The sequence below is a fragment of the Gadus morhua genome, chromosome 19, assembly GCF_902167405.1.
Source record: "Gadus morhua chromosome 19, gadMor3.0, whole genome shotgun sequence".
In the NCBI taxonomy this organism is placed as follows: domain Eukaryota; kingdom Metazoa; phylum Chordata; class Actinopteri; order Gadiformes; family Gadidae; genus Gadus; species Gadus morhua.
In genome coordinates this window covers 6,138,292-6,276,450 of record NC_044066.1, presented here as the reverse complement: position 1 = coordinate 6,276,450, position 138,159 = coordinate 6,138,292, and the positions used below count along the sequence as shown (strand labels likewise).

At 43.2% G+C, this 138,159-nt stretch overlaps 1 protein-coding gene and 1 long non-coding RNA gene across 3 annotated transcripts in view; one reads left to right on the top strand and one right to left on the bottom strand.

Moving 5' to 3' along the window:
* Window positions 1-16,565: 16,565 nt before the first annotated feature.
* Window positions 16,566-77,696, top strand: lrrtm4l1 (leucine rich repeat transmembrane neuronal 4 like 1). Of its 2 annotated transcripts, XM_030341616.1 has the most exons (3): window positions 16,566-17,176; window positions 37,116-38,815; window positions 75,696-77,696. In XM_030341616.1, exons 1-3 carry the CDS (start codon window positions 17,173-17,175, stop codon window positions 75,762-75,764), a joined length of 1,773 nt encoding a protein of 590 aa, XP_030197476.1. In that variant the 5' UTR covers window positions 16,566-17,172; the 3' UTR covers window positions 75,765-77,696. The 2 variants fall into 2 exon arrangements, with proteins under 2 accessions (XP_030197476.1, XP_030197477.1); XM_030341617.1 differs by lacking the exon at window positions 75,696-77,696 and having other exon boundaries at window positions 37,116-38,821.
* Window positions 77,697-99,396: 21,700 nt separating this feature from the next.
* LOC115532100 (uncharacterized) overlaps window positions 99,397-138,159 on the bottom strand; it is a 68,952-nt gene continuing 30,189 nt past the window's right edge. Inside the window, exon 3 of the long non-coding RNA XR_003973987.1 lies at window positions 99,397-99,459. This is a non-coding gene — a long non-coding RNA (uncharacterized LOC115532100). The remainder of the gene's footprint in view (window positions 99,460-138,159) is intronic.

Here is a 138,159-nt window from a genome sequence, read left to right as displayed (position 1 = left end):
AGGAGAGAGGAACAGCCAGGACACAGCATCACTCTGGGAAGGGCAGCGGGGGCCGGAGCGCCGGACCCCCGGCTAAGGCTGTAAAACCTTCTGTATGGCGGAGTCATCTCCGGGCATGCCCGGGGTACCTACGGCGAGGTGAATGTGCGCGCTCTTTACGGTCGGGCGTCTGTGGTCCTGCTGTACCCGTGTCCGCCGACAGTCACTCGTTAAGGGGGCATCTGGCGGACGTTATGACGGGAAGATGATGTGTCGTACGAGCGGGTGAACCTCCTCCACCTGTCTGTCGTAAAATGGACCAGAAAGGTGTAGCAGACAGGACAGTGATAGACGGACAGTATGTCCGTACGTCCACGTCTGTCGCTGATTTCTGAGTGCAATGCCAGGTTATGCAGACACCGTTGGCAGTTGGTGTAAAACGCAAGAGTTCTACCTAAAAGGCTGTTAACTTAACGTAAAAATAACGACCCGCACAATCCATGTCAGGCGCTAAAGATGAACACATTTGTTTGTTATGCTTTATGTTTTTCATTTTCAATGCAAAAGAGGAGCATTGCGTTGAAGTCCATGAGCGTTCACTTCAGGGAAGACACCCAGGGACCCTTGTGGTTCACGGCTGGTGTCTGGCAGCTGGTGTGATATGACTGTGTCTCCCCAGCCTCGAGAGCCAGACTCTGGTGGACTGTCGGTTCCTTCCAACACACTCCCCCCAGCCCGGGGCCGGGCCCCGTTAAGATACGTCCAAAGGTACACGCTTTATTTATCTATGACTATGTTTGGGCCCAGCTGGGCTGACTCAGAGATATTCTACTCCTCTCTCCCACCCAATCTCTCACCTCCCTCCCTCCCTTTCTCTCCCCACACCCGCCGCCCTCTCTCTGTCTCTCTTTCTCTCTCTCTCTCTCTCTCTCTCTCTCTCTCTCTCTCTCTCTCTCTCTCTCTCTCTCTCTCTCTCTCTCTCTTTCTCTCTCTCTCTTTCACTCCCGGGTTACCGGTTATGTACCACCTCACTCATGCAACGACCGTATCACCTCGAAATGGTGAGAGAGAGAGAGAGTGTGAGAGAGAGAGAGTGTGAGAGAGAGAGAGAGAGAGAGAGAGAGAGAGAGAGAGAGAGAGAGAGAGAGAGAGAGAGGGGGCGGTGGGAGTGGGAAGAGAAAGGGAGGGAGGGAGGTGAGGGACTAGGTGGGAGAGAGGAGTAGAATATCTCTGAGGAAGAAAGAGAGAGAGAGAGACAGGTAGAGAGAGAGAGAGACAGGTAGAGAGAGAGATAGAGTGAGAGAGAGAGAGAGCATTGCGTGTGGAGATTGAAACGAGAGAGGAAGCACGTCCATTATGTGAGGGGTCTCCTGACGCTCTATGATTCCAGCAATTATTGAGATGTGTAACTAAGTATGAGTCCTACATGAGATGTACACGTAGCCTCTCCCTGCCCCTCACAGGGGGAGCACCATCACTCCACGCCTCCCGCTTGCGTTATTTCATTAGTCTATAGTTAGTATTTACTCTTCTAAGCACACTCATTTTCTAACACCACTTACAGTGGTTATGGGTAAGAGAGGGGGGAGGGGTAAGGGCGTCGGGCTCTAGGTACGACCTCAGTACCTTTCAGCGGGGAGTAAAAAACCCTTGATGACCTGTTTATTCAGCGGTTTGTTGATAATCAGAGAGGCATCAGCAAACCTTTTGATGAGAGAGAAGAAATACAGAATGAAAGACCAAAAACCAAAGACCAAATCCAGGTCATCTTGTCAAAGAGTTTGTAATCTCATACTAAGACCTGAGAAAGACGTGGCTGGAGGCGCGGACACGTGCTAGTGCACGTCAAAGTGTGTTTTTGCCATATGCACAGTACAACCCAGGGTCATTCTGACCAGGAAAATGTGGTATTTCAAGAGACTAATGGAGAGGGATTGGCCAAGCTCAAACCGTACATTTCCAATCACGTAATCAGGCAGCACGTAATGGAGTCAATTAAAACACGCTGATATTAAATACAGCTGTCGAAGGAGTGGGAGTATGTAACACGTGATTGTGTGTGTGTGTGTGTGTGTGTGTGTGTGTGTGTGTGTGTGTGTGTGTGTGTGTATCTGTGCGTGTGCATGTGTGTCTGTCTGTGTCGGTGCCTGTGCTTGTATGTATGTGTGTGTCTGTGGGTGTGGGTGTGTGTATCTGTATGTGTTTGTGTGGGTGCGCCTGTGTGCGTGAATGCGTATATGTGTGTGTATGTGTATCCGTGTATGTGTGTATGTGCATGTTTGGGTGAATATGTGTGCATCTGTATCTGTGTGTGGGTGTGATTATGTGTATCTATCTGTGTATGTGTGTTTGTGTATGTAAGTGTATCTGTGCGTGCATGTATGTGTATGTGTGTGTGTGTTCCTGTGTGTGCGCGTGTATCTGTCTATGTGTGCGAGTGCGTGTGTGTGCGTAGTATAAATGAGCATGCCTGCATGCATGGGTTTCCAGTGCGTTCTCTCCAGGGCCTCATGGCTGTGGATGCTGTCTGGCTCTGCGTGGGTCCGTGAGAGCGCACGTAGCGCCATTAGCCGGTGGCCTGTGTTCTGATGCAGAGCCAGAGGCGCCCCGAGTGAAAAAACATGGCTGACGTGAAGTGTCTGCGAGAAGATGCCAGACAGATATCACACGATACCGTTGTGTCGTTTAGTGTACTGGATATAATTAATATGAGGATAATTAAAACGCGTCAAGACCCAAGAATAAATTAATTAAAACTCTTGTCAGCGAGATTGTCTTTCCGGAACAGAGCAGTCATCTGAGGCACGTTTTATTAATCCTGGCGGTAGCCACTGCCAAAGCACTTGGTCAATACTCTGCTGCTTCAAAGGGCTTCTATTATACCACCTGGTGCGATGGTAATTGGCCATTCCTCCCCTCTTGTGACATCCTCGCTGGGAGTGTTCCCGTACCAGATGTATGATGGATAGCTCAGCCAGCGACATTCCACTGGGTAGACTGGTGGGCTAAACCATCCATCACTCATCTGGGCTGACACTCCCACCTTGTTCACCATTCTAATAAAGATGGTAAAAACGGGAAGCTTCATTGATGAAAAACTAATTGGATCCTTTGTAGTTTGTTCGTCTCGGGCTAGGTATGACTCTGAGAGTGCTAAATGTTCAACACGTGGTTTATTCTAACAGAGACACAAGGTAAACGAGCTTGCGTTCTGGAGATGGTTCATGAAGCATCTCTCGGACACAGGTAAGAATTCAGTTTATAATGGAAGTGGGCCGAATGCTAAATAAGCCACGCCTACTGGTACTAATTTACCCAGGTAACATTTGGTCTGTCTGTTTTTTAATGGAAATGGCAAAGATGCCATGTTTGTGGTGTTTAACTTATCTACAAACTAATAAAACCTTAGATGGTGTTGTCCACTATGTGCGAAAGAAACCATTCCTAACTGGTGTTCGCTTGAAACATATCATCAGAAGAAGCATAGACTAAAATAATTTACATCATCATCTAGATAGAAGGTCTAGTCAAGAAGTACCGAGATGGCAGGCTTGGGCAGTGACCGTGGCTTCGCCCACGATCATGACAAGGCTTGAACTTATGTTATGGAACTTCGGATCATTTGACTGATTCAGGGTAGATTTTGAGTTGGCACGTAATGGCCAATAAACGTCACGCCTTGTAGGTCAAACATTGCCCTTTAAAACAACATCTGCTTCACTGTGTGGAGACGGTTTGAACATGACAGCGCAGTATATGGTCCAAGACACTATTCGATTAAACTTGGCGACAGTCACTGCCAAGTCTTACATGCGAATAATTTAAGTGACTGACCCGGGACCTTAACATCTGATTTAATTACATACAAAGATACGTGTAGAAATATAAATGTAAGACAAAGTAAATGCTGTTAATTACATAGAAATATATCTGTACATAAATATAAATATAATATAAAGTAAATGCCGTTGCGATGACATTGCGTCCGTGCCAAACGCTGGTAATATACGAGTCGTGAGCTGATGCCATGTTAGCCTTTTAATATCTGTAATGTCTTGTTTTAAGTAATTGGTTGTTGCAGTTGGATTGATGCTTACTAATCTTCCTTTATCCAATTATAAATTGTTCTCCATTTTCATCATTGGCGATAACCGCCCCCAACCCCAAACAGTTCATAACGAAGCCAGCCAGTTAATAAATTAAAAGTATTTCATGAAATGAATGCCGGGGTTTTGAATTCCCGCAGAGCAAGAAAGGCGTGCGTGCGTTACGGGTTGAATATCTCTCAGAGGGAGTTTGAAGAATAATTGACTTGTGTAGCAGAGATACGGTTTGAAGATGATACCACAGACCGTCTCTCCACCTGCGATAACAACACACATTTTGAGGCTAAGCTATTCATCAGCCAGCAGGTAGCTATGCAGTCGGCTATAGGAGAGTATTAAGGGATTTGTAATCACATCTGTTATCTGTGATGAAACGTTGTAGTAGCTCTACTCACAGGCCTCGTTGGCATTGCATAAATGAATAGCGCTGAAACATACTTTGTATGGTAACCATACAATTCTACCTATACTAATCTTCATCAATACCTAACCATACTACTATACTACGCTAAAGTAAACTATGCTGTTACTAGCATTACTAGTACATTCAACAATACTTCATACCTACACTATAGTAGATATACTAAGGTATGCTACACCACATTGACTCCACCACCTCCACCACCAGATCCACCACCATCACAACGACCACATCCACTGACACCATCACCTCCACCCAACACCACCTGCACCACGACCACCACCGCCTCCACCACCTACACCTGCTCCAGACCCACCACCTCCACCACCCCCAACACCATCTACACCTTCTCCACCACCCCAACCACCACCGCCTCCAACACCACCTTTACCACCACAACCAACACCACCACCGATCATTTAAAGTGACAGTGTTTGTTTTTCAGGGTTGCTTGTCATGCAAAGTTTCAGCAGAATAAATCCAATAGCTGAATCACTTTGATGCTTGTTATCAAGGTGTTTGTCATCATTCACGCCATTAACCAAACTCAATGGATCGGAGAAAGAGAGGATAAAATGGACATCCGGACTCCACCACCACCACCTCCACCACCACCACCTCCTCCACTATCAGCAGCAGCAGCAGCAGCAGCAGCAGCAGAAGCAGCGGCTGCCCGGACTCCTGAACCTAACCCAATTACATCAGGGCCGCCTCCTCCGAGGCAATGTCACGGAAATCAATGGCTGGTGAAGCGGCGTGCTGTAGCAGCGGCGGCGGCCGCATTAAGAAAGTGCTCTTTTAGACAATGACACATGGGGTGACGCCGCTGCCACGCCGCACCGGGAGCCTGCCGCTGGAGGGATTCACTTCAGAAAATGTTTTAACTCCACACACTCCCTCCCTGTCCCTCCGCCCTCCCCGCCCTCACCCACCCCCCCCCCCGCTCAGCCGAACACCTCTCTCCAGCGAGGGGTGCGCAGGCCCCCCCGGGCTCGGCTGGTGTCATCGCTGGGTGTCGTACAACGGCAGTGATGGAGGCAAAAAAGAAAAGGGCTTAATAAGAAACGGGAGGAAGTGCTGCTAGGCCCAGCATGAATCAGTCACGCGGAGGGCGGGACGGAAATGGATTGCTCCAGGTCGGGCATCTTCTGGGATGGATCGCTCGGGTCTGGATCTGGTCGGTTATATATAACTGTCTGGCCATATCTTGTCACCCACACCTGACCAGTTACTGGTCGATTATTGAACAGCCATCTAAGGAAGTCTTTACTACAATTGTCATTGACTCTAAATAAATTGAATTAACTTAAGTAACTCTTGCTTACTTGAGCAAGAGTTACTTAAGTTAATTCAATTTATTTTGAGTCAATGACAACTTATGAAATCACCTTTTAACCCTACGGTCTGTTTGTTTTACTACGCTGACGACCCTCGTAAGAGTTTCACTCCACAGACTGACCATGTGCTACACTGCGCGTTTGATCGTAAAACTCGTCGACTTTGCCTTGACAGTTACCGTCTCAAAGGGCATCAAAGTCGACAGCACCTCCCCTGAAACCTTCCGAAGGGCTCAGAGCATGCAGGGAAAAACTGCCGGAATGCCAGAGGGAGGAAGCCCTGAGCAGCAGCTCAGGAGAGGGAGAGAGAGAGGGATCCCTGCTTCCAGGGAGAGACTGCTTCTGAAGGAGCAGACACATTTAATACAAAGTCATTCAGCTGCGGTGAGGCTTAAGGAGCAGGCAGATGAACACAGCCACATAACTGCAGTTAAGGATGAAATCTACTCTTCTAAGCACACTCTAAAATCTAAAATAGCGTCAACACGGCCATCGCCCACACATACAGCCATGTCGCGTATCCATGAAATGGTACTAACTGCTTGTCCATGCCGACCACGTGGCCTTCCCCGCCACACACAACCCCAACAGCTCATCATAACAAGTATAGATTTCTCTTTGGCCCGCCACTTGCACAGGTTGGTAATAGACCCTAATGTACACACTTCGTATTCAAGGGAAAGCCGACGCTGTATATAAACACACACACACACACACACACACACATACTGTAGTTAAAACCCTCTTTATCCCAAGAGTACACTAGCAGAGCCGCGGCGTTGCAGATGCTATCAAGGCTTCTCTTGAGCGCTACAATCACAACAGGCCCCAGCGTTCCTGCTGCTCCCCCAGACGCCCCGGCGTTCCAAGGAGCTCACAGGTGTATTGGGCATTTCGGACAGCGTTCAATGAACCCACCTGTTGTTGCAGTGTTATCGCTGCACGGCCGTTAAGGTTCATCTACAGGCTCTCACCCGTGATACATTTGATCAGTTTTGCGCGGATTGTTCCGGAATAAAGTGGCATGATTCAGTCTGATATCGGATAATATATCCAATTAAACTACATTTAAATGTGGAGACATGAATGTGGCTAGCTGGGAGATTGATATGCAGAGACGCCCGACGTCATTGAAATCAAAAGACTGCTTTGTTCGGGGCGAGTCCTCCTTGTTTTGTGTTTTGATTGTGTTACTCTGAATGGGCCCGCAAACATTTTCACTCAACAGCGTGTCCCATTCTTGTCTTGACACACCAACGCACAAAATGTCATCAAGCGTGTCTCAACAATTACAGAGAAGGGTTTCATCATAGTTGTTCCCTAATTGACGGTTTCCTTAAAAAATCGACTTGGGACGTGTGCTTTTGTGTGTGTGTAGTGTACTATTTGTGTGTGTGTGTGTGTGTGTGTGTGTGTGTCTATCTGTGTGTATGTGTGTTTGTGGGTGTGCGCTTATGGCCCATGAATACAAACTGCTTTAATGAATATATTTAATTAACCCCTTTAATGAATTATTTTGTGATGCAATTTGGTTCAGGCAAAACTCCAAGCTTGGTAAAATGAGAAAACTACTTTATTATTCCCATGACAAAATTGAAGGTCTGGGGAAAGAGACAAACTACCCAATGTGGAAAACGACGAAAAGTAGTCGTGTTTATATTCCTAAACCAAGCAACATGTTTAGCATGGGAGAGGGCACTGGGCATGCTGTTCTGCTAGGCCTTTAGTGGTCCTTAATGTGTCAGCAGAACACTTATGAGAACACATGAATCAGCAGTAAATGGGCTCTTGAAATTGTTATATAATATACATTTGTCTGTGTTATTCTAGCAGTTGAGCGGAAGGTGAAAAAAAGGTGAGGTGGGCATACCAGCCAATCTGACGGTCAGGAAGGTTCCAGAACGGCTGTAGTTTGGGGCCAAATTGGACGAAAGCAGTCCGAGAGTTCTTTCAGGTAACTGCAGAATAAGATGTATCTTGTCATGCTAATAAAGATGGCGAGACACTTTTTATCCCCAGTCTGTGCCCAGAGGTGGTAGATTCTGTCTGCCACAGGTTCCCTCTCTGGGTAAAGAGACAGTTGGGCTGACTTCTCCTAGGGGGGTTTTAAACGACTTCAACAAGTTCCCTTCCTGTTCAAAAAGATGACGTCACTTCAGGCTAGTGGCTAGAGCTACGGTTCTTTCCTCTACAATGAATTTAAGGTTCAATGGCGTCTTAGTCATCCTCTTTTACGTACTATCGACTATGGTAACCTTGAGCGGTTGGAGTTAATGAATTATGGAATTAACAGAAATCCATATATTATTATTAAATGGAAGACTTGAAGGGATTTATCAAGGTTCTCGCCTACCTCTGAGTAAATTGGGGATTAACTGCTCAAATTATGATTGAACTGAAGCTAAACGGTAAGGCTGTTCTTTAATACTCCTGATATCTTGCTGAACGGTATCAATAAATTCCAATTGAATCATTTGAATTGCTCATTTTCAAATTTAACCAGATATCCTACAAAACCTCAGGTTGTTATGGTTCCGGTTTCAGTGGGAATTTTGATTAGTTATCCTTATTCATCGTGGTATCAGGACTTTAATTAATGAACACCCGATGGACAAATACTAAAACCAAATGATCAAAGCGCATGTGTTTCCAAATGAATATCGGTCAGGTCTTGCTGTCCCTGCTGGGCTGCCAATTAGCTCCACAGATGTGTTTGGCCTTCCTTTGTTCATATGACCCCTTGAAGCCAATCAATTTAATTAATACCTCAGTTCGCTGTCTTTGGTCTAATCCAGTCGGAAGTAAAGCAAGAACACCTTCCTCTCTGGGAAAAGCTTTCAGTGCTAATATAATGAATGATTTTTCAATATTTTTCAGAGAACACAGTTTGGATTTCTCTTTTGAATGCTAGTCCTTCCCCAGGCGCCGCCATTGTTTTGCAAAATAGTCCAGAGAGGCTTTCAACCAGATGGAGGCCGGACTGAAGCGAACGACAACCTGACATCAGGATGGTCAGATGGGGCTGACTTACACAGGGCTTGGGCAGCATTTTAGCATTAGTTATTTAGTATTAGGTAAGTTCACAGCTTGTCATCACGGCCACTCTAAATAATTGCTCCTGAAAGGGCCAGCTTTTCTTAGCCTGGTGACACTTGATTATAGCTCGGGGCAATAGAAGGCTGGTCGGATGTCCCGGAAGGGCGGGGGCTAGACGTGGGAATCACTGGACCGGAATGATCAATGGAGAACTACGCATTCATTCATGCTTCGTGGTTATATTAACGCTCATCCTGAAACTGTTTGGTTATGCGATGATGATAATAATATTCAATGTAAAATAGCGTCTGATCAGTACTCTGATTAGTATATTAGAATAATCCATATGATTGAAATCCAGACAAAATTAGATGTAATATATAGCTGTGTTTTCACTCCTATGTACACAATTCTTATTATTATTCATTTAGATTTCTATGATTAAAAACAGTTAATTTAAGATCAACCAGCAAGAACTAAACAAGAATATCTTGATAAAAACGTTTCCTTTGAAACTGTCAAAGGAATTCTATAATGCATTTCTAAAGTCTTTACCATCACTGTTATTTCTGCACTGAGTCTACTCAAAAAAAAAACTTGGCATGAAATATATTCAGCGTTGTGTTCCAAAATATTCTGTTTAAATGACAGAAAAGGGAAATGTGTTATATTTTGTAACTTAAGTCTCATCACGTGGAGCTGGGACTGAAGGCTGAAGACAGTGTACATCCTGCCCCCCAAAAACACATACCCATCGCTCCTACTTTAGAATAATATAGTTACCGTCTTGAAACTAACACTTTTTATTATTTTCTCAAAATGTATACTGGTCATGAATAGGTTGGCTGGTTGCTTGAATATTATCCTGATTGTATTCTCTAAGAATACTATCATTATCTATAACATCTGAAAGTTGCTTTCATGCTTGAAAATTCGAAGCAAGCATGAAATTCCAAAGTTCATTGACTACGGTCAATGGTAACTTTGGAATTAAAAACTTGATGATTTCCATTTGCTTTGTCTCCTTTGCCTTATTTTTTCAACGCAAAGTTAAGATATGCTTTATGATTGTACTGGGGCCACTTAACTGTGGTAAATTGAAATCTGTGAGGGAAATCTTTAAAATCTTATCAGGGACACACCATTGACATTGCGCAAACTGAAAAATGAAAAAATATAGTCCCAACATTCAGAAGGTCTTTGTAAAACTTTTATTCATAGAAACAAAAAAAAATATTCATCTGTAACGCTGGAGCTGAACTAACTACATCTGCAGTCACCTTGCAGACAAAGATCCCTACACACCAAAATAACACTTGTGGAGGCACACCGGAACTTAGTGCCATTACAATACTCAACATTGCATTTGCCTTACATAGCTGACCCTGAGTTTCAGCTACTGACTACTGTCTCGGGACCACTCAAACACAACAAATAGCATTACATAGGAAAAGCTCTGAATGTTTTGATATCATCTTAGGACCTGGTTGCTTTGTTTTCCTACTATGCTGTTCCTCTCAACCAACTACAGATTGCTAGGCTGAGCATAGTTCACTGTATGTGCATGCATTAATAATCTCTGATCCTCAGACACCTGATCTCTCTCTCTCTCTCTCTCTCTCTCTCTCTCTCTCTCTCTCTCTCTCTCTCTCTCTCTCTCTCTCTCTCTCTCTCTCTCTCTCTCTCACATTCACGCACAAACACAAAACCCGTCTTGAAACTCTATTCAGATTAACCTTTAGAAATCATTCACAAATTGAAAAAGTGAAAGTTGGTCTTGCCCTCAGAGTACAATTGCCACATGCTCAAGGGCTTCTTAGAAACACCTCACGCCGAAATAATGTGACATTTCAGGCACAATCATAGCCTGACTCCTGACACGTTTTGGACACAGTTGATAGAATGCAGTTATAGAACAGCTATACAATATGACGCTAGATTACGGTTATAGATTACAGTTATAGGAAAGTTATTATAATATGATTATAGAACACAGTTATACAATTTTATTATAGATTACAGATATAGAACACATGTGGGGCCGGGTATTAATTGTATTAATGGCACCATACCGCTGTACAAGGAGTCCTGACAACGACCTGTAGCGATCGATTAAAAAAAACGAATCTAAACAACGGTATACCTTGCATTCTCTAAACACAATTATTGTTTTGTACACCCACTCATAAAAGACGAAACACACTTCAGCCTCAATCACCAATGACAACAAATAACATAAGTAGTAGCGTATTTCAGTGTCAAGCCAATCGGAGACCCGTGGTTGCGTAACGGTTTGAGAGGTTCAGTTGAGTTTAAACGCACGTGACACGGGCGGGAAGTGATTATGCTAATGTGACCTTTGTGCTTGAATGACCGATGCTCAAGAATACATTTACATGTTCATAATTTATGGCAGCACCAGCTGAACTTTGGAGACACCACCAGAGCTGGAAGAAGGAGCTCACTGCTGAACGCCTCAAGTGAACTACGGACAACAAATACTAAAGACTTTGGGCTAAGGGAAGCAAAGACATGAACAGTTTGGGTATTTAGTAAGGCAAATTAGCTAAATCCCCCCCCCCCCCCCCCTCACACACACACACCCTAAGGTTGTAAAATGTGTGTTCTGGTTCTCCAGGGGGGCTCCAGGAGAGCTCTTCCCAAAGAGAACTTGTTGTGTTTAAATTGAATCAGTATTCTCGCCGGATTTAAAAGCCTTCCTTTGAAATCCACGCAAGGTCTTGTTTCACGGTGAAGAAGGAGAGGAGCAGGTTGGGTATTTCTATAGAGCTCAGAAGAGTAGCTTGACATGAGGGGCCGCTATCGGAGTGCTTTCAAGCTAAAGATGGGTTGAATTGATGTGATCTGAACAAAGTGTCGTAAAATAATATAGCTGTCATTTTACTCCTCCTTCATAAAGTAGAGTAGTTAGATAACTGCTACTTAAAGTGTAATTCCGGCAAAAGATTTAATCCAGGGTCTTTTACGGCATGAAAACATGTAAAATAAGCCCTCCAGACACTTGTTTTTGTTTATCTACCAGTATAGAGCTTGCCCGGAATAACGCTAAGAGCCCTAACGGCTCACATTGCATTGGCTAGGAGCATAGCGAACGCTTCCAAATCGGCCTTTTTTTAACCACTAATATTGCTCAAAATAGAACCAAACCTCTGCGTAAATGGCTACCATAAATAATGTAATAAGGGGCCAACAAATTTAACTTAAAAAATATTTTGTCTGTAACTTACATATGCAATTCCTTTCATTTCCATGTCATCACTCGCTAAATATGGTCACAACAGCCAAGTATCAAGAGGGGAGATTGTTGGCGCCTCTATTACATTATTTATCAGAGCCATTTAGGTGGGAGTGCACACTGATATGTTGTTTCCAGCTGTTGCGCGATGCTGGATTGTTATGCTGACGAGAGCTTGGAATAAATGGCATACACAAGTTTGTAAGAACAATTATTAGAGTTTAACATGCATTTGCATGGAAATATAAATTTCAAAACGTTCCTCCTCCGGTAATTGAAATGTCTGAACTTTCTGTAAACATAGACTTACCGGTAAGGCACAGACTTGTAAAACAGTATTTTTCAATAAACTCCCGGTACGCTCACTAAGTTCTTGATGCTTCGTTTTATGTGCAGGAATCCTTGTCATTCTACTGCAGCGGTTTGGTGCTATTTTGAGCAATATTTGTGGTTAAAAAAATTCCGATTTGGAAGTGTTCAATATGCACTTAGCCAATGCAAAGTAAGCCATGTGGGCTGTCAGCGTTGCTCCGGGCAGGCTGGCTCTGGGTTCCATTTTCAAATAATTTAAACAAGATTTGAGTTCCGAGTGAATCCAAACATGTCACAAAAATAAAGTGTCCTTTACAAATCTATGTTGTTGCTTTGGCAATCTGAACAATCTACTTTAGAGAATCTTCCACGGGAAAAAGTGTACAAGCTTAACTCTAAAGTAAAATAGAAATATGGGGACAGAAAACAATATAAATGGAATGAAATATAAACTAGTTATAATTAAATAATGCTCTAATATGGATAATACCTAGAACTGATAAGCTAGCTAGTTCAATAGCATGCCTTTGATTTTCTTCGGGCATTCAGTAGTTTGACAAAGGTCCCTCAGTTCCTATCTTGTAAACAACAGGACAAAATAAAAAATGTTACGTGTAGGATGTATCACTGCTCTCCTACTCTTAATGCTCACAAGAGATTAAAAGATCAAGAAGGAGCTGGAAGCTGAGCCGACAGAGGAGCTCTGAAATGGATGAGTTAAACTTTACAATGGATTTTATATTTTTCTACTGGCAACATGCACGGCCAGCTCGCCATTAACGAGCTCGCTGCGTTTTGTTCCAGCCGGCATCTGATCTGCAGCATTTAGTCCCAGAGCACAGAATAGATGGAGAGATAGGAGGTAGGTGTGGGGAGGGAGCTGCAGTAATGAGATAAAAGCAGCGATTACTGTTTCCTTGTCCAATATTGTATACTGCTTTATTAAAATGTCATGATCTTCAGCGTCAAGGTTGTTGGAAAAACATGTGCTTGTTGTTTGCATCTGTTGTTGTGACTTTATTTGCAAATGCAAGAAGGGGCCGTTTCGTGCTTGCACTGTGAAGTGGCCATGAACTTGCCTGAAGTCTTTCAAAAGTGTTTTTGTTGCTCAGACATCGTAAAAGACCAGTAACAACTCTTCCTTACGACGACAGCACTGTGTTTGCTTGACAGCTCCAGCACTCTTGTTTGAGAGGCCTTTGTGGCCGTTTCCCCAAACTTCACTATTAGGGATGAGGCACGGCAGTTTCAGATACTACATTGCAGTGCATATACTGACTCTTTTACATTTATCAGCAAGCTTCCTATTCAAACTGCTTTCCAAATGACTATTTTACCACCAGGTCTGGGTGTAGGCAGCCACCAGCCTTGTAATGGCTAATCAACGTCAAACCCGGTGGTACAATATTGGCCCTTTAACAAAGAATATATCAATACATTACCCATCACGATGAATGCCTACTAAATAGATAATGCAAGCACAAACTTGAATTAATCCACTGAATCAAATTAATTATTCTAATTGAATTGAGTCATCATCATTTAATTTTAAGTCATACTTATCCATTATTTTCAAAGAAAAATGGTTCCTAAGCTTTGGCTGAAAGTCTATTAGCAAATGATACTCGATATTTATTCATCCAATCCAAAGAAAGATCATGATATCTTGTGATTTAGCCAATATCCTTACTATTAACCGCAATTTTTACTCTCACTTTCTCTTTCATTTCTACACCTTTTCCCTATTATACTGCTATTTGGTCGGCGCTGCACTCCCAGCCACCTGGAAGGAGCTGTGTATTCCTGCTCTCAAGGTTTCCTTCCCCTTGGGATTAAGTGAGGTCTTCCTTTCCCCTTTCCAGGGTTTGGGTTTCGTGGGGGCATCATCCTACGTTGGCGGGCGACACCGCCTCTGAGGCCCTAACTGTGACAAAGCGGTTAGCCAAACAAAACTGGACGTGACAGAAATTCAAACTAGAAATCCAATGAAAAAAAGGCCCACTCCATTATAACAAAAGGCTGCCGGTGAACAGTTTTCTCTCCCTCGTCGTGTGTGTGATGCGGGTGTGCGACCTATCCATCGACAGTACACCTGTCCCACTGATAAGAGCAGAGATCATTGAGAAGCAAACTCACAGCTCCCTGGAACACATTTAGACGTTTCATATGGATGAAGGAGCAGTGGGAGTAGGAATATAAACACTACTCCTTGTAGAAGTAGTGGTGGTCCTCCACAGTATAGCTATTACCAGAGGTAGTATTTGTAGCATCAGTTTCAATATAGGAATACAAGATGCACTTCTTATAGTACCAGAAGTATTAGTAGTAAAAGTAGTGAAGTAGTAAATTATTATGAATAGTAGCAATAGTATCAGGAGGGGAAACAGTATATCTCTGCCATGGCAACAGCCACGATTAATTAAAACCCCTTCAAAATAACAACTTTGGACACTTACACCCTCCTTGAAAACAAGTACGCCTACAACCCAATAAAAAATCATTATCTGTCCATCTGCTTGTGGGACTGCAGTTTGGTGTGATAGTGTGGTGAATAATTCCTCTAGCCTGATTCGACGGCATCCATCTCAATAAGGGAAAACAGAGGACGAGCAAACTGTTCTGGCAACACTTTACACACACAGGCTGTTACATGCACTTATTTAGGAACACAGCATATGTCCGGTTTGTAAATGTAGGCCTATTATAGGCCGTTTTTTGTTTTTGTTGGTTGCTTTGGCCCTTCTCTCCATATATCACCATTGTATATTACACTTTTTTGCCCTGTATACTCATGGAATACGAAATTGTAGTATTTTATTTGCTATTGAAAACCTAATTATTTCCCTCTCTGTGAGATAATTGAGTCCATCGTCCGTCCACACGCTATATTTAGTTTGAAACATCTGGCCGTGGCTGGAGTGAACAGTGAGAATATTAGCATCTCTCTCTCCCTCCCCCCCCCGCCCCCCTCTCTCTTCTCTTTGAAACATCTGGCCCTGCCTGGAGGGAGGTAGCAGTGAGGAAATGAGAATCTCTCTCTCTCTCTCTCTGGCGATGAGAAAGAGTTGGCTAAGCCCATCAGCCAATCTGCCGGCACGACTCCCGTCCTCCGCTGTCCGGGTGTCTCTTATTTAGACCGCCGCTCGCTGAAATCACCACGAGGGGTTGGGGAGCGAACAGGCGTCCCCCTCCGCGCCGCGATAATGACGGCCGCACCTCCACACGCAGATTTGGAGCGGGCAGAGATCGGTGTGAGAATTGGCCAAGATGTGATGGTGCCAAGGATATACCTTTGTTCACACTGAAAGGTGGATGTTATTATATATATATATATATATATATATATATATATATATATATATATATATATATATATATATATATATATATATATATATATATATATATATATATATATATATACACACACACACACATAGAAATGCATTTGTATACCTGTGTTCTACAGACAGACTATACATTTAGCTATAGGGATGTGATGATGAGTAGTATATATATAAACTTAAATGTATATCTTATGTATAGGAAGGCTTTATAAATAGAATATCAGCCAATAATGCAAATACACTGTATATATATATAGGTCCATATACTCATTAAAATACATGTGTTACGTAATTGTATGCTATTGTATGTATGTAGGTCCATATATAAACCAACAATTATAGACATGTATACATTATCTACAGGTAGGCTATATAATTAGATTATCAGCACATGCATACATATGCATACAAACATATAGCAGCAAGCAAAACAGCAGCAAAAATCTACGGCATAAAAAAACACATCGCATACATTCATGATCCTGCCAATATACACCACTGCCTGTCGTTCCCCATCTACGCCAACATCCCCTCTGTCTCTCTCCCACACACACGCGCGCCCCCATAGCGTAGCAGTGTGCACGTCTCCCGCTTACAGACCCCCCCGCACACACACACACACACGCGCGCCCGCGCACACACACACGCTCACACACACTAGGGCTCTCTCACACACACACACACACACACACACACACACACACACACACACACACACACACACACACACACACACACACACACACACACACACACACACACACACACAGTGTCTTCACATCACCAGCCTCGACTGGCTGCAAACCTCCCTCCTCTCTGCACAGATCCCAGCCTTCTGTTCCTACTGGATGTTTGCACACCTTTTTCCACAGCCTTCATTCCGTAAAGAAGAAATTAAAAAAAGGGCTGTCCACGAGCTACTTTTCTTTATGTCTGTTTGCCGCTTTATTTGACATTTCTTTGGGCATACATCCGATTTCTTGGGTTGCCAGGGAGAGCGCATAATTTCTGGATAACTCCCCATCTGCGTCTCAAGTTAAACGCTGCGTCTCTCTCGACGACGGGTCGCGTTTTAACACGCGTCCGTCTCCTTTTCCAAAAAGTTGTGCAGCTCTATGCGTGATAAGTGCGGTGTTGTGCAGCACCAGGACCGCGGACCCGCGCGGCGTGGCTCCGCGTCGCGTCCACACCGATCCCCAAGAGGGAGAAGAGCAGGTGAACCCGCTCCAGTGTGCGCGTCTGTCTGCAAAAGACGCCTGCTGCGTTGCGTCGCCACCGTCAGCGGTGAACGGCGAGACTTCTTGGGAGGAAACAACCGGGGGACCAAGTCTTGAGCTGTGCACCGGACGTCAGGGGGTTGTGAACCAGATGCATCGACATGGGTGAGTGGACATGCAAAGTCTGGTTAAAAAAACATGCCTGATTGATTGCTATGTTTCGACAAAGTGGGAGCAACGATGGTCGGTGAGCCACAGTGGGCGACGTGATGATGATGGTCCGTTGGCTGCATGGAGATTATTTTTTTCGCTCCCATATGATCACACATGCAGCAGATTTTGGATAACTGGATCATAGACGTGCACGTTTATTGGATTCATTATTATTGTCCCTCCGGGCCAACTATTGTGTCGTAATGATTGGCGTTTATATACTTGATGGGGATTTTTTAGTTTCTGGGTTGAAGCAAATGTTCATTAAAACATTATGCGCATCGGAGGACAGACAAACTATCGCAGATTTCTTCTACCGCTTTAGCGCACTGTGGGCTATCACATAACAGCCATTTCCTGCGATACAGATACAAATGTGCATTTTCCTTCTTTCAATATCAAATGTATGGATTCATCGTAAAAAACTACTTGGACATCATGGCGCAAAAATCCCTCTCCATCCAAAATCATAAAAAAGCATCAAAGTTGAAACTCTATCTCTGCGACGCCTACACTCGGTGTCCATAAGCCCAACATGCACACAGCATAGCCTGCATACCTCTCACCCACTCCATTTCACCAACAAGCAACAACACACATACACACACATTTGATGTACCAACCTGTGACACAGAATGCAACAACAATGTCTGAAGGGACCTCAATCCCAAAATCCATTACCCATTTATTAGAAGTAGCCTATGTTTAGCTCTTTGAAAGGGTTGTATACATTACAGACTGCAGAGGGGAAAACAAATTTGTCATCATTAATTGAGTGGGTATAATTTGCTGTTATGGAACATAAGATCAAGTTGACAGCACATCAGGTTGAGGAATTAGGTGAAGCACTTAGTCGCAGAACAAAAGGGCCGTCGCACCACCTGCCATCGCCTTCGTTTAATAAAGCCATCCATCGCTCACCCATAGCCTTCACCGGCTTATTAAGCCCCCCACCAATTCTCTCAAACTCACCCGGAAACTATCTGATTCATGCCGTGATTTATGCACCCGCCCTTTCATCTAAAACAATCCTACTGCATAATGGACACGGGAGAATGTAGAAAGTTGTCAATCTAAAATAAATGGCTTGATTGTTTAGCTGCAAAAGGGATGGTGGACGGCCAAAGGGGGGGTTAACACAAGCCGGGTGTTGAATACAATATCCCCCGAGCGCAGCGCTGGGGTCTGCCTTCACCCGGAGCCATCTTGAACGTTGCTCCAACGTTGAGTCTGAAACACGATGAACAAAAAATTCTGAGTGAAAAGGAGAAGAGCGTGAGGGCACAGGAGTACGCAGCAGCCTAGACCTCAAGAAGGTCGGGGTGGGGGTGGGGGGTGGGGGGGTGAACACATTCTTTCAATTTGTTGCAGTCAGCCGTTTTACCTCAAAACACCAAAAGCGTTTTACCTCAAAACACCAAAAGAGTTAGCGGCGGGATAGTCTAGGGGCGAGGGTGTTTTGAATCCCAGTTAGTTTGGGGTTTGATCCCCCAATGTTGCCCTGGGCCCTACCCTACCTATGGGCGTCCTGGAGCAAGATGCTCGCTCCTACCCACTCTTAAGGGGCCTGAACACGGCCACTATACCAACACCGACCATAAGTACACTGGTTCAACATCAGAAACAAGAAACTGCCATCAACCGCCAAGGGGATTGGCAGTCTGCTGCCATTGTTGGTGTTTGTTGGGGCATTGTGTAAACACCATAAGGGACTGTGGATAAAAGCTTCTGCTACATCAGTGTTTCTCAATTAGGGGTACATTGAAGGATTGCAGGAGGGAGGGGAAAGAAGGAAAAGAATGAAAAATGAAACCGTGGTTGCATGAAGCCTGAAGTGTCTTTTTTTTTCTAGGACAAAGCTTTCTCACTTCAGGTCAGGCCAGGTTCAGCAACAAGTATGGCTGAATGCATTTTTTACCTTTAGAAATATTTTCACACCACTGAAAGGGGTACTTTGCTGAAAGAAATATCTCCATGGCAGGACATTGGTGAAAAAAAATCGGAGAACCACTGCGCTCAATGACTAATAGCATAGGACCGTGATTTCATTATGTCTGCTCATCAGATGGCCTTGTGGTCCTAAACAGTGAGGAGGGGGGGATTCAGGATGACTGCGTTGTGTATCCACTCTTGCTCCCTTCCCTCCTCTAAACACATTTATCTGTAAACAGTGAACATGCTTAAATATTTGAATGTGTAAAGTGCATATGTGTCTGTGCGTGTGACCTGTGTTGGACTACTGCTCAAGTATGCTATTATGCTATTAGTCATTGAGCGCAGTGGTTCTCAGACTTTTCTTCACTAATGTCCTACCTTGGAGATATTTCTTTCAACAAAGAACCCCTATCAGTGGCACAAAACATTTTCTAGAGCTAAAAAATGCATTCAGCCAGCCTTCTTGAGTTGCTGATCCTGGTCTGACCTGAAGTGAGAAAGCTTCATGCAACCACTGTTAGGTAATTTCTCCTTCGTACATTTTGGTGTTTATTACCATTCATTTTCGCAGATTTGACTAGTACTAGTACGAGTACTAGTACTGCTGACCTAGAAGTATACCAGCAGGGGTGTTTCTTCATTTTACAAGTACGGTAAAATGAGTAGTATCAAATATTAATAGTGCTGTTCTATTAACGCTCTAGTTATGCAGTTCTAGTTCTGAAATAATAGTACTACCACTCTCGTCTAATACTACAGCACTAGGAAACTGCCTTTAGCAATGCGGAGAGTACTCTTACTGTTTATGAGGTACCACTTCATCTCCTAAAACTATTTCTTCCCAACCAATACTCATCTAGTACGACTAACTCTATGTGCTGCTACCATTCGTGAAGTACTACTGAGATGCTGTAGTCTACAGCCTAACATTCAAACCAGAAGGGCAATAAACCAGTAAAGAATCAGTACACACGTCCCACTCCACCATGGAGATGATGGGATCTCACAGCACTAGTGGGTGCTAGTACTCTACTCATTCCCCCTGCATGAATAAAACCTCGGCTCAGGCAAACATATACAATACGGTGAGTGGTAATTCACGCCGTTAATGGAACGCTCCCCGTGTGTGCTTGGCTCTCTTCAACCACCAGCATCGCGAGCCTACTCCGCAGCGTGCGGAACTGCCACCGAGGGCTGCCCTTTGATTGACAGAGAGCCATGTTGAACATCGCGTGGGGAACATGACCTCCTTACACCCATCGTAACGGGCTGATGATGACTCATTTGGGGGCGGGTGTGTGTGTGTGCATTCCAACACCTGTTAGACGCAATCCGGCAGGGTTCGATTAAAGCAGGGCCAAGTAGACAACGTTTAGGATGCACAGGTTGTATAGAGATTAGATGAGGCAGTCTGTGCTGTCAGGCAGATGGGTGATTTGTTTGTTTGTTGTTTTTACTGTGTCATGGAGACAGTATGTAATATTGCGACCGGTTTTACTTTTAATGAATATTCACGAGTAGATTCGGAATAAGCAAAGGCGACTTTATTTTCCATGCTAATAAAGCTCTTTTGAATTGATAAGAGAGAGAGAGAGAGAGAGAGAGAGAGAGAGAGAGAGAGAGAGAGAGAGAGAGAGAGAGAGAGAGAGAGAGAGAGAGAGAGAGAGAGAGAGAGAGAGAGAGAGAGACAGGGGGTGCGAGCGGAAAGAAAGACAGAGGGAGACAAAGAGTTTATTGTCAATGTGGCAGACAGTGATAGACATAGAAAATGAGAAAAAATATCTCAAAGTTAGAATTTTAAAACACGTTGGCTTGAATAGCAGACGGGGAAATAGTAGAAAAGGGGAAATAATAAATGAGTTGATTTTCTCTATGGCTTCACTTCAAAGTTAAACCTGCAGGGTATAGGGAACTTAAGATGTATAGAAAAAAATTCTTAGTACTAAACTCATTTTTAGAATGTATACTACAACTTTAAAAACAATACACATTTTAGAATGATTTAACGATAAAAAACTACAATATGAGGCTTTTCCTCACTATACAGACATTTTCTTTATATTTTTACAGGGAAATCATAATCGGATAAAGCAGGTAATAAATAATAATAAATTCATACCATCATTCACGGACATAACTCTATTACTGTCATGGTCACCGTGCAGAGTGAGTTATTGCTATTCAGATGATAAGGAGGTGTGTGCGTGTGTGTGTGTGTGTCTGTGTGTGTGTGAAGGGTGTTTGCGCAGCGCACTCTATTTTGTGCAAGCTTCTACATTGCGATACGATCAACGAATATTCACTTCAAGCATGTGTGTGCTTAGCATATTTTAGCTTCCTTCCTGACTGTTTACTCTGTTATTTTGCCACAGAGAGGTTATTTACATATTAATACTCAACACTCAACATTAGTTACATACTTATACTGAACACATACGTTTTATACTTATACGAAACACATTAGTTATATGCCTAAACATATTAGTTATACACTTATAATAAAGACATTAGTTATATGCTAATGCTTAACACATTAGTTACATATTACGTTACACACTAGTTACACACTAATAATTAACACATTAGTTATATGCTAATACTTAACATATTAGTTACACATTAATATTAAACACATTAGTTATATGCTAATACTTAAAACATTAGTTACACACCATTATTAAACGCATTAGTTATATGCTAATACTTAACCCATTAGTAACACACCAACATTGAACACATTAGTTAAACCAATACTTAACACACTAGTTACATATTACGTTACACATTAATATTAAAAACATTAGTTATATGCTAATATTAACCACATAAGTTCCATGCTAATCAGGGGTGGGAATGACAGGGTACCTCACCATACGGTACGTGATCCATGGCCCACAAAACCAATAATCTCACAAGCGATTCTCCAATAATCGATATAATGTGGGACAATCCTATAACAATGCATCACGATTAATGTCTGACTATGGATAATATAGATTTGTTTTTTTATTATAGATGCACAGTGTATCAATTTTCATATTGCACGAAGAAGGCCGATGATATACCGCCGTATTGATATTATGTCCAACCCCACATTAGTTACATGCTAATACTAACCACATTAGTTACATGCTAATACTAAACACATTAGTTACATGCTAATACTAAACTCATTAGTTAGACGCTAAAACCAAACACATTAGTTACACACTTATACTTAACACATTAGTTACATACTTATGCTAAACACATTATTTATATTAAACACATTACTCACGTAGGAACCCTTATAAAGTTCTAAATAACATAAATACTTAAGAATTTAACCTGTATTAAAACGTAATCAGCACATACGTTGTAGAAATACATAGTAATGCATGAATCAAATCATAGTTAATCACCGTTTATCTGACTAGACGCAATTCAAGTAAAATAAAGTACGTTAACTTTAACGAAGTAAGTAAAGTAGAACAAAGTAAGGAAATGTACACAAAGTAAGTAAATTGAAACAAAATACGTGCCATCAGTATAGCACAATGCCTATGTCAGGCCCAACATTGAATACACGTTGCTGCTTTACAGAGGAAACGGTTCGTACGGAACTCTGTAATCACTGAGATCATGAATGCCAGAATTAGATTAGCAGCATTAGCATGGTATCAGGCCTTAATGGAACTCTTAATGTGAGTGGAGAGGAATACTCAACTAGTCATCAATCTCTCCGTCTCCTCTGATTATAGAATACATACAAAGTCGCCGCCCAAGCCAATGGTTCGGACGAAGCAAATTCGGCTAATTTGCGGGTTCACTCAAGGTTTAATATTGTAACTTTTGCGCAGAAATAGGCGGTTGCTAACATCGAAAGGGTAATCCAGTTTGTATATCTCCAAGTGAATTTTCACAGCTTGCCAGCCATCCATTCATTCCTTTTTCCATTCATTCCGTTGATTCACCCTTTGCTCTGTATGTTGATCGGGATATAAACACAAACACACCTTTAAGTGGTGCCTTAATGCCCCTCCAAGTGCACTTCTCCAGCCTAGCCTCCATACATTGAGGGGCTTTCCTCATCCAATCCTCTACCTCTCCTCTACCTTGACCAGACCTTCATTCCTTTATTGTTCACAATCAGAAAACGGATTAATTGAGGTCACAAAATGTGTAATGATTTAATTTTGGCATTTACTACATGCTGTCTAATCCTGGCAGTATCTCACTGACAATTACAGGTGCCGCGGCTTAAAGTGTTGAGATGTACCGCCCCTCCCCACACACACGCCCCAGCTCAGCCGTATTCACCCCAGCTGCACATCAAGTGCAACAGATGTTGTAAAATAAGCTTTTATCGTAACTCACTAGGATGCTTTTCTTCCGCTGCTCCATGCGTTGGCCATGAGTCGAAAATGACTGCCCTATTGGACTGTTTAATTAATGAGAGTTAAATCATCAGGTTATAAGTGCATAAAAAAGGAAATAAAAGTACCTCATTTCAATATCGCTACGCCAGCGAGTGCAATAACTCAGCGTTGCATGATGGGAAACCTCAACCCGATAGTATGTCATATCTGTCCTGAGAATATTTTTTAATCTCATGCGCCTTAAATCTGTGCGAACACACACTCAATGATGTAATACATCATGCATGCACACACAGACCCCCCCCCCCCCCCCCCCCCCCCCACCCCCCCACACACACACACACACACACACACACACAGTGTAGCAGCCGGGAGGTTTTATGTTTTTTTGCTTGCATCAGCTCTAATTCCACACCGCCACGCTATAAAGCGCCAGGCTGCTGTTACCGTGAGCGACTGTCTTTGGGCGGGCAAGGGGTGGGGATGGTGGAGCGGGGAGAGGTGGTGGTGGAGGAGGGGTGGGAGCTGATGGTCGTTTTGGAGCAGTGGCTGGTGGTTTAGAGGGGGGAGGTGGTGGTGGAGTAGTGGTGGTGGAGGTGTAGTGGTGGGAGGTGGTGGTGGTTTAGAGGGGGGAGGTGGTGGTGGAGTAGTGGTGGTGGAGGTGTAGTGGTGGGAGGTGGTGGTGGAGGTGTAGTGGTGGGAGGTGGTGGTGGTGGAGGTGGAGTGGTGGTGGTGGAGTGGTGGGAGGTGGTGGTGGTGGAGTGGTGGGAGGTGGTGGTGGAGGTGTAGTGGTGGGAGGTGGTGGTGGTGGGAGGTGGTGGTGGTGGAGGTGTAGTGGTGGGAGGTGGTGGTGGTGGGAGGTGGTGGTGGTGGAGGTGTAGTGGTGGGAGGTGGTGGTGGTGGGAGGTGGTGGTGGTGGAGGTGTAGTGGTGGGAGGTGGTGGTGGTGGAGGTGTAGTGGTGGGAGGTGGTGGTGGTGGAGTGGTGGGAGGTGGAGGTGGTGGGAGGTGGTGGTGGTGGAGTGGTGGAGTGGTGGGAGGTGGGAGGAGGTGGTGGTGGTGGAGTGGTGGTGGTGGTGGTGGAGTGGTGGTGGTGGTGGTGGTGGTGGTGGTGGAGTGGTGGTGGTGGTGGAGTGGTGGTGGTGGAGTGGTGGGAGGTGGTGGAGGTGGTGGGAGGTGGTGGAGTGGTGGGAGGTGGTGGAGGTGGTGGGAGGTGGTGGAGTGGTGGAGTGGTGGGAGGTGGTGGTGGTGGGAGGTGGTGGTGGTGGAGTGGTGGGAGGTGGTGGTGGTGGAGCAGTGGGAGGTGGAGCAGTGGTGGGGGTAGAGTGGCGGGAGGCGGGAGGCGGTAGTAGCCAAAGGTTAAGTGCTACGTTTGGGGGAGGCGTAAGGCGAAACAAAGAGAGTGCTGCCACTGTTCATCCATGTGGCCCCCCTCCCTCCAGACCATCACACGCCGTCCCATGCTCCATCACTGCTCTCCGCCCCAGCCAGCTCCCGGGCTGATGTGTCATGTCGAGCACGCAGGAGGCGTTCCCTGTTTAATGCAGTGTAATGATTGTTACGCTGTGGTTTTCCCAAGATCAATTTGTTATTTCCCCGCCCTCGTTTCTATTGTGTGGTGTCCCCTTTTTTCCCCCGCAAGTCACGCTCCAGGCTGTGTACAGTTTGGATCAGAGTGCCTGTACCGGTGCACGTGTGAGTGTTCCCCATATCAACCATCCCCGGTATCAAAAAGGGTTGGATCGTTGCTGTACTGTCTCCCAGTGCGCACATTGTACGTTTTATATATGGAGGGCTGGGAGGTGTATGTGTGCGCTATGCTTTTCTTCATATCAGTGTTCCGAGAATAGGTTTCTATGTCTTGATATTTAAAAAATGATCTAAAAACATCTCAAACTGAAAAATGTCACTGTCTGCACAATTCTTTGAACTCTCTGATGTCTTATTTGTTCTGTGTTTTAGTTCATTGTTGTGTGTTAGCTTTTTGTGTTATGTTTTCTCAGTGCTGAAATATCATACCACTCATCTTGACCAGGACTCCCTGGAAGAGGAGATATTGTATCTCAAAGGGACCTCCCTGGTTATATAAAGGATATATATATGAAAAAGAATCTTATATATTATATATCAGCAATTTGATATATTGCTTTCCCCCCCCCCTGCCTGTAAGTCTTCCTCTTGCTAAATAAAGCTTCTCTTAATATTAAGGTTACCAAGGTTAGTATACAAAATAATGTAAAGATTTGGGCTGTTTTGTTTCAAACCCACTCTCCCCTCCGCTCTCTCACTCAAAAACTCATCTTACCAACAGCCGCTTTAAGCAGCAGGAAAACAATAAGGGATATAATAATACATACAGAACGATGCGTATTCCCGTCGCATATATGTCACGGATACAGTGCTCATTCCCATGACATCTCCCCGCACCCCTGATATGAAGAGAAGGCTCCATATCTATATTCATAAACCTCCTCCAGCTTCAATAAACTATATTGGAAAAGCCTAATATGGACACGTAGCACATTCCCTTAGCTTATCTGTGTTTTTTTCCATGACAATCTCCAACTGCAGAGAGAGAAAGAGAGAAGCCTCTGGAAGCAACGCGCGCTTTTGCCGTTGCGTAACTTCACCTGTGGTACAAAGTCTGCGCGGTTCTCCTGAAAACACCGGGCTATATTTGTGTTGACTTTGGGGAGTCACTTGATTTCTTTGAAGTGCTTCACTGCTTCGGGGGTGCTAGCCCTGCTTGGCCACCACAGCTCGGCACTCTGGGTAATAGTCTTTGCGTCAGTGCGCCGTGAATTCAAATGAAATACAAACTTGTCGGACGGCCAAGCACGGGCGACAGCCGAGTCCACTGTGTCGAGAGGAAGGGGGGATAGGGGGAGAAGGGGGGATGGAGAGAGAGACAGAGAGAGAGAGAGGGGGAGAGAGAAAGAGGGAGAAAGTGAGGGGAAAGGAGAGAGAGAGAGAAAAAGAGGGGGAGAAAAGGAGAGAGAAAGAGAGAGGGGAAAGAGGGACAGGGAGAAGGGAAGGAAGAAAGAAAGAGAGGAAGGGAGAGAGAGAACGAGAGGGGGAGAGAGAGAGAGATAGAGGGGGAAAGAGAGAGAAAGGGGAGGGTGGGAGAGAGAGGGAGGGGAGGGTTGGGGAGAGAGTTGGGGCGAGAGAGTGGAGGGCGGGAGAGTGAGCTGGTGGGTAGAGAGAGAGAGATGGGGGCTGGGAGAGAGAGTTGGGGGGAGAGAGAGGGGAGGGTGGAAGAGAGAGTTGGGGGGGGGAGAGATGGACTGAATGAGCTGCCACTGTCCTGAGTCACATTTCTGGAGGACTCCAGAACAAGCCCAAAGAACCTTGGGACATTTGGAAAGGGAAAATAGTTAGAGCAGATTTCTTAATGAGGCTCTTGTCATACGGATCATTGAGAATATATTCAGCTTTTTTCATTGGCCAAAATAAAACCCAAAATAGAATATAAAATATGGTAACAACGTGATAAAACACAGTGATATCATAGTGTAAAGTGGACCAATGTCTAGTCTTCAGACCAAAACGAATAATAATAAATCAGTACTATTTCAACAAGCTATTTTGTTTTACAACCAAATATAGTCAAACTAATACTTTTTAATTTGGCTTATAGTTATAGGAACAAACAAATAATAAATAATTAAGCTGTCGAGAAGTCTGACCGTTCTGCGTGCATGGTGATGCGTCTCATACAAAAGAACATACAGTGTATTGTATTTTTGTCTTTATCCGCCTACACTTTGAGAGACAACTTCTCATTTTGGAGAATACATTGGAAGGATCTGTGTGTGTGTGTGTGTGTGTGTGTGTGTGTGTGTGTGTGTGTGTGTGTGTGTGTGTGTGTGTGTGTGTGTGTGTGTGTGTGTGTGTGTGTGTGTGTGTGTGTTGGTTAGTGCTGAGCCCTAATATTTGGGTATTCATTTGCAGGTATTCAAAGCTCAATCTAAGATTGAAATGCAATTTCTTCCTTCTTTTTTTATAAGATAATAATAATCAATGCAAGATATATTTGCGAGCGGCACGTAGAAGGTTAGGTTACATTACACTGAAATCCCAGGGATAAAATACTATTATACATATATGCAAGAGATGTCCTTCAGTCACGGAATGCTCCATGTCGGGGAACCAATCAGCACGGCATGAAAAAATAAGCCATAAGGCATCTAAATCCAACACAAATCATTAGTAACTCAGGCTAGGCTCTACATACTACTCAACGCATGGCAGTGATGTTCTATCTTAGCTTTAAAGATAAGATAGTACTTTATTAATCACAGAAAGGGATTTCTTTGACTGAAAATATAGCTTTTCAAGCTAAATGATTCCTTGTTTCTTCCTTTTTGCGTAATTAAAATAAAACTGTAGGAAGGAAAAGTGATAAATTGATAAAAACGATTCTGCAGCAGTGGTGCCCACCGGCTCTGATTCAGGCCTGAGAAATATATGGAGAGTGAAGGGACATTCTTTTTCTATGAATATTCAAACATTCATTCTGAGCCTTAACGTTAATCCAAATCTTGAAATGATGTATTGGAGCCAGCCCTAGTGCGCGTGCACGTGCGTATGAATGTTATGAGTGTAACTCATGTGAGAATAGCAATTTGTGTGGATATTTATAGAATATATCTACACCCGAGCAATTCAATTCAGACATGCGCCCGGCATTGGCCTGTCTTTGAACCTCATTGGCCTGAACATCATTCTCTCAGAGACTACCTAGGTGTCTTTATCGACTTTACCTAATACACTGCGGACAAAAGGCAGGCTAAGGCTGGGGGCAGGACGGTGTACAGGTGAGGGTGTTAGACTCCCTGCCTTAAGGATGCCTGGATCGATCTCCAAGGTCCACCGACGACCCTGTAAGCAAGCCGTGCTAACCCCCTAGCTGCACCTTAATCACACGGATCTGAATCCACCACTCCGAAAAAAAGAAAAGAGATGCCAAACGGCTAAATAAATCACTCGATAAGCAAATAAGTCATGTTCACCGACTGCAAGGCTACCGTGCCAGATTAAGCGGCCTGGTAAAGATCCGACATGCCGCAGGGCATTAGCTGTGTCTCTCTGCCGTGCCGCGCTCCATGACCGGTAATGACCCTGTGATGGATCCGAGAGACCGCCATCCCTCTCTCAGTCTCCCCCTCCTCCCTCTCTCTGTGCTGTAAAAAGACCCCCATGGGTGCCCCCCTGATACAGTCCTGTCCAATGAGTTTCTATCACCCTCTGCGCGGAAATCCATACGGCGCCGCGGCACGCTAATTAAAGTGGTTGTCCTGCGAAGGCGTCGATGAGCTCCAGCAGTGAGGGAACAGCAATAGCCCCTTACAACGGGCCAAGGGATTTCTTTCAGTTTTTAATGCGCCAAAGTATTTCTCCATCTCTGCCCCCCCATTACCCCCCCCACCCCTCTCCCCCCGGCCAACACCCCCCCCCCCCCCCCCCCCCCCCCTTCTACTTGAAATATTTAGCGGCGGAGGACTTTAAAATGGAGCAGAGGTGTGTGAAGCAGGCTGGCAGATGCTGTGTGGCTCTGTTATGGCTAGTTGATTGGCCCTCGCGCTGCCCTACCAGAGTCAATCTAATCCCTCCAAAGGGATTATCATTTATGGGGGGGGGGGGGATAACTCTGTAAATTGCGGTTGATGTTTGGCAAGGGAGGAAGATGGTGGAGCACTAATGGAGGTGAGGGAGGAGGCAGGGTTCCCACGTCTGGTTCTTAGGAGCTAACAGCCTTATTTATAACCTTTCTGCTGCACCTTCTCCCGTCAATACTCACTTTTCCCTTCCACTTCACAATTTTCTCGACGTTTATCCAATTCATGGCTCTTATAGCCGATTGTATTACTCTTTTCACAAAAAGCTTTTTTTATTTATCGCCCAAAATAGTTTTTTCCCTGAATGCTTTATTCCCCACTTGAAAGTGGAACGTTTAATGGTTCACATACAAATGTGACTTCCAGCACCAGAAATTTTCTGCTGTTCTCTAGCCTTTGTGCACAGAGTTATGGACGAGCAATCCACTAGGGCTCATCATCCTTGCCCTCTGACACACCAACTTTTCTCTGCCATATGTGTCAAGTTCACACTCAAGCCGAGGTCGTCTTAGCAGTTAGCTACCGTAAATGCTGTACAGTAGCTCAGAATGTGCTGTTTCCTTTCCTAGATGTAGGTTATATGTGTGTGGCATCAATGGTTGTTGCAGGGTACATCATGTTAACGTGCGGAGGATAAGACTTGGTATGGTTTGTTGATAGCTTTAGCCAAGACTCAAGACTTTCTTGAGTCTATACTCTATAGTATGCTGTCCGTCCACACCCTTAATGTACGCAATTATTGTACGTTGGACGCCTAGCACCTAATGTGCGCACTTATGTATGTTGTACATCCTAGCACTTAATGCACACACTTTGTACATACTGTTGTATGTTTGGGCACTTATAACAGTAATTAGAACTGTGTAGCATCGTATCCTAGCTGCCTTTGTTGTACACAGGGAATGTGTTATCCTAGCAATTATTAGTTCTTGCCACTTGTTTCTATGAACATCCTTACTGTACCAACAGCGATGTATTGAGAGGAATGAAATATATTTATATGAAATATAAAATATGAAATGAATAACATTATCATAAATGATCAAGAGGTGTAATTTTGGTAACCTCTGTTATTTATATGATTCATCCATTCAACTCTATTTTTTTAATGAGTAATTTTGTAAGGTAGGGAATGGTGAGAGAGAAAGAGAGAGAGAGAGAGAGAGAGAGAGAGAGAGAGAGAGAGAGAGAGAGAGAGAGAGAGAGAGAGAGAGAGAGAGAGAGAGCTAGAGCAGGACGAGGAAAGAGAAAATGGGGGCATCATGGCTCAAATTGGTTTCCCTCTGTTCCAGTTTAATGCCATAATGAAAAGAAGAGTTTTCCCCAGAATTTGACCATGAAAGTGGGGAGGTCTGGTCATGCCAAGGTTAGCTGCAGATCCTTCGCAAACAAGAAATCTTTTGTAGCTCGGAAGGCTACATTTTCAAACACAGGTTATTGTTTTAAGAAAACTACAAATACAGAGCCTTTTAAAGGAGTCACGGTTTCCTTTCTGTGATTGATGATATAGTAGGATCTTATCTAAACCTAGGACAAGACATCCCTGCTTTACGTTAAGTTGTACTAATGATTTGGATTTGGCTTTTTTTCTATTAGCCCTTGAGGCCGTGTTGAGTTTGGCCACCACCGGATTATCCCACCGGGCCGCGCCCGGTATGGGCCGTAGGCCTGGGCCGAGGTCAGCCCGCCACGCCTCCAAGTAGGCGGCGGAGACCTCAGCCCAGATTGCTCTTTCAAACGAGAAGTTGTCTCTCAAAGTGTAGGCGGATAAAGAAAAAAATACAATACACTGTATGTTCTTTTATATGAGACGCATCACCATGCACGCAGAATGGTCAGAGTTCTCGACAGCTTAATTATTTATTATTTGTTTGTTCCTATAAGTATATAAGCCAAATAGTATTGGGGGGTGCCAAAAAAGTGCCAAAAAAGTATTAGTTTGACTATATTCGGTTGTAAAACAAAATAGCTTGTTGAAATAGTACTGATTTATTATTATTCGTTTTGGTCTGAGGACTGGACATTGGTCCACTTCACACTATTAGATCACTGTGTTTTCTCCCTTATATCAAGCACATTGTGGGGCACTCGGGAAAATACTTGTGAAACATTGTCCAATGTTTAAACCGATATGAAAAGAATCAGCCCTCAATGAGTTATTGAGATTGAGAAGAGCAAAAAAGGGTGATGACTTCATCATCATGGATATCATTGTGTGTGTTCTGTCTGAAACAACCAAAAACACATTTAATGTCTCTTAAACAAATCAATAAAATGTGACGGTAAGCTATACTAAATTAAAAGGCTACAATAAGGGTGTGTGTTGTTGTGTCATCGACTCAAGACAAGCGTGTCATCGGTTAAGGCCCACAGAGTCTTGTATAGTGGAAAGATACCATGGTAGTCGAATTATTGTTGGAACACACACAAAGTGAGGGAACAAATCAACAAAAACAAAAACTCCTTTCACGTATTTATATAAAGCTAAAATAAAATACACTGCTTGAATGTCACAAGGAAAGCATGCGTCCCAATGATATTCAGAGTACCTTTTTGTGAGGTCTGTTTTATATTCTAGCTGACAGTTGATGCTGTCAAGAATCTTCACCTGGCACATAACACAGCTGGGGGCAAAGTGCTTCAATTAACTCTTTATCCGGGGGATTTTCTCTATTCTAAGACACCGTGGAACACACTTCAGTACCAGGGAGAAATTGGGCATATGGCAGCCCTCACTAGAAGAACAAAGCCCGAAAGGAGTGGAGTCATTGTGGTAGACGGGCAGGTGAACCGATCTGTTCCAGTGTACAAAAGGTTGATTGCATCGCGTTTTTCACTTTAATGATCACTCAAGCATTCCTCTGGACTCAATGTCTCTTTAAATCAAGAATGGTTTGGGGAAGAAAGAAATACTACTTGGTTTGTCTATTGACAAAAATTGCGTTGACATTTGGTTGGTATTTCAGGGCTGGAGGGTCCTCAATGTGTTTTTCAAAACACTGCGTTCGTGGGGCAGCGAGTCAGTCCTAGCCATTCATTCCGTTGCGGTGCTAGTGAACAGGTGCTTAGTTGGGTGTGCACTCGCTGTTATGACTCACGGTTAGCGGGTACACTCACAGCGGGGCGTCGGGGCGCATCGATCCAACCACTGTTCCTCCTACTCTCAACCGCTGTGCTGTTGTTCCTATTCCCCACATCAAACTAATCCTCAAAGAGTGTGTTTACGTGCGTGTGTGTGTGTGTGTGTGTATGCGTGTGTGCGTGTGTGTGGAAGTGTTGTTTGTAGATCTGATGTGTAAGCCACGAGTAGAGGTAATCTCTAGCAAATTGCATTCTTTGTCAACCACTTGGGTAGCCTGTGGCTGTGTACAAAGTGACAATGAGACAAGTGATCAAATACACTTTACCATTTACATTTGAAAAGGTTACGCATTGAACACATTGAAAATATACAACCTCCGACTCTCAGCCTTCGTGAACAGTGACATTTAGCTTTGAGCTTAATGGACGGCTCATCCCCCACCTGACTTTAGATTTGGTTTGGATGGTAGCACCTCACAGTAGCCCGTAACATCCCTGGGCAAGATGCCCCTACCTACCCATTAATGGCAACTGAATTGCTTTGGGATTTAATGGCCGAATGAAGTAGGGCTGTGCGAATAAATCGATCACGATATGGGTCGTTTCATATCTCGATAACGATGTATATCTCGATATAGGGCTGGGCGATATGACGATATCATACCGTGGACGATATGAAAGTGTCTACCGGGAGAGATTTGGCCATATCGTTTATACCGAGAGAGAAAAAAATAAGTGTGTGTCCAGGCAGGTGTGAAACACACCTTTAAAAAAAAATGTTATTTGTATTGAAAAAACAGTTCAATGTTTACAAGATGTTTGCACTATATGACACTGCAGTTAATGACAGATTATTCGCTACTTACTCCTTTGTAAGCATGGAAATTCAAGTTCAAAATAAAAGAAAAAACTGATCAAATGTGAAGTATGGTTATTTTAAGCCATTTATTATTTTAATTTACTTCAAAAATACCATATCGTGATATATATCCATATCGTGATATAAAATTACTCATATCGTGATATAAGATTTTGTCCATATCGCCCAGCCCTATCTCGATATAGTTAGTTTTCTGTGAATTCTATGAAAATAATGTTTACCCAGAATAACCACATGCCTCATGACTATTACTTAATATTCCTATAAACTAAATGCAAATGAATTTTGAAGGGACAAAAATGTTGAAAGGACAACATTTTGGAAGGGACAAAATAATTATTAAAACTACCTCTAGTGTGGACACACTAAACTTTCAAATGTATGTAAAGAAGCTTGTTGTGGTTCACCACTACAACATGACCTTGTGTTCAGGTGTCATTCCTCTGCACTCTGTTCACTTGTATTTAAACTAGGTACTTTTGTACCTAGTTTAAAAAGGTACTAGGACAATTATTTTGTTGCCATTAAATGCAGTTTGACTAAAAAGAGTGCTAAATAACTCAATTAAAATTAATCTGTACATACTTGTCCCAATTAGTCAATTATCAACATCTGGACTCACTCATAAAAATACACTGAGAAAGTTGTTGTTTTTCTCAGTTCGTGTTGTTAATGAAGTCTAAATTTGACAAAATTGAATCTGATGGGGCGTGAATATACGTTTGTCAACTTTTCATTTCTTTCATTAACCAATTACATTTCTATTATGTGGCTGTTTCAGCTCATTTGCAGCATTTAAATCAAGCTGAGTTTCTTTGGAGATTTTGTTCCTCATCATTCTGTGTGCGAAAAACAATGTGTGTTGCTTTGGTAGCGCTGTGAAAATAGGTTTGCGAGACGCTTAAGAAAAAGAAAACACAAACCATTTCAGTATAGAACTCCTATTCTCTCCCTTAGCTGGAACCTGAACGGCTGCAGCAAGCTGTGCAACATATACCGTAGAGAAAGGATTGAAAACCAAACTATTTGATAAGAGTGAGGGGAATTAATTCCGGCAAATAAATGAATTGGAGCAAATAACCGCTGGGTGAAATAATGCTTTTTTAATCAGGTGGATGTAGTACTATATCACTATATGATCATATCGTCTTATTAGATTACTGAAATGTGTAATCATCTTTGTATGCTAATTTAAACCAATATTTTTTTTTGAAGTCTGGGTAATAAAGGATGGTATTATTCAATGTAGATTTAATATTCATGCATCTTAAAATGAGACCAACCTGGCTATTTAAGGGAAATTCAAAATACAAAATAAATATAGATACAAAAACATATTGCTAGTAAAGACAAGACAAGGGTTGAAATGCACAGGAAAGATAAGAGTTGCACAAGACCATAATGCAAGATAAGAAGCCAAGATATCTGATCTTTTACAGTTTTTATTTGAGGAACAAAGCGTTATCTATGTCTTACAGGGCTGATCATAGGCTTAGATAGGGATGCCGTTTTAACACCGCAGACATAATCCGTTTCATCAAATCAGGGCCATCAGCATGACTTTTGTGTATAAATAATGTTTTATTGGCTTTTTGTGCCTTCAAGGACAGCTCAGCGCAGAATGACAGTGAAATGGGTTGAACGAGAGAGGAAATAACATCTTGCATAGGATTACAGGACATAATTTAACCAGCGATTCTTAAAAGGGGTATTTCTTAAATGGTTAGCATACTAGCGGTTAGCCGAACACGCCAGCATCAGTTTGAATCTAATTTAAAAGCCAGAACACAAATCCATACGACTTGATATTACACCAGATATTAATTTCACCACTAACAGCTCATACAAAACAAATCCTGTACAGCGCCTAACAACAATGTATCCTGGCCAAATACGTACAATATACTTCACATTGTCTCACACTGCAGCGCCACATTTGCAATTCAAAACCCCAGAAAAGTGAGATTTGCACCTTCTGACAGAAACACCATGTGGTGCTAATTAGCATTCCGTTCATTAAACCCGCTCACTATCACACTGACTCCTTTATTATCCTTTGTATCATTAGCATTACTTGGCCTCTTCGGTATATCTATGCGAACCTCTGGCCGGTCCCAAATGTATAGACCTTTGAATATTCTCTCGGCTACTTGCGGTTCAGATATTTATTATTTGAATAATAATACATATTATTCAAATAATATTTATTATTATTTGAATAATAAATATTAATATAGGCATTCCGATGTCCAAGCGACATCGGAATGCCTCCGATGTCGCTTGTCATTTTCCCCAAAGTCAAATCTGAGGAGAGGAAAGGGAGGAGGCGCAGCAGAGAGCTTTGTTGGTGTCTTGTATTCATAGATAGAAACAGGAGAGGAGCTGGATAAGATGAAGACGAAAAATAATCCTTTTGATCTGGCAACCGGCGACACGTTTGTCAATATGAACCAACAGAAATGATCAGCAGATTAGCGTTAACAAAGGCTTAATATGTCTTACATCCTTATAACACCATTCTGTTTATTGGGCTATTAGATTCAGAATTAATATTATGTTAACTGTTGGGAATATACACGATTATCTGAAACTGGCGCTACAATCTGTCATACTACATGTTGGTATACAATCTGCTCATTACAAATGTAATGTTGGTCTATCTGTCAAAACACTCAACTAGCCGAATAAAATGAAGGGACTGTCTAATTTGTGTCTTGAGCAGGTTGAGGGTTGGTGTGCAGTGGGGTGAGGGAGCGATTGGAGGCTGAGGGTGTGTCTAGGTGTGTGTGTGTGTGTTCCTTGTCGATCTGTTACCAGAAGGGGACGTGATTGAGAGCTTATAGCAGCGCCTGTGACCATCTGGGCTCCAAGCGAGGGGCTGACCCGGGGATCCTGGGAGCTGATGCCGACATTTTACATTTAGTATATTTAGCGGAGACCCTCGTATCCTCTGCGACTTAAAACTGAGCACGAGCAAAGCTTACCATCCAGACTGGAGCAATGCCAGATATGATAACAGAACCGGGAGTCGCTATAGGAATCAGAGATATGGTTTGGTATCATGAAAATGATTAAATAACAAGCACTCTGAAAGTAATGGAGGGGGGGGGGGGGGGGTTCTTCTCTTTTTCCTTTTTTGGAAGATGCATTCAAGGAATCTTTAAAATCCTGCATATGTATCAGGAGCGGGGACGTAGGAGCAGGGAGACTTGTTGGAGGGCTGTGCGGTAAAGAGAGACCATCTGGGTTCTCTGGAGACCTGAGGCCAGTATTCATTCTGTTAGCGAGGTCAGGCCTGTGGAGGGGAAACGGGGAACTAGGGAAAGAGCAATAAAAGTTTAATCATTGGAGTGGTTTAGCGAGAGAGGGGAAGTGGGATCTGGAGGAGAGGCAGCATGGATTTGCCAAAGCCCTGCAGTGGAGGCTGTGTTTGTTTGTGGCATTACTGGAAGCAATGTGTTTTTCGGTGGCTTGCCGGGAAGGATGTCAGCTCTCGTGTTTAGCACATTTGCAGCTCTAGTTCTAGGGAGGCAGGGTGTTGGGAACATAAGGATGCATATTTATGATCGTAGTTAGTGGCAAAGCCCCTTTATAAAAGAGAGCAAGACAGATAGAGACATTGATCGACTTTGACTCATTGAGAGCTGGAGGGATATATATGAGTAGAGCAGAGAGGGAGGAAAGAAACAGAAAGTGAGATAGATAGAGGGTAGAGAAGGTGAAAATTAAACCGCTGAATATGTTGCTGGGTTAATCGTTATTTATTCACCTCCATGAGCTCATACAAACCCGACCCCGGTTTCTGTTTATCCCTGTAATCTCGAGAAAATAACAAAACCATTAAATGGAGAACACATTTTCACAGGACAGGGGGACGTGGTGGCATTTCGCGGGCCTTTCATATTGACCGTTTTATCTTGCAACCAAAGAACGAGGGTTCCCAGCGTAACCTAATTTCTAATCTCCCTCTGTCTCTGCTTATCTTTCCCCCCCCCGGCCCCCTCCTCCTCCCCTGCCACAGGTCCCTGGCTGCCTGATGAGCGGTTGGCACACCTCCCCTTCCCCCTGCTCCTCCTCCTCCTGCAAGCCCCCCTGCTGCTGTGCTTCGGGGAGCGCACCTGTCCCAACAGCTGTCGCTGCGAGGGGAAGATAGTCCACTGCGACTCGGCCGGCTTCCTGGACGTGCCGGAGAACATCACCGTGGGCTGCCAGGGCCTCTCCTTGCGCTACAACGAGCTGCACACCCTGCTGCCCTACCAGTTCGCCCACCTCAACCAGCTCCTCTGGATCTACCTGGACCACAACCACATCTCCGCCCTTGACAGCCGCGCCTTCCAGGGGGTGCGGCGTCTCAAAGAGCTCATCCTGAGCTCCAACCGGATCACCTCGCTGCACAACGCCACCTTCCACGGGATCCCCAACCTGCGGAGCCTGGACCTGTCCTACAACAAGCTGGAGGTGCTGCAGCCGGGGCAGTTCCACGGCATGCGGAAGCTGCAGAACCTCCACCTGCGCTCCAACGGCCTCACCAACATCCCCATCCGGGCCTTCCTGGAGTGCCGGAGTCTGGAGTTTCTGGATCTGAGCTACAACCGCATCAAGGCGCTGACGCGGACCACCTTCCTGGGACTGCAGAGGCTGATGGAACTGCATCTGGAGCACAACCAGTTCTCCCGGATCAACTTCTTCCTCTTCCCTCGGCTGGCCAACCTGCGATCGCTCTACCTGCAGTGGAACCGCATCCGGGTGGTGAACCAGGGCCTCCCGTGGACCTGGTACACCCTGCAGAAGCTGGACCTCTCCGGTAACGAGATCCAGACCCTGGATCCGGCCGTGTTCCACTGCCTGCCCAACCTGCAGATCCTCAACCTTGAATCCAACAAGCTGTCCAATGTGTCCCAGGAGGCAGTCTCGGCGTGGATCTCGCTGACGGCCATCAGCTTGGCGGGGAACATGTGGGACTGCGGGGCTGGCATCTGCCCCCTGGTGGCCTGGCTTAGGAACTTCAGGGGGAACAAGGACACCACGATGATATGCAGCAGTCCGAAGACCCTGCAGGGAGAGAAGATCATGGAGGCCACGCGCAGCCACGGCATCTGCGAGGAGAGCGACTACTACCAAACGGAGACGCCGTCCCCCACGCTGGAGCTCCTGTCGGAGACCGTCTCCGACGCCATGTTCGCCCTGACCAGCGCCTCCACGCCACTGCACACCACCACGGTCGCCGCGCCCGGAACCCAACCCCCATCTAGACCGGAGCCCGTCCCCTACCCCGTCCCCTACCCCATCTTTCCCGGTCACGTGAGCAAGGGTCCTCGAGAACGCCTCCTGCCCCGCGGACGCCCCACTCCCCCCATCCGGCTCGCCACGCCTCCGCCCCCGCCGCCGCCGCCGCCGCACCCCCCGGAGACGCACATGACTCTGCACAAGGTGGTGGTGGGCAGCGTGGCCATGTTCTTCACCCTGTCACTCGTGATGACCATCATCTACGTGCTGTGGCGCCGCTACCCGGAGGCGCCGCGCCAGCTGCTGCACCAGCAGCGCTCCATGGTGACGCGCAAGCACCGCAAGAAGAGCCCCGAGCCGGAGCAGAACCTCAGCTCCCAGCTGCAGGAGTACTACATGAGCTACAACCCGGCCGCCACGCCCGAGGCGTTGGAGGTGATGGGCAACGGCTCCGGATCCTGCACTTGCACAATCTCTGGTTCCAGGGAGTGCGAGGTATGATCCCCACCGGTAACACCACCACCGCCACCTCCGACACCACCGCTGCCATTGTCTTAGAACACCACACGCAGAAACAAAACCTAAACAAACTACATTACAACACAGAGGCTCAAGACACTGAGGTAAATCCTTTAAAACTAAGCATGCGCCGAGAGAGAGAGAGAGAGAGAGAGAGAGAGAAAATACAGATTTTGGATTAGAGTTAAGCACCATTGTCTTCGGGTTCATGACACGCTTGGGTGCCAATTGTAAGACATCTCCCCATTTGCTGTTGTATTGTTTGCGTTTTCATTCCAAAATAATTCCCCTGTTTTAGACAATTAGCGCATGGACCGGAGGGGCAGTGGTCCGTAACTTATGTTCAAAGAACTTCATTATTACACTGACAACACACGACGTGGATTTGCTGTCTGCCGCTAATGACAATGGCTTTGTTTACGGACCCTCTCCCCGAGAATAATTAAGACAACAACAAACATTCAAGCATTCGCCGATGATATATTGTTTATCCATTACTCTTGTTTTGTTTTCGCAAAAAATTCATAACTACTCATATCACTTTAAGCTGCCCTTTCACCAGCGCCTGTGCGAGGGAAGAGTTTCCCCGGGGGAGGCCGACTATACACAAAGATGTTTGTTGACGCACCGCACGACAAGTCAACCCTCCGCGTCGCATACGCCACGGCCCGCTGTGCGGATGCCAATGCCCTGTCTGACCGCTGTTTCATCTAGTCTCTCAGGACGCCCTGCGCTCATTTTGTCACGAGTTGTTGGAAGTACAGGAGAGGCACAGGATGTGTTTGAACTCATGCTTGGATTGTTTTTATTATTCAACCATCCGGCGTTCTCGAGGACCCTCGTCGAGTGATGGGGCCGTTTTATTTTGTGTGTGTGTGAGTGTGTGTGTTTGTATACCTTTGTGTGTAGACCTCTGTTTATACCTCTCCTTTTTATGTGTGTGTATGTGTAGAGCACTTTGAAGGTCTGAAGACAATCCTTTTGTGTGTGTGTGTGTGTCTGTGTGGGCTCACTCACTCATGTCACTCACATTATCTCACCTAATGTGCGTATCCTGATGAACACAGCCTTACCTGCCTCCCCTGGTAAATGACACACTGAAGCTCGCGTTGGCCTTCGAAAACACGACTTCCTCACCCATTACTTCCCCACGGTTGGTTTCTCTTACACACTCCAGCTCACCCGTTCGAGCAACGGTTGCCATCGCAGAGGGATGAGGCCGGTATTGATCCACGGCAGCTGGACACCGTTGAGCAAGGAGCTTGTTTTCACAAAGATTGTTTCGACGGCACAAGGCCCCAGTCAAAGCCCCTTCATACTCACACTGCGCACCCAAGATGCTGGAATGTTTTTGGGGGGCTTTGTCTTCACAGAATTTGAGATAAGATAGTGGTTTATTAATCCTACACGGGGAATTCTCATTCCAAAAAGGACAAGACAGGTAGAATAAAGAAGAGGTACGAATGAAAGAGGAAATATGTCTCACTGGGAGTAGTAAAAATGCAGATACTTTTTTCTCGGACGTAGACATTGTTTACAGTATATGCTATAATATTGAAGCTATACTGCACTATTAATGACCCTTATAAGTGCTAAAGCGTCAGGTGTACATTATATGCTTTTAAACTATGCCTAACATGATAACATTACACAGATCTACGATGCCCGGTACAGGCTTTAGGATATGGGGATTTAACGTGGAGTCCTTTAGGGAGTAGAAGTCTTGTCATGCCAGAGCAGTTCAAATCAAATGGCCCCAAAGCATGTCCTTGATTCGGTGGTTAGCGTGCTTCTTTATGTCGGGTAGAGATGGGTTCTCTTGCGAGGGACCTCTTCAAACATTGATTTTGATTGCAGTTGCACTGTGTGTGTGTGTGTGTGTGTGTGTGTGTGTGTGTGTGTGTGTGTGTGTGTGTGTGTGTGTGTGTGTGTGTGTGTGTGTGTGTGTGTTGTTTACAGTATATGCTATAATATTGAAGCTATACTGCACTATTAATGACCCTTATAAGTGCTAAAGCGTCAGGTGTACATTATATGCTTTTAAACTATACATAACATGATAACATTACACAGATCTACGATGCCCGGTACAGGCTTTAGGATATGGGGATTTAACGTGGAGTCCTTAGGGAGTAGAAGTCTTGTCATGCCAGAGCAGTTCAAATCAAATGGCCCCAAAGCATGTCCTTCATTCGGTGGTTAGCGTGCTTCTTTATGTCTGGTACTAGTAGAGATGGGTTCTCTTCCGAGGGACCTCTTCAAACATTGATTTTGATTGCAGTTGCACTGTGTGTGTGTGTGTGTGTGTGTGTGTGTGTGTGTGTGTGTGTGTGTGTGTGTGTGTGTGTGTGTGTGTGTGTGTGTGTGTGTGTTTGTGTGTGTGTGTGTGTGTGTGTGTGCAACCTAGCCCCGGTGTGTGTGACTGACATGTGTGTACATGTGTATGTGAGAATGGCTGTTTGTGTATGTGTGTGTGTGTGTGTGTGTGTGTGTGTGTGTGTGTTTGTGTGTGTGTGTGTTTGTGTGAGTGAGAATGGCTGTTTGTGAGTCTGTCTGTTTGTGAGTGTGAGAGTGGCTGTTTGTGAGTCTGTGTGTTTGTGTGAGTGAGAGTGGCTGTTTGTGAGTCTTTCTGTTTGTGAGTGTGAGAGTGGCTGTGGGTGTATTTTTATGAGAGTTTAAAGAAGGGAGATAGGAGAGGTGTGTGTTTCTGTGTGCGGATGCGTTCACATGTGTCAGTCATTGTATACATCCGTGCCTCCAAAGGCTTCTGATTGGGTCGGCGCAAGTATGTGTGTTGGTGTGTGTATCTCTTTGTGAAGGTGTGTGCTGATTTTTATCATTGAATGTGCATTTGTTTACATTTGTGTGCTTTGTGCGTCTGTCTGTGAAGGTGTGTCTGTGTGCGTGTGTGTTTGTTCACAGCTGGTGTAAGTGTTGTGTGATGTAATCAGCCTGGGTTATCGGTTTTGGAAGGCTTCACTAGAGGGAATAGGAGATCAGAGGAGAAGCCAGCAGGGAATATAAAGTATGGTTCATGCTGCATGACAACAAAAAGAACCCGAAACATCTGGGAAGGACACGCTCTATTCACAGGTCACCGGTCAAGTGTTTTAGAGCCAAAATATTTTGGTTTATTGCTAGTAAACATTAATATCAAAGGTGGAAATATTGAGCATCGGGTTATTCCACTGGGCTCCTGCTATGAAGAAATTAAGCAAATGTTAGAGAAAAAAATGGTTTATTGACCTGTGTCTCAAACATTAAGTCTGCCCTGTTTACAGGTAATTACATTATCGACCTATCATACGATTTATGGATATGAGCTCGATTATTTTTGCAGCGATCGATATTACCCATTGTGCTGCTAACATGTTGTGTTAATGTGTGTTGGTTCACATAAAAGGTCATTTAACATTGAACGTTATTGTTCATTGCGATTTCTTCCCATGACAAAAACATGACGCTGAATGGCATTATATGGGATTGTACACAAACGGAAATGCTGTTTTCCTTTATTGCGATAAAGCCACATTCATTCTGAAGTCCCCAAGGTTGACTTAAGAAGGCCGTAGCCCGTGCATAAATCAGTTCAAACAATCCCAATCAGGTGTCTTGGTCGTCGGCACCAGGGACTCTGTGCATGTTGTAGGACATGGCGGGATAGGTCTACATAATAGCCTATAGTCACGATTCACAAACTACATACACTGATTTACAATTACAATTAGAAGTAAGTGCTACAAGCCAATCTCTACCTGCAGTGTGGAACGTGAATACAGGTGTCTTTTGATAACATGGGTTGTATAGCAATAATTTTGTTTTGGATACCAACTTTCTTGAAAAGAGTGATAATCTACTTTTAATTATTGAACAGGGAAACTACATGGAATGAATTTACAGCCAATAACTTACAGTATATAAAAAATCAACACATGTAAATAAAGTTTTTGGATGTGAAAAGATTAATGATACACTTGTAAGTTAAGATTTGTGAACAGCAAATCATATTCACATGAATATATATCCACAACTGACAATGTTTGTGTTATGTTAGTGGGAGTTGTGAATCTGCTCACGTACATTTGTCTACCTTATTGTGGATACAAACTGCCACCGATACACAAATCATCCTGGCCCTAATTTTCCGCAACTACGGAGAAACAAATCCACTAATTGATCCACAAATGAGGACCCCGGTTTCTTATAGTCAATCAGAACATACGTTTGTGATATCCAATCAGCAAGGGCCATGGATTTAACAACTCAATGGAGCTGCAGCACAATGGACCGGTTGTGATGCCCTTTAAAAGGTAAAGGTAAGATGTTTAAGTACTCACATTGAAGCATGGAAGTGGATTATCCCCGCTAAATAACTCAAACATTTTTATTTAGTAAATGTTTTAAGGTAATAGATTAGGTTAGCATTGTATAGCAGTGAATCAAATGAAATAAAAATATATAAATCAATCATATATGCTTAATGGGAATCATACTTCAAATATTATACTATTTTATTCGATAAGTAATCATATAATTAAACATATATTCTACTACTGTTTTAGGTTGGTCATCTTGCTAGTGTATATAAGTAACAACCAACAACTTTTAGCAACTTCATCTCATCAGTTACTGTTCCCCGACTTAAGTATGGGAGCAAAGACCATAATTTACGCTCAAGCATATATACTGTAGGTGTTCCCCTTTTGCCTCAATCTCTTTCTCACACTCTCTCTCTTTTAGCAGACAGACACACATTCAATGGAGCCTGAGGAATGCAATGAGACAGCCTCCTCAGCCTGCACCTAGGGAGTCCGAACTCCCTGGGGTCCTCAAGCCTTTTCCTCTGACTCATCTTTAATAAACCAAACATTAAGCCTCTCAACGGTGTGGTCTTTTCAGTGAAAAAATGCCTGTTTGAATATGATTACCTCACATATGTTTTTGTCAAAGTAATCTTGGATAATAGTCAGATTGCTCCTGCTGTTTTTCAGCCAACCATTTGTTTACCTTACGGTGTCCGTGGGGAAACTGAACATTCCTTACTCCTTTTTCCCTGGGCGATTGAAGCATCCCCATAGTCTGGCTTAGGGCTGGGCGATTTTTTCGGTTTAAACGATTAATTTGCATTTTTACTTTGCTACGGTTTGTGAAATGGCTTTTTTTTTTCTCGAAAAAAAAGGTTTGGGGGATAACATTGAACGGTGGGACGTCATTACACGAAATTTTGCGGGGTTGGTCAGTCTTGCGTGCTGAACGTAGTGACGAAATCTGACGTGAAAGCCTTCCGTGGTTTTCGAGGATATCGCTGTGTTTCAATCGTCCCTTGTTTCAATCGACCCGGATCTCCCCTACCATAAAAATGTCCACGAACACAGATGAAGAACTCATTCATAAAAAGGGTGCTACTTCAGTTGTATGGAAGTGGTTCGGGTACAAGCAGTCAGACATAGAACAAACTGTTCTGTGTAAGGTTTGTAGAGGGTCGATCGCATTTTACAAGTTTTTCAGGGATGGCCTACAAGATCTTTTTTTTTCAGTTTGATATAAAAAAATCTTTGCACAATAATGACTTATTTTTTATTTATTTTTTATCCTCGAACAACTGATTGGTTCACATAGGCCTAGATTACTTGGTAATCTCATTTATTTTTATTGTGTTGATAAAGAAAATATGTATTTAAATTTTGCCTTGGTCTTTTAAATTTGTTTAGAGAAAAACGGAAAAAAAAAATCGAGGTTTAAATCGTAAATTGTCCATTAGTTATAAAAAAATCGAGATTTTATTTTTAGGCCAAATTGCCCAGCCCTAGTCTGGCTATTGCCAGACCAAGCTCAATCGTAGATCGCAAGGTGGTCTGGGGAAGCTGTTCACATTTTCTTGAGGCGTGATCAACGGGCCTAGTTCAATTGACTGTACGCGATTGGCTGCTTGCCGTCGATTCCCTGTCGTCATTGTGTTAAGGCATCCAATAGCGCGCCAGGGGGAAAAGCCAGCTCGTGATTGGCTCCCGCAAAAACGTATCGGAAGCAGAAAGAAATGCATAGCTCTTCTCCAGACCATGGACATATTATAGAATAGACACCAGATTCCAAAATGGCGCCCATTCCTTCCTATTTAAACTGCTCAATGACGCAGGGCAACATCAAGGAGAGATATGCTTCCGCATCATGGGAGCCTAGCCACCAGGGGCGTAGCAATCTTTTCAGAAGTGAGGGGGACAAATTGTTCAGTGATTTATCAGCCTCTCGTATTCAGTTGCACCTCCATAGTGGCTACGTAACCACAAACAGCACAGGACCAGGGGACCGACTTTAGTTCTTTAAAATGATATTAGATAATTATATATCTAAAGTTAAAATCTAAAGCTTTCAAACTCTGGTTGAGTTGACACAGAATGACCCTCGAGCATCTACAGGTTAGGTAACCAGATAATAAGTTCCAAAAGACAACACTGAACACAAAAAGTTCTGTAAAACACCATTCCTGTTTCAAATTATCAGCACCAAAATGGAACGGAAGTGACAGGGTAATAAGCCACATAATTGAATTTAATGGCAAGAAGTGACAAGTGAAAGGGACAACAATAAACATATCGACATGAAGATGTAGCTATTACATTTGCCGTCGTCAATTATGACAACACAGATGTGCAAAATTAATCAAGACTAAGACAAATGGTATGACCTAGACCTGCTTCCTTTAAAACACAAATAGTGCAGTAGTCAAACAATATCAACAAATAAATAATAAACAGAAAGTCTCTTTGAATATAAACTAAACTAATCTTAGAGTCACTCTTATCCTATAGACATTTCCCTGGCCAGTTATAATTTATCCTGCAATTATAAAGACAATAAATGTAAAATGTTCAATAAACGTTCAAAGCAAAACTTATAAATAGTATTGAGAATAGTAGTGGTGATGTAGCTGTGGAAATTAATCGCAAAGAGATAATTTCTCCTCATCTGCTGTGAATACCCTCCCTGTTCATTCCTGCTGCTGCTGGACTCTGGTCCACTGTCTCCTCCCTGACCCTGCTCTTTCTATTGTATGAAGATTAAAAAATATGTGCAAAACAACCGTGAGCACAAGTTCTGTGCAGAAATGCGAGGAGTGGGTTTATTCCTAGGTGTTAGAGTAGCCAAGTAGGAGTATTGTTACTTTAGAATAATATAAGTAAAAAAGTATTTTGCAGTAAAACAACTCGAGTACAATTTATCAAAAAGGAAATGTAACAGAGTAATTGTCACTAGTTACTATTACCTCTGCACCTAGCAAGCGATTTAACATAGGTAACAGTTAACAATTGTTAACTAGCTTAACTTGATATATTGACATCTATTAGTTGGTCATCATTTAGTTAAACAACATGCAACAGCATAACGCAACTTCGAAAAAACAAACCGTGTTCGGCATGTTCGGCTGGTGGTTTGCTGAACATGCTTGAAACAGATCTGAATCAACGTCTCTGTGATTGAAATCACAACACGACAGCGGTGTTTGCAGCCTGGCTCCACCTGCTCATGGTGCGTTCAAAGGCGGCATCGAATGGTTGTAATCATAGACATCTTATAGCATAGACGGAGCATTGGCTGCTGGGACGCGAGAAATACGGCCGCCATCTTGGAGTGGTCAACCGGGAGCAGCAACAGCAGCAGAAACAGGATGCCGGGCTGTTGTTCAGCGTATTCCTGCTCAAATCGGCGGACCATGCACAATAGGAATCGGGGGATTACTTTTCACAAGTAAGATTTAACATTACCGTACTATTGGTATAATTGGTATTGAATAATAAAACACGCCAAACCATGTGGCCTTTATCATAGCTACACGTATGACAAAAAACGCATGAAAATCAGTGGTATTCAGTGAGGTATGATTAATTAAATGCGCTGACAGCTCCAGCCAAACGGATCACACTGAGTGGAGCGGATGACCACTCCAAGATGGCGGCCCCGCGTCTCGTCAGCGCCAGTAGGCGGTAGCATTCGATGCTCCGTCTATCATATAAGATGTCTATGGTTGTAATGGCTGTAAAAAGTGCGGGGGACAGAGGGCACAGATACGGGAAGTGCGGGGGACATGTCCCCCGTGTACCCCGCGTCCGCTACGCCCATGCTAGCCACGCCCTATAGTTCATGACGTACCGGATGCAGAAATATTCCTGCATTTTTAGCATTGTAGCATCATAAGCGAGAAGTCTCAGCGATCGCAGTCGCATTGTTCACCGACCATGGAAGTATAAGTTAACTTGACAACATAGTAAATGTATGTTGGCCTAGAAAACAATACACTTCAATGTTATTGCTTAAGAAACAGATTCGATCCAACTATTTACGAAAAATGCTATCGATAATTTTAGACAGCTGAACCAGTCTAAAAATCCCTATATCAATGAAACACTTTTAGTGATAAAAAATCACCACAGTGCCTAAAAACCATCAACGTCATTCATGTTAAGTAAAAGGAAAAACCTCGGACACGAAAAGTTAGCGGAGCCGTGCACTAGGCCCTCTCGAATGCCGGGCCGAAACAACATTTGTTTCACTACGACTCCTTTCAGCTGCCCCTCCTTCTCCAGCAAAAAATAATAAAATAAAACGCCTAATAAAACGCTTGATGGTGGCGTTTTGAAAAGAGAAAACTTACATTTTATTAGAACATGGCCTAAAGATAATTATGAGCCTTTGATTGATATCCAGTCATTTTTTGCGGAGACACATTCCTGTTCCCCACTTGCATTGGAGTGAACGGAGATATCTACTTCTGGGCCCCTTGAATCGAGGGACCCAGAGCCCGCTTAAACAGCTGCAATACCAGGCTTGGCCGCTGAGCACTGGTGGATTGCAGAAGTATGCACTGTTCCTGGGGGCTTGATGCTTGCTCCAGACCCTTGTTCAGGGCGAACTCAATTCACCGGCAGAATGGGCGGGGCTACCCAGTCTAGCCTCCCCATGCACCACGGAGAACTGTGGTGGAGACTATACACAGGGCAACATGGAGTAGAGGGCAGAGACACTGTTTGACATGCTATCCATGTTCACACGTTTATTAGATATGTATTTCATTAATTCATTGCAGTCACAAATTGCATAATAAAAGAGACCTTTAAAAAATAAATATATATATATATATACATGGTTTAATGTGTCCTTTTTGGGTGTGATTAAATGTAACCTTTTCAATTGCAGTCTTCACATGCAAGTCAAAGATAAATGTCAGCCTTTGGCATGAATATATAATCTACGATATATACTAATAAAGGCAGAGTGCATAAGAATCGTAATCAGAGTAATTATTTTAATTCCATTTGTTTGCATTGGATTTCCAAACGTAACCCATTTAACGTCCTCATGCTGCGGCTGGTGCAAGTCTCTAAATGCTCTGGCTGATTGGAATTCGCAGATGTATGGTCTGATTGGCTTTAATAAGAAACCTTATTGGTGGATACATTTGGGGAGTCTTTATAGTGCCAAAAAGATTTGTGTCTCAACAGCAGTTTGTATCCACAAGATGAGATTGACAATGCAAGAAGCAGATCTGCAACTCACCGCAAAGGTTTCACAGTCGTAAGACACGGCAATGCACATTTGTGGATACATATTTACAGATGTGCTATGATTTACTGTTCCCAACTCAAGTGTAGAGTTCATGTTTTCACGTCACACAACTTTATTTATATGTGTGGATTTTTTAAATACGGGTAAGTAATATTGGCACTAAATTCAGTCCATAAAACTCCCTCTATAACCAACGCCTCCGCACATGGATGAATTAAACAGCGCTCCAAGTTCACACAAGACACACACTAATAAAAGCCCCCCTTGGCTATAATTGATTCCTCTACATCAGTGTTCCCAATATTTCACTTTAAGTATGCCACTTAATTGTCATCCAGACCTTTGAAAAAATACCTTTCTGTCTTTTATTGGTGCGATTCTTATTGGATACATTACTGTCACATATATTTACATCGTTAATTTCAATAGTTGATGCAATGTCTGATGTTTTTTTTTATTTCTGTGCCGTTTATTTTGCCAGTACTGTAGGAATAAACGTCAGACATCTTAGCCCAGCGCCTGCCCTCTCGTCGGCTCTCTGTAGACAGAGCAAAGAGCAACAGGGGAAGATAACGTATTACTCAAGACCAAAAGTTGGGTTTTGATTGGTATTTTTGCAAAGGACTGCATAATTCCAGCCATAAAAGTTTACATTTCTGCCAAGAAATAAGAAAAAACTATCAACATTCATTCCAACTTAATTGTTCTTTGAAAAGGTGTACTTCCTTTATTCCTCCATTATAATATCATTATATCAGTGGCAAAATATGGTCTTAAAATGACAATGACATTGATTATCACAATTGAGGGGCGGCAGTAGCTCAGGAGGTAGAGCGGGTTGGCTGGTAACCTGAAGGTTGTTGGTTCGATCCCCGGCTCCTCCTAGCTGAGTGTCGAGGTGTCCTTGAGCAAGGCACCTAACCCTGACTGTTAGCTCCCGACGAGCTGGCTGTCGCCTTGCATGGTTGACTCTGCCGTCGGTGCGTGAATGTGTGCGTGAATGGTGAATGTGAGGCAATATTGTAAAGCGCTTTGAGTGGCCAATGGTTAGAAAAGCGCTATATAAATGCAGTCCATTTACATTTACATTTAATTGTTTCTAGGACATATCGTCCTACAAAAGCAGTGAGTAGGACGTTGATTAAAATATTTTATTGAACAGTAAAACATATAATGATTCCAGTGGCTTTATCATAGTATCGTTTGATGAGGTGATATAATGGGTAATTGGTTTCAGAAAAAAAGTCAGTTTGAGCTTTCAGGACCTGACTGGAGGCTGTTTAAAGGTTGTATAGGTGATTTGCTTTTTTGGCCATTTTTGCAAAATTACTTGAAATCCTTATCATAACCCGCTTACAGCCACTGAGTTAGAAGTACTGACATGAAAATTAAACAAGTCAATCATCTGTGGAACGGGCAGGGCTCGAAAAACTCCAGCCAATCATTTCCATTGCCACCGAGTTGCATTGGACAGTAAGTACGTCAATCAAACGGTCGTACTGCACTCCCCCTCCCCCGCGCCCCGCGCGCAACCCCTTCGTGCAGTACTCGTGACCCAGAGCTCGTGACCCAGAGCAAGCTCCTGTTTGTTGTTATCCTGCGGTAGCTACTGGAACTAGTTAATCCACATTTGGACCTAGCAGTAGAAGACAATTTCCATGGCAGACAAGACGCCACCATCCCCACCACCACCACCACCACCAGCAAAGAGAAGGAAAACTCTTTTTCAGAGAGTAATTGATAATAAAAACGCTGAAAGAGAAAAACTGAAATCAAGAATAATCCTAGGCGCTGCTTTCGAACGTTGGCGGGAACTGAAGGACGAGAAGGGTCTAAAAACCGATGCTTGTGTGGCGGTTGACCTAGTTTCAAAGTTTATACTCGGTAATACCGGTGTGGAGACGAGTGTATTACTCGGTGTGAAAATGTCCACACCGCGGCAACCCTGGTGAAAACCAGGACTTCCAATACAATTATATGAAACAAACATACATTTTCTAAAAATAGTAATGATTTATGTGACCGTTTAATGTTTATAACATCTGGTCCAACCATTGCAGCGAGAACGTATTCTCAGCAGGGGGTGCAGGGAAAAAAAAAAATTCAGCCTGCACTAGACTCGCAACTCGTTACATTGATAAAAAAAGATGTATAGCAGCGCAGCTCAATTACACCAGTGCATGCGCGGACAGTTGAAAATCGATCGTTCACATCCAGCTGCTCACAGAACAAGTTTAGCGCACCACCGCTACCCTCACACTTTTTCATATAACCTTTTTTCAGCACTAGGTCATATGAGCATTAAATAAATGCTGCGTCTCAAAATGCCTTGGACAGCAGCGAGGATGACTCGCTTTGCCACGGGCCGAAACAGTTCGGAGCGACCACAGCCAGAGCGAACACAGCGGGGCAGAGGAGTGTCAGGAATAGTCTTTGGTGTACACATCAGTACGGCCTATTTGCACTACTGTTTAGTGGCAATGCAGTGTTTTATTCGATGCCTTTTTATTTTCGTATATTATTTCAATGAATACAATTTATTTATTCATAAAAAACGGATCTGGTCTTCAAATCTTTTTTCCAAATATAGGTCGTCTTACAATGGGGTTTGTGTTTATATTCGGACCAATACGGTACAGCGGGCGCTCACATGACGTTAAGCATTTCCTGGTGCATAATGTGACGCTTCAGAACCTAAAATCCCGTTTCTCCCCGTTGACACGACAACACATAACCGGCGTTTTCAGAAATCTCCACTTTGGCCGGAGTTTTTAGAAATGATCGTTTTCTGTGATAAGACAGGGCCTCGGACAGGGGGTGTTGCAGCACCCCCAGCACTCCTACTTCCCGCGGTACTGGGTGCAACTTACAGCTGCATGTAGTGCCATGTTGTTAAACGAAAACCTACGCTAGCCTGGCTCGCTCTCGCGCATCTCTGTTCGCGCTCGTGCATGATTGCGCGTCCAGGTACTTGGAATGGGTGGAGTCAGAGTCAGCGTTGAAGGAGAGGAGGTAGGACCATTTGAGTTGTGTATTTTCAAAATCTGCTGGCGTTTCGCAAATCACCTACCCAACCTTTAATTGACACAACATGCCAGCCAGCTGTCTAGCTCGTTGCCAGGATTTAAATGGGGCCGTGGGAACACAACGTTATGATATGATTGGTTGTAAATGGTTCCTTTGTTGCATATCTTTTTCAGCTCTAGAGGAAGTTACCCCAACTCGATTTTGATGTACAATAACTAGCACAATACTAATACAAAGAATTAAGATTTACGGTTTATTCAGAGTAGGATTTGTTTTAATAATTCTAACAATATTATAATAAAAAAAGAGCAATGCTCACAAAGTTTTGTAGATAACACTGAATCCTTAGAGGGGAATAGATTTGGCTGTGTTTTATTAGTTTAAATCTTATTCTAACTTATTCGAGTCAAGTGCTGTTTATTAACATTTTCTGGACATGTGACTTGATCCAATTTCCCATCCAAGACGATGTTTATGCAGTCAACACATTAGTTTAAACATAGAACGCTTTCAACGAGTAAACAAAGTGCCAGTTATCATCTAAAGGAGACACCAGTAGATTCCAAAATACGTAATCACAAGTAATAAGGGAGTCCTTTGAAGCCAAAGACGGTTAATCTTTATTTCCAATCAGTTTTAACAACTTGAATGTTGATGGTCTTTTTTTTTTGCCAGGCGAGAGAATTGACACTGATAGCTAGATTTACCCACACCTTCCGATCTCCAATCTGGAGGATCTGAGCCTCCACGCATACATTGATTGCGGGGGTGACGCGCAACCATCTAAATATAACAAAAACACAAACCCCCTTTGAGGCAGGTTATGAATAATTAACCATTATGTGTGGCTTCGTTGCTATGCTACGTGGGCTGGCGTGCTACGTGGGCTGGCGTGCCAAATGACAAGCGACATGGTGAGCTGCATTGTTTCTGAGTGGTAGCACGCCGTGGCTACTATTAGCCCCTGGATGTAGGAAGTGAAATAGGTCAGCCTATTATGGGTTGTGAGAGTATGATCTGTTAGCAACAGGGTTAACATACCTACACAAATTTGTTAGATGATTGATGAATGGGGGGGAAGAGAGAGAGAGAGAGACAGAGAGACTATATATATATATATATATATAGTCTTTCTCTCTATATATATATTTATACATATATTTATAAATAAATCATATTTTATACATCCCTGGGGCTCAAAATTTCACTTTTATAAACTTTTTAATAGCTTCTAACTTTATAACTTACTTTTTACAATGTAATATTTAACGTTTTATATTTTACCAGGCCGACATTGTTATTTTTCCTTTGTTTAATATTTAAACTGCATTGCCAGAGAATTAGATTGGGAGAGCTAGATAGATAGAGATATATATAGAGAGAAGCACGCTGGATAGTTGGCTCTTCCCCCCCCCATGCCGCAAACCAGTCGCAGGACACGGGATGCGAGTGCACATCGACACAAAATAAAAAGATCTAGCAAGATGAAACATACACATGGGACAGCAAAGCCCAGCTGCGTCCAAACAGCCGTCCGAACCAGGAACGATCTAAACACTTCACCAGATCTAATACTTCCTCAGATCTAAACCAGATCTAAACGCTTCACCCGATCTAAACCAGATCTAACCGTCAACGTGGTTTAAAACCAAGTCCCGTCTTTACGACTCGAATAAATTCACCAGATCAAAATGCTTCATCGGATCAATTCAACAACACTTCGTAATAATAGCACCAATGTTACACATAAATGTGTGTTCTGTCTGTATGTATTACATGTAATATATTAAGTAGACCTATACCAAATATATGAAACGCCTCTCAAACTGATATCTCTCAAATTGTATAGGCCTTATACTAAATACAATAACTGTGTGTTCTTGTGTCTAAGAAGCATCCCCATGCTCGTTGTATGGCTAAAGTTCTCAACAGCCTGAAGCGTTAGTATTCGTTGTTCCTGTAGCGATGTAATTAAAGAGGTTGATGAAGGAATTTAGGTTGACGATATTGGCTTGCAATAAATTAAAAGCTTTTTGGAAAGGGACACATTCATTTCAATACGAACAAGCCTTATCTGAAATAAATCTTCTCACTGCACTTTTGAGATTAGGCTGAAAAAAAGAGAACGACAAACGACAAGATGCTGTCATGATTGGGATATCAGTGTGTCTCAGTTCTTTTCTCCACGTATATTAAACTCAGGTCTCAGAAAGAACAAATCAATTCTATTCTTCGATGGGCTGTTGTGTTGGACACACATTGCCATTCACGTAGACTAGAGTTCTCAGCTGCCTGATGTGTAATTATCCGTCCTTCATTACAATTATACAACTAAAAAGGTAAATGTCATTGTTCGAATTATTATTATTATTATTATCGAATTACATCCCCTTTCTTCTACTGAACAATGAAGGCCTTTACTTGTGTAGCAGCTCAAACGAACAACTACACAGCCATTTTTTTCTGGGGCCTAATATATACCAAACTAGTAGGCCTGGGTAGTGACTCTCTCACATGCAGGCGTTGGCGTGTGTGTTTACCAAACTCTTTCCCATTTCAGCTCTCACAGGGATGGGTGCACACAAGATATTGAGAGAGATGGTTGAACGAACCACATAATGCATAATCACAGCCCAGTATGTGTGCAGAGGAGACAGGCAGAGTGGGAACATTTAGGGTGAGTTGGAGCGATGCTGAGATGAAATGTCTCTGGCATGACGCGGTGTAATATGTAATAATCTACAGCCACCTCAAACTCTGGGCCACATGCAGAGTGGATCATTTGGATGTCATCAGCCGCAGCGTTCCCATTTGAAACCCTGTCACCATGTGACCCCCGCTGACGCACCACATGGAACGAGTCGGCACTTTGACGAGCAGTCAAACTTTAAATGTGCACGGATTGTGTTTTACAATCCATGACTCAGCGCTGAGATCCACGGGTATTACAGTCGACGTATGGAATAATTTCTGTCCGTCATCGTAATATTATGGATCTCTTTACATAACAAAAGCTGGTTCGAATCCACGAGGCCACTGAGGGTGTGTATGTTCTACGTGTACTCTGGAGGGGAGATAGAGGGAGCGTGGTGGAGGCTGGGGTTTCTGCCGAGTTCGGGGGGGGTGGGGGGGGGGGGGTTCGGGGTCTGGCTTTGTGTTGATTTGGAGCGGTAGGAGCACCATGGCTGCTTTGGGTGAAAAAACTGTTCCCTGAGGCAGGTGTCTATCTCTCCACTGAGCTGCTTCACGGCACCAGGCACAACTAACGCCTCTAAACTTGATTCATTCCTTAATGGCCATCATCAAGAAGGAAAAAGGGAGAAAAGAATCCATAAACTAATTATGATTTGCGGTATTAGTTGAAGGCATTATGGAAGTGCTTGATTCCGTGCCAAGAAGAAAACCCCATTTCCTCTTCCCGCGAGCCGTGTTTCTTGGCTGGGTTGTAAAAGATCAGGAGACATAAAATTGAGTTCATATTTTAAACTTTGTGCGTGGTCATCGTATATCCTAGCCTCTGATGGGGCATTTGTCCCTAAATCAGCAATGCAGCCATGACGTTTTGGAAGACCTGCTGCTGACTAAACAATAGATTTAATATCTGAATAATAGAAGTTACACTTAGCCTTCAGACGAATTAAACCAACGCAACACAATTTACAAGCTAAGGTTCATGATTACAAACGCTGAGCTACGACTGCATGCAAAAGGCCTTGACAAGATGCAAACTAAGTGAATTAAGCTATAAAACACCCCTCAAACTCCAATGGAACAGGAGACCAAGGCATTCCATACTTAAGCAATAGATCACGCCAGACTGTGGTATGTGCTCATTAGACCACTGTTAAGGGGCGTTGTCCGGCCCCAACGCGCAGCGGAGGGCCGGCGACCCCCTTCACAGTGGTATAATGAGCACATACCACTGACTGAAGTGATCTATTGCTTTTATACAACAGTTACTATTATGGCAAAACAAAAGTCATAGACACACTACATTTAAAAAGAAACCAAGAAAGTCAAAGTAGCCGTTTTTTTAAAGAATACAAAAAAGTAGTCCCTCCTGGCTGCCTTCAAAATGCACGACGGTCGCTATGCAACACACTTTAGCATCCTTCCGAGAGAACGGTTGTAACGGTTTCCACTTCAAGGCGCGGAGTGATACTTTCACAAAATGATCGGGCGTCATAGCAGTTATGTATACGCTCATTATACAACAGTTAGTAACCAATCAGATCGCTGGATTTAGGCCCCCCGTTGTATAAACATTTATAGATCACACCTATAAACATGGTTTGCATAGAAAAGACTAGTTGCCATCACACTATTTGTGTGTGTGTGTGTGTGTGTGTGTGTGTGTGTGTGTGTGTGTGTGTGTGTGTGTGTGTGTGAGTGTGTGTGTGTGTGTGTGTGTGTGTGTGTGTGTGTGTGTGTCAGTGTGTTTGATGAGGGGTGTGTAACGGAGTGGGCACATGCATGAGTTTATGTACCTGTATGTTTGGTGTGGTGTGTATGCCTTGGTTCTTGGGAGTGCGCATCTGTGTCTGCACATGTGGTTGTGAATCTGTGTTTGTGAGTGCATGTGATTGCGTGCGTGTACCTGCATGGATGTTTGTCGGGTTGTGTGTGTGTGTATGTGTGCGCCATGCATGCGTCAGAGGATTTCAATGTTGTGTGTGTGTGTTTGTATGTGTGTGTGGAGCACCGTGGAATTGCGATGGAGATTCCTCTCTGCTGATCCCAGCAGCGGCATCGCTCTGCAGTTTAATAACCACTGGAGGAGCCCTGACCCGGGCTGAACACGATCAGACACCCTCACACGTCCCCCACCCCGCCTCCTTTTGGCACCGCCGGAAAACGATACAGCTGGACAGAGCGCAGAGGACTCTGTTGAACACTCAAATATGGATGAATGCTCAAATAATCGTTCACACAGGGCGGCATGTGGCTCAGGAGGTAGAGCGGGTCGACTGGTAACCGGAAGGTTGCTGGTTTGAGTGTCGAGATGTCCCTGAGCAAGTGTACCTCCCCCTGAATGCTCCCGACGAGCTGGCTGTCGCCTTTCTCCGCCGTCGGTGTGTGAACAGGTGAATGTTTGCATGAATGTTAGGGAATATTGTAAAGCGCTTTTGCTGGTTAAAAAAGCGCTGTAGAAACTGTCCATTTACCATTCACACCATTCAGTCAAAACAAACGTATATCGACCGACAGATCTTAGCCAGGTCTGGCAGCGACCCCTGCCCGCTCCGGGTCTGTGTGTGCAGGTGCGGCCGTCTTTATCGCGGCACGGAGGGGGACTCCTGTTCGCTCCCCACCTCCTCGCGGCGATTACAGCGAGTGGTGGTCTAAATAAGAGACCCCCGACTAGCAGGGCTGATGGGCTTAGCCAACTCTTTCTCATCGCCAGAGAGAGATAAAGAGGAGAAAGAGATAAATGCAAAACTGAGAGGGGGAGAGGGAGCGAGAGAGAGAGCTAGAGAGCGAGGGCGAGAGCGAGAGAGAGGGAGAGAGAGAGAGAGAGAGAGAGATGTTCTTGCTGTGCATCAGACATCCGTCCCAGGAAGCTGGCAGCGTGGCGCCCCTGATTGGGAATGAGCAACGAGGAGCGGGGGGCTTATCAGAGTGAAACCGCTTGAGCTTAAATAAATGAATCTGTTGCCCGCTGGATCCAGGGCTTCATGGCCACAAACACACACAGCCTTCATATTATGGTTGAAATACTGTTTCTTCTGTTTTTGCCAAAATTGCTCTCAGTTAATAGTCAACATCATTTTTTGTTATTGGTTCATTATATTTTTCCACCTTCTTAACTACACCTGCCCTTGTAAAATGTGTTTTAGTTACCTCCTCTTTGCTTACTTTTAACCTCCTGGACCTTTTTTAGCTGAACAACTTTGAAATCTCTCTCTCACTCACTCACTCACTCACTCACACACACATCCGTTACATACCTGGCTGCCTACAAGCATCAAAATGTGCAGCGGTTGGTCATAAAGCTTAGGAAAGCGTGTTGGACTGACCTTCAGCGTGTTGTTGTGTTTCAGCGGGAACGTCAGCGACGTGTTAACTCCCAGGCTGACGTTCCCGACACTGGTTTGTGGGGGAGGAGGACATGTTATAATGCGGAGCGGTGGATACAGAGAGAGGGCAGGACAGAGAACCGGAGAAGGGACAGGAGGAATATGCTCCGTACGGTTTAGGCTGTGGACAGTAGAAACAAACGGACGAGTGAAGTGAACTGCAATGTATCCTGTTTATGTATTCTATTCCATCTGACTTCTCTCTGCCTCTCTCTCTCTCTCCCTCTCCATTTCCCCCTCTCCCTCTCTCTGTCTCTCTCTCCCCCTCACTCTCCATTTCCCCCCTCTCCCCCTGCCTCTCTCCCTCTCTCTCTCTCATTGTTTGTGCAGTCAATGAGTCACTTAGTGAATATTTGTGTGCAATTTGTTTCAGGCCCCAGCTAAATATAAATCTGTCTGGCTGGCAAACAGGTTGGAGAGTCCAGATGGTGGCCATCCAACCCATATGTATATCCAGTGCATGTATAGTATGGAACCTATACTGTACAAGCACTGGATAGACATATGGTTTGGAAGGCCCCTGTCTGGACTCCCCGACCCTACTTTATGTAGTAAGCATATGTATATATATACAGACTAGTATCTATACTATCGATACTAGTCTGTATATATATATATACATATGCTTACTATATAAAGTACAGAATACAGTTGATATGTACACTAGTCTATAAATTATATATTTAGAGTGGGTTTACACTGTGCTACACTGTGGATAGGTAACCCTATTGAGCCTGACTGTGTGATAGTTCACATATACATTATATTCATGATATAGATATAGAGTTGGTATACACTATGTAACCATATTGAGCCTGACTTTGTGTTAGCTGACTGGACCAGCGAGGCTACACACCATTGGTTGATCCAAAAACCAACCAGCTTCCAGTGTTGCCGTGGATTTTCCTTAAAACGTTATTGTTTCATTCCATGTTAGATAAAGTTATCTTTATTGTGCAAGATTTAACCAACAAGCCATTTCAAAGTAGACCCTATTGCGATATCCCACGGGGAAGTATCCTGCCCGATGCAGGGCATGAAATGAACTGAGAACACTGGTGCTCACAGCTTAAAGGTTGGGTATGGAATTCTCTTTTTTGTCCATTTTTGCAAAGTTACTTGAAATCCTTATCATAACCCACTTACAGCCACTGAGTTAGAAGTACTGACATGAAAATTAAACAAGTCAATCATCTGTGGAACGGGCAGGGCTCAAAAACTCCAGCCAATGATTTCCAGAACCACCGAGTGGCATTGGACAGTAAGTACGTCAATCAAGCGGTCGTACTGCACTCCCCCTCCCCCGCTCCCCGCGCGTGACCCCTTCGTGCACGTACTCAAAGCTCGTGACCCAGAGCAAGCTTCTGTTTGTTGTTATCCTCTCGGGCATCTGTGTTCGCACTCGTGCATGATTGCGCGTCCATGTACTTGGAATGGGTGGAGTCAGAGTCAGCATTGAAGGACAGGGGGTAGAACCATTTGAGTTGTGTGTTATCAAAATCTGCTGGCGTTTCGCAAATCCCATACCCAACCTTTAAACATGTTAGGAGCTCCAGTAAACATTGTAAGGGGCGCCAACTATATCTGTTGATTTTTTACTTATATTGATACCAAAATCGTAAGCGAGCCATTTGAAAATCACACTTGAGATGTACACAAACGTTCTGGTTAATTAAATAAATCCAATCCAACTGTCTAAAAATAACATCCAACATTGCTGGGTGAATTTGGCAAGTAAGCCCTCTGACTGGAAAATATAATTACAGAAATCCCTCAATACTTAGCTAAAGAACGTTAAACTTAATCCTATGAAGCTTGTATTTTCATAACAAACTCATTCTGAGCTCCCAATGTAATTCTGCATGTTTAATATATTCACCAATAATCCTTCCCATCAAAGTGGTTCTTTCCCCCGGGAACACCCATACATATGCTCAATGGTAGCGCCATCCGTTGCTTGCAGTTAGGAATAATTAGGAAGTTCCCTGCTGTCACAAATAGAGTTTAGGTTTACTTTGTACAGGTCTCATTGAATGCACTGATTAATGCACCAACCAAGAAATGTATATAAAGCTACATTATCCTAACAAGGAACATAGTGAACTAACTAGCCAATGCACAGAGAAGGGGAAATTGGTCTGTCAAAAACATAAAAGAAAGTTCACCAGAACAATAATTTGGACTCACACAAATTCCCCAAATTATATTCCAAGTTTGCACAGATTACATCCGAGATGGGACTGAATTTGTACCTTATATGCGTGTCTCATGGACAGATCAACACAGACTACCGCTCGACTGGGTAGGGCACAAGATTGATCCATCTCCTTCAACTTGCGATGTCACAAAAAAATATTGAGCACACACACACACACACACACACACACACACACACACACACACACACACACACACACACACACACACACACACACACACACACACACACACACACACACACTAAGTCCCAGGGGGGATGCTGTAGCCTTGTATTAAGCGCCTGGACATAATCACCTCATTAAGCCATTAGCCAGCCTTACCCAGAGAGTGCTAAGAGGGAGATGGGAGCCACACACACCAGCCAAGGCCTGTGATTTAGTAAAGTAACAACAGCTCCCCTCCCCTCCCATTTCCTCCCAACGTACTTCGCTCCCAGACGACCATTATGCAAATCACACAATCATGTCCAATTTGGGAACCTCTTCACACCCTGCCTTTTTATTCAACTTCTTTTTTTTGCGTATTTATCCCCCTTTCCCTCTCATGGGCGTCGAGGCAGGCCGTGTTAAGTAATAATTAAAGGCCAGCTCTCTCTCTCTCCTTGTTGTAAGTGCGATGAAAGCAGAGCGTTGCTGTTTGGCGCGGCCAGCTGGGGATTTGATTCTAGCTTCCGAGGGAGGGGCAGGCTCACACCTCTTCTACAGGAAGGGGGGAGGGGGACTTTAGCAATAAAATAAGGTAATGGTTGGTTACTGGGTCTGTTGGTTACAGCCGGGAGAGGCTTGGGTGTCTCCTCTCTGTTCACACATCCGGCTTGTTATTAGAATAGGGTGACTGACAAGCTTGAAATTAAAAAGCCCTGCGTATTTGTACAGGAAGGTGGCCTTTCATAATGATGGGACCAAATCCAACTCGGGCCAAAATTTAGCTTTGAATCAATTTACCTTTGACGTTTGACTGGCTGAGCTTTAACAGTCTCTGTGCGGTGGTGTGATTTTACAGTTGGTGTCAATGTGTTTTGAGTCAGGGAGGGGTTATCACCGGCTAGTGATTTTCCATTCTGTCCGTGAGAGTGTTTTACATCTCTTCACGAGGCGTCTGCTGCACTAATGTGAAAGGCACTTCTCCGGCCCGGAGAAGGAGAAGCACTGGAAACGCCCGGGCTCCATTATGCTGCTTAGCGCTCTGTGTTTAAGAGGCGATGGAGTCTCATGAGAGGAGATAGAGTACTTCAAAATTACAAGGTTTACGCTCCTACTGCACTTGTTTTTCATTTAAATTTGAGCCTGCCGGTTGAACACGGGTGAAACCATTAGAGGACTCTGCAGTAATTGAGCTTTTCGCACTGAGTGGATTTTTGCATTCAGTCGAGATTAAAAGTGACATTTATCGGGCGTAAGTAAAATCCTTCGGTTTGTTAAATAATTATTAAAAAATATTAGGGCATTTGGTTTGGATTAGAGTTTGATGAATGATACATTTAATTATGATGAATGGAATTCAGATTTGTAAACAGCTTTGCAAAGTAACTGATATTAGAAACAACACTTTTTATATCCATCGGCTTCATTTGTTCACGACCGATCCTCAGTTCCTGCAGTAAAAGTAAAACAGTTTTTCAACAGAGAAGCTTGACTCTCTGTCAAAACAGGTCACCCCCAGCCCCATTAGCAGACCTGTCTCCATTCTTGCCAAGACATGAAGTACATTTAATTACCTGCGACGCGGGCGGGAATGATGGCAGGTGTTTTGAAAGGCTTGTGATTAGATGAGGGAGAGGCAGTGTAACTCTCTAGATGGAGTGAGTTAGAATAGATTGTGTGTCTCCCAGGTTACTCAGCATACCACTTTAGTTAATTTGTTTTGCCCTCTATGATTTTTATGAACGTCCGCATCCAAAATAGACCAGAGTGGAGTCCCATTTGAAAACAGAGCAATAGTACATTCACAATCTTTCTCCGTTGCCTCTTGAAAACAATATCGAGTGTTTGTTTATTTTGGACCACAGAGATTAGGATTAGGGAGTATATACTTTGGGTTTGACGAAAAAAACTCATCCTGGCAGTGGCCTTTGTGTACGTGAGGGAGACAGAAAACAGAGGACATGATGAGGTCCAACCAAACACTTCCATCATTTCAGATCACGGGTTTATTAGAACAGCACGGATAACATTTGCCACAACAACAATATACAATTATTAGTTTGGCTTCTCCGAATGCGTAGAATATAGCTGCAAAGATTTTAGGCAATAGCCAATAGGACATTTCTACCGTATTCTGGTAGTGAACACCTGCAAGGTGATAACTACTGTCCCTGTTGGCGAATCAGATTAATTGATTACACGCCCATGCTACCAGTTGCATGATCGACAAGGAAAACAATTAATTGTGAAATGTGTATGCTTGTGTGTGTTTGCCACATGTGGTGTGGAGGAGGTATGTGTTTGTGTGTAGGTGATATGTGCTCTGGAGGGGGTTGTGTGTGTGTGTGTGTGTGTGTGTGTGTGTGTGTGTGTGTGTGTGTGTGTGTGTGTGGTGCAGAGGGGTTGTTTGTGTGTCTGTCTGTGATATGGGGTGCGGAGGGGTTGTGTGTTTGTGTGTGTGTTTGTGTGTGTGTGTGTCTCTGGTCTCCTAAACCCTCAGTTGTTCCCCCTGGATAATTCCCCCCCCCCCCCCCCACCCACTAGTCTGTTCCACTTGACGCTCCTCCAAACCGTTTAGAGAAAACCCTTTCGCTGCTCGCTCTCCCCTCCCTGCACCTCATCACAGTCCGATATGAGCTGCCGTGCCTGCACACGTATATAGACACACACACACATTTGCTAGGCACATACATACACAAAATGCAAGCACAGCATGCACAGACAGGTGCACACGCACACACACACACACACATACACAGACGGGCATACACATGCATGCACATTTACTGTCTGAACACACATTGATATTCAGGCTTGCAATCTCTCATGCACAGAAAAACATAAATACATGCACGCAATATTGCACACACATGCACGAATGTGTGCAGCCGTGCACAGTACACACACACACACACAAGCATTAAGTCCTGCTCGCAAAAACAGATGAAGGCACACAAATGCAGAGGCACAAATACGCACTGGCAGACTGCAGTATATCTCACTACCATTACATATTGATCAGTGATTGGGCAACTGTTAATAGTTTTTCAGAAAAGCCAATTAATTCTGGGGAACGATGCGCAAAGGGAGCAGCACTTCCCGGCTGTATATCATGACATGGCTGGAGTGATGAAATGTTTCTGGGGAGCGTGACTCCCTGTTGCTTCATAGCCCCTCAGTGATAAACGGTCATGTCTTCTTTCATTCAACTGCATTCAAATTTCAATTTCATGGCTTTTTGTTCAAGTATTCAAATGTCAAGAACGTAAAAATAATGGCAATCCGCAATATGAAACAAAACTTATGATTTTTTTTAATCCAAAACCAGAAATGAATTTTAGTTGTGATTGGGGATCAAGTAGTGGGGAACGGGGACAAAGGAGATTAAAAGTAGCAGAACCTTTAGGCTGGGAGTCAAACACCCCAAATCGCCAGCCCAATCAGCAGCAGAACCAGCACCCCAACTACCACTACCACTACCAATGCCCATGCAGAGGGAGAGATTTAGCGCACCAAAGCTCATTCATTCACAAGGTGTGCTTTACCTCCAGTTAGCGGCTGAAATTGCAGCCTCATAATGGACTCCCGGCTGTGATGTCATGCTGGAGTTATTCTGATGATGTGGAGCGGTTATGAACGTGAGGTCATCCTCAAATTAGATCTCCACCACACACACGCAAGAATATACACACACACACACACACAATCACACACATACAAGCACACACAGACAAACACACACACACACATACAGACACAGTCAATGAGCATTCATGAGGTATATTTTTTTGTGTTTAACTGGAGATCACAGCAGTAGGCCAAGAAGAAAGATTCGAGAGCAGATTTGGTAAACATTGCATGTGTGAGTGTGTGTCTGTGTGTGTGACCCCCCTCAGCTTATGTTTTTGTGCTGCATTATGGACAAATGCTGTACCATGGTTATCATGAAGACGCTGCGGAGTTGCATCAGACTTACACCAGCGCTTTCTTCCTCTGCTGTTCCTAAACCCATGTTGTCACTTCAATTCTCCTTCCCTTCCGTCAAGTCCAAGTTGTTTTAAAATGACTTCATCACCACACTTTGACGAGAAAATATAGTCCAGGACAAAATCAAACAATTAATTATTGCCCTTCCCTAATGTGTGTGTGTGTGTGTGTGTGTGTGTGTGTGTGTGTGTGTGTGTGTGTGTGTGTGTGTGTGTGTGTGTGTGTGTGTGTGTGTGTGTGTGTTTAATGCATGCAAGTAAGTACATGAACGTGTCCTGATCACAGATGACGTGCTCGTTTGGCTCTGCGTTAGTGTGCTGTCACCGGCGTATCCTCTTGTGGATCCTCCTTGCACACGACAGGTCTAAAATAGGTAATAAAACATAACCTCCCCTGCTTCAGTGAACTCAGTAATGGTTCACCCACGCAATCCTACCCGTACGGATACTGTAGCTTCTGGAGCCCCCCTGCCGTCCATCACAATCCAAAAAAACACATCCATAATTCACCCTCTTATATGCTTTTATTCTGCCTCCTTTTAAACTGCAGCTCTGACGCAAAACTCCAGCCTCTCCGTTGCCATTTAGGCCCAAGCTGTAGGTAACAGTTGGTTCAACTAGATTTCAGCAGGAAAGTCTAGCTGTGTCAGGGTATGTGGGGACCCTGGGGTTCAATCCCTGATGTCTGCGGTCTAATGATCTTATGATCTCGAGAGGTCACAACTGGGAGTGTCCAAACAGATGTATGATAATTAGATCATCTACTAGCCTGCCCAGTGGACTGTTCTAACTGGTAGGCTGAGCTACACATCATCGTCTTCTTGGTCCATCGTCCCACTTATGATGTCACCAGGGGGTGGATTTTGACATTCTTGAAAGGGCTAAACAACATCAAACTATAAATTAGGTACCCTTTAATGCAGATGAATTCCATGCAAGTCACTTTGGATAAAAGCTTCTGTTCAAGGGATAAATAGTAAAAATAACAGCACATTCGTCATTCTGATGTAAAAATCCGACCTACACCTTTCCATCAATTTGTTTTTTTGTACCGACAAGAAGTGGGGGAGAGAGAATTTGTGAGGTCGTAAAGCAGACACGATTCTTTAATATCGGCGAAAAAGCACATGGAGCCTGGCATGGCTGTGTAGAAAGCAATATGTTTTATTAAACCTTGAGGCTTTTTTTCCTCCTCGCTCAATACGTCTTCTTTTAGCTGTTGGTCGGCAGCACGTTTTATCTCAGCAGGGAATGGGCCAAACGAGATCGGAAATAATATGGTGGGAAACGTCCAACAGAGAAAAGGCACAGAATTAGGGGTGAGAAGCCGCGACTACAGGACCTTGCTGATGATCGATGTGAAATGTGCAATTAGACCCACAGTGAGAAAGAAATCAACAGCACTTCCAAAATGTCTGCTTCCAATTTGCGCACGGAGAAAACAAGTAAAAAATAAATATAATTTGACTCACAATGATTGAAGATTTAAGAGTTTGAAAGGTTCCAGAACTCGTCACTGTTGTGTGAGCTTTTAGTTCAAAGTGTTAGTGACGCTGGCTATGCTAGCAGCGGGGGGTTTAGCTAGTTATATTCGTGAGCGGGAATCATTTCTGAGGTATTCTGAGGGAATGTATTCCACCATGGTTTAGATTTGTTGTTGTTTGTTGAAACGAGGAAGCACTAAATAAAAAGTTTTATTTTGAACGATGCTTTGAATGACCTTTTGGATCTGACAAGCGTCTCTGACTGTGATTGGTCGGTAGTTAAATCCGGGGGTGGCAGGATCCAGTGGTGTTAGGGTGTCCCAGCAGGAGGGTTCTGAGTTTGAACCAACCAGATAGATGTCATACAATCTGGAATTCAGGTGTCTGGGATGAAATCAGCTAAAAAAAGCAATACTACAAGTTACCAGTTAACTGTTTTGTACATGCTGCCTTGGGCTGCATGTACACATCTATTAGAAAACGACTTTCTGTACTTCTCAGGAGTGCAGTCAATTATTACATTTCATGGATCTGATACGTTCTCGGCTCAAGAGAAAAACCCATGAGAAACATTGTCTGGCCATCTTCCCTGAACCTGCACTATTTTCCTTCCTGTGACATTCCTTCAAAATGTCTGAGAAGACTCTGGGCCGTATTTTGTCTGCACTTGAATTATCCAAAGGGAGGCTTTCATAGGAGTTGGTGCATTATAATGGTGCCCGGCAGGCACACTGTTTATTGTAAGCAGAGAGTGACAAGGCAGGGCCACTTAACAAAAGCCCCCCCGATCAGAGGGCGGAGGAAGAGAAAGGCTGCCTGAGGTGGGCTCCCTGCCATGGCTGACCCTCCTCTCTACCGCTCACCAAGGTTTAGATTTGGGCGCTTTCAAAAACAGAACAAAGTCTTACCGTTACTCAAATCTTTCTTCTATCTCAAAACGTCATAAGCATCACTTTGTCAAAAGAAGAAACTGGTATTGCCGCTTTGTAAGCTATCCTTGAATAACTTTTCTGTACATGAAATGTCCTCCATCGAAGGTGAGCTGAAGGTAGTGCTTCATCTACATTAGGCCGTGGTGAGCAGCTGACAGAGTTAACCTTTACAAAGAGTTTGGAATAGGACATTAAAGCATGCGCGCACGCACGCACGCACGCACGCACGCACGCACGCACACACACACACACACACACACACACACACACACACACACACACACACACACACACACACACACACACACACACACACACACACACACACACACACACACACACACCGTAATAGAGCATGTGAATATGTGAGAATGTCAAATAAAACAATATGTTTCAGGCATTAGGATTAACATTAGTTAAGGAAGAAAGAAAGAACCAATGAACGTACAGAAATAACCAATGAGAGAAGGACAGAACCATCAAAGTGAACCACTTACAGAAGGACGGAGAAAGGTAGACCATACAATGCAACCGAGGAAGAAAGTACAGAAAAGGACTGAACATGGGGGCTTCCCTAATGTGGTCGTCCATCACCGGCATAAATAAAGATCTTCATAAATCATAACATGCATACACACACACACACACACACACACACACACACACACACACACACACACACACACACACACACACACACACACACACACACACACACACGCATGTACACGCACACATGTACACACAAACTCCAAGATTTCCCAAGGGACGACCCCCCAGCTCCACCTTGACATCAGGGATTCAGGTTATATTTTCTGCTTGTGAGCACCCCCCCCCCCCCCAGCACACACAAACACACACACACACCACCTGCAGCTATTTACATCAACTGCACAAAGAGTATAAGATAGTCTGAACAGGTCTGTTAGCTGCGCTATGCTACGTGTGTCAGCTGTGCTGGATATGCATGGGTCCTTAACTCGCTGTTGTATAAAGGCAAACTGTAGGTAGGCCTGCACGATAGATTGCATTATGTGAATTACCATAGTGTTTATGGTTTTTACCGCCCCCGTTTTGGAGATGTGAATTGTAAGACGGTTGCCAGAGGCCCAAATGTCGCACAAATATAAGCAGGCGTACGCGTAGATGACAGGTTTGGTGTTATTGAGGCCATGCATTTACAATAGATTAACACCAGCGCATTGCTATTGTCAAAGCATTACTCAAAGAATTATTCCTAATCTGTTAAATACATATTTGTGTCAAAGACTTCACAAAACAACCAAGTTTCCCTATCAGCCAATAGTATTCTTCCGCCGTTGCTTTGCCGTGGTATCATTGCCTTCTACCGAACACTAGTTTCAGAGTGTATGCATCCCTGCGGCAATAAACGAACACGTCGAACAATACAGTGTCACATGTGCTTCAAGAATAACGTGAGTACAACTCCCTGGGTTGTAACTTATTCACCTAGCGGCCATCTTACTTATTGTGTTAGCTGGGGGCCGGATTACGCATTCACTGATTAAGAACCAAGATTGAACCTGCGTGGCCCTGAGTCAATAACAGCCAGTTCTCTCGGTCATGTTGAATGCCTCAAATCTGTCTCCAATCTACTAGTGGACTCAAGGCCAGGGTCTCTTTTGTTCTTCAACTATAATTATCAACTTGTTCAGCTTTGCGTATTCTGGCAGGTACCCCTTGCTACGTTTACAAAGGCACCCATGGCTAAGTACACAAAGCACATGTGCACTTGTTCAGCCGCGTGTTTCCTGCCAGGTTTCAGGCGATGCGAGAGTGGGCCAGTTCTTTCGGGGACAAAACGTTGTATAGATATAGGGCCCTATCTTGCATCCGGCGCAATTGACTTAATCCCTGGCGCATGTGTCGTTGCTAGTTTGCAACTGGCGCAGAGTGTTCTTTTCCCTCCTGCGCCACGCGTCAGTAAATCAGGGAATGATCTTGCGCCCCAAGGGGCGGTTCGGCGAAAGGAGGAGGCGTGTGCTGGCACAAACGTTCCCTGGTGCTATTTTGCAGTTTCAGAAACCACTTGCGCCACAAACCAGGAAATACCTGGTTTAAAGTCAGTGTCGCGTTGTTCAGATGCAATTTTAAGGGCGCATGCATAATGTTGCTTGTGCACCTCGCGCATACACTTTGCTTCTCTCATCTACCTAGCCACACATTCTTGGTAAATTATTTGGGAAAGAACAGTTGATACAGCGGTAATAAGTTGTACTTTTAAATCAATGCATCTTCTAACACCGTACAGCAAACACATATTTTCTTGACTCAGACATCGTGTACGTGCTAGGGATGGGCACGAGTAGTAAATTCCAAACTCGAGTGATCGAAGGAATTCCTCGAGGATCAATCGAGTACTCGTTAAATCAAATCTATTTTTAGAATGCAACGCATCTGCAGCAGGAATAGGCCTGATGATGAACGGCAATATTACCAACCAAACATGTAATGCTTATTCTCCATCAAAACAGTCAGAGTTATCAGAGTATTCATTATTTATTTTTGCAAACGTTCAAAACACATTTTCCTTACAAAAATAAATATGCGTCTCACAATTTATATCACGTCGAACCAAGGCCTGTAACAGTTTTAAAAAAAGCCTAACCATTGCAAATAATTTAAAGCTGCAAATAAAACGGCAGCAAATGGACTATGGAAATACTCAGCGTTGTGATCTTCTCTACACGCCCGGGATTACAGCTGCGTCTTGCGGCGACGAAAATAGCCGACACACTTTCACTTTCACCGTTGCTGCGGGTCTGCTTTCCCGAACTCACCGTTGTGTTTCAGGAGCATAAGTTGCCACATAGTACTTTCTTCTTTCGATTTCGCTTGGCATATTTTACATTTCACCTTATGATCTCCTATTTCTTTAAAGTATATCAATTCTCCGCTGCGGTTTGCTTTAACCGCCATCTCTTAACTTTTTGAATTCTGGCGTGCCTGCACACGGCACGGAACGCGCCATGGAAATGGATGCATTTAATTTTCTTTGTGCCCACGTCATGCGTTAGTGGCGCCGACAGAAAATTGATACATTTGCTTCAGAAAACTTTGTGTGTGTATATGCAAACTCGAGTTTGCCTGGCAACCAACCGAGTTCATTTGTAACGAGGAGTACTCGAGTAATCGATTCCTCACGCCCATCCCTAGTACGTGCCCATAACTTTTAAGATTGATGAGTATTTCATCGTGAGAAACCATTGTTTTAACACGAGTGAGTGTTAAAAAGAATGAATGAATGCCGGCGCGCGTATGTGTATGTGTAAAAGAATGAATGAATGCGGGTGCGTTAAAATAGGGCCAATAATGTTGCAGTGTTTTCACAAAGGAAGAAGGCTGAAGGAAAACGTTGGTCCTTCATTCGGTGAATTCGATGAATAAATGTGTGGTTCTTTGTTTTAAAGAAAACCAAGGAAACGTACAAAGCTGTCTGAGTTCAGAAAAGGGTAGAACCAGCAGGTATGAGGGCTGATAGTTGCCTAGTAGAAAACTATGCGAGAACTTAGAGGTGTTTCTCTTGCCGTAGTCACACTTTTCTGTTGTCAAGGTTGGAATCGTTGGTGACTTTCAACATCAGGCAGCAGTATATGTTCAGCGAGATACATAAAGTAATCAAATACAAAGAAAAAGCAACAGTTCCTCAGGTCAGAATAATACTCATGTTTATTATTTGAGAGGTTTCCTCCTTCCTCATTTGCTTTAAAAAAAATTGCATGAATATTATCGGTGTAGAAAGAATACTGCGAAATAACTGAAACTGTCCTTTCTTCTGTGTCATTAACTAATGGCATAACATTTCAGGAGTGACTTATGTTTTGCTCAAAGATAGATGTGACCTCTGTGGAAATTACATGAAAGCAGCAACAAGACGTAAAGAAGAGAAGTAAAATGAACGATTTGTTGCATCATGCGATTAACTCTGATGAAAATCCTAGTGTTAAAACTAATGTTGTGCTGTTTAATAACAAGATTTTAACATCATGGTCTCTTGACAGATAATTAGTCACAACCCTCTTTATTTCAAAGAACACGTTTTTGCCTCCAAATTCCAGACTCCAACTGCGATTTTTATATCAATCCAAAACACAAACCTCTCCATAGAGATTGAGGGCTGATGAAACAAAAATGATTGAAAGGAAGGTGCTCTTGCATGTGCGAGCGTAAGTGTGTGTGTGCAGAGAGTTTGTGTGTGTGTGCAGAGAGTGTGTTTGCAGATCATGTGGGTGTATGGGCAGAGTGTGTGCGTTTGTATTTGCAAAGAGCACTTGTGTGTATGTGTGTATTGCAGAGCAGCATCATCTGTGTTGCAAAAAACAAGAAGCAAAACCAATGTGGGTGTGTGTAATACACACAAACACATAACAACACACACAAACACACACACAGCAAGCCTCACATGTGTGTTAGTGTAACAAAACGGTCTGAACCCAAACAGATGAGCCCAGCGTTCCATCTCCCCTCCTCCTCCACTCTGCACACACGTTGTTAAGCGCTGAAGTCAAACTCGTGACCCTGTGTGCCTGGGCGTGTGTGTGATGCGTGTGCGTGTGTGTGGGAGTGCAGTGCCAAGTGGAACCGATCTGTGAAGAGAACAGGCCCCCTCCCCGTCGCCCGCCTGACAAAGAGCAAACTAATTACATTGTGTTTGCCCGATGCTAATTAGTATCTTAATTAAAATCCCCACTGAGATTGGTTAAGAGATGGAGGAAGGAGTGGGGTGTGTGTGCAGCCTGTTGTCTCATATAAAGGCTCTCTTCATGCCCAATGTCTTTGGTTTCTCCTCCAGATGCTGGTCACCTTCATATATATACACAGTATACATTTGTTTTTGCCCTGCGTATATTTAAATGTAATTTCGTCTGACTTTCCTGGGCTCTGCTGCCTTTTCTTTCAATCAGCTACAGAGTGTCAAGCCTTCTGTACCACAGCGACGTTGTACCCCCTCATCTGCTCATCGCATAACGCTGGATCCTCGGCCACGAGATGTTGATGATTGCCGCGTGACCTCGGTGAGGGAAACCGCACATGCAGGGGGTATTCAGTTATTTGTGCATGGTTAACGATCTAATATAATGAAGCGCCACGGGTCGAAGGTGTTAATGATTCAGCCCTGTGAAAGGCCAGGCCTTCGGACCGTTGCCACCGACAGCCCCGACATGGTTTTATCTCCGAGAGCAAGCGGGGGCTTAGTGATATCGCCCCCTTGTTTGTTCAGCCCGCCGGCGCACAGTGACATTTTCACTCCCACTTTTTCCCCGGCGATCTTTTATGGTGTCTGATGTTTCTTGTTGAGACTGTCGAAAAGGTTTTGCCGTCGCTCATAGTCGCACCCCTCCTCACTCCGTCTGAACGAGAAGCGTGGTGGTGCATTTGATTCGTCTCTCAGGGGCCCCGTTGGAGGAGTCCGATATTAAAGAACGCGCGGCTGCCAATCAACCAGGAGCCATCTTAAAAAAATAAAAAGATAGCTTATTTTTTTTTTTTAAGGCTATGAATTCAAAAGACTAGGAAAACTGCTGACACTAGCACGCCGTCAGCGGCCAGGCCTGATTTTGTAAGTAGAACCTTTTAAAAAGTGAAATGTGGATTTACCCCAAGCATAGCCCAGAGTTCTCTTTGAAAGGTTAAATCAGAGGGTCTGAAGGGGAAGTTGTGGTTGTGGTGTGTGGGGGTGAAGGATAAAGAAACGTGTGTTCATAAGCTGTTTGGCTTGCCAGCACTCCTCAACCTTCCTGTCAGGAATATCCATCAAAGCCCATCTGGAGTGGAGGACGTTTCCATCCAGACGTTAAATATGTCTTTAGCTTTTTCTTTTTTTTTTCTTAACTGAAAATGGTGGGGGCCATCTCTGAAGATGCGGCAACATGGACTGCAATTGATTTGAAACACACATTTCCTGCTTTTCAGAAAAGTGTGACAGAAAGGTCTGAACTCATGTTCCTCGAAGCCAATATCTGACGTTTATTTGTACTTAAACTAAGTGATTCACGCAACAGGTACAAAATGGGTTTTGCAACAGCCTTTCAGGTTCCGAATAAACTGATGCTTTATATAAGCCACATCGGCTTCATTTAGATCGGCTACATGTTATTATTGATGTTGTACAGTAAAGTAGATCTATTCAATAAAAAAAAAGGCTATTTAACAATAAATAAATTACCACCTTTGAAAGGGCAAAGTGAAACAGCCTTTTTATAAACTACATAGCAATATTTCAATATACCACCACTCCATTTGCCATATTACAGATTGTATTTCCCCAGTCATTTTTCAAATAGTTGTGTTGCATGGCAAGTTTCGAGGAATCGTGTGGCTGCCTCTCTAGTTGCTGCTTGAGTTTCCAACATGTTCCGATGGAAAACCAGAAGTCCAACTCAATGTGCCCAAATAGAAGTTGGCCGTGCCTGATACAAAGTACGTGCTACTGCTGCTGAATCAGAATTCAGACTGCTCCTGACATTCTCAGTATGCATCCTTGGATCAGGAAGAGCTTAGACTGCGTAGACTTTTGTGAGGCCATTAGGGGAGGAAGGTGTGTCCATTCAGAACGAAACCCCCAAACACAGGAACAACTTTGCAGTGCTTGCAGGGACTTGTAGTTCTAGGTGTCGTGGGAGCTAGAGATGCTGGCCAATTTATTAATTGAAAACTCACATTTGGCCGAACGCCTGAATTGGCACCCGGGCCATTTGTTTGACAAATGGCTGAGGGGAATCTCGCTCAAGAAGGCCTATGAGTTAGACCGCAAGACTTTGGGGTTTGAACCCAGAACCTTTTCGGCTGGGACTAGCACAACACTAAGTAATAGACCTGTCCGCCTCTTCTGCCCATCCTTCTGTTCTGGCTCATCCATTAAAACACTGCTGCAGTCCCAGGACAGACTGCAGTGAACAGGAGGACCTGGAGGGATCTGAGGAGCTCTGGATCAATATTAAAGGGAGGCTGCTCTGCTGAGAGAGTTTGAGCTGTGGATTCTGCTGCCTCTAGAACAACATGGAGAAGAAAAAACGTTTTTATTTCAACGCCATCTGGGATTTTTGGTCTTACAGAAAAAGTTTTAAATAGCTAGCCTAGGGAGTGAAATAAAACAGCAGCTGGAAACTTTTCTTATTTGAAAAATGCTTTGAATTACTAGTGACTAGCTCGTCGTTTAGTTGATGCTGTAATCCAGAGAGGCTTGCAATGAATTCAGACACTCTCCATGGTGCTGGTAGGTGCATTGAGCTCTAGTATGCCCAGAACACGCAATGGGGATAAACCCAAAACCGTCCGGCAGGGTGTTCGAGCATCCCAACCACGACTCCACTCCCAAACCAACAATGTAAACAAGTATTGCATTAGTACTTTAAGATGCTACTAATCTGTATGTGTTGGACAGTAAACCAACATCATCCCACGCTTCATTTCATTACCCAAATCCCTGGTTTACCAACCCAAAGTAGCGATGTCTGATTGTCTTTCTGTGTCTGGCTACCCACGGATCCTCTATTTAACCGCATTACAATAAGTCACGCAGTCTCCTTGCTCACCCAAACCCATCCGTTGCGATTAAATTCGGGTGGCGTATTTCTCTTCCTGAAACACATGCGACGCCTGTCAACTTGGCAGGGGAACGAGACAAGGCCCCGGTGCGCAGGTGCAGATCCTTCGAGGCGACCGGGAGCCACTTTTGCATTCAACTTCCAATTGTTTCATGAACAAATATGACAGTTGAATAAATGGTGAAAGGAAGGATTTCGCTGATCAATCCGACAGGACTGCTCTGAGGCTGCTTTTCATGTTTTTAGACAACAATGGAAGTGTTCTGGCAGCGGAAGTGGAGCCCCATCTGCCGTTTGTTACCCAAACAATACCCGGGAGGAGCAGGGGGAGGGAACAGCTATGTTTTAGGCTTCAGGAAATAGGGGGGAGATAGGGGATGCAGCAGTAGGAACAGATGAATCAAGATTACGTTGCATTCCTCATTCCAACCCACGTCTTTTCAGAGCTGGTCGATTGGCCTCCCGGTGAAGGCTGTTAGTCAACTTGGATGATGAGTCAAATGATGAGCAAGACATGGATAGACAATTATTTGGGGTTAGGCCAACAAATGGGGCTAGATCAGTTCTAGTTTTTTATACTGGAGCTTTGTTGTATATTATTGCTAAAACCCTGGTCCTTCTATCTTGAAAGAGGACAATGTGACATGGTTTCTTGTAACACGGTCCAACACATTTACTAATAAAAGCGGGTAATTGGCACCGGAAACCTTTAGGTGGAATGGGTTTTGATTGGACTGTGGAAAAGTGACAAAACAGGCTAGCTGTGTGCTCACTCATGGCAGCCTTGATCTGAGCCAGAGGGAAAAACATACTGGGATGTCAGCCGTTGAAATGCTAGCCCTGTGCAGACAAGTTGTCGCATCCACAAAAAGGAAGGCTGAGCTGTGGCCAGATTAATTGGTTCTGAATGTAGAACATATTTTCATGATTGAACCATCTTCAGACGTATTTTATGGTGCATGAAATTAATATTTCTGGAAATTTGCTATGCATTTTTCAAATTTCAGGTTTAAATGTATTCAGAAACATCTCCATTATGAATAATAACATATATTTTTTACTATCATTAATAATACTCATAATTTCTATCATTATTATGTATTTTTATTTGTGTACTCTCAACACGTTCAGAGATGAATGAGGCTTCTTGACAGGAGCTTTATATTATTTCTCTGAATTTCTACCATAAATGTGACGGTTAAGATAACATCACTGCTGACTACTGTCATCGCTCAACATAATTACCACCGCCGGCAAATTATGCCATTCTTGTAAATTAAGAATTCTTGCAAACTATTTCAATCCCATGTTGATTGAATGGCATTTGGAATAAAGCATCCTAACCTGTTGATCGATAGGTGGCCTAAGTGTTTGGTTTTTAATTTCCCTTGTCGCCAACACCCTTGATCCTAACTCATAAAGCCTTCTAACGGATAAGGCTGCTCTGCATGTTCAATTGTTCTGCTTCGTTTGCTTTGTGCATGTTGTCACGTCCCATACTGATCTGTGATCGGATCGCACCCCCTTTTTTACCACCGGATGTGTGAGATTGACAAGACATCCCGAGAGCCCTTTCAAAATCGAACCGTTACTGAAATCACAACTGGGATCAGATAAAAGACAGACAGATCTTTCAGCCTAATAATTTGAATATACCTCTCAAATTGGACAGTCACATTTGTGATGTGTTGTCACAAATGGATAGACTTTGAAATGGCTTGTAACGGCTACTAAACATGACACATCTGGGTGGAATCTGGTTCGTTTAGCGTTTTCCTAGTGTAACTCCACCCAGCCATACTGGACCATCTGAACTCTGCTCATACTGTCACCTTCTCCCCCCTCTCCGCTCTTGCAGAACGAGTACACCTGCCCACGCCCGCTGCCTGGCTCATGGATGGGAGATGTGCCTTCCCTGATCCACTAACCAGACGAGGAACAGACGTTCCTGATGGGACAGGGCGGGGAGGACCGGGCGACACACGGGCAGCGCACCAGGATTCCCTGGATCCACCATCTGCCCCTTTTTCACAGGAACACAAAACCAGAAGGACACACTTGTGTGAATAACTGCGCACCTCTAAGGATAAGCCAGCGACCATAAGGACCGTTAAAAAATAAACAAAAAAGGGTTTCTCGTCTCACATTTTCGCCCTAGTTCTGTGGATCTCTGATGTTGTTTCCCAAGTGTCGGTCGTTATCGCAAAACACACCGCCTCCGTGACGAAGTAATGGCAGAAACCAATAGAAAATAAGGTAGACTAGAATAGCGCAAGACCAGGGGGTTCTGGGTGCAATCGACGAACACTCTCGCACACACTTCGGGCTAAGGACGAAGGTGACATCTGTGTTTTGTTTGTCATAAAACCGGTAGCTTGGGTGGCTTTGTTTAACTGCAAACGTTAACGAGGCCGTAATTGGCGCCAATGAATCACGGATGAGTACGTGGCTCCAATAAAGTCGAGCGCAATTAAGAAAAAAACAGAGTTGACACATTTTAATTCCCCGGGAGGAGTTATCCTTTCCCTCCCTCTCCCACCTCATCTATTTTGTAACGGAGGAGGACACATCGAAGGGCACATAGGCGGTTAACGTCACCCTGTGTAACTTCCGAGGAGCTACGTTTTTTCCCGAAGGGATTGAGTTCATAAGCTGGAGGATCAGCGAGGTCTGAGAAACAATCGTCTGAAGATCACAAAGACATTGCACCGGAAGGAGGACGCATATTCTGTTGTTACGTCAAACATCTACTACCTATCTTGAGTTGGAACGGGGGAAACGGACATGATTTAAAATTATTGGGGGAGGGCGGGGGAGAGGGAGGGCGGTTCGGGTTTCTTCATGAATTGTAATTCTTTGGGGAAATTATAAAGTTGTTAATATCTTAGTATGTTATGACCATGTTTTACCATTGCCAAAAGTGAATACAAAGAAAGACTGTGCAGGCCCTGGCTGTCGCAGCTGCTCTCTGATGCAACCGATCCGTGGAGAATGATTTGAGGCGTCACTATTCTCACCACATTGAGACACTTTCGTAACAAAAAAAGAAAAATAATGCGTTGGGGATCAATGGATTCCCCCAGCGTCTCTTGTGGGTCAGACACGGGGATGTTGTTAAGTGAAACTTCATGTGTTTGTGTATATTGTGTGTAAACAGGGTCTGGGCGATGAAAAGGGGACGATAACCGGGAACAGATTTTTATCGGTGAGAATGGGGCAAGGGGCCGCTCAGATCTTCTTAACTTATGTTTTATACACGTTTTGGACTCTGACGTCATTCCATCTACGTGCGTGCGTCCCTGCTGTAGCAACAGGTGTTGATTGGCCATTACAAGCCATTTGAAAATCGACCCATTTGTGACATCGAAAGTGAGGGGATTGTCTGCAGCGAGAGGTATGATGGACGGATAGATAAACCTTCCAACCTACCCAGTGGACTGTATCAACTGGTAGGGTAATCGAGGGGTATCTCCATCATCTGGGTGGACACTCCCAAGTTGTGATTTCAAGATTGGGTTGATTTTATGGCTCGTTAGTTCACACCTGGTGGTAAAACAGGGGTCCGATAAACAGGGAAACTGATTCTCTCCATGGACTGGTGTGTTTTGTCATCCAATTTCTTATTATCGAATTTTGAATTATTTCTCTCATCCTCCATCACTGCTATTGGATTTCTACAATGAACAAGGGTAATTTTCTATTGTAAATCTCTTGCCTTTTCTCCCCTTAAAACAAATTGGTGTTTAATAATCATCTGTATCATTTGGTCACTTTAAATGGTCTGTTTTATAACGCAAATAATGACTTTATTGGTGAGCAATATGAAAGAAATCAATCAAATTAAAAAGTATTCCATCTATCACTTCTCCGGCCTCTCTCTCTCTCCCTCTTCTGCTGCCCGCCCACTGACAGGACCTGAAGCATCAGCGTCCCGGCGCTCTGGTGTCAATCCTCACACTAGGGGGTTGGGGCTCTGGGTGACAGCCCGCCATCGCCGCTAATTTAATAAGCGTGAACACTCCTCGCTACTGCGCTGGCGCCGTCAAAGTCCGTGTTATTCCCCACAGATCGCCCGTGACCAAGCTGTCACATCAACATTAGCCTCATTAGCTCGGAGCCCATCGATCTCTTCCACTCTGTTTCCCGTCCACCTCCACCTCCTTCGCCGCGAGGCCCCCCCTGAAGCGTTCTTCCTGCGTGTGAAAGCCCTCACACATCCAGGCAGTCAGGGGGCCGACCTGGGGGCCACACGCCGCTCGCTCCCGACGCATCGAGCTGTCGGCTGAGGCACAGGTCCAGATGGCCCGGGATACCCCCCGTGGTGCACTGCTCACATCACCTCTCCTCCAACCCGCTCCCTCCATGCATCCGTCCGTCTCCTCTCTCCCGTGTTCCTCTTGCCTTTGAACGCATCCCTGACATCCCTCCGCCCACTCCTGCCAACACGGGGTCCTGGTTAGTTTGATGTCGACATCATTCGCTCCATTACTTCCCCTGTCCCTGCGCGGCAACCCTGTGAACATATCTGGGCGTTCTCAGAGGGGCCCCAACCCGCCAGTGCTTTAACCACATAGCAACCATTATGCCCTGTTGCATAACGCCGGTTTCATTTCAGATCCCTGCGGTTCGCGACGCTACGTGTCTCTTGCGCCCTCAGCCATCGCTGTCCGGTTCCATATCTGTGAATCCCGGTTCCGTTTCTTACCGTCACCGTCACTTGCACTTTCACCGAGCTCCCTCGGGCTCCACTTCACACAACGCCATTGTGGTTATGGCCCATTCATGTTATGATATTATAATATATTATATTGGAGTCCCACTGGTTTTGTGGTGGTCAGCTGAAAGGAGCCAGTAGGGAAATAATTTGGGGAATACAAATATTTTTTCTATATCTGATCATTATTTTGAAAGGAGGTTGACTTGTCACTCTCAAACACACAACCTCCTCCGGCTGTCTGCTCGGACCACTGGAGAATGGAGCAGGATGGTATATCTCTGAACCCAGACATTGCAGCCTCCCAACCTATAACTACAGTGAAAAGTGAAGTTGACTGAAAAGGATCCCGGAAGTTTAATGCTTTTTAAACTATTTGATGCGTTTGTATTTCTGATTACATACATACTAAAAGGTTTTACTGACAATCATAGCTACTAACAGGCCCTTCTTTACCAACGACAACAACAACAGTTTCCTAATCGCTTTGTGAACAGCATGGCAAGTACAGAGTCAACTGCGGTCCCTAACTGTGCTAGATGCTGTGATCTGGTACATTACACGTCTATGATCCTGCCCCCAAAACATGAGTTTTTTTAACGTTTAAGACTTTCATCTTCGTCAACACTGGCGTTTCCTGCTCTCAAATGCAGCTCTTTTATCTTCAAAAGCCTTTAAGCATTTTTCTTCTCCCTCACTGATAATAGCTAGTCCGGATTTAGCTGACGGTTTCTGACAGCTCTTGACAGCGTCCCCGCATTTCTCCTCGTTAGTGAGCTTCCGATGGACGGAGCCTTTCACCGATCGCAGGCAAGACACCAGGATGGCTTCCATTAAAAGGTGCCCCCCCCCCCTATAGGGGATAGCAGTGGGCTGGGAACAAAGACACACATTTATAATCGGTACATCGGGGATGTCAGCAATACCAAAGATAATACATTTCATCCTACAACCATTTTAATTTAAAAACAGACATGCACGGTTCCGGAAGTATGGTTGGCCGCACAAAAGGCTGCAGGCCACCGCATACTCCTATACATACACAGGAGGCAGTGTAGTCTTTAAACACATTAATATGAAGTGAAGGTTGTCTTTGGAGGAGGCAGGAGGGCACAGAGGGAGGTGAGGAGTGGAGGAACTGAGGTGTAAAATGATTTGTTCTCATCATCTCCGCGAAGAGGCGCGTATGTCAGCAGTAATAACACAGGTCGAAACAAAGGTGTTAGTTTGTTACCAACCATCATCTTATCGGCCTCGTAGATAGAAGTAAACACACACAAAAGAGTCAGTCAGTTTCAGAGGTCATAAAAGCAAGGCAGGCACAAGTTGATAAGAAAACCACCCTGTGTTCAACAATGTTAAACAATCAAGTATCAATTACGTGTACGGCCAAAGTAAGGATCTGAGCTCAACGGATCCCAGACACACACTGCTGTGTTTTTAACAGAACTTCCCGTAGCCCATGTTCGCCTGTCTTGATCACCATGTATGAATAAGAGAGCAGTATTAGCAGCCCCTGCTAGCTGTCACCCGGCGTCTTGTCTCGGTGTAATGGCTGCCGTTATTGCAGTGAGGGATATCTAATTGACGACAGCTGTTTTACCCCCCCAGGTGCTCGCTCCCTCCCTCTCGGCAGTGAGCATATGAGCTTAGCTTTCACAATTTGGAATCCCTCCCTTATCAGTTGCCAGGCAACGGTGCTCAATTAATTCTGCCAACTCGCGGGAGCGTACGACAAGCAAGGCCACGGTGAAATAACCGTCTTGGTGGCTTTGTGTTTGGGGTAATTTAAAGTACAAGTTTGTAACTTCAGGTCTCTAGGATTCATAAACATGGTACCTCCGACACTTCATGCTCCCACTACAGGGTTTTATGACATCCCAGGTAAGGCGACAGCAGAGAAAGAGATTTCTGCCATTATTTGTTTTAGATAGCAAATATTATTCATAGGAAAATAATTAAGGATCTTGGTGTCAGCTATCGTGTCGAAGAAGTCTTATCTTAGCTTTGCAACAACTAGCCAAATGAACCTTTGTGCATGATGAACTTTATGTTTTAATTGTTCAAACAACACAAATACCATATTGAGTGCAACAGCTGTCCATATCAACCTGAACACTCAGGCGTCGCCGAGCGACCACTATTAACGTCAATCATCCTTTTAGCATTTGTATTATTCAAATCCATATGAAATCGCTTTCCACTGCTGGACCTGGATAATCACACCAAGGTCAACTGCCTTCTGAATGTTAACACAGGGTAATTTTTCCCATCTGTAAAGCAGGATTTATATTTAGCTGCTTTTTGACAGGCTACTTTGAGCCTTCACAATATTATATATTCCCGTGTAGGTTTATGCCCTGAGGAGGTTTATGCATACTAAATCATTGTTGTCAAACATCAACTGATAATTGATGTACATTATTCCACCTCCACTCTCTCTCAAAACGTTCAGACAGTTTGGACACTTTTTCTGAAGAGCTCTTGACATTATGCGTACTGTCACTCAACCCGGGAGGATCTGTAGACTTTGAGGACTTCATTTAGCCGTCCTGGCAGCATTGAGTCAATCTGAGCCAGACAAATACAGCGCTGTTGTCATACATTTAAATTGCAAAAAAAACATCACAAACACACAAAACTAGCAGATTAAAATCCTTACTTAAGGATCCGTCCTGTTTTCAGCCATCCTTGAAAAACTGAGCTTGTTTGCATACAAAAGATGCCGTGTTGATATTGTTATCAGATGACCCGAAAATCATTGACAGCTAATCAGATAAAAAGTCGCAGATTGAAATACATCGACAGTGGTGTCTGATGTATTTGAACCCTTCACGGTCCTCTTCAAGCATCGTGACAGCCTTTATGTGATCAGTGATGAGGAAATATTACTTGGTCTTGAGCAGGCAAATTGCCTCCTCAGATTTCCCTCAAATATCCATCCCCGTTTCCATTAACACATGACCCCATGCAGCAAATCCTCCGAGGCATTGAAGGGAAAGACTGCATGTGTGAGAGGGGCCATACTAACTAATTGCCCGCAACAAAATACAACCAACGACTCATGGGTCCTTTCAGGCATGGAGACGAAGAAAGAGCAGGATGGGCTACACACCTTTAATGGCGGTGTAGCCACTCAAGGGCCTCATTATACACCAATAAGCAGACAGGCACTGTGTGGGGTAATGGGTTCCATAGGCCGAGTACCCTACGAAGAAGGATGGCACAATGGGAGCCAAGGAGGGCCACGTGCACCCTGGTCACAATAACACCATACAAGAGGAGTGCCAGGTACATCCTGATCACAACACCATACGGGAGGAGGATAAACAGGCTTCAGAATGAGGAGGGCAATCTGGTTGGCAATATTTACGTTCATCTTTTTAAAACTTTTTTACTGTTCTGCGTTATCTTATTTCTTTAATTATTATAATTACTTCATAATTTATGCTATAAGCTAATATGTGTATATATATGTTTCATCTATAGTCTACATTCTATCTCATTAAAAAAAAAAAAACCTGTAATATAATTTTCTATTTCACCTAATGTTTTTATTGTGCATGTTACATCACCTTTCCAAACTTTGTTTTTAACTGCTCAACAAATAAAGTTGACTTTAAGCAGCTGTATTTAAAGTGCATGCTAAAATACTTTGTCAACTTTGTATTTCCGGACGCTGAACACGAAAAGTTTACAATATGTATTATTATTTTTGTTAAGGAAAATAATGTTCTTAGTCAGCATCTCCCTCCGGCGTGATAAGGCTGACAGGGTGGCAGGAGGATGTGTCACGAGGGGGATCCGGGGCCAACAGACTCAGGGGCCTACCCTGTGTCGAGTGTCGAGTGTTCTAAACGTTTCCAACTGAGTTCTGGCTTCAGAGCAGTCAGGCCATCGTGGGCACGTCAACCTGACAGGGAAGGAAGAACCACAGCGAACTGCCCGGAGACAGGCAGAATATGGGCTGTAATTCATCCCAGGGCATTCTGGGATTTTTCTTTGCCATCGGTAAATACCTCGGTGGGGCCATAAAAATACCAACTCTGGGACTTGTGATGAGATGTCGATGACAACAAAATGTGTGTTTAGAAATTGGTCTAAGCACCGTGCGACGGTCAGTAAATGTGGGGTGGAAATCCTTAAAAGTACTGCCCCGTGATGCCACTCACTGACAACCAAAATGTTTTAATGGTTGGAAATTGCTCCAAGGTATCTAAGACTGAAAATAATGACCATGCCAACGCAGAGGGTCAAAGGTTACAAACAAAAGGACTAAAGAGTGAGTACAATATACATAATAAATAAAATGGTCTGAAAGTATACACACAATCATTTCAAATTTGTTTCTCAATTGCTATATAAGTAACATCTATAATATTTAAAGATCCTAAGATGCAAAGAGAACAGGCCTTCAAATGGAAATTCTACCAAAAACAAATTAAGCCCAATTTGTCATTTGGAATCGTTGCAAAAGTCCCTGTGCCAACCATGGGAGACCAAAATACACGTTTATCTTGTGATTGCTTTCTATTTGCAATTTGGGATGAATACGTACATGTATAAATGTGATGTTGATCTCTTTCCATCTGCAACAAAACAGTCTATACGAACATAACTTATATCACTTCTGTCACAATCTGCAAAATTGGGACATATTATTCAACCTCACAATTACAAGGTAAAACAATCAGTATATAATCTATAATCTATAATGTACCGGCAGTTTGCTCAAGTGCATTTTGAGAATAGCTCTTTTCAATATCAGTAAGACGTCCAATGAACAATTAACAGCATACACGCGTGTGATGTGAAGGGTAAGAACCCCATGGGGGGTTTAACCAGAATTAAGTGCACGCCGTTTATTCTGGGAGGGGAGGTTAAAGGAGATCTGTATTGTCCGACGTGACTTTATTATTCATCCATATTTTAGTATGTATAAGACACATACAAGCACCATGATGGCCTAGGCGTCTGGCTTTCCAAGAAAACTCTGCGTCACCCTCATAATCATAGTCCAACACTTGTAGAAATCGATGTGATGAGTTGCAATTATATCCATTCATTTCTTAAGACCATAGAATCTCTATTTGTTCACAATGGGTGTGACTATGAGAATATTCTCAAGATAGCACTTGTGTTTCTAAGTGCTCAAATCACTGCCTTTGTATGCCACAGAGTGTCACGGCTTGTGTCCTTTCTTAAGGCATAGCAACAGTCAACAGAAAGAAAAAAAAATATCACAAGTCGAAATTCCTTCCTTTTTCATTTTATGGCACAAACTGAGTTTCCATATTTGTCAGCTTTGGCAGGAGAAACATTGGCAGGCATGTGTCAAAATGGCACACATATGGGATAAAAATACAAGAAGTGGGTTAGCCTATTTGCTTGGTAGCATATAGCATTGCAGAGACAGCTGTGGGCTTCAGTATCAATCAAACTTTATATATGTATAAATAAGGCGCTATTTGTGCGAATCTGCAATACAAATTGTTAAGGGAAACAACAAAACATGAACTACATGGAGATAAATAGATGGTAAACTTATAACTTTCAGTTTAACCACAGTACACACATTTTGATTAGAAGAAAGCTTGACTAAAAATGTATGTTTTAGGATTTAGTGTAAAAAGTATGCCCTTTAGTAGGTTGTAATGGTTAGTCCATCTGGAATGCAGAGTTTGGCCTGTCTAGTCCTAGTATAAATGGACACCAATGGATTTACAACAACAGAAAAGTGTAATAATTGCTTTTTTATGTAATGACTCCATGTTTATTTATTAGTTGTTTTGCTCTATTAAAAAAAATCAGTATCTTTGGATGACGTAAATGTTTAAAAAACAGATAAAGACAGATCAAATGAAAATTCCAATGTACAGCATCAGTTAATCTCTAACGTTAATTAAGTAAAAAAACAAGAATACACACACACAGATGACAACATGTCAAGATAATGTAAAGAGCTAAAACCAGTAAAAGAGAGTTAGAGTTTTGGAATACCCAATACTTTCTAAATTCCCCCGCTGTTAACGTCCATGAATGCGTTAGTATGACATCAATTTTGTAATACTGGCCCTGCTCAGAATAAACATTTTGTATTCAACAGCTTGCCTCCCCATGAACCCAGCAACCGCTGACGCTTGCTCAACCAAAGCAACTTCCATTCGCCGCAAAACCATTTAAAAAATGAATATTCATCACTTGTTAAGTGACATCCGGATTCCAACATTAATACCTTTCAAGATACAAAATGTTTGTGTTTCTGCAGAGCAGCCAAAACACTGTATGAGAATAGATTTGCCAAGTGCTAAAATTTCACATTACTCTAAGATTAGTGAAACCTTACTAGTCTCTCCAGAAGATTTATTTCACGTCACAAAAGCCATATCAATGACTACCCTCATCTTCATCCTTTTCATTTCAAGTCAAGCTTTTCACCAAAGCAGTGGCTTTTCATATCCACTCAGGCTTGTCAATCAAACAAAGGGAAGGGTTGATAGCTGTCGGCAGAACACATGAAAAGCTCAAATATTAGCGCACCAAAAAGCTCAGCGATAGCTAGCTTTGTCGTGAACGGCCATGAATTAGTTAGCATGACATAAATTGCGCCACAATATCAGATGCTCTTTAGAAGAAACATTTAGTAGGCTCTCCTCCTATTCCCCCCGCTCACTAGCCTCACCACGACCCCAGCCGCCACCAACGTTGGTTCCACATTGACAACATCCTGATGAAATCACTACACAGGCAAACCTTTCAGAAAAAACGTTGACATGAAAGACTAATCGCACGACAAGCGGCGTTCGACTTCACCCAGAACATTGAGCGTTTGCGTTAAACATGGAACGAACCGGAACGGGGATTCTGAAGAGGACGCTGCAGTGATAATGGTCCAGATGGTAATTCACAAAATGCATACTTGAGGCACTTTCTGACGTACAGCGGGATAAACCACTGTGAGTGGGGAACGCAGGCCTGAGAACAAATATAGCTCCCCCGTCTGAGGGCTGAACTCCTCCACGTATGAACCGTGGGAAATGATCCATGGAGAAACAGAAATATATTGAAACAGATTCATGTGGTGGTACGTGGTTCATCTTCTGTTCCACCATGTGTGCCGAGTATGAATCCATGGCAGATGCCATGTATGATTTGAAAATACATTTAACAAAATTGCCATTATAGGACCAATATAGTCAGTTACATGAAAATACAACAAAGAATATACAAAACAACAAAGACTGCATGTTTACGAAGTCTGAATCCATGGGAATGTATTTTTATCATGCAACAGCATAGTCAATAAAAAAACAATGCTACAGTTCAAGATACAAATCTGTAATTTCTGAACTCATTCTAGAACCCAACCGGCCAATCAGAGACCAAGCTCTGGCCCCGTAAAAAACACCAGCCATGGACACCAGAAACAACCCAGGGATCCAGGAGGACCGGTCTTGTGTTCAACCTGCCGTGGTTTTAATGAACCCAGGGAGGGAGAGAAAGAGGAGGGGGGAGGCTGGTCCAGCCTGGACACCTGTGATAACAAAGACAAATAGCCCAGCAGGGAACCAGGGGGGTAATGACCAGCGGCCGGCGGGTGGGTGAGGGAGGAGGAGGGGAGCAGGTGTGGGAGTACCTCCTCCCTCAGCCCTTACAGTCTGAGTCCGATGCGGTGCTTTCGCGTCCAGGGTGCGCTGGAGTGATAGCGATTGAAACAACAGGCTCTCTTGGATGTCATCGTCGCATGAGCGCTTCATCCATCTCTACCACCTGATCCCTCGGTGCGTGTGCGCTTGACTGCCGGTGCATGTTTGTGTGTGTGCGTACGTGTGTGTGCTTGCATGTCAGTATGTGCGGGTGTGTATGTGTGTGGGTGAGTGTTTGATACGATGGCACTGGCTGGGCTGCGGTCCAAGATTCTCAAGCTCAATTTTGCCTTGCTTTTAGAAAAATAGGCCATGTATACATACATTATGTATAAATATATATTTAAACATAATTGTATACTGTATATACACATACATGAATTTAAATGTGTATAAGTATGTGTGAATTTGTGTATTCTCGCTGTCGATGATTTGATGAGTGACATAGTGGCAGGCTGGCATGGAGATGATAAATATGTAAAACGATAACATCTCTTCCCTTGTGAAGATCCGTATGATGGAGACTTCTTGATTCATTAATCATAATTTACATAATCTACTCCCAGGATGCAGGGTGATGCTAGCTGTTAAACGCTAACGGGAGAGCAGACAAAGGATCTCAGCTCTCGCTCACCTCAAACAATGCTATTTATTGTGTATGCATACATTTTGTTAATCTGCATTGCATGGAAGTAGCTGCTTATTTTTATTTATTACTTCCTCCTTTGTTATCGTGTTCTTGTATTGCTGCTGCTGTGTATGACTCAAGAATTGTCATCCATTGTACTCTGAATCTGAATTATTGTAATTATTTCGTAGACAAAAACATGCTACTTTGGCCTATCTTTACCCTCTCGCCCTTTTCATCTCTCAGCGACCCAAAGCTTTTATCCAAGGCAACCACTTATTTTTACATCCAGAAACATAAACACTAGTGTAGAAAAAAAACAGTGTGAAAAACAACACTCAATGGAGGTGTTACAGTTCTACACCAGACATTCAAAACAGCAACACCATAACAGTATGATGACGTTGATTAGAATACCTGGAGATGTGCTCCCTCCTGCCTCAAGTACAGTAATCAGGATGTAGTTCATCAATTAAAAGGGGCAGAGAGTGCAGTGGCTAGCGGTTTGATTCCCTGCTGAAAGGTTCTGGGCTCAAGAGGCCAGTGTCCACAGTCTGGCTGAAAACATCCCTGAGCAGAACGGCCTAACACCCTTACCTGCTCTCGGAGGAACGCATCGAAAATTCACTGCAAATGGCTTCAGATAAATCGTCTTCCCAACGACAAAACATTAATCTTTGAAGAAAAATGGATTCCTCGCACAGAGTGAGCTTGGTGCATTCGCATTCTCCTGAACCATACCTTGGGGCCCGTGAACAGGGATCATTTTATACACAAGCCTGACGGAGACAGGCTGTCACTGTGGCACGGAGACGACCCAAAAGACTGTGATATGCAAGGACCTTGGAACAAGCCCGCCGTCCTTGTCGTGTGCGGTACCACTCATGTAAGCCATTACGCAGAGCTCGTCCTAGCATCCCCCCGGCATGCGTCAAACCCACGGACAGCCGTCCCGATGACATCACCTTCCACATGCAGACATCCCGCGCTTTCATTATCCAGAACCGCCCGCAGGTGAGGCCGGGGACGATCCCAGCCTGCAATCAACGGCCGCGTGACTTCCAAAGATTCCTCAGCGCAATATGAAGCCTGAGAGGAACAGAGCACTTATAGGAATCACAATATTAGTAGGTTTTGGAATGTAGCAACGTCAACAAAGACTGAACAAAGGGCACGAGTCAGTTCAGGAGATCTTTCACTGCGATCTACAAGGTAATAACAATCCCAAAATGCATAGAAAACATCTAAATTCTCCCTCCTGAAACAAGACGATGAATTGCTTTGCTTTTTGCCATCCCTTGGTGAATTCCACCTTGAGAGATGGGCTTTATCGAGACACCAAAAAGGCACGACAGAAAACACGATTGCCATCCGCCACTATCGGTTACTTGGGGAACACAGATGAACACAGGAGGGACCGGGTATTACAAAGTACAAGCGGGCCACGCTTGTCACATGAGTAAAAACACAACTTGATCATCCGTGTGCGGCAGTACTTTTCCCTCCACTGTTGTATCTTCTGGTGACGCGTGCCTTATCCAAGGCAAGGTCACACCTGCGACCTTCACCATTTAATTTCCGAGATGGAGGAGGAGGGAGGGGACGCGAGAGGCCGCTTCTCTCCCCTCCCCTCTGTTCTAGTCATGTTACGAGCTCCCTCCATCCACTCCCCACAGACGTAATGTCATTATGGAAATGCATTACCACCACCACCAGCACCCAGGCCCGAGCCGCAGCCCCCACCTCCACATCGCCTGCCAACTACTTTACTTCCTCCCCACATCCACCGGCCTCATGCTCCCTTTTGTTCCCTCTCCCTTGCCCCCTCCTTCTCCCTTGCTTCCGACGTCTCTCCCTCTTTCCCCCCGCTCTCCCTCTTTCCCCCTGCTCTCCCTCCCTTTCCTGCTCTCTCTTACCCTCTCTTCCTCCAGTCTCCTAGCCTCTCTTCCTCCTCTCTTACCAACTCTCCTACCTTGTCTTCCTCCTCTATCCTACCCTCTTCCCCGTCATACCCTCTCTTCTCCCCCTCTCTCTTCACTTACTCACTCTTCCCCTCTCTTCCCCTTCCCCCCCCCCCTCTCAACCCCATCGCTCCCACCCTCTTACCCTCTTCTTCCCTCTCCTTTCCTTCTTCCCTCTCTGGTTTATTTCCCTCTGCCTTTCTGACCGTCTCTCCTTTTTATTTTCCTCTCTCCCTCCAAACTCCCCTTATTCTCTCCCACTCCCTCTCTTACCCTCTTTCTCCCCTCTCTCTTCCTACTCTGTTCCCTCCTTTTTCACTTTCTCTTCTTTACTCTCTCTCTCCCCCCCCCCCCCCCTCTCCTCCTCTCTCCATCTCCATTCTTACAGATGTGTGCGATCCCCTCTCAGGCATTAAAGCAGGATTAGATGAAAGGTTTCCCCAGAGGGAGAGAGGCGTTCCCGTTGACCCTCCGCACGGTTTCCCGTCCACAAAGGACCAACACACAGAACTCCCCCTCCACGCGGGCGGCACTCTGTTCTGTATGGTCTGCTCCTCTCTCATGGTGGCTGCCTACCCATCGCAGTACATCGACCGACGGAAAACAGCAGCACCGAGAGAGTCTATAAAACCCCGGATCATCTTATTTTCATTTCGCTTGTTGATACCGCCTGTTGGAGCAGGCGGTGCGGAACTGTCCTTTTAGGCAGCGGGGGTGCCTGAGCTCTTCAAATTGCCAGCCGAATTTTACAGGGTATTGGTTTTCAACCCAGCTAATCTCTGCAAACAACAATCGTGAGTCACCCGGTTCATGGGCCAGCGGGCCGTACCGGCTCCCCACGCAGGGGCCGCAGCGTGTTCATACTTCATAGCTGGTTTGTTCATCAGGACAATCAGTAGCGTCTTATCAGGGACCACATTGTGATTTTCTACCGCCATTGCTTCCATTAAGTACGCAAGCACGCACGCACGCACACACAGACACACACACGCTACAACGACTAAGGCTTGAAAAAACAAGCCTGAATAAAGGCTTTATCCGTGTAAAAAGCCACAGTGACAAAAGCACAATTTAAAGTATTGGAACTGGTGATAATAGGTTGGTTCACACCAATCAATGTAGCCTTACAGTGGCAATGTGCGACCAAGTCACCATACAAAGTCTTTGTTGCTGTCGCAACAAAGACTTGAATTCTGAAACGGTCAAATTGGTTAAAATACAAGTTTTATTGAGAAAAAGCTTCAAAAAGTCGAACTGCAAAATCACTTAGTTGCTGTGAGGAGACAGTCTGTCTTTCGGATCCCTGAGTTCCAATGAAGACACACTACTGTGAAAAGTTGGTGACGGATCACCCCAATTAGCAGCCTGTTATTATCAGTAACTTGTTAATCCTGGTAGTGTCAGTGGGAGATTACCATGAAGCGAATATTGACTGTCACAAATGTTTCGAAAGGTATTTGTATAGAATACAGGACATAATCAAGAACGACCTCAGAATTTTTTTTTCTGAAGATTGTTTTTAAAGGAACATATGTAGACACTCTTTTTAAGCCAAATTATTTATCTAATGTCAAAGTTCGATCGACATTTAGGACTACAGTTTACAGAGTTTCATATGAGCAACCAACTCCCAGCTTGACTAGCCTAGCCTCGTTGCGGTGTTAACTTTGGATGTGAGTTAGCACTCAAGCCAAATGAGTGGCTTTTCACCTCTACTGCTAAACGAAGTTAAAGAGATGCATTGTATAATCAGATAATGGTATGAGATGTGTTGGTGTGTGTGTGGGTGTTTCTTTAGTGTCATTTTGACAGAGTGTAGGATGACAGGGCGAGATTGAGGGCACCAGCGCACACAGTACACACTGCTGCTGCTAGGCAGACGGGTTGTCAACTGGTGATCAGATTAAAGTGCTGATTCTTACTTTATTTGTACAGTATGCAAAATAGATATATTTTTAATTTTGGTTGAGTGTCCCGAGGTCTAGACCTTGCTGACCTCTTAGCTTGCTACAGCCATGGGCGATGTGTATAAGAGCGAAAATAGAGTGACAGCAAGATAGATAGAAGGGAGAGAAAGATTACAGGGAGTGCAATACTTTAATTATAATTCCAAGGGAGGGCGTGACAAGAACTATTAAGGCGGGCTACATACTTCCCTCAGCGTAGAGTGGACATTAAGGCCTGCTAACCAACAGCAGGTATGACAGAGTGCTCCCATTCGCTTACTTTATCGCCTTGACGCGGGCGGGCGGGTGGTTGCTCTCTAATATGTTAGCATACATCATGCGATGACACACACCATGCGCTAGGGCTCTGATAGCGGCAGACTAGCAATATTATATCTACAGCGGTAGGGTCTTTGAAAAACGAATTTGTCTCTGTTATAACATTTCGATTATGGTTTGCTGGTATCCTTTGTCTAACATGCATTGGAGATATTATATATATTCCATTCCTGAGAAGAAAAATACTTTTTTTTATCGTAATGACTCTGTAAGTTAGCAGACTTTAATTGAACTGCTGCTATGAAAAAGAATGTATTGCAAACATAATGATAATGCTTAATGTTCTAAAGAAAGCGAAAAAATCATAAAACGTTTTGAAGACATCACAATTTGAGTCCATATATGAAACTACATAAAATAATGCATGTTAGAAACCCTGTAATGTCCCTAATTTGAAGCCAAAGCTCCAACCCAGACATTAAAATCCGATTCCTCCACCGAATCAGGCAAACAATGTTTCATCATCCGCACGTAGATCGAGCCATCGTAATATTTTCCGGAAGGAATAATCCCTTTCTCGGGTGGGCTGACTGTTATTACTATGAGCTGTCCTGGTCATCACCATTAGGTCCTCATAAGTCAGGGTACAGCCCTCCCAGATCGCTGGTCCCTTGTGCAGGGTAAAGCGTCTCCTATCCGGTCTGCCGCCGCCTCCTCTCTCCCTGTAGCCACTAAGCAACTGCGTGTTCATAACACCCTGTAATGTAATGTAATGTTAATGCCCCCTGGGGTCTCATTCATAGGCCGTCTAGGAAGCAAACACTCTCTTCCCCCTATTCCCACCCCCGGGACGGTGTGATTCAACGGGCGATTCCACCCAACACCGACATTATGCATGGGTGCGTGTAAGTGTGCATGCGTCCCTCTACAGCAATATCTCTCTCCATCTCCATTGAACTATTATTGTAATGGCGCATTACATGGTAACACTTATAGCAACAACTATGGATGTGTGTGTGTTGTTTGCGTGGTGGGGTGTGTGTGTGTGTGTGTGTGTGTGTGTGTGTGTGTGTGTGTGTGTGTGTGTGTGTGTGTGTGTGTGTGTGTGTGTGTGTGTGTGTGTGTGTGTGTGTGTGTCATCTATTCATCTATCCAAACCTATCCATTTTATTTTATCAATGCGTCATGTGCATGGCTGCATCTGACTAGTGACAAGAACATTTTTTAATTAGAGTTGAACACAGCTTTGGGAACTTTGATCATAACAAATGATGATAAAAAATCTACAAAGTCCGCTCTAGGTCCCCACAAAACATTCCTTCTTACATTTAGAGATCAAAAGGGTTTCCAAGCGTTGAATCACAGGCCTGTGAAACACTTTGTCTCGGTTCCCAAGCAGCAGAAGTCGCTGACTCGACGATAGAATCGTTTTACCAAACTAACCATCACAACTTCTCCTGGCTAAACAAAATACTTCCTTTTCTGTCACATCCGCTCATCAATGTTATAAATATAGCAACAGGATCCAGAAATGTGAATAAATAAAAAACAACAAGCTAGACGCAGGCAGGGATGAATCAATGATTGTAACTCCTAGCCGGATGGCTGTGCTTCATTGCTGAAGTGATTTTGACGCTAGCGTCTCAGCAGTAGAGTCTACAGCACTTCTCACCGCTGAAGGCTACAGGGTGACTGCCAGCCACTATGCTAATGTCAACAGTTTTTTCCCCACCGTGTGCAATTCAATTTCTTTTTTCTCTTTATAAATGCAATCATCTAATAGAATAAACACAGCAACCGTAGGACCATGACTATGAGGGAAAAAGGTCATTAACTTCTAAATAGCCACTTTAACTTTACAATCTCACAGTTCTCAAATACTCCCAAACGGACAATTAATGTGAAAAGTCAAACTCTAAATAATCAAACAAATCTATCAAACTATCAGAGTCTGTTTCATTGCTTTTTTTTTTTAATCGTAGTTATGTATAACGCATCTATCCACATTAGCAAAGAGCGCCAATTACGTTGCCTGATCTATGATCCCTACAAGGGCCTGGCCAAATATGGGTGTTGGGACATGCACCTCATTCAGCAAACAAACTGCAGAGTAATAGGCATTAAATGATCAACAGCGGCCCGTTGGTTGAGAACCATGTGTTTACAGTAGCCATAGCTTGCTTCAATGCTTCCTCTCATGGCTACTGGGCTTTCCAGGAGAACATCAGCATAGACTGCCATGATATCTTGGAGCAGATGAGCAGTGTGCTAACCTGGATCACATTAGCCTTTGCATGCTCCTTTAAAATAATGGCATGAAAATGTATATTGAAGGTACTACTTCTGAATTTGGTTCAAAGTAGGCTTTTTAAAACATAGTACTACTAAAGACATTATTCCTTCTGTGGCATTCATCTTAAAATAAATTAAGCTAGCCTTAATGTCAGATTTCCTTCATCCACGAGTTCATAAGGAGCCAAGGACCAGTGCTTGCAGAAGTATTTACTGCTTTTGTCATTTTATTATATCAAATTAAATATTCCATGAAATTTAAAACCATGTGAAAGCCATTAGTAAATAACACACCATGACAACACTATGATCAGACTTCAAATGCATCACCATTCAATACTTTGTATAGGAATTTAATTTAGGAATTTAAATGGACGTCCAAGCTTCACAAAAACAATCACAGACGTGCTCCAAAAAATAAATATGTAAATCACAGCGTAAATTAAAATCATTACAGTTGTCAACTTACATCATTGGATGAATTGCTAATTAGCAATGGAAAATATATATTTACATAGATCAAAGTAAAGTACACTTTCAATCAAGTCAGACTAATGCTTTAGATGCCTCATAAAAAGGTTTTTAAACCTCTTCATACAGAAACATGAATAAATATGTTTTACTACACAATGATAGAAACTGAAGGCTTTCAAATGTATTAAATACAGATACAAAATTGTAATGAAAATCAGTTTGCAGGAAAACCATGGTATTTATGCGAATAGAGTACAAGATAAATATAATAAATTGAATATAATAAGAGATCCCAAATGTGTGTCCATAAAGCTGTTTTGGCAAAGAATTGTTTGATATATTTACAATTTTACGGTACAATATAGTGTTCAATATGGAGTTGTGATAAACTGCTTTTATCCTCAATTTCTTCCTCCTAATCCTTAAGGAGCACACAATGTAAACGTTTCTCAAATCCCTTCATGAAGCTGGGGCATGACTGCGTTGGCCTACATTCTCTAGATGCTCCTGCAGCACTAGACCTATTTGTTTCATTACACATGTCAGGTAAGATGCAAAAAGCGATGCAAAGCTGAACTCGTACATCACCATCACATACCTCAAGACAAACATTAAGAAAGCATGACGACTGGACTAAGTCTTTTATCCTAGGAGTAGAGTCCCTGCTAAAGGGTGGCTCTGGCAGGAGGAGGGTGGAGGAGAGATGCAGCTGTTGGGTGAATACATTCACCCAACAACACTCTTGAAGACTCATGGTGAGACTGAGTGCGTGCTAGTACACAAGGGGCCCTTCGACCCGGGAATATCTCCACGTAGAATCAGGCAGCAGTAAAACCAGGCAGACTGCTTAGCAGAAGTTCAGTTTTGATGAATGGCTTCCATTATCCTAGTTTTAAAACAAGGTTAGCCTTGATTTGCTGTTTCTATAGCAACCATGTTAGGCTTTATGGTAGTTATTTTTCAAGTGCGACGGCCCTGGGAATGACTACTTTACCCATTTAAGTTGTTGAGGTGCTGCGTTTCGTTTTTCAAATGTTTAGCAAAAATCTCTTTCATTAACATGATGACGCGTCTGTGTTTCCACCTTCCAATATACATTACTAGAAAGCTTTCTGCCTGAGGCGAGGAATTATTCATGGTGTGCGGCCCGTGTATTTCAGGGTAAATTATTCAGATGTGTACTTCGGTCAAGAAGCGGGGAAACTCAAATGGGAACCAATCAAAGTGTGTGCAATACCGTAATTAACAAATATCCAAGCATGGTAGAAATAAATCAACTGCGACACAGACACACCAATTCACGGAAAAACAACGAGATGTATGAAACGAAAAACAAATGTTCTGTGTAAATTATGGGTGAAACAATAAAATCCTCATCAAAGTTTTATCAAACCTCCTGAAGCAGTTTTGTTGACAAAATCATTTTTCTCCTCCTCACAACCAGAACAAAGAAAAACATCAGTTAAGTCTTCCACCTGTTCAAACCCACGCAAATAAGGCTGTCTACGCCATCAAGCTGTCAATCGAGAACAAAACAACCATCATAACAGGACTAATAAAATCACAATGAATCTCACACGTCCGTACTGCAACGTGGGAGAATCACAGAGGATTCCAGTATGTACTTTGTGACTATTCTACCACCCGTGCATCGGTATGTCAGTCACGGCACACACACTCATCATCGACAAGCGAGATGGGGTAATTCCTCACCTCTTCCTGGAACTTAAAATAATCCTGTGAGAAGGACGGACTGACACACTAGCCGCGTTTACATGACACATCTGATCCGCATAGATTTCTATGCGGAATAGATCCGTCCCTAAATTGTGATCCGAATGTACGGTATACATGGCAGTAACAAAAGTGTCCGTTATGTCTCTCGCGCACTCCTGACACATCTCTGGACCGGCGGTCGTCTTATCACTATTTGGCATTGTGAATTTGATTTTAATGAAAGCACAGCAGGAGAGAGCTTTTCTCTGCCTGCTCCTTCAATTAAGAAGACAGCACAGCTACGTCAATTTCTCGTCCGATCTTTATATTTACCTCCACCTTCGCCGCAAACAAGAGGAATTTGAATGCGAGTCCGCAGCCAAGAGTGGTGGGAGAGTGTGGTCAGTCTAAGTTAAGAAGTATTTTAACGTTCAGCCTGCAAAAGTACTTGTAGTAGCCTACTAATTTACAGTTATCTCGGACGCGCGCGGGCACTACGATACGCAAACACGTGTGGGTCCAGTGTAGGATCGAGGACCGGAGCGAGATACGCTCCCAGGATGGACCACTGCATCCGAGACCCGTCCCCGAGGAGGCCGACGGGCCATACGGACAGAGCGCCGCATCCCACAAACGGGATAAGAACGCGTGAGAGATACGGAGAGAGGACCGGAACGTCCACCGAGGCTCATGGAGCCCGGACTTTGATTTATAGTTATGCCGGGATGGGAGATTCCCCTTTTTGTATTATTTGCCATTGAATAAATGCGCCGTTGCTGGCCGTTTTCTCATCAGAGACTTGTATTGATTGGGGGGAGGCGGGGCACGACGGAACCGGGTTACCACATATGGTGGAGGATGCGGGCACTCCGACCCCGCTGCTGATTTGTTTTTTTGAACACCCGACCCCAAATGCAGAACCCAGATGGAGCCGCGGCCGCCGCCCTGAGAGACGCAGCCGAGGAAAGAGCCCTCCTCCGGCAGGCGGCACTACGGCTTGAAATGCGCGCAACGGCGGCCTCGCCGATCTCGGCGCCCACCAGCCGTCTCACCAAGTTAGGACCCGAGGACGATGTGGAGGCCTATCTCAAAAATTTCGAGAGGACGGCCTGGAGAGAAGAATGGCCGGAGGACCAGAGGGCCCACATTCTAGCCCCCTTCCTCACTGGACCCGCCCAGCAGGCGAGTCAGGACCTACCCCCAGAACAGGCAAGCCAGTACCGGGTCCTCAAGCAGGCGGCTGAGGACCAGAACCATGCCTCCTCAAGACCTGTTGGACGCATCAGGAGGCCGGAGCCTCGAACCTCCCGGCTCGGGTTGGCGACCGGGACACTCAGGCCCTCATTGACACGGGGAATGTCGCCACCCTCTTGCAGCCTGACCTAGCCATCTTTGTGACAGAACAGTTGGTTGTCCCTCGGCCGTATATCAGTTCAAGGTCCTCTTCATGGCCCATACGCACGTCTTAGGGGCCCACCAAGTCATGGACAAAAGGGATTGGATCCTAGACAGGTTCTACTGGCAAGGGATAAAAAAGGACGTTACCGAGTACTGCCAGACGTGCCCGGAGTGTCAGCGCACTGCCCCTCGACCCTCGAACCGAAGTCCGTTGATACGGATGCCCATTCTAGAGGTACCCTTTGACCGGCTAGCACTAGACATTGTGTGGCCCCTCCGGAAGACCAGCGGGGCCATCGATATATATTAGTCATGGTGGACTATGCCACCCGCTACCCGGAAGCCCTGCCCCTCGCGCCGCAACCGCTAAGGCAGTAGCCCGGGAGCTAATGCTGCTTTTTAGTCGGGTGGGGATAGCGAGGGAGATTTTAACGGACCAGGGGTCATGTTTTATGTCCCGAGTGTTAAAGGAACTGCTTAGTCTCCTACAGGTGAAGCAGCTGAGGACGTCGGTATATCACCCCCAGACGGACGGGCTTGTTGAAAGGTTCAACAAAACCTTCAGCAGATGCTGAGGAAGGCCATGGAGATGGACGGAAAAAACTGGGACAAGCTCCTCCCCCACGTCCTCTTCGCCGTTCGCGAGATACCCCAGGTCTCCACAGGGTTCTCCCCATTTGAACTACTATATGGACGGCGGCCAGGGGGAATCCTGGACCTGGCTAAAGAGGCATGGGAGAGCCAAACCTCCCCCCATCGTACCCTGGTGGACCACGTCAAACAGGTAAGGGAGAGAATGGCTCAGGTCTGGCCCATAGTCCGGGAACACCATCAAAAGGCACAGCAGGCCCAGGCTCGGACCTACAACTGCGGGGCCCAGCTGTGCCTCTTCCGGCCGGGTGAGCGGGTTCTGGTCCTCATTCCGACAGCCGAATGCAAGTTCCTTGCCAAGTGGCAGGGACCGTATGAGGGGGTTGATCGCGTCGGGGAGGTGAACTACCGGATGAGGCATCCGGGGAGGCGTAAACCCACCCAGCTATACCATGTTAACCTCCTCAAACAGTGGAAGGCCGGGACAACCCTACCGGTTCCGGCTCCCTTGGTCCTTGTCGCCCGGCACAGGGTGCCAGAGGTTCCGATGGGAGACGACCTCAGCCCCGCCCAGAGACAGGACCTCACCAAAGTCATGCTGCAGCACCAGGAAGTGTTCTCAGAGATCCCCGGGAGAACAACGGTCGCTCAACACGATATATCCACTATTGAGTATCTATTTTATTGAATTTATCCATCTTTCTATCCATACATCTATTTGATATCTATTGATCATCTACATCCATCCATCTTTCTATCCATACATCTATTTAATATCTAATAATCGAGTATCTATATTTATCCATCTTTCTATCTATAAATCAAACTAATGTCCATCTATCCAAGTAGTATATATATTTAGTATATATATCTTGGGGCATCCAAGCAAGCCAAAGTGCAATATTTTCTATACCTATGTTTCATGAATTCTCGATAATGACTCAACTTCTGGTTTTTGTTCATGGTAATGTCATCGACATAATATGCTGCTATGGGAGTGCTATACATATTGAACAGCACATTTTTTCCTGTCAGATCTTTGAAGAGGCATTCTCAAATAGCAAACTATTCACTCTCCAAAACATGAAATATCCACTCCATATCCAATATGTTCTGAAGCTTGCCCTTGCCGACAGAACATCATTACCTCTCAGATGTTAGAAGAGGCATCCTTGTTTTAAAATGACATCAAAAACTATCAAACCCTCAAACATTCAAATATATATTTTGTATCATACCTTGCTCTTTCAGCTGTATGAAGAGGTATTTAGCTAGGCTGAATTGGGCATGCATTAATCAGATTTCTGTATACAGTTTTATTTAGTTTCCAATTGTGTTATTAGCTCTAAAACTCTTATACTCTCAAAGTCAGGAGACCTCGATGACCTCATAGCTGGCTACGGGCATGTTGCAATATGAGCTGTATGTTAATGACGGCCTGCAAGTGTGAACCAAACTGACAAACTACATAGTCACTGTGCATGAACTGCACGATTCGGAGTGATCCAAGAATGATGCAATCAGGGCCCTCGCGGTTCATACAGCAGACTCAACCTGTCTCAAATGCTGACAGTCCGCAAGAACTGGGTGTCCACATTGTAATGGCATAAATTAGAGTATAAATGCCGTGGCCGTGCTCGACACATCAGGACAAGTATAAATTCTATGGAATAAATAAATCGTAATTTCTTATTTGGACCAATTTTCTTTTGACAGAAAAAGTTAAAGAACCACAGGATTAAAGATTGAATCGCTAAGAGCTTCTCAGAGACCAGGAATGTAAAAAGTGGACCAGACTTCCTACTGGACTCTCGATGCAAACCCTCTAAAAGGAGAAATTTTGGTACAGCGTGTGCGTATGCTTTGATAGAACCAAAGCATGATGGGAAATATAGTAGCCTTACAGCAATCCTACCTGCTTCATGGCTTGAATGTTGTCCAGCGATATACTTCATGAAGCTGCCCACAGTTGGTACACTAAAGAACAAATAAAAATGTGGGTTGATAATTCACACAAAACACAACACACTAGTAATATTAGCACCATTGTTGACATAAATGATCTCTAAAATCAGCTCACTTCCAGTGTTGTTTCATCTTCCCATGCATCAAAGGATAAGATGCTAAAACAAACGAAAACTATTGTCAACATATGTAAACATGTCGTTTATTGTAAATGTGAGAGTTGAATAATTAAAAATAGCAAACATGTTGTTTATTTGGATTTTAAATTATTTATATAATCTTCTAGGCCTTTCATTTGAGCCCTGCCCCTATTTAAGCCTTCTGACAGTGCCTGCATGGTCCTATTGCTGTCCCCGTTCAGCTAAATGAAGACTGAGACCCCATCCACATGGATATGGATATTTCTGATGACAAATCTCCCCCCCTATAGTCTCAAAAATTCAGATCCATGCCATCCATGTTATGGAAAATATCTCTGTCAACAATAAAATGCAAATATTCTCTGAAGCGCTCCCATTAGCATTCCAGACCAGTAGGTGGTGATAGTTTTGTGTCAAACACCACAGAAGAACTGATTGATTGAGCGGTGAATATAGCAACCACACAGCATGCCGATGTAATGATGAAGTAACGCTAGATTGACTTGTACACCATTAAATAACCTAACAGTGCTTATAACTTTTTTCCAAGATCCGATTGAGATACAAGATCTCTTTTCCAGGGAGTCGTGGTCAAGACGGCAGCACAAAAAGTTAGACATAGAAAAAACTGTTTCATACTTTGTATTCTCATTCACTTGCGACAGAAGTATTAAGCAATCGTTTTTTATTTTTCTGGTGCATAATAAATGTGCGAATTGCCGTGTGTAAATCGAGGTCATGAATTCATAGTTTTTTGAAACCTCAATTCCACCGGTCCATATGATTACACATACAGTCTAGTTACATGACCTGGCACCTACTATACATCCATTGGGTCAAAACAAAAACAAGTCTAAGCGTGTATCGACAGGTGTCAATTTCAGTTCAATTCAAGCCCAAAAACCTTTTAAATACCACTTAGAATACCATTTAATATTGATCTCAACTATGAACCAATATAATACAAATTTAATGAAAAGGTGCAAAAAAAAAAGTATCCTGCACCCTCACAAAGTTACTTTGCAGATGCAATACTGATCAACACAATGCCGTAGGAGGGAAATAATGATATATTTCACATAAAATATATCAACTTTAGAAAATTGATTGGTTAGAGGTTGAGTTTTTTTTCTCTTCCAAAGCATTCAATGCCGTAGCTAATTATATTTAAGACTTGTTAATGCCTTTTAAGTCCTTAAATTAAAAATGTTTCATGTAAGACCTTTTAATCCTTTGAATAGCTCCACGGGTACCCTGTCTAGACTAACCTGTTTTGTGTGCAGTGGACAGTGTGTGCAACAGATGAACCCTTGGTCTGGTTTATTGTAGTGTATTCTTTGCAAATTTAATAAAAGTCAAACATTAAGGCAAGTCAAGGGTATTATTGTTGCCGTTTATCACAGTGGCAGTCTGTGAGCCTGGGGGGTGAACTTTACAGCCTCCCGTTGTAAGAGAGGATGGGGGGTTGACAACGATGCTAACGTTAAACACCCAGAAGACAAACCTTGTGAGCATTTAGCCATGGGGTGTTGAGTGGGTAGGAACTAATGTCGAGCTAGGCTATTTGCGTAGCTTCCAGCAGTATTGTTTTGGCTAAGAGTCGGTGGGTGTCACTCAGGGGCGGATCTACTGGGGTGGCATGGGGTGGCAACTGCCACCCTAAAAAAAGCCTTGCCACCCCAGCTGCCACCCCAGTTGGCAGCGCCAAATTCCTTTTTTTTTTTTTTTTTTTTGCTTTTACAAGACATTTACGAAAGCGAGTTTCAAATGTCCAACTGCAAGTGAATGCAGCTGTCACGTTAAAATTGTACCGGGGGCGAAAATTGTACCGGCCTACGTCATCCATATTAATCCATTCCAAACCTGCCCGGCAACAGATGATCGCATAGCCCGTTGCCTGGCAACGGGCGATCGCGTCGAATGACATGGGAAGGTTCTTGAACATTCGTGAACTCGTTCATTGAGCGCGACAAGACAGATAACACTTATTTTACAAATTACATTTATTAGCGTTCCTAACTTCATATTTGTCATGTATTGCATTGTATTTATCTATTTCCCTACACAGTAATAGCTAAATGTTATGGGGATAACGTGAATAATAATAATAAAAAACATTTACCAGTTAGTAAATGCCTGCTCACCTATCTACCCATCTATCTATCTATTATCTATCTATATTACCTATAATCTATTCTCTAAATTAAATTAAGGAAATTAAATTAACACAAGCTAGCTAGACTATGATACACATTAAACACTTAGTTTACTAGCTAAATTCGATTAAACAATTAAATGCAATACAAATATAAAGTAAAAACAAGAGTTATCTAGCGATCCGTTATCTGTATTATATTATTTCGTCTTCGGCAACATGAGCGCGATTGAAACCTGCCTGGCAACGGACAACCCCTTACGTAATCTGTTGTCCGTTGCCTGGCAACGGACAACTGATTACGTACCCGGTACAATTTTAACGTGACACAGCCAGGAAATATTGCCCCCCCAAGTTTGTGAGGCGTTTTGCTGAACAACATGGTAATCGCCGCATTCAGCTCCTGTAGGCATGCCAATGTCATGTTCTGCTAACCACTGAGCCTAATAAATGATGAGAAAGCCTTATTTTTCATGCTGTTATAATAATGAATATTTTCAGATTCTTATGGCATCATTCAGCCATAAGATATTAATATTAAAAATATTATAACTACATGTAGAACCTACTTTTGAACTGTGGCACTTTCTTTCTGTTGTTTTCCAGTTCCACTGATTGTACTGATGTATTTAACAGGTACTGTTTGTGACCAAACATGAGAAAATGCCAAACAATATTTATATTAATGGTTGTATATCTATATTGTATGTAAATTATTGGAATCTGTGAATAAAGTGATATTTGCACTCAAGTTGGACTGATGATTGACATCTGATAGGAATATCTCATGGACAAATACCAAAGAGTTATTGTTAACTAAAGTACATATTGCAGCTCTTTGCATATATTTTTAGCCCCATGCCCCCTGCTGGTGTAATAGTCCAGGTGTTTGTTGTAAGGCAGGTTGATTTTGTAATTATTCAGTAATAATTTATAAAATTTTGTCTGAAACCTTTTATGTTTAAATGTAAGGCTTTACTCATCCCACAATAAATTAAGGATAATGTTATCGAGTCAAAATATCTAAATGTGGGGGCTTTCCTAGTAAATATTGATTGATATGGCTTTAATTAAATCGGCATACTGCATATACTTCTGCCACAAGGTGCCACCCCTCAAAATCTCCTGCCCCCCTCTTGCCACCCCATGATTATTTTTCTAGATCCGCCCCTGTTTTTGTTTTGGAGTATTTGATTGGGATTCAATCGTTAATACTGTATGAAATTATAGTCTGGGCATTAAAAACAGTCTAAATTAAATTATATTGCCAATTAATGTCCCAAATGCATAATCTACAGTTTTTGTAAATAACCTATCCTTATCGAGCACTGAAAACATACATTAATTAATTAAAGATATGGGAACCTACTATCCAATGATAAAAAGCTAATGTTCGCAAGGAAGCCTCTATCTTTTGAACCATACTTTTTATATATTAAATATTCAAGCTTATGTGTTACCCTAATAGCTTTCAAAGAGCCTCAGTTTCGAAGCGTATCGATGCTAAATATGCTTCATTTCTCTTTCCTTCTCCCTCTCTTCTGGATGCCAGTGTTTTAAGCCTCTTTCTAAGGTCACAGTTCTATTTCTTAATAATAATCATTTCCCTGTGGTTACTCTTACAATAAGACGGTGTCATCTGATTAACACCCGTTAAATATGGACCAATGGAGGTCGTCACTGAAGGGATGATTAAGTTTGGAAAATGGTGATGGGGCCCTTTTTTAATAATCCTCATTAATTACAGTATATTAAGCTGTATTATAAATCCGAAAGTTTATCTTAAATGTTTGAATATCATGTTCTAGATTTTCTGTCTATGGTGCAAAAAAAATAAGAAAAAATTCAGTAAGACACACTCTGTTGTCATTTAAAAAAAAAAAATCCAGGGCTAACATCCCCATTTGAGAGAAATAAATGAAAAATTGTAAATTCAACACACATCTAGAATATGATGATGAATATGAATTAGAGTTTTTTTTAACCATCCGATTTAACCATTTACATCAATCATAGCAGCCGGGTGTGTGTTCGGTCTGGTGTCAAACCAGATGCATCATGTCCAGGTAAATCTGTGGGCGTGTGTTCAGTCTGGTGTCAAACCAGAGGTTGCATGCCCATGTAAAGTGTACCTTGGCTCTTCACCTCAGTACTAGTTCACCCCGGTACTCCCTTCCCAGGGTGCAGTGGGTTCTCTGGGCGATGGTGTCTCCTCATGAAGCTATTGCCAATCCCCCCTGGTTCCCTGGCAACTGATCTTTCCAGCCTGCGTGTTTGTATCCACTCCCGCTGTCCCGTTGTACGTCTTCACAACACATCCCAACGGCTCAGCAGTGGAGCAGAGTGTTTGGCACGTGAGGTGTGGAGTGGAGCAGTCCAAGCTACCCAAGAAAAGGTTTCTCTGCTGGCTCAGGAAGTTAACACAATGCTCCAAATGACTAAAAGTGCTATTTTGTCATTGGAGAGGAGGTAACAGTTGGATATCTGCTGCCCAATAAGTTTTGACTCAAGATAATATTTTCACCTGTTTTTAGTGAATTCTAAGCCACGATTTTCCGTTTTCCCCTTCATCCTTGTCATATTTCCGTACATTTGTCAAGCTGCTTATAACAACTGCTTGACGATTTCTAATTTCCTACAGGTTGTAAGTCCACTGTGAAGGGTCAACAGCAAAGCAGAAACTGATTCACCTCAGGTGCCATCAGGGAACATAGGGGAACTCAAACCCAGTGACCCCGTGTCAGCTCGTGCATATTATTAACAGAAGTGATGTTTCGCCAGAGTGTCAGGGCGCAGGATCTGGCTGGTACTCTGTGTAGCCGTAGCCTGGTTATGTCCAGGACACTTAGGCCTCTGATAGAAACACATCGCCCGAGACAGATGACATGACAACCACCCAATGGGAGTGCTCACTGACCCATTTGGAAGAGCGTAGTGTGTCCTGGATCTAAGGCAAATCAAATTACAATATACTGTTGGGTACAATTTTGTATAATTCTAATTTATGGACTAATAATAACAGATGATCTTTTACTAATTTCCCAAGGTGATTCTGCAAAGCATTATTCTCTGCCACCTCCTCCCATGTGTTATGCTGTGCCACTCCTGGATCCCCACGGAGTAAACTAGTCTGAAACACCACTGAGAGGACCTCTGGGACACCAAGGCAAACATGTTCTGCTGTTGATTTGCCTGCCAGGCATACAGACCCGAAAAACACACACACACACACACACCCACACACACGTTAGGACTCAACACACTCCACTGATGGCTTTATGACACTGAATGTCACAGTAAGCCCCGCGGTGCCTCTCACAATTAACGCTTCATGAGATATTTACTCATTCCCGCACGCAAATGCTATCTTATTAAGTCCTAATTTGAAGTGACTCTAATGTCTCTTGTACATCAGTGGTTCACGTCACACCTGACCCAATATAACGTGAGGTTGTGGGATTAAAAACGTATTCCTGACACAGGATACTAGTATAAATTGGTAGTAGTTATGATTGGGTTTATTATTGACATATTGTTGCACATAATGCAAGTTCTTGTTCCATTTCAACCAATGTGTGACAGATAAGGGCTCATCAGACAAAATCAGGCATTGTGGCAATTAGCACAAACTGCTGTGGTAATGTGGGCGTGTGACTTCATGGCCCATCTGTTTTTACGTCAACGATCAGTCTCTCTTCCATCTTCACAGTTGCTTGGTAAACAGAGGAATGCTACCATGCAAACATCACATGGTAAACAAGGTTCTTCTCACTGCGGTCGTCTTGCGGTCCGATTGCCGGCTTACTTGATTGGTAACAAACTACCCAATTCAAACTGTTGAACTGGTGTTTCACCCTAATTACCGGATTCTGTGCTGAATAAGCCCCAATTCCTTTGAGTAACTTGTATCCATGTGATACTTCTTGGACTGCCGCGAAATTTTGCGAAAATTGCTAATAACCTAGTATGTATATAATACTCTGGTGATAATGTCGGGGAATAATAAAAAAAGTCATCATCATGCCCTACAACTTTAAGTTGGTGTACCTTATTCAGGTGTTGATGGTGGAGAACCTTAGTCATGTCATTTGTTTGATGCTTTTATCCCCCTACTACAGTGTTAATGCAGCCTCTCAAGCTGACATGGCGATAATGATTGGCAGGGTTATTACATATTAACAAAATAGCTTGGCCGGACGATATTTCCAATCTCCTAGTTAAAAAGAAGAAATTCACAGTGTTCATTTTGGTACCCTGTTGATGTGTGTGCAAGTTTTCAACTCTCATTTTCCAAGTACTTTTAGATGTTTACGCTCTTCAAAGTTGAAACATCTTTGAGCTTGGAGGGATCAGGAGTTAACTTCAGAAAATTATATTTATAGTATAAAAAATAGTATAAAATAATGTAGTGTTTATAATTGCATCCAGGAACAGTTTATGGAGTTTTAGTTGAATATTAATAATATAGTGACGACTTGATCAAAATCCACAGTGCTCAAGTTTTACTTTCTCAGGATAAATAAAATGCACACATTCCAAACAACTGCAATAAAGAAAGTTGAGTTTGATTTATGTGATGGATTCGCTCCACTTTGCTCGGTCATGATCTCATTTGCATCTTCATCACTTATCTCTTTGTACAATTTGAAACAATCCAACCCTTATTTTTGTACTCCATTAAAGAAAGGAATAGCTGAAGGCGTTACAGTTAGAACGTACAATCCCCCCCCCCCCACATTAGGACAAATTGCATCGATTTGCACCCATTGACAGCACAGGAAATACAAGAGACGGATGGGTTTTCTATGAAGAGCAGAAAAAGCTAGAGAAAGAAAAAATTACTTGTTATAATCAAGGCTATGTAACATTTAATTTGCTAAATTTTTACCAGTGTTTTTTATCTTTGTGTTCATAGGTTAGAGCAGGGTGAGGCTGAAAGTCAGAAAGGGAGCAGGCCAAGAAATATGTAAGGCTATAATTGGTCTTTTTGACCTGCTGCTATTGTCATAATTTAAGAGTAAGTTAAATTGGAATGCAAATTAACTGTTAAAGTTGCTGGTCAAAGTTGCACGGTAGCTTAGCAACTCTTTCCACGAATATGTTGTTGTTCCTTGGCCAAAAAAAGTAGGTAATTCTCAAGGTAATTTTGCAAAGTATTTTTCTCCACACTGCTTTACCAAGGTTGGGTTGTGGTCTTTCTGATGCCCCCTTTTCCCATGTGTTATGCTGTGCCACTCCTGGATCACCTCCTACTAAGCTCGTCTGAAACACCACTCTGTGGACCTCTGTGACACCACGGCAAACATGTTCTGATGTTGATTTGCCTACCAGGCATGCAGACCCGAAAAATAAACACGCGCACACACACACACACACACACACACACACACACACATAAGGACTCAACACACTCCACTGATGAATGTCACTGAACCCCCCGCGGTGCATGTCAGGATTAACACGTCATTAGATAATTACTCACTCCCGCATGCAAATGGTATCTATTAGGCTTTAATACGAAGTCCCAGTGTATAACCCAGGGGGATTGGGTTTGTGTTCCGTTGAGGTTATGTTTAGATTTAACAGGTGTAGTTATTATATAGTTTTAATAGGTTAAGTGGTGTTATCGCTTGGTTAGGGAAACATGTTCGCTCCCTGGCTAAAAAGCAGTCAGAAAGTGAGCAACCATTATAAAAGTTATTGTTATTTTAGACCTGCTGCTACTGTCACCATTGAAGAGAAAGATAAATTGGTCTGCAAAATTTAATTAATCAATGTGTTTTCTCATCTGCCCTTTTAATGTTACTGGTCAAAGTCGCATGGTAGTATAGCAACTGTGTCTTTCCGTTAATATGTTTGTTTACCTTGTGAACCACTGTGTTATACGTTAGCTTTAGTAGCTAGACAGCTCAGCTCAACTTACAAAGTCTATTGAGAATTTGCAGCTTTGCATGGGGCTGGCAAAAACTGTCATAATGCTAACTAATGGACGTGCTCCACTGCCCATGTTTCGGCGTGTCTGATGGCTCGGCCCAAATCCAAAAAATAGACCACAGAGCTTCAGTTCCTTGACAGAAAACTTGAGTGCCAACTACCACTTTTACTCAGAAATGATGACATCGTTCTTTGTGCATTGTACATGTTTTTTTTCACCCTGTGGAGCACGTATTTTATTTTCAGTGGAGCCCTGGCGTTATATCATCAGTCTCATCCCATCGGAGATCTATCATGCAGGTAACACACTCAAGGACCCAGAGCACTTCATATTAAAGGGACTCTCACCTTTGTTGCTTTTTTACACTTTTTTTGGATAAGGTTAAATGGTATTAATAAGGTAATAACACTCTAATATGCAAGACAGACCCACCAGGAGTAAAAACAAACAATTATTTTACAACTAGAGGGTTTGTTTTGATTCCACGGCAGACAGTAGCGAGTAGCGACCGTAGCGACAGTAGCGACTGACGATGGCAGACCAAAGTGGTCCACGGCGTACTGAAACTGCACCATTCAGTCCGATTAGGGGACTCATCTCGGACTCAGACTCACAGAGTAACCCTCCTCTGGAGCCTCAGGAAGACCTCCAGACTGTTGGCCACCAACTGCACCATTCAGTCCGATTAGGGGACTCATCTCGGACTCGGACTCACGGAGTTACCCTCCTCTGGAGCCTCAGGAAGACCTCCAGACTGTTGGCCACCAACTGCACCATTCAGTCCGTTTAGGGGACTCATCTCGGACTCAGACTCACAGAGTTACCCTCCTCTGGAGCCTCAGGAAGACCTCAAGACTGTTGTCCACCAACTGCACCATTCAGTCCGACAAGGGGACCCGATTCGGCCTCAGAAGCCAAGTTGTCCCGCTACTCTGGAGCTCCAGGAAGACCTCCAGACCGTTGGCACCCAACCGCACCACTCAGTCCGATTACGGGACCCATTTCGGACTCAGACGCGACGTTGTCCCGCTACTCTGGAGCTCCAGGAAGACCTCCAGACCGTTGGCACCCAACCGCACCACTCAGTCCGATTACGGGACCCATTTCGGACTCAGACGCGACGTTGTCCCGCTACTCTGGAGCTCCAGGAAGACCTCCAGACCGTTAGCAACCAACCGCCACACTCAGTCCGATTACGGGAACCATTTCGGACTCAGACGCGACGTTGTCCCGCTACTCTGGAGCTCCAGGAAGACATCCAGACCGTTGGCAACCAACCGCCACACTCAGTCCGATTACGGGACCCATTTCGGACTCAGACGCGACGTTGTCCCGCTACTCTGGAGCTCCAGGAAGACCTCCAGACCGTTGGCAACCAACCGCCACACTCAGTTCGATTACGGGACCCATTTCGGACTCAGACGCGACATTGTCCCTCTACTCTGGAGCTCCAGGAAGACCTCCAGACCGTTGGCAACCAACCGCCACACTCAGTCCGATAACGGGACCCATTTCGGACTCAGACGCGACGTTGTCCCGCTAATCTGGAGCTCCAGGAAGACCTCCAGACCGTTGGCAAACAACCGCACCATTCAGTCCGATTAGGGGACCCATTTCGGCCTCAGACGCTACGTTGTCCCGCTACTCTGTTTGTAATGCTCATACACCTTTCTTATACTCAGTGGGACCACTGTCCTTCAACATGGGGCCTCAAAACGGCATCACACGAAGCCCATAAAATTGTGCCACCTGCTAAATTTCTTGTTTACTAGAGCCCTGGTAGATATTATGACCCCTGGGAGTCTAAACACAACCCATGGGAGTATAAACACAACCCATGGGAGTCTAGAACTTTTGTACTCAAAAAATAACGCTTAGTTTTGTACTCTGACGCTTAGGGGGTGGGGCATTGGAGGAAGGCGGGATGATTTGAATGTGCTGTAACTCTCAAATGCAACAAAGGTGAGAGTCCCTTTAAAGTCAGGAATTAATTCCCCCCTCACTTAGGATTCTATGGGTCTGGTGCTTCTGCCTTATGCATGGTATCCTACATGCTTGTGGATTGCAAAGCAACAAGCCCACTCCAGTTGGATTAACATCTAGAACAGACCGAGAGAGAAACAGAAAGAAGCGGGGGAGAGAGACAGAGAAAAAAGCGGGGGAAAGAGACGGAGATAGAGACGGGGGAGAGAGACAGCGAGAGAGAAAGAGATAGAGATAAGGTGAGAGGGATAAAGAGGGCGAGAGACAGTTGGCAAGAGAAAAAAATTGAGTGAGTGACAGGAAGAGAGAGGTTGAGCGACAGAGAGAGAGAGAGTGATGGTGCGAAATATGAGAGCAAGGTGGGAGAGAGAGAAAGAGACATGGCCAGAGTCATGGGGTTACTCTGTGGCTAATCTCTATTGATTAGAGATGCTTTTACTTTAAAATCATCGACTTGCACTCAGGTAAATTGAATTTCATCCCATGTGACCACCACCAGTAGAATAGCTTCGGTTCTGAAATTCAAGGAAAAGAAAATAATAAAATAAAGCGAGAGAAATATGTATTCATAGCTGTCTGGGCCTAATAGCGGTATTTACATTTGCAGTGGTCCCACTTCTCTCTCCTCTCCACGGCGATGGCCTCCGTTGAAAGAGACTCATCTGTATTGTCAGAGTTTAGTGCTGCCTGATTGGCTGTCACGTCCTGGACGAAATACGACGTGCCCAGCCACAGAAGTCAAATAGATCTTGGCTGAGGGCCAGGTGTTTAATAAAACAAATTTGCCAGAGGATGGAAGGGGAAGAAGACACAACGTTTCGTAGCCATCGCAGGAGTCTGTGAGGGACTTCCAAATAACACATTTTAGGTGGAAGTTCAATCGTTGGAAGGGGACGTCAGGGGGGTGATAAATGGGCTTAAGCGCCCACCATGACACGGTGACATCAATCAAAGTCAGTCGGATTCATTAGTGTGAATTCAGCAGAGTCCGACCGAAATATTGGTTGGCCGAATTTATTGGCCAATATTGAAGTATCACAGATGTAGCACTATCAGCGTATTTGTTTTTGCCGATATGCGCCGCAGAAATGCTGTTATCAAAAAGTTTATCCAGAAAAGTGCCCCAATGTGGAAAACAAGTTTTTGGTGATTAAGAGTTTGTGTCATCATTTCGGTTGTCCAGCAGCAGAGGGGGCTCCCGACTACATGGTTTACGTACCTCATGTGCTACACGTCTGCAGCACGTGTAGCATGTGGTATTCCGAGAGGCACGAACACTGAGTCCTCATGACTCGGAGACTAGCAGTGGCTTCACGTGAGTTGCTAACTAGTTTTTGCAAACATACTGGAAGGTATGGAAGGTATTATTCAATTATGACCTCATCTTCCCTTTTACATATAATATTAACGTCACTGAAAACCGCAATATCACTTATACTTGCTACTGGCTGGTTGTTGCTTAAGTCTGCTGGGGTTTGATTTTTCATTATATAATTTCCTAGTTGGTGTGACTCAATCACAAGCTCATCTTAATATTTAGCATTTCCAAAAGTTAAAATACGTTTTTCCAGCGGATATGAGGCAGTCAAACCATTACGTTAGTGTTTGTGACCATAAATGAGTGGCAGTAGTTTACTAGTATAGCTACAAAACTCAGTACTGTGGTCTTAGCGTTGCTGTTTTCTGAATCAAATAGCTTTTCAGTAGCTAAGCTATGACAGAGTAGCGCGGTAGCGTCAACACAAGCTACATTTTCCCAAGCATTTCTGAAGCTCAAGCACAACAGAGCTTTTCGGCTTCATTCTGAAATAAAACAGCTATGGATCATTGAGTGTCGCCAGATGCAGACAACCACAACCTCACGTACGGACATGCGACGTGTCTGCTGCAGGGCAATGCAGACACTCAAGCTCGAGTTTGCTTGATGGAAATATGGCAGAGGGTGTCTCTCTCCCTCTCTCCCACACACACACACACACACGCACACACACACCTCTGCTTTTTGTTATTATCTGGAGCCGATGTTTTCGTTTTTGGGACAATTTAATTTAAAATATTTCGCCTGCCTAGCTGGTATAACTGATGACTGATGACTGATATAATATATTGATCCCTTTGATTGCGTATATTTGATTCAAGGCAATTGATTGAAGTAGTTTCAATGTGAAAAATAAATATCTTTGAGGTCGTTAACTGCTGTTGCCATGTTACTGTAGCTTAGCTGGCTACATTTCTCTGGGGGGTAACATCACTGTAGTGAAGCTTCACTTAATGTAGAGTAACTGGTAGCTTAGCTCACTACACTTACCAAGAAGCTTGCGGCACACAGCTGTTAATGTGGTAAGTGACAAAATTATACAAAGAAGGACTTCCCTCATTACGTTCAGTTATCTTTGATGTCTCTGACTATGAAGATAATGTATTAGTGAGGGGTATACACCAGTGGCGGCTGGTGGTTTTTAAAGTGAGGGAGGAAGGTCTGGCCGCTTGGTTGCCATTGGCCTGCTTGCACTGTTGGTATATGGTGGCATAAGAATGTGAGACTCAAGTTGTTTCAGGGTGTTTTGGTGAACTACAAAATAGCAGGGAGGGAGTTATGTGAACAAAATGTATACAAAGCCACCAGTGGCATCACTGTAATTTGAGAAGGAAAGGATGCAAAGCATATTAGTCAAATCAGGCCTACTATTGATTTGTAAAAGTAAATAAAAAAATCTGGGCCTATTATTGGGCCTATTTTTGCCCTCACTGACTGAAGTTATTTAGCTATGTTTATTTTCAGTTACAATTGCTTGTAATGCTACCAGTAAGTCATGCGTAGCTAGCAAACCATGTAGCACTCACAACACTGACGTTGCCATTACTTCTGATGACCTTGATTTTGGGAAGTGGTCTACCTCTTTCTGAATGAATGGAATGGTTTTTGTAATAAGACGTTAACAATGTCCTCCGTTTCCAATGTTTCCATTGTGCATTTAGGATCTCGCTATCGCAGATTTCACTTGCTCTGCGTCTCTCAGACTGAGCACCGCGGCAATGCAGACCGGGTTTGTTATCGACAGCGTTGCCAGATTGGGCAGATTTCCCGCCCAATGATAATTTTTCCAGCCTAACATGGTTAAAAGTAGCCCAATTGGGTGGGAAATCTGACCAATCTGGCAACACTGCTCAACATCCAGGGATCCTGCTTATTGGTTCATAGCGCAGACGGATAGATTTTTGCGCGAATCAGACCCCTTAAGGTCCCACCCACTCAGAGGAGGATTTTCCTCCTCTCTCACATTGAAACCCATGTTATCCACCAGTACTTTCGGGAAAATGAATGGGAGTGAACGGCGGCGGAGGGAGGATGTTCCTCCCTGAAGTAATTATCAATAGGCGATAGGGGGTGCTAATGTCCCTTTACCCAGGGAAACAAACATTAGATATTCAAAGGCAATAAAGTAGTCATATTTAAGGGCATTAATTCATTACAATAGTCGGGGCAATCTAAATTTTTTATTCTCAACAATGTTAGGGAGGATCTTCCTCCCTCTCCTCAATGGAGAAGCCTCCACTGGTATACACAAGGGGGAGGGCGTGAGACCTGGGATGGTGAATGCGCACATCCACCATCACATTAATTTGCTCTTCCATTACGTCATGCCGTTGGCCAGTTGTGTTGAGGGTGATAAGAATGTGACTATCCATTGGAGGATTCCCTTTTCCTCTCTTAGGATGTGGTAGGCATGGCTGCTGCTCCATCCTCAGGATACTATATATATCGGTATATATCTATGGAATAACGGCAAATATCCCTGTATTTTGAATACAGGTATAGTATATGTCCCATGTCTGTAAACTATCAGCGTCTGCCCCTAAAATCCAGTATGGGTCGGGCTCTAGAGTTGAGTGGTGCAGGGTCCAGCTATGGTACCAGATACAGATACTACAACCCAGGGGAAACCTACTCAGAAGAATCTGTGAGAGTCGAGACAACACCTGATATTCACCTGACTCAGAGTTTAAACTATTGAATCATGTTCCGTTTAGGCTTGGTTACCTCAAAGCCATTTATGATTGCTAATTTGGGGAAGAACCAATAAGGCCAAATAAAACGTAAAGATACGCCATGGTCTCTATGTCTGCAACACCGTAGGTAACGAGCAACTCGAAGAACCTTGAAAAATGTAAAGCATTCCTGTTAAGTTTTATTCTCAATTTAGGATAATGATTTATAATTTATGATACACTAATTGAAGAAGTTTACATATATGTTCATTTGAAACTTGTGTCTTCCTACTATGAAGATCATCAGGTGTCACTGAACAAGTGACTTTAGTCGACTATGCTAAGAATCAATGGCGGAGACCATGGATGCAAGAATTGTCAACACGTAAGGCAGGGTTCCCCAATTCGTTTGTCCAGAGGGCCAAATTTGGTCAAGCATGCCATGCCAAGGGCTGAAATGTCGTTTTATTTTTCTAATTCACCATTTTTATGTGCAAATTTAGCTTTAATTATAATTACTGTTTTAGAGATAATGCAGGAGGGCTTGATCAATTAGGGTTTAAATAGCATCCAGGAATGGTGCATCGATGAGAATGCAAGGAATGAGGAGGAGGAGGAGGAGACGTAGCTTGCTTCAGACTATATTATGTTCAGCCTTGTTTATTTAAATACTTGGTAATGTCTTTCAGTTTCTATAAAACAACCGCAAAATAAAAACACCTTTAGTTCTATGAAGCATAGTAAATAAATAACTACAGGCTCAACAACATACACAGTTATAAAGCAAGCCTATATAAATAAATCAGAGCTGCAATCATAATACAGAAAAAAGTCATACACAAAATATATACCGTATCTCCGCACTATAAGGCGCACCGGGGTATAAGCCGCAGCAGCTAAATTGAATGATGTGTACATATATAAGCCGCACTGGACTATAAGCCGCAGGTGTTTTAATGTTTAATTACCATTAGGGCTGGCCCGAATGCAATTTTTCAGGCTTTGAATACTCGTTGGTTTTCCAAGCGAATATTTGAATACTCGTTCCAGAAAAAAACACCATCAAAAACAACCTTACTATACTCCCTGGAACCGATTTTGACAGTATCTGCATATTTTGTTGAATATTTAATAGCTTTTGAACGTTAATTAGTAGGCCTAAGTAGGTTGAAGTTCCTTAGTTTTTCCCTGTGAAAGCGAACAGCTGTTGTTCCGTTCCAAATCAGCTGTCCTCTGCCATCTCAGCCCTTATGGGAGCTTTTCAATTCATCCTGGAACGTGCATCTTTTCAGGGAATTTGTACAATAAATCCATAACAAATACCGAATATTGTACCGAAATACCGAAGTCTTATGTGTCCATATTATATCCATTATATTGTCTGAGTATTCCCAAGACGCTCACGCTCTGCAGCAAGCCAGTCACAGTTTATTGGCGCGGCGCTGTACAACGAACGTAAACAAACAACTAAGCTAAGGTTAGCATTTCGTCAAGTATTACTTTTCCTCCCGAGATCCCGCTAATGTTGGTTTATAAAGTAAAGGGAAACAAGATATCTACTCTTCCTCCACCTCTCTCGCTTCTCTGCTTGGTGTCGCTTATAGTTTGCCTCCCTCGCTCTGGTAACGTCACGTACGAAACTCCGAATACTGATTTAAGTTTTGAATACTAATTTTCCGAGTGGCCGTTAGCTGTAAAAATCCATAGATTAGCCGCACCATTATATAAGCCGCAGAATTGAAAAATGGGAAAAAAGGTGCGGCTTATAGTCCGAAAATTACGGTACTCAGATACTCAGGCGCAGTCGTGTTGAGTTTGTTTATTTAGCCTGAGTATCTGAGTATATATTTTGTGCATGACTTTTTTCTGTATTATGGTTGCAGCTCTCTTTGATTTATTTATATAAATAAAGGAAACAAAGCGACAGGCACTATAAAAAGTCAAAGCCTTTTTACAATCACTATAATTATAAGTAGTAGTTGAAAATACTCTCTCTAAGGAGTCAAACAATAACAAAATGCTCTCTTGAAACAAAATTTGTCAATAACCCAACATTAATTTATTAAAATGCCCCTGGAACGTCGACAAACAAAAAGTCCAGCAAACAAACATACAGTGCAGCAGCCCTGAACATAAGGACTTAAAAAGCAACAGCACAGTGTATCTAACCATCCAGATAAATGTGTTCACGTCCACTCTCTTCCCCTCTCTACATGTCTCTCCCTTCCTCTTTAAGAGACACAGGAAGACAGAGATTTTAGTCAGTTACCTTTAAAATGTGATACCACAATATATGACATTAGTTTTAAATTCTTTAAATATGTGTAGCAAATAATATCAGTCTTTAAACAACAAAAAATATAATTTGCCTGATTGTGGCAAACATTATAGCCTAATTTGCTTTTATTTTAATATTATTCGGAATCTATTATTTAATTGCTGTTTCAAATTTGACCAATTAGTTGGGCGCTGTTAGTTACACTGTCTTATCCTCCGTTTCTTCTCTCTATTTTAATTAATTTGTTTTTAATTAAGATGTGTAGCTACTAAAAGATTGACAAAATAGCATAAATAAATAGATGTTGTTCACTCACCAATCAGTGAGAGAAGTGAGAGCGACGTGATGAGGCAACCTCTCTGATGTCAGGCCTGTAATCTGTTGTGGCAATCCCGAGGCACTGTCCATGATGGGCATTTGAGAGTCTGTTTCTGTCCTGGCTCTTGATGGCATTCATAGCAGAAAATGCTGATTCACAGATGTTTGTTGAGGGGAACATTGTGAGGAGCAGCATAGCAATAGCTCTGGTGTTTTTAAAGCAAGCTTTGGGAACCCGGTTGATCCAAAAGTCACACAGCAGTGACTCCTTGTTTTGAGCTTTGAGCAAATCAGATGTTCCCATTTCCAAGACCTCCATCTGAAGAGCTGCTTCATCTTTGGATGGCACGAGCCTTTTGGCCTCTGCAGTCCACTCGCCGTCAGCTGGCACAGAAAACGGCTGTCTCAAGAAGAGGAGGATGTCACATGAGAGTTTAGGGGAGCTTTCAAATTGTTCCTTGAAGTTTTCTGCCAGGCTTGACACAAACTCCTTCATTGCTGGATCTTCCTGCATTTTGTTCTTCTTCAAATGCTCACGCAGACGTGGGAAGTGCAACTTTCTCCCTTGAATGACTCTCTCCAGAAGGTGCAGCTTCGACCGGAAGGCTTAAATCGCTTCGTACATCTCAGAAACGGTGTGGTTCTTGCATTGAAGCTGCAGGTTAAGGTGATTCAGATGAGACATGTCACATAAAAAATTAACATCTGCCAACACCTTGGCGTCAGTTAAAAAGCCTAGAAATACGCGGGCTTTTGGGCTCTGCAGGCTGGATAAAAATGATACAAGTTCATCACGCAGGTCGCACACCCTCTCCAACACACGGCCTTTACTCAGCCAGCGAACATCGTTGTGCAGCAACAGATCTTTGTGTTCAGCTGACATTTCCTCAAGCAATGCTCCAAACAGGCGATGCTGCAGACTAGAGCTCTCACGGACAAAGTTCACTAGTCGTGTCACAGTATTCATCCTCCCTTTCATTTCTTCACACAGTTTTGCGCACAAAATTGACTTGTGAATAATGCAGTGAAATGCCAGTAGTGTTGGGTTAACGGCGGAAAGCCTGCTTACTAAGCCCTGGCGTCGTCCCACCATTGACGGAGCCCCGTCAGTAACAAACAACACAACTTTACTGACATCTAAGCCGTTCTGTTCGAAGAACAATGTCAGTTTGTTAAAGATGATTTCCCCGGTAGTGCACCCGGGCAGAGGGAGTAAACAGAGCAGCTCTTCACGGAAGATCTTTCCATCAAAAAATCTTGCGAACATGGACAGCTGTTCAATGTCGGTTCGGTCACAAGATGAGTCAATGGCTAGTGATATGCCGGCTTCGGCTTTCTTCAGATCGATGAGTAGACTGGAAAAGCTATCCTCCGCTAAAACCTTCACTCTTCTGGTTGCTGTGCTTGCCGACAGCGGCACCTGCTATAATAGCTCCACAACTTTTGTTTTGATTTTTTCCTCTTGTTTTTAGACCTCACCAGCCATCTGAATTGCACATTGTTTAATCAACTCTGCATCAGCAAAGGGCTTCTTGACTTTAGCAAGCGTCCAGGAAACATGCAATGAAGCAGCTGTTGCGCTCTCTTGTGCCGATGCCGTTTTGCATATGGTTGAAACAGACCGCTTGTATGATGTCAATATGCTTGCAATCTTTTGTTTGCGTTGCTCAGATGTTTCTGGGAAACTTCCATTAAAGCTGGCAGCATGCGAACAGTTAAAGTGCCGCTTCAGGTTGTCCGATTTATTGACAGCCACGGTCTGCATGCATATTAAGCATGTCGGCTTTGCGTTGGCATGGTCCGGTAAAAAAAAGCAATACTTATCGGTCCATTCATTTTTAAACTGACGGTGCTCCTGGCCAACCTTCCTTTTCTTGGCAAATGACATGTTTTTTCTTTCATCAATTTTCAATCCATTGATTTTTGACAAAGTTGTAAGTCCCTGCGATGACAGACAGATAGCGGGAAAGTGACAGCAGCGGCGGCTACTCTCTGGCGTGTGACGCTAGTGAAGTTGAAAACGCGCGAAGCACGTCATTACGTATGCACGCAGTAACGTCAACGGTCAAGTGGACGGTGTGGACTGAGGGCAAAATATAGCAGGCCGTGCAAATTTAATTCTTTTTTTGAATTTTGACATGTGAATGCGCTGGGTTAGCGCGGGCCGGACATTTGGCTCTCGCGGGCCGGACATTTGGCTCTCGCGGGCCGGACATTTGGCTCTGGCCCGCGAACTGCTAAATGGGGTTCACTGACGTAAGGGATAATGCTTATTACGCGGCCAAATTTGCCAAATCGAAAAAGTAACTTCAGACAGTGTATTTTTTTTACATTTATTTGTTACCATTTGTAGTGTTGATCAGCAGGGAAATAGTTAGCCAAAACGTGGATGTCACTTAGCAACCGAATACGCTGGGTTGATAAGTTAACAGACTACTTGCGGAGTGGTATGAAAGACATGAATCAGAGGCAAAAAATCCAATTTCCTTTACAGTGGTCAATTATGCTTAGCAACGGTCATTTGTGCAAAAATAATTGACCGCCGAACGTTGAGAAAGCCCATTCAAGTGTACGGAGCATTCTACAGCATAAAGAAAAGCCGTGTAATAAGGAAGTGTAATGAGGCCTTCAGAACGCAATGGTAATGGTACTCGAGTAGTAATCTAGCTTTATGAAGTATAAGGTTATATTAGCTCTAGAAGTCTCATGGTCGCCTAGTTTTCTCTACGAACAGAGATCGAAACAAGAGCTTTGAGATTGTTGAGGTGGAATCCAATTTCCAAATGGAAGTTGTTTCTTATCTTTGGAATAGTGTTAGCCATTAACATTATAATAACTAGAAACAAATATATCCTTAGGAGGACTTCTACCAAAACCGTACAATGTTTATCATCGATTTAGCGTTATTTATATAGGGCCAATATGTAGAAGATCAATTCAAAGGCTTAAAGTCGCACTGTGTACGATTGAGCCCATCCCAGATAGGAGGCGGGAGTCCTTCCAAATATCCCAAACTCAATAATATCGTTCTGTTCAGTCAAACTGGCTGGACAACAGTGGGACGGGACCTAGCCTAGCTGGCTGGGTGGCGTTAGTGGGAGGGGTTATGACAGTGGCGATGGGAAGTTCCTTGGTAAACAAAGAGAGAGGTATGGGCTGGCCAGTATCTTTATCTGTAGAATAGATCAGTTACCGGATGGGATTTTATTGATGAACATTATCTAAAATCGATAATCAATCAGCAATGACTTCAGATATCTCCAGCTGATTATAGGCTATGTGCTAGTTGAAATGTGACACACTGCATCTTTATAAAGGGAAACAATCTCTGATTCACAGAGATACAATTGAAAAAAATATTTGCAGCAGTATCTTTTTCTTGTCCCTTTGAATTATGGGGATTTTATCTGCATATCTTTCATCCATATCACATCTACACACTTGCATCATTATAGGAGTGAGGTTAGGAGAGGGTAAGGCTTGAAAATTAACAACTTGCATTGTAAGTTGAATCTTTTAAATTATTATGGCCCTATCCCACTCTGACGCACCTGCAGTACAATTCAGATGCGTGAGTCCCTCAAATTCAATACAAACATGCTTACAATTTTAATTAAAAATAATGGGTTCTATGTTAATGCCTAGGCCTCCTCACCTTTCTTTATTAATCCTATCATACCCATTGTAAAGTGTTCTTAAGTTCCTAGAAATGCTTAAATACAAACAATTATAATTATCATAATTATTTGCAAAATGATAATAGCTCGTAAAGCACACTGTATGAATAAACATGGTACTCAAGTGTGTGATAATTGAATACAGCATGAGGTGTGTGTGTGTGTGTGTGTGTGTGTGTGTGTGTGTGTGTGTGTGTGTGTGTGTGTGTGTGTGTGTGTGTGTGTGTGTGTGTGTGTGTGTGTGTGTCAACAGGGTCAGTATGTCCAGACTCCAGACATATTACCGCTTGACCACGCAGAGCAAGAGAGCAGACTGTGAATCCGATACCTTTCTCAAGAGGAAGACTCCTGGGAAACGCAGTTTGAGGAGTGGATAGAAACTGGAACAACCACAGGAAACAGACAGGAAATAAAAGTGTAATACACAGAATGAGGGATGATAAAGAAGACTGAATCGAAAGGCTAGGGACACAAAGGACTTCAAAAGAGAAGAAGAAAGTATTGAACACTCGATCACAGTGTGTGTCTGTGTGTGCTTGTTTTCAAAAGCCTACTAGTGCCAACAACAGATTATTTGGGTTATTGTGCCATGATGGTCTTCTGAGCTATGAAGCACACTGTTCTTCTCGATCCAAGAACATTTAGTTCCCTTTATCTAACTGATGTGAAGTATATCATAAAGAAGGATGTTTGGATCTGATATCCTATTTACTACTTCATTTAGCTGATGCTTGTAGTCCTATTATTAGGCGACTTACAGTGAATTCAGAAACATTTCATTGAGGAGCCAGTAGGGGTCAGTGCATCTTATTCCAGGATGCCTACAGGGTAGACGATGGAGCCCAGACATCCGAGTTTGAACCCAGAACCTTGCGGCTGAGACTCAAACACATTTACCATTTTTTCACCATCTTGTATAGGGTTATGGTCCAATATGGTACCTCAGCTACATGAAGAAATAATCAGCGTGACCCAAACATATCAATGTTCTGAAACACCTTTGGAAAGAGCTAGATCCGGGAGGCATCTAAGAAAATAAAATAACCTCTGCATTCCTGCAGGATTATGAGTCATATCATGGCATGTTTGAAGTAGCATATGACATAACAGATGCGTGCCTTCCAGCGATGCAGTGACAGGATCGAAGACCTAGCATGAGGCCGTTCACTGGGAAAATAATAAGGTAGGCAACGTGGGAGTTGGATGAGCTCATGATGTTTTTTATATGGGAAACTGATCCACACATATGGTATTATGATGAGGCTGCCCTGGTGTGGCAGGTCAAAATGATGCAAGGAAACTTGAAGTAATAAGAGAGGTTAAATCTGCAACCCAGGTCCTGTGCTGCAGTTTTGGGCTGAATATAACTAAAAGCCGTGCCTACAATTGATTTACGTAGAAAAATGTGTTGTTGTCTACAGTTTGGCATCTATTAACTTCCAATTTGGAGCATCGCTGCCAATTAATTTTTTTACACTTACATTTGAGAGATGTTTTTATCCAAAGCGATTCACAAGTGAGGCTGAGAACAATCAAGGCAACAAACTCAAACCAGAATAGTTAAAAAAAAAATTGTTAAAGTGCTGTACCACCTACTTAAAAAACAACAATAAAAGTGCTCGCTAAATTCCGAAAATCTATTTGTAAATATAATAGTATATAAAATATAATATAAAGTTCAACCACTAAAAACATTAAAAACAGCTCAACAAATTGTGCTTTAAATATAAATAATAACCTATTGCAAAATAAATAATACCCACTGCGCAATGTGTCGTAAGAGTGACGTCTCTTCTGTGTCATTATTGGACGTCACATTTCGTTCAACCGTCTTTTTTCGACGTCTACCGAACGTCTAACTGTACGTTCACACCAAAAGCTGTAAAAGATGCAAAATCGCCAAATAGCTCGAAACGCAAAGCTGTCCAAAATATTTACAGCTCATATCGCTCTTGCGTTTTCTCGCGTATGTTTACTGGGACCCACGCCGACGGGAGACATCTACATTCCGATTGGCTGGCAGTCATTTACAGCCGAAACGCTACTTTAAACTCTCATTTACAACTTTACAGCTTTAAAGCTATCGCTCAAGCGTTTTATCAATCATGTCTAATAGAAAGTGAATAGTCGTTAATCGCTCAAAACGCTTTACAGCTTTAAAGGTATGGCCACACTGCACGCGTGTTGAGGTTGAAAATCGACATTTTTGCATAGGGAACCATTGGTGTAGGTGCGTAGACGCGTTACAAGCAGCGCGTTATTAGACGCAGCATACGCACGTAATGACGCACGTAAACCCACCAACGCGCCCAACGCACCAACGCGCAAAGTTAAAAAAATGTAACTTTGGACGCGCCGCCGCGATAGCCAACCAGCGTGGAGCTTGACCCGACGTCACTGGCAGAGAGTAGTGACGCTTGCACAGAAGCATAAGGCTGACATCTTTCTTTATTCTGGGTGGAAATAGTAACATAGTTACGCCATTAAAACCGTTTATGTAAACATTTTTAGCGAGAAATGTGCATTTTACTTTCATAATGTTCGCTCGGTGAATGTGAAGGATGTTTGGTTTGATAGTTATGACGAAGAGGGAACACTCCATTCACTTGCATGGACAGCGTCTCTGGTTGCTAAGCAACCTCAACGTCTTGGCGGACTATATCTCTGCTGATCAACACTACGAATGCTGGAAACACACCAGACACACCATGTGAAGTTATTTAACCGGATTATTGTTATTTACATCCGAGATTATTCAATCGAATCAGATCTAAGCTCTATCATGCACCCAAACACGGCGGCGTTTTCTACCTCAGACTCCTAAATCCAGCGCAGCCACAGGCGCGTTATATACGTTTTTTAACCAGATAAACGCTTGCAGTGTGGCCTTAGCTTTAGTGTGAACGCACAGTAATATTGACGTCCGTGGGACGGGCTTATAGTCCAAATGTGGTCGTTTGTGGACGTCTAAACAACATCAAATTTAGACTAATTTTAGACGTCTTTTTTATACTACTTCTATAATTTATTTATTTTATTTATACGTTTATGGTTGTTGCCGTCGGAAAAAGAGGAATGGCGATTTATTTAATTGCAGCGTCGGAGAAATTAAACGGACCAATAATTAGCTCTCTCTCTTGCTCGCTCCCTCTCGCTCGCATGCCTTTGACCCATCCGTGGGCCGATGAACACATCCACACATGTCGACTCCACCTGTCCACATTTTTTGTGTACCGGTCAAGATTCAACAGGCCACCCTCCCGTTACTGGTCCAACTTCTTAACCAGTAGGCCACATGCCAGTGCACACACACACACAAACACACACACACATACTCAGTCGCACAAAGTCGCACAGAGACACACAAACACAGACACAAACAAAGAAGACATGCCTAGGTCCATTATTTACTGAACTTTTACCACAAACTGCATTTCAAAATAAATTAACAGATGAATGCAAAAATAAATATATGCATAAAAAAATATTTGATTACTTAAAATAAATAAACCAGGAAATGTAAAGTAACTACAAAAAAACATAATATACAAATATTACATCATGTATACATTTCCTGCACCCGTCATAGGCGTCCAAATGACGTCCAATTGTACCCAGTTCAAGGTTGAAATGCTACAGCTACAGGAAAACCAATGGTACAGAAAACACCTTGAAACATTAAGAAGTAGTATAAAAAAGAAGTCTAAAATTAGTCAAAATTTGGACACATTTGGACTATAAATAGCCCTTAATGAGGTCCCACGGACGCCCACATTAGACGTTGGTAGAAGTCGGAAAAAAGACGTCGCCTGGCGTTGCAAAACAACCCCTTCAGTGGACCGAAATTTGACGTCCAATGATGACACAGAAAAGACGACACTCCGGACGTCCAAAAAAATGTACCCAGTTCAAAGGTGAAATGTTGAATGTCAATATGACGTCCAAGTTGGGTCATGGTTTGACAACCAAATAGTGGACCTAGTTTGGAAGTCAAATAGATGTCCAGAATTGGTCATGACCGACGGAACAGATAGACATGATCTGCACATCAATCCAACGTCCAATGTTTAGTGGATACATAATAAATACATTTTACACAAGGACAAATTGTATGCAAGCTGTATATAAAAATATGAACACATTGTTCTTTATGACTTACTGAAGGCAGGAAGGCAAGTATTTATTCGTAAGGTCACAAAATAACGAAACAAGGTGAGAAGAAACCTGAGAGAACAGCAGGTGACAAAAATGAAAGCCTGATAAGTTGCACTATTATACAACCCTGAAATAATATGTCACACGGGTAGAAGCTTTGATGCACATGATGAATACGTGGCCATGGTGCCTGGTCTACCCCTTGTTGTCCGTCTAGCAGGACAGCAACTCCACGTGGTTGAAGAATTTTTTTCTTTGATGTTGGATGATGATCTAATAAATTCTATTCATGACATTCACGGCAATTTGGGTAGTGTTTCGGGATACTGCACAATGTTTGCACACACTAACTCCTGCAGTCCATTTTCTTTCATCACCTCAATCCAGACAAAATATGAACATACTGAACACATGGAAGCACTGCTGGCTATCCAATGGGGGGACAGAGAGTAGATGTCTCTTGTCATATTAATTGACATTTTCTTCCAAAGTGACTTACCAGTGAGGCTGAGAATTAACTTTCAGTGCTGCAAAACCTAGTTTCTAAAAGAAAATTCGACGGATGCAGAATAGTGATAGAATAGAAAACCGGTTGTATTCTTTCATTCAAGATGAATATAATTTGTATGCAATCCATCCCAAAGCAGCCTGGTGTTGTGATTAAAGAGCATCAACATCTGCCTTCAAACTGAAAGTACTCTGAGACTAGCATAAAGTGTAGTCTTTATGTGTCATCAAGTGTATTATTGGCCAACTTAAAAGATATTTTTGATTTAGACCTTGTGCGCAGACCTTATTTAAACTATACACTGCACATCAACAAAGGCATTGTCAGATGTTCCTTGAATTTGAAGCAGGCCCAGAGCTCCTTTCATCTAATAAGATTTCAAAAGGTGTGCAACGGAGCAGAAAGGCTGGTGCAAGTTTAGGTTCTATAACTTCCCATTTTGTTATTGACAGTGGATACTGGATGACGGCCCTCCGAAAAACAACTGTGTTCTTTAAAGCCAGCTTGCCGACCTACTTCAAGGACTTGATTCTCGTCTTCTCTTAGACAGTATAACTCTCAGATGCCGAAGACACAAGAGCAATTGATCTGAAAAACACTGAAGATCTATTATACTTTATTATAGCCAACCAAGAAGGATGCAGGAGCGCAAAGTACCAATGAACTGGCCAGATGTATGGAGAATCGGGATGACTGGAAGCAACGATGGAGGGCTCGTCTGAGGACGACCTAGAAAAAAAACAAACACCACAGCAACCCATTGATCACAGAGGTAAACTCATCTTTACAAGCTGACCAGTATTATATTTCACCCTCGTCTGACCTCTTGTGAACACTGCCCTTTTCTCAGGGGTACGGGCCAGGTTTCAGTTTGAGATCATGTACTCCAAACCTCCAATCTCCAGGTCATGTCAACAGACAGAGAGAGCTGTATGGTGGCAAACCTGAGCATAATTTAATACAGTTGTCTGATTGCTGGTTGTGTCCCCAGTGCAGGACGGCCACAATGAACAAGAAATATATTGCCTACATCATTTGTATTTTATTTGTTTGTTTGTAGACTGAAAATGAATACTGGAATACTGTAGTGATAACCCTAGTTTCTTAATTTAATGAACTAAATATGTGGTGGCCTCTAAAACAAAATAGAAGTGTCATAGCATGAAAAGTTTGAGGGCCCTGCCTGATCTTGGACACATCCATCACATTACGTGGAAATGATAAGCCATCGTCTGAAAGATACAGACCATGGAGACCAAAGATCTATGGTGGACAGCGATACAAACGAGCAGCTGAATGGGCAGCTTTGTGGTTATCCGAAAGCTTTTGGGTTCCAGCCCCAAAGTCTTAAACCTACATTGAGAGAAGCTTCAGAAACATGACCAAATAGTGCCTGCTCATTAATGATGCATTTGTAAAAAGTTGATTTGGAGGAAAGCTTCCATCAATAAGATAGATGACTTATTGGTAAAAAGAATTGATCCTCGATGCTTCTGCGGCTAAACCGTTGAATTTGTCATCGAGGCCCCAAAGTATCCTCCTTCGTTCTACAACTCCTGCAAATCCCTGTTGGTCTGTGCAGGGCACCATTGAATTCAATGGTTATAGTTTGACCTCTGGAGCTGGGGAGATGTTAGGCCCCTTGGGAGGTGACTCGCCCCATCTGCTCTCTTTCCCCTGTGGCTTCCAGGGAAAGGTCAGGTAGGACCACCCTCTTGTTTAATCTCCACACGCTCCCTCTTGACCAGCTGTGATGAGTCGTGAACTGGAACGAACGGATTGTTGTTTTATTTTCCCGCCGGGCAGGACATTAAACTTGTCGTAACCAGCTGTGGTTTATAGCGGGCGGTTTGAATCCGCCAACGGTGCCCATTGCATCTATCGTATTCACTGATTATTCTATTGGTGTTTAGAAGAATCCAAAGAGTTAAGGTGGCGCCCGATTGTGCAGGATCCGGCTGTGGGGGGTTTAGCTAGACTGAAGGACGAGAGCACACAACACATATTGTGTCCCCTCGACACATTTTGAGTGGATGTGCATTTCTTCTGTGATTACTTTTAAATTCTTCCATTGGCTCACCCCAAGTGAAATTTTGGAGCTCTTAATGCGGCTTTGACCCTCTGCATGTCCCTGGATGTCAGAGATGAAGAGTGGGGGGGGTGATGGAGCATTTTCCATCAGTGCGGACCTGCTGGAAGGTGAATCAAGGACTCAGGATGGACCTGGAAGGGTTTTGCTACGTTAAAGACCGTTGAAGGCCTCCACCTCGCTGTCCTGTCTTTTTGTTTGAATTCTCAGGAGGTCAATGATTTCCTTTCTAATGTTTAGATTAAAGAGGCACTTCTAGTAATACTCATAAAATAACATTGATATTGGCAATAAGACAATGTCAACATTATTAATGGTGATTAACACTGATATTTTAATTATTTAATGGCTCATTATTGTGTGGCATTAAAGGAATATTATGTATTTTCTGCTGCTAAGTGTTGCTCAATCAACACAATTACATAAGACATATTTTGATGATGAAGTAAACTAGACTTAGAACATTGCTGATGAAAATGTTGGTTATAATAAAGATACTGTAATCCCTCAAAACAACTGGGCATGCACCTTATATGGACCACTAACTACTGGTAAACAAACAACCAAATCTCAGAGGTCTCATTTTGGGATATTTTAATCTTTAAATGTTGCATATTATATATATATATTAGAGCTGTCAGTTAAACGCGTTATTAACGGCGTTAACGCAAACCAAATTTAACGACGTTACATTTTTTATCGCGCGATTAACGCAATTATTTTCTATAAAAAAAAAAAAATTGATATATACAGTATATTTTTTTTTTCTTTGGCTCAAAACAAAGAAGCAGTAGCCTGACTGCTATGTTCAAATGACATTTGTTCAAAGCAGTCGTTTAATTGCACTATAGGCTCTTTTTTTGTATCGTCCTGTTTTGATCAGTGTATATGCCAATGTTGTTATCAATAAAAAATCATTTGCACAAGGCAAGCCGATGCACTTCACCATGTTGATAAAAGAATTAAAATGAGAAGAATTATGGGACAAAAAAATCAAGGGATATTTAGCATAGAAAAAGAATTTGCGATTAATCGCGATTAATTAGAGTTAACTATGACATTAATGCGATTAATCACGATTAAATATTTTAATCGCTTGACAGCTCTAATATATATATAATTAATTCTTTACAGCATGTATAGCAGAGGTTTTAAGGCCTTTATAAAAGTATATGCTTTGTGAATATGATTGGCCTCCTCCTACTACACAGTACATAGTACTAAAGTATTATAGAATTCACTTCATTTTTATGTGGCATATTGCTTTTATTTTGGATGATTCTGTAGTACGTCTGTTTACAATCACAATTTATAGGAACAACAAACAACTCTAGAGTTAGGTAGAAATCACGGACTCCAACAGTTAAAAAAAGAAACTGGCATGCCTCAAAATATCCCTCTCTTCTGTCAAAGAGAAATAAGAAAATTGCCATAGTGGTGTCTGAGAGGAATACCTTTGAGTTGTGAATGTGTACTTCACTACACTTTTATTAAGAAAGAAAAAAGGTATTTTGATAGGCACAGGACGCTCAGTAAATGGATGTGAGCAGGGCGGCAATAGAGAAAAGTGCGTGGGCTGACAGTTCCTGGACGTCAAACAAGCCCGGCACAGGGGAGACGGAATGGATTTTTCGTGCCAGTTTTTCGCCGAGAAGAGGTGTTAGAAAACATTGTATTGTTCTCTTGGTATCAAACAAAAACTAAAAGCGGAATCTGATCATCCGGCCTTCAGGAATGTGATTCGTGGTACTTGGACACAGGAGTTCAGCCTGTGCTTGGAGGCTATATAGGTAAAAGCATTGTGGATGAATGTGGTGGCTCAGGACTCAGCTCCCCTGAAGGGGAGGCGACTGCTTTCCCTCATCCATCCAGATGAGGGAAAGTGTTTCCTAAAAGGATAGCTTCAGGGGTTCTGACCAGGGGGTATCACTGAAGTGTATTTTAAAATGTAAATGCAAGGAATAGAACAGAACAAAGACAGTTAGGGTGTACAATAGGGTATGACATATTCCATATGTCGGGACCATAAATAGGATTCAATTGCAGATGGAACAGAGCTTTTCAATGCACTGAAGACTCAAATATTCTGTATTAGGGATTCTTTCATTTGTGTTAGTTTGCGTCCCAATTACATACTGAAGTTGTCAGAGAATCCCTGGTGTATATATGGTGCATAATAAAAACCAATACACAGAAAGCATTGCAGATCCTACAGATTATGATACAGATATAATACAAAAAGAAGAAAGGGTGTCAAGTATTTTCCCTTCAGTATTGAAAAACTTCTCTCCTTTGTCTCTTTCAGAATCTTCAATTTTCAGAACAGTTTAAGTCTTCACTTCCCCTTATTGGATACTGATTGATTAGAAGTTAACCTTTTAGAGTTATTTTAGCATGAAACCCCATAAATAGTAAGAGGGGGTTGAGGGAAACTGCAACCTTTTCTTGGATCTGAATGGACCTCTTTCGTCCCTCCTTTGTTCTGGGAATGAAAGGAAGCACATCATTTTAACCTTGAGAAAACTTTAGTTAGAGAAACTGTTTATCGATTGCTTGGAAGAATCAAATCAGGGGGCAGGACAGTGTAGTCTCCAGGGCAGTGGATTCAAACCTTTTTTGGCCCAGCAGTGACCCAATCCTGACTTCTACTTAGATATTCCTGCCTCTGCTGACCCACCCATTGTTTCAATCAACAATGCAATCATCATTTACCTGTAATATCTACAAGTCCCAGAGAAGTATTTAGGACTATTAAGCTTGTGGCTTTGAATCACTAGTTTGTATATCAGGGACCTTTGACGTTCAAAGTTTTTCACGAATAATGAATTGACCACCAATTATATGTCAGCAATCTCCCGTGTGCCCCACTTAACCTGAGTCCCAATTGAATCCAACCCTAAAGACTGGAAACTCGGGTACAAAGTCTGATCCCCGAAGTCCGCAACTACCCGTAGGCACACCTAGCCCCTACCTTCTCCTTAATATCACCTGAATTCGCTTTGGAGGTCAGCCAAATGGTTAAATGAAAAGAGTTAACAATTTTCACCATATACAAATGGTTTCAGGTTAAGAATAGCACTGTAGAACTGTGACAACCCACAGGTGTTGAAGGGGTATTGCCTTCTGTAAAATAAAATGATAATGACTTTTTTTTTGCCTCCTCCACATACGTGCGTAGGCACACCATAGTGGTGGACCGAGCAATCCATGGTGAGTGCCACATATTGTATTGTCATAAATGGCAATACATCTTGCTGTCTTTTTACCATGCGGATCAGTTTTACGGTTTTTCTACTCATGCTGTTGAAGCGCAAAATCTGCACTGAGAAGGCTTGAGCTACTGGGACTATTAGAGTGCAACAGCCCACTTTCACTTTCCCCACATGTGCCACGGGTGTGTGTGTGTGTGTGCCACGTGTGTGTGTGTGTGCCACGTGTGTGTGCCGTGTGTGTGTGTGTGTGTGTGTGTGTGTGCCGTGTGCCGTGTGCCGTGTGTGTGTGTGTGTGTGTCTACCTGTGTCACTGAAATGGTGGAAACTTGTTTAAAGTGATTGATGAGACTGACGCTGTAAATATTTTACTTCCTCAAAAAAGAAAAGAAGGTGAATGAGTGAAAGCGAGACTGGGAGAGAGAGAGAGTGAGAGAGCAAGAGTACAGAGAAAGGTCGCCCATACTGAATAATATAAATATTGAAATGCGGAATTTAATATGGGCAGAGTGGACTACTTGTTTGGATGTTAATATGTGCAAGTTCATACACACGTTAATGCAAATGCTCAATGTCTGGTCCTTGATTTATGTAGAGTTGTGATTCTCATGCAGAACCACCTGTCCGGCTCCTCTCTCTAATCAATGTTCAGTGAATGCCAGGTACATTTTTTAACTTAAAAATGTCAAACTATATTCAAACTGACTTCCCGATTTAAAATTTTTTCAACAAGGCAAACACGCCGGGAGACCACATCCACCACGGTGACGGCCTCGACCGGCACCGTGCGATATCGCTAAAAGCTAATCGTACTCACACTCGTGTCAGCTGTCGGTTCTTCAAAGTAGCAAGCGACCTCACAAACCGAGCCCCAGTCTGACTCATCAGTTAACCGCTTGCTCTGCTAACTCACTTCTCAAACATAAACCTGTGTTGTATAATGGAGGGCCTGCGAATCACTTGGGGACTTAAACAGGGATTAAGTGTTGCCATCAATTTGATTCAACGGGAGTTGAACATTGCATTGCAAAAAATGTACACTTCTTTCAGAAAGTAGCTGTAGGAGAGAAGAACAATCAAGTATCCAATGTTGTCGTCTCGCTTAGCATTTGTAGAAAATCCAAGATATTTTCATACCATACTTGTTCCAGTTGAAGCAGAAGCTGTGCCCTTGGCTTTTAATTAAAAAGTTCACTGAATTACTTCAGAAAATTAATACAGAGACAAGGATGGTAACCTTTAGAAATATCTAAATGCGTAATTTACAAATATATCCTAATTATAACATTACAAATTATCTGACAGTCTTTAATTGACTTATTACTAGTCAATTTAATAAGCCAATTTATACATTTTCCATGCACCTATAGATAGCTCCCTTCCTCTCTCCGACTGAAAGGCTTTATGTTGGTTAGCATTTGCACTTCAATTTACAGATTTCTCTTTGATCCTCTTCTCAATCCAGCCAGTCGACCTGATTACTATTTATTTTCTGCAGTTGCCTCTCCATCTCCAGACACTCCACGTTCACCCTTCCTAACCCATACTGTACCACTAATTAACTCAGCATCTCCCGCCACGGCTGCAGCCGAACAAGGCTGATCTATAGCCGTCTCCATGACGATCATTCCCCTTTACACCTGGGTCCTTTGATGTTGGTGCCTAGGATGTGAAAGCTTTTCCTATGATAATTGTGTGCATCCATTTTCCCTCTGAAGATTCTTGCTAAATGCTGTCAGTCTGTCCTTCCAGGTTCATACTAAGATAACCAATACTTTGCTCTGAAGAAGAGTCTTAATGCATAAACATAAGGCTTTCTAGTTAGAATATATTATAAATAACTTTCGGAAATATAGATTTTTCGGGCAATAATAAATACAACTTTTGTTGTTCTGTTATTGTGTCTGAGGCGTGTACATAACTTTAATACATTAACCTGAATGAATATTAACACTTTTTTGTTTTTAATTATTGTTCAGTGTTCAACTACAAAAACAAGCTTAGTAGTTGTTATTTATTAATAGCAGTAGCATGTTTTTGTTATTTATTAAAAGCATTTAAATATGTATTAGTTTAATATGGTTTAATATATGGTCTGCTATATGTTCCTCCCCAAAGAAACTCTTGTTAAAAGATAGCAATAGATATTCAGTGAATGTTTCAGAAATCCCTTTAACAGCAGTGAATAAAACATCACAATAATTCAAAACCTGTTGCGTACATAAAAACTAAGACTAACAAAATGAAAAAAAAAAATCCTTCAAAATTAATACCGCTATCCAACTTGGTTACATGGTCTCTTGGTTAGTGACTTTATTATCAGCACATTAGGGAAAATGTCAACACTATGTGTTATGGAGAGATCATTCCATACAATATTGATTTAATTGAATTTAGTAAAAGATAAACCCAAATGAATCTTGAACTCACGGGGTTATACCTTCATTGTTGAAGGCACTGCTTCTAAGTCTCTATGGATGAAAGCGTCAGCTCAGTAAATTGAATGTAAGACGATATAAGTACAATGGCATTGTATTAAATGCAATGCCATTGTAAAAAAAATTGCAATGAATTAAATTAGTGGTAAAGTTAAGAGGCCTTACAAGTAAAAGCCCTGCCATATGCATTAATTAATAATACATTAACTGGTTAAGTGGTGGAGCACATGTGACTAATTGAGTGATTAACTAATTCAAAATAATTTGCTGTACTTAATGCAGTGTTTCCCCCAGTACTGTGTTGTTAAGGTGGCCGCCTTAACAACAATAGGGCCCCGCCTTGACTACCAATGTATATATATATATATATATATATATATATATATATATATATATATATATATATATATATATATATATATATATCAGTCCCGCGTCCCGCCAGAAAAAGGCGATTATGCGATCGCATAATTCAACGCATAATCAGCCAAAATCTGCATATTCATGCGGGGGCCGCATTTTTTCAAATATGCCGCACTTTCACCGCATAAATTTTCAATTTCCGCGAAAAAAGCAGCCATTTCCCCCTGTTGCCATGGGGACGTTATGGAGTGACGTAATTACTCGACGTGAACGTCATCGCAAACCCCGCGACGAAGGCCAGATGAAGGGGTCTCATTTGTCAACAAAGATAAGTGCAAATTACCGTGCAAAGCAGTTTCCCGGATTGTTACACGACAGTGGGGGCAAATTATTTTTCACTCCGTGCAACTGCGCGTTGGACCACAGGCGGAAGTTGGCGCTGGAAAACCACTTTGCCGCAGCCAAACATGCAAGGAGGGTTAAAGAGATGGACGTTGAGGGAGAGAGGATGAAGGATGAGGATAAGGAATGATTGGCTAGTGTTAGAGGCTACACAGTTGGTTTTCATTTTCACAGTGGACTGTTGTAGTTTCATTCAATGAGTTGATGCAACTTTACAGTTGTAAGATTGCACTTTTTTGTTACTCTTTTGAAAAGCTTCCTCTGTAAAACAGGAAAAAAAAATATATACATATTTTATTTATTCATTTTTACAGAAGTTGTAGCAGATTATTTTTGTAAAGCTACAGAAGTTGTACTCAATGTTTTGTAAGTTTGAGCAATGTTTTAAGGTCTCAAATAAAACAAGATGAGAACTTAAATATTCCCAGCACTTTATGTGATGTAATATGCTTGTTTATCATAGAAAGTAATAAGAAATTACTCTTTACATTAAGGTAGTAGCCTAGTGAGAACAGGGTGTTGGGGAAATCACTTTTTCCCCTCTTTTTCATCAAACCGCAATTTTCGCAAGTTCCCGCATTTTTCGCAAGTTCCCGCATTATTTATTTCGCAAGTTTCCACATTTTTTGCAAGTTCCCACAATTTCATCGCATAAAATTGCATAAATATGCCGCATATTTCATGCAGCATATTTTTTAAGAAAACGTGCCGCATAATCAAGGATTTTTGGCCGCATAATTCACAAAAAAACGCCACATTTTTCTGGAGTGACTGATATACATATATATATATTTTTTTTTAATACTTATTGATTTATTTTGCATTAAAGGGACTCTCACCTTTGTTGCATTTGAGAATTACAGCACATTCAAATCATCCCGCCTTCCTCCAATGCCCCACCCCCTAAGCGTACAAAACTAAGCGTTATTTTTTAACGAGTACTGTAACGACCTCGCCGGTGACATAATGATGTCGAGTCATTAGTAGTTGAAGGTAGTTTTAATGAACCAAAACCAGGTCACTGAAACCCGTAACATTGTAACCAACGGCAGAAAACCGACACAAAACAAACCCCGGTTACCCCGGCAACCCCCAACACGGTCTCACTCGCGTGCAGGCCCCCACCCTCCTGTTCTTCCAAGGCCCTCCCCCAGCTGACCTAATGATTCGCCCCCACGCTGATTGACAAGAAGAACATTACAATACATGCACATAGAACAACTGGCATAACGGACAACGAAATATAATGTAACACATAACACACAAACTATCTGTCCCAGGGTCGCTACAGTACAAAAGTTCTAGACTCCCATGGGTTATGTTTAGACTCCCATGGGTTATGTTTAGACTCCCAGGGGTCATAATATAGAAACGTGTATGAGCATTACAAACAGAGTAGCGGGACAACGTAGCGTCTGAGGCCGAAATGGGTCCCCTAATCTGACTGAATAGTGCGGTTGTTCGCCAACGGTCTGGATGTCTTCCTGGAGCTCCAGATTAGCGGGACAACGTCGCGTCTGAGCCCGAAATGGGTCCCGTAATCGGACTGAGTGTGGCGGTTGGTTGCCAACGGTCTGGAGGTCTTCCTGGAGCTCCAGAGTAGCGGGACAACGTCGCGTCTGAGTCCGAAATGGGTCCCGTAATCGAACTGAGTGTGGCGGTTGGTTGCCAACGGTCTGGAGGTCTTCCTGGAGCTCCAGAGTAGCGGGACAACGTCGCGTCTGAGTCCTAAATGGGTACCGTAATCGGACTGAGTGTGGCGGTTGGTTGCCAACGGTCTTGAGGTCTTCCTGGAGCTCCAGAGTAGCGGGACAACGTCGCGTCTGAGTCCGAAACGGGTCCCCTAATCGGACTGAGTGGTGCGGTTGGTTGCCAACGGTCTGGAGGTCCTGAGAATCATCCAGGGGAGCGGGACCACTTGGCTTCTGAGGCCAAATCGGGTCCCCTTGTCGGACTGAATGGTGCAGTTGGTGGCCAACAGTCTGGAGGTCTTCCTGAGGCTCCAGAGGAGGGTAACTCTGTGAGTCTGAGTCCGAGATGAGTCCCCTAATCAGACTGAATGGTGCAGTTTCAGTACGCCGTGGACCACTTTGGTCTGCCATCGTCAGTCGCTACGGTCGCTACTCGCTACTGTCTGCCGTGGAATCAAAACAAACCCTCTAGTTGAGGACGCGCCTTGATGACGCGGGCCCGAATGCGCCACAAGAAGCAGACGGAAAACCTTATATATCCATGCAGCAAACAGACAGGTCTGTCGGCCAATAAGGTCATTCGGTCCGAAGAATTTTATTGGTTGAAGTTTTCACTAAATATTATGAGAGTAAAATAATTGTTTGTTTTTACTCCTGGTGGGTCTGTCTTGCATATTAGAGTGTTATTACCTTATTAATACCAATTTAACCTTATCCAAAAAAAGTGTAAAAATGCAACAAAGGTAAGAGTCCCTTTAACAAAGTAGAAAACTCTCGTAGGGAAAGAAAACATACTTCCATCAGGTGTAAAAAATAAAGATCAATAATGCATTGGTAATACTGTTCACAACAATGGTCTTGCCATCAAGCTTTTTGAATTGATTTGAAGGGGAGACTTGGGGAGACTCCCCCCCCCCCCCCCCCCCGCTTCTTGACCACCTTGACTTAGACATTTACTGGGGGAAACACTGTAATGTATTAATTGAATTCAAGTATGTTTTGGTAAATACGTTTCTTGAGGAAAAGAAAGCAATGAAGACATTTTTTTTGTTTTGTTATTATCATAAGCTATGTAGGCTCTGTACAATGTTAATGGTGAAGAGCTAAAAAGTTAAAAGAGAAAACATTTGTTCTTCCACATGATAAACAGCAACAGAATAAAAGAGAAATACAAACAAACAAAAACAGGTGACTATTTTTTATTATTCAATAGCCAATCATCTCATTGTCACAATGGTGTACGCAGGGAGGGAACCACCTTCCTAAGTCAGCCCAAGTGTTGAGTGAAAAAGAGGACAGGGATCAGCAGAACAGGGGTTGTTTTTCTTGTTCTTTAAAGTTGAGGTCATTCTGTTTTTTTTTTGTTTTTTTTAATCATAGATGGCGGTAGGTGATTCCATGCTATCATGGCTTCGATACGCTAAAGCCTCGGAGTGAAGCTGTTTATCTCTCCTGGTCCTCTCAGCCAGCTCAGACACACGTTATTCACATTGGACCTAAAGGTGTATCAGAGAGACAGTTAGTGAAACATGGTCAGCTACAGCTAGTGAAACACAGAGCAGCCCTGCTTGCTGATCATTGTAGCACCAGAACCACAATATAGGTGTGTAAGGGTTTGTAGGACTTGTCGATTGTGATATAAATAGGAACGAGCGCTTCCTTACTATAGATGTGTTACTTCTCATTTTATAAACCAGACTATCCACACTATAAGTATGTACTGCCATAACATTTATGTTGAGGGCATTTAGCAAACGATTTCATCCAAAGCGAGTTATAATAAGTACATTGTCGGAAGAAGGATAAACAATATATTGCAGTCGGTACAGTACGGCTGTTCATAGAACCAAGTGCCAAGCACCAATAATCGCTAGGTTAACCCATTCCCTGCATACAAGAAAGCTATCTTGGATAAGATGCTACACAACTAAGTACTATTTTTATGTGCCAGGACGTACAACATACAATATGTGCGTACATTAAGTGCCAGGACGTAGAACATACAATAAGTGTGTACATTAAGTGCCAGGATGTACAACATACAATAAGTGCGTAGGGAGGGTGTCTATGCAGAGTCTAGGTGAACTCCTGCTCAGCAGTCACACCCTCCATCAACAGATTGGGTTGGGGACCCGATGTCAACGAGTGATCTGTTCCAAATGCAGTGCTTTGAGTGTTTGATATGCTTAATACAAGTTGGTGGTTTGTGGCACATTGATGAACTGACTGCAGCTCTTTGTTGCGGGTTAGTGTGATTTCCTCATCGGTTGGAGCTGGTTTATATATTGTAGTCGTCTGCATACATAGCCATAGAGGCTTTTTGACGTGCTAGTGGGAGATCATTGGTGACATGGAGTAGAGCAGTGGTTCCCAACCGTTGACATTAGTTGATCAGCTAAATAAACAGAAAATAATAATGAATACAGATGTAGTGCCTGAATCCCCATTATACTAAATGATGACTGCAAGAAGGCCACGGCCAGTTGGAAACAGTGGGTGTAAAAAGTCAGCCACCCTGCTTATGCCCCCAGTGTTCCTTCAGCAAACACTGATTAACGAAAACATCAATGGAATACATTATAACGGAAAACATCATGTAATGCACAGGGTAACAATGTTTTGGAAATAAAAACAAGCCAGAATGATATATCTACTGAAAAAGAATTACAACATATTTTCAATTAGCTATATAAAATGATAAAAGGGTTCTTTTTTTGTTAATAAAAGGCCAGGTATGACCTGAGGTACCTTTGCACACTTCCAGAGGTACCTGTACGCCTTAGATGAGTAATAGGTGTTGGCTGTTAAAGTTGAGAACATGAAGGTCAAACTAATTGCATTTAAAATTGAAAAACACATAACCGTCGTTTCTCAAACCACAATCCATTTTCTCACAATATTTGATGCGTTGGTTTCGGCTTCACTGAATCTTATGGTATTGGATCATTGAAAAGAAATATAATATAAAAGCCATATATTGCCCTGTTTATTTAACTATGAGGCTTATACCCAAATTGTATCCAGATACATGTTATTCCAGAGCAGGTGGGGGTTAGGGCATCATGCTCAAAAATGTCTACAGGTAGATTGCTGACACTTGGGTTGAAACCAAAAAGGTTTCTGAAGCAATTTGAACCGTTCGCCATAGCTTTCCAACTTTCATTCATCATTTCTGAAGTTTGAACTACAGTATATTCCCAATGCCTCCGGGATGGACATCGGATTGCTATATTGCTATGTGCCATCATCACTCAACACGGACGCTTTCAGAGAACATGGTGAAATTGAGCCCAGCACCTTTTGATTCCCAGGCGAAAGGTACCGGGTTCGAACCCCAATGTACACAGCCTAACCTGTACGCTTCACTTCATCAATGCTCCT

Excerpts from the sequence above, each read along its gene's own strand:
- lrrtm4l1 (XM_030341616.1), top strand. Across the intron at positions 38,816-75,695 it reads CTGGTTCCAGGGAGTGCGAG|AACGAGTACACCTGCCCACG; the intron begins GTATGATCCCCA and ends CCGCTCTTGCAG.